The sequence below is a fragment of the Jaculus jaculus genome, chromosome 5 (assembly GCF_020740685.1).
Source record: "Jaculus jaculus isolate mJacJac1 chromosome 5, mJacJac1.mat.Y.cur, whole genome shotgun sequence".
Taxonomy (NCBI): domain Eukaryota; kingdom Metazoa; phylum Chordata; class Mammalia; order Rodentia; family Dipodidae; genus Jaculus; species Jaculus jaculus.
The window spans coordinates 31,270,412-31,414,590 of NC_059106.1; the positions used below are offsets into that span (position 1 = coordinate 31,270,412).

At 42.8% G+C, this 144,179-nt stretch overlaps 1 protein-coding gene, 1 long non-coding RNA gene and 1 other non-coding gene across 3 annotated transcripts; 1 reads left to right on the forward strand and 2 right to left on the reverse strand.

Moving 5' to 3' along the window:
* Positions 1-10,772: 10,772 nt before the first annotated feature.
* On the reverse strand, positions 10,773-115,947 carry Prtfdc1 (phosphoribosyl transferase domain containing 1). Its single transcript, XM_045151166.1, has 9 exons — positions 115,843-115,947; positions 109,436-109,542; positions 106,055-106,238; positions 34,486-34,551; positions 19,666-19,683; positions 17,824-17,906; positions 17,387-17,433; positions 13,903-13,979; positions 10,773-11,849 (listed from the first exon to the last, which is right to left on the reverse strand). The coding sequence occupies exons 1-9, from the start codon at positions 115,888-115,890 to the stop codon at positions 11,802-11,804; spliced, it is 678 nt and encodes a 225-aa protein (XP_045007101.1). The 5' UTR covers positions 115,891-115,947; the 3' UTR covers positions 10,773-11,801.
* Positions 40,488-40,650, reverse strand: LOC123461002. Its single transcript, XR_006637338.1, has one exon. It is a non-coding gene; the product is annotated as a U1 spliceosomal RNA (small nuclear RNA).
* Positions 115,948-116,386: 439 nt separating the features above from the next.
* LOC123460914 lies at positions 116,387-117,455 on the forward strand. The gene is made up of 2 exons (XR_006637281.1): positions 116,387-116,532; positions 117,196-117,455. It is a non-coding gene; the product is annotated as an uncharacterized LOC123460914 (long non-coding RNA).
* The last annotated feature ends 26,724 nt before the right edge of the window (positions 117,456-144,179 follow it).

The window sequence follows — 144,179 nt, forward strand, 5'->3', positions numbered from 1 at the left end:
GACATTCTCAGCATTTGTAGCAATGTAGCCCTCTACCTCAAGCTTCAGCCCTACCCTTAGATCACACCTGGATACCTTTATTCTTTTCTTGTATATAACCTATGCTATGCTTATTTACTTATTTATTTGTGATGCTGGAGACTGAACTTGTATACTCTACAAGTGCCGTACCACTCACTGAGCCACATTCCCACAGATTTTCATGTTGAGACAGGAGCTCATTAAGTTGCCTAGGCTATGCCCAGCGTTCCCTGCATTTTAACAATGTGTTATTCTGAGAACTAACTTGTTAGGGCAATAGAACAAACTACCTTTGCTTGTCCCATGTCATTCAATCAACAAGCATTGTCAAATATTTTTTGGTTTGTCATTGGATGAGTGCTGGGGACTGAGATGAGACAAGTGTTCCTGCTTTACCCAGCACGGGATGCAGGTGACTTCAGTGTGGATACTGCCTCAGGATGGACTCATATGCCAGATGAAAGGAGGCCCAAGATACTGAAACTACTATTTATGCTTCTGTCTCTAATTCTAAAAATAAGACACAATACCTTACTAGCATTTAGCATATGGCTTCTATGGGAACCCTCACTGGCCATGTGTCAACTGTGACATGTTGGATACGGCAGCTAACATGACTTCAGGGTAAAGAGGGAGCTCTAGAATGTTGAAGGGAGTCAGTTTGTGTGCATGTCACATAATTTGTGAGTGCTTTTTATTTTTATATTTTTTGGCTTTTGGAGGTAGGGTCTCACTCTAGCTCAGGCTGACCTGGAATTCACTATATAATCTCAGGGTAGCCTCAAACTCACAGCAATCCTCCTACCTCTGCCTCCCGAGGGCTGGGATTAAAGGCGTGCGCCACCATGCCCAGCACATAATTTGTTTCTGAGTAATTTGATTTTGGACTGCATTGGCTGTTTTCCTTTTTTTTTGTTTTTTTCCCCAAGAGCTTTATTGAGGCATAATCAATGTGCAATAAACTGTGTAGATTTAAGGTGTATGATTTGGCCAGTTCCATATGTAAGTACACCTGAGAACTCATCACTAAAGTCAGGATAACAGGGACAAAGTTTCCATGAGCCCATGGTAACTGTCTTCTCCCTCCCCGCTGTCCTTGATCTCTCACTCCTTTACTGCCACTTCCCATGGGTTTTCAGTGCTCAGAAGTTTTCTTTATTTATTTGCAAGGAGAGAGAGAATGAATGGGTACCCAGGGCATCTAGCCTCTGCAAATGAACTCCAGATACATGCACCACTTTGTGCATCTGGCTTTTCATGGATACTAGGGAACTAAGCCTGAGCCATCAGGCTTTGCAAGCAAGTGCCTTTGACCATTGAGCCATCTCGCCATCTAGGCTGCAGTACTCAGAATCTTATGTAACTGGAACCAACCACTATCTTCCTATAATGAGGTGTTGGGGTTCAGGAAAGTCCTTGAACCCCAAGCCCTGGGTTCATGTCTACTTTTGACCAAAGGATTGAAGAAAATAAGACTAAAAAGGACAATTATTAAATTATTATATTTATTTAGGGAAATGCAGAACCAAGGGAATGAAGCAAGAGCCCTCATGGGGCTCCGTGGATAAACCGTAGAGAGGACAGAAGAAAAAAGTTCAAAGAGCTCCTGCCATGTGGAGAGCAGGGGCTGGGGCCTCTCCCCTCATCTCAGCCCAGAAGGGCGGAGCAGAGGAGAAACTCACCAGCAGCTGGAGGTTCATGATCAGGCAGCTCAGAGAGCTTGCCTTCCCCTCATAAATTTATGCCCTTATGGTGGTGGGGCCTACCTTCCAGCTCAGGTGAGCTGATGGACAGCTGATTGTTCTGGGCTAGGGGCTGTCACAGGAAGAGGACAGCCATGATGCTAAGTTCTGGGGGCTGAACTTGACCAATCACAATGTGAGGGCTAGATTTAAATCCTAGGAGAATCTGGGTGTGGTGGTGCACGCCTTTAATCCCAGCACTTGGGAAGCAGAGGTAAAAGGATTACTGCTACCTAAGACTACATAGTGAATTCTAGGTCAGCCTGGACCAGAGTGAGACCCTACTTCAAGAAACAAAAAACAAACAAAAAAATTCAGAGGACAGAACTCCCTCCCAGGAGGGTCCCAGATTGTGGAAAATGCAGATCTAAGGAAGAGGTAAGAAGTCAGATCATACTTGAATCTCTAGCAGTGCAAGGAGAGACCCAAAGACATTCCTGTGTCTTAATTTCAGGGGCCCAGTCACTCTAACTGCCTAACAAAGCTACCTAACTCTCTCAGTCCCTTCTTCTTCTAACACAGTACAGTTATATTGACATGCACCTATGTGTTTGAATGCATCACAGTTCATTCTTCTCTATTGCTCAGTTTCACTATTCTGTTTTATATATAGCTGCAACTTCCTTACTTATTCACATACCGATAACCTGAAAAATACCCAGGTTTGGATATCAGAAAAAATTCAAGTACAAACCTTTTTTTTCCCCCTTCTTCTAGATACATACTTTGATTTTTCTTGAGTAAATGCCTAAGAATTGAATTGGGCTGAATCATATAGTAAGCATATATTTAACTTTTTAATTAAAAAGACCAAATAGGGATGGAAAGATGGCTCAACAGTTAAGTGTGCCTACTGCACAAGCATGAGGGCCCTGGGGAGTCTGGGACTGCTTGAATGTGAATCTCCAGATCTCATGTACAGCAGGTGCAGTGGCCACACGGGCTGGTAACTCCAGTCCCAGCTGGAAGCAAAGACCCAGGAATCTGGTTTAGAAAAGACCAGGTAGGAGAACCATGGAGGGGACACCAGCTGTTCCACTGCAGCCACTACAGGTAAGAGATTCCCATTGCAGGTGAGGGTATGGGGCGCCACCAGGTCACATACACGATCATATACCACACATGCAGACACTGTACACACTCCATTACACACACACATACACACACATTAGCAGAGAAATTAGATAAAATATTAAAAAGCCCAAGCAGTTTTCCAAAATAAAATCATTTTAGATTCCCATCACTGGTGTATAAGAATTCTAAGTCCTCTTGAGGCTGGAGAGATGTCTCAGTGGTTAAAGGCGCTTGCTTGCAAAGACTGACGTCCACAACCACATAAAGCCAGATGCATAAAGTGGTGCATGTGTCCAGAGTTTGTTTTCAGCTGCAGAAGGCCCTGGAGTACCCCATACTTTCATGTTCACTCTCTCTCTCTCTCTCCCTGAATTGAAAAAAGAGAATGCTAAACTGGGCATGATGGTGCAGACCTTTAATCCCAGCATTTGGGATGCAGAGGTAAGAGCATCTGTGAAAGCTGAGTTCGAGGCCACCCTGAGACTACATAGCGAATTCCAGATCAGCCTTGGCTAGAGCAAGACTCTACCTTGACAAACCAAAAAAAAAAAAAAAAGAAAAAATTCTAAGACCCCTGAATCTTGAAGATTCTTGGTTGGTAAGGTCAGTTCTTTCAATTTTAGCTATGCTAATAGGTCTGTGATATTGCATAATTTTGGTTTTCAATTTCTCTAATGACTAACCAACTTGAACATCTTTTCATGTGCTTATTTGACATATGTGTGTTCTTTGGTGAAGTCATTGCTCAAATACTTAGTCCATTTTCAAAATTGGCTCATTTGTTTCCATATCATTGCGGCTGTTTTTTTGTTTGTTTGTTTATTTTGTTTTTGAGGTAGGCTCTCATTACTCTAGTCCAGGCTGACCTGAAATTCACTATGTAGTCCCAGGCTGGCCTTGAACTCATGGCTATCCTCCTACACCTGCCTCCCAACTGCCAGGACTAAAAGTGTGCATACCATGCCTGGCTTTATTAGTTTATTTTTAAAATATATATACATATATACATGTATACATATATACATACATACATATATATATGTGTGTGTGTGTGTGTGTATATATATATATATATATATATATTTTTTTTTTTTTTTTGAGGCAAGCCCAACAGACTGGCCTGTTTTCTTGTATGAGAGAGAGGGAGAGAGAGAGAATTGACATGTCAGGGCCTCCAGCCACTATAACTGAATTCCAGACATGTGCACATGTGCAACCTTATATGTTTGCATCACCTTGTGAGTATGACTTACATGGGACCTGAAGAGTAGAACATGTGTCCTTAGGCTTCACAGGCAAGTGACATAACCACAAAGCCATCTCTCTAGCCCTTAAAAATATGAAAATTTTATTTTTATTTATTAGACAGAGAAAATGAGTGCACCAGGGCCTCTGGCCACTGTAAATGATCTCTAGATGTTTGTGCCATCATGTGCACCTGGGTAACATGGCTTCTGGGGAATCGAACCTGGGTCCCTAGGCTTCACAGGCAAGTGCCTTAACTGTTAAGCCATCTCTTTAGCCCTTGAGTTTTGATAGTTAATCATTTTAGCAATATTGTGACCTCTGGCAGTTGCGTAGCTCACAGGGTCTACTGCTGGTTAAGACTGTTGATGACTTTTCTCCCCCAGCAGTCAGTATATACATTCCCAGCACTGCCAGCTAGCCGGCAGGGAGGAAGCATCCAGCTCAGCTCCAGCTTGGTTTCCCAGTGTACTGCAACCAAAGCATGTGCTGTCTTCATAACAAGGTCTTACTGCTTAGTCCTGGTGGGTAAAGACAAGCAGTGGAAATAGCATGTACTATGATGTCTTAACCTTTAAACTATATTTTTAAGTTACACTTGGCAAAGTTTTATTTAGAATTTTTTTGCAACTATGTTGATGAGGTGCATTGGTGTATAGATTCTTTTCCTGTTAAAGCTTTTGTCAGGTATTTTATCAAGACAATGTTGAGCTCATAGAATGACTTGAGAGGTATTCCTTCCTTATATTCTGGAAGTTTGTGTATGATTCATGTGATTATGTCTTTCAGTGTTTATCAGGATTTCGCTAGTGCAACTCTCCACAAATACAGTTTTCTCTATTAGAATTAAATTACAAGTTTGCTTTATTTAATAGCTATAAATCGATTCAGGTTAGTTATTTCTTCCTGATTAAGCCTGAGAAGTTTTCTTTTAAGATACATGTATTTCATCTAAGTCATCACACTGGCAGATACATAAAATGTTAATATTTCCTCATTATTCTTTCATTGTCTGCATAGTCTGTAATAATGCCATCTCTCCCATGCTTAACCACAAAATTACACCAAATTTAATATCCAAATTGGTGTTCTTTGAAATTCATATGGGCTGAGAGAGGAGAAGTTTTATAAATGGAAAAAGGCTCAAAGAAAGCAGAAACAGGGATGGGGAGATGATTCAGCAGTGGAATGTGTTTGCTTGCCTGACAGCCTGGATTCAATTCCCCCAGTATCCATGTAAAGTCAGGCACAAAGTGGTTCATACATCTGGAGATCATTTCCAGCAGCAGGAAGCCCCGGTATGCTAATTCTGTTTCTCAAATAAAAATAAATTGTTTTTTTTTTCTTAGGGGCTGGAGAGATGGTTCAGTGGTTAAAGGTGCTTGCATGCAAAGCCTGACAGCCTGAATTCTATTCCTCAGTCAATACCCATGTAAAGCCAGATGCACAAAGTGGCACATTTGTCTTGAGTTCATTTGCAGTGGCAGAAGGCCTGGTATGATCATACTCTCTCTCACACACACTCAAATAAATAAAATATTAAAAATATTTTAAAATAGAAAACAGGAACAAATATACAACTGTTTATTTAAAGTTACAGTCTCTGTAAGCAGTGAAAAGGAGACAGGAAAGCAGAACAATAGAAAAATAAGTGATTGGTTAACATCAGGGTACTCTGAGTTGGTTTTTTTCAGGATTAAAACACATAGAAGGCTGGGCATGGTGGCACACACATTTAATCCCAGCACTCAGGAGGCACAGATAGGAGGATCACTATGAGTTCAAGGCCACCCTGAGACTACACAGTAAATTCCAGGTCAGCCTGGGCTAGAGTCAGACCCTTCCTTGAAAAAAAAAACAAACAACACAGGGGCAAAGACTTCCAGGTAAGATGGTGGCATAGTAGCCACACAAGCAGCCTAGAGAGGGAAATAGAAAAATAGCAAAAATATACTACTGAAAAATGAAGATGTGTAAGGAAATATCAACCACAGCAGAAAGGCAGGAAAGACTCAGATCTTCTAACGAGCAGGAAACCAACCAGAGTCCTGCCAAGGTGTCAGTGGCTGCAATCCATGCACCTGCCTGGCAGAGACCAGGTGGAAGGACTTTCCACTCACACCAGCCTCCTCACAAAGCCCAGAAACCCGAAGGAGAAGCATAGCAGGGACTGGATGAGCAGCTGCTAAAGGAGTAATTATTGCGTGCTTTTAAAAATAATGCATATTCTGTCATTGTTGGATAGCATATGCATTTAATACGAACCAGGACAAGTTGATTTATACAGTTATTCAAGTCTGTGATGTCCCAGTTTTATCTCTATTTGTCCATTCAATTGAGAGGGATGTGTCCTCATGCCTCAGCGCCTCTTTTTTGTTTTCCTTAATTGTTGGGGACTGAAGCCAGCACCATCATGCTAAGCGACATTGCCTATACCCCTAGCTCAATGTCCATACTCCCCCCACCCCGCTTTTTTTTAGGGGTAGTGTATCACTTTAGTCCAAGCTGACCTGGAATTCACTAGATAGTCTCAGGGTGGCCTCAAACTCACCGCCATCAATCCTCCTACCTCTGCATCCCTAGTGCTGGGACTAAAGGCATGTGCTACTATGCCCAGTTTTAAAAAAATATATATTTTATTTTTATTTATTTATTTGACAGAGAGAGAGAGAGAGAAAATGGGCATTCTAGAGCCTCCAGCCACTGCAAACAAACTCCAGATGCTTGTGCTACCTTATCTGGTTAACGTGGGTCCTGGGGAATTGAACCTGAGTCCTTTGGCTTTGCAGGCAAACATAACCACTAGCAATCCCTCCTGCCCTGTTTGCTTGTTTTTTGAGGTGGCATCTCTCTCTAGCCCAGGATGACCTGGAACTCACCCTGTAGTCCTAGGCTGGTTTCATACTACCATTCTCCTACCTTTGCTTCTCAAGTGCGGGCACTAAAAGGGTGCTCCACCCATCCCGCCTACCCTCCATGTGTTAAAAGCCCCTCTAACACTGCTTCTCTGTGTCTCTCCAGGCATTCTGAGTGAGACGTTCACACTCACCTTCCTCACATCTGAGTCACTACTGAAGACCCATCAGGCTCTTGTTATAAATGAGGTCACAGTGACATTAGTTCAAGCTCATTTTTCCAGTTGGAAAATGTAGAATTTCTGCTCCACCCTATTTCATGTTCTCTCCTTATTTCTGAGGAAAATTTGGCAGTCATATCCACCCACTTCTGGCTGGGTGATTGCAAATATCAAGGACAAGCCAACCAATTCACTCTGCACAGATGAGAAAAGGACACCCAGAATCCAGGGCTCGACAAACCTGGAGAGACCCCGGGGCTCCTGCAGCTCCAGCAGTCCAGATAGCCAGGCTGCATGGAAACCACGTTCCTGGCCTCTCTCAGCGTCCTCCCTTGTGACCATGAGCATTCCTGTGCCAGGGTGCTCTGGGCCATGTCTGCAGGAGGCACTGCACAGCACAGAAGGCCCCAGGGCTCAGCGGCTGTTCTGTCTGTTCCTCCTGGTATCAGAGCTGCATCAGACTCTTCTGGGAAGTGTGGAACACGGCCCTTACCTACATGCCAAAGGGCATAGAAAAGCCATGAACACAGCTCTTCCTGCTGATGTCTGTCTTCTTAGCACAGGGTTCGGAAGCAGTGCTGAGGTTTGGCTGCCCCCCCCCCCCCCCCCCCCCCGAGCATCCTTTTCTTCCCTTTGCACACCATCCACATCAGGACACGGATGACCTTCCCAACCCCAGCCTATCTGCCTGTCCATCTTGGGGGCAGAAAGAAGAGTGGAAATTCACTTCTCTTACAAAAGGATGGGAGTAGAGTAAGTTACTCTTTTTATTTGCAAGGAAAGAGAGGGAGAGAGAAAGAAAATGGGCATGCCAGGGCCTCGGGCCATTGCAAATGAACTTGATACATGCACCACTGTGCATCTGGCTTTACATGGATACTGGGCTGAAGCTGGGAAGTCAGGTCTTGCACAGGAGTGTCTGTAACTGCTAAGCCAACTCTCCGACCCTAGAGTGAGTTACTTTGTCACTCCATTGACACACAGGTGTGCCCTGTTGGAAGCTGAGCAGATGCCTGGCTGCTCTGACAGGCTGTCTTCACAATCTTAGACCAGAAACATGGCAACCTATCAGAGATAGCCATAGCTCACTCAGGGCATATTAACTTGACTACTGGCAGTTCATGTTTAGTATAAAATTCAAACTGTGGTATATTCCAGCTGGTTTATAATGAGGTATTCTAATTTGTTTGGAAAATCCAGGAATATTACTAATTTTATTAAGCAATTCAAATTTTCTAATGAAACCCATAGACATACTTAAAAAAAATCACAGTGTTGGGGATTGCACTAGTGAGGCAAGAGCCATACTCCCACAGAACTATATATCCTGAGCCCCACTTCATCCCCTACTAATTACCTTTAACATGCTAAATTAATAAACGGATTGGTTGCTAACTCAGTGGTATTAAACAGAATACAGTTCTGGAAGAGAAAAGGATATACTATTTTTCCCAAGACGACATTCTTGGATATCACTGTCAAAATATTGTCTGATAGGAGAAAGCTGCAAAAATCATTAAGCTTCTTGTGTAATTACTATTTTCAAAATTTTCTATTCTTAACTATAAAAAAATCCCCCAAATCTTGTAAAGTATATCAATTTCCTTTTTTTTTTTTTTTTTTTTTTTTTTTGAGGTAGGATCTTCTTTAGCCCAGGCTGACCTGGAATTCACTATGAGGTCTCAGGCTGGCCTCAAACTCAGTGATCCTCCTATCCTCCTACCTGGGTGCTGGAATTAAAGGTATACACCACTATGACAAGCTTTTTTTTTTTTTCTTTTTTTTCCTAATATTATTTATTTACTTGAGAGAGAGAAAGAGGGAGGGAGGGGGGGAGAGAATGTGTGCACTAGGGCCTCTAGCCACTGCAAATGGACTCCAGATACATGTGCCATGTGCATCTGGCTTACATGGGTACTGGGGAATTAAACCTTGGTCCTTAGGCTTTGCAGGCAAGTGCCTTAAATGCTAAGCCATCCCTCCAGCCCCTCAATTTATTTTTTAATCTGAAGAGATACAACCCTTAAAATGATACTGATGCTTACTAAAATCCAAGATTTTTAAGAGGTAATTTAAGATTAAAAAATATTTATTTATTTGCAAGTGTGGAGAGAGAGAGAGGCATACCAGGGTCTCTTGCCATGGTATATGAACTCCAAATGCATGAGACACTTTGTGCATCTGGTCTTATGTGGGTGATGTGGAGTTGAACCCAGGATGTCAGGTTTTGCAAGCAAGTACTTTTAACCAGCGCCATCTCTCCATCCCTTTTGAGATTTTTCTTTTAATTTAACTTATTTACTTATTTAGGAGAGTGAGAGAGGGAAAGAGGGAGAGAGAGAGAGAAAGAGAGAGAGAGATTGAGAGAAAGAGAAAGAGAATGGGTGTGCCAGGGCCTCCAGCCACTGCAAACGAACTCCAGATGTGAGTGCCCCTTGTGCATCTGGCTTACATGGGTCCTTTGGCTTTGCAGGCACACGCCTGAACTGCTAAGCCACCTCTCCAGCCCCCTTTTAAGATTTTTGTTGTTGTTGTTTTTTCGAGATAGGGTCTCACTCTGAGCCCAGACTGACCTGGAATTCACTATATAGTCTCAGGGTGGCCTTGAACTCACGATGATCCTCCTACTTTTGCCTCCCAAGTGCTGGGATTAAAGGCGTGTGCCATGATGCCCGGCTCCCCTTTTAAGATTTTTTAAGAGTACATTTTATGCTGGAGAGATGGCTTAGCAGTTTAGGCATTTGCCTGCAAAGCCAAAGGACCCAGTTTTGATTCCCCAGGACTCATGTAAACCAGATGTACAAGGGGGCCCACATATCTGGAGTTCGTTTGCAGTGGCTAGAGGCCCTGAGGCACCCATTCTCTCTCTCTCTCTACCTGCCTATTTCTGTATCTCTCTCTCAAATAAATAAATAAAAATAAATAAGAAAGAGTACATTTTTATATGCTTTATGGATATCTACTTAAACTCAAATGTGTGTCTTGATCTTTCTAGGTCTTCTGATATAAATATGGCATAATGTGAAGTGATATGTGGAAGGTTAATTTTACTACTTCAAAAAACTGGCCAGTTGCACACAGTTATTATAATTGGTAACTTGGGTACCAGTTCTTCCATGGAACAAAGCTAGAAGGAATTCCCTTTGTGATTTCTCCCTTGGGATATCTGGGTGTGGTTTGTTTTCCTCTCTGACTAGGGCAAAGATACACAAGAAAATCTTCTACATGTAAAATTCCTTGTTCTTACAAAACAAGCTTAAGGGGGAAAAAAAGAAAAAGAGATAGAAAAAGAAAAGGAAAAAGAAAGTAGCCTGGTTTAATGTTTGCTTATACTCCTTGCATGTTTTGGATCTAATCCAGGTTAACCACAGGATAGGTATCTGCAGCAGTATATTTAAGCTACTGGCTTATAAGCATTTCAGTGGCTAAAGGTAAATAAAAACATGTACGTGTAAGAGAAACAGCAAGCAGTTACAAAGTATAATATGTTTTCTTTTTAAATCAGTGTAAAAGAAGCAAGAACCTAACATTAGCCACACACTCTTCAGAATCAAACAAAGGCTGTTTAGGTATTTTTCATTTGCTCCTTTTAGGAAGTGAGAAAAACAGCTATATTGACTCTCAAGTTTATTTTCAATTAAAATGTCCTAGAAATCTGGAACTCTCATACAGTGGTGACAATCTTAAAAGTGTTATTGAGAGAAACTTCTGTATGTGGGCTTGCTTCCTGTGGCCACTCAGTTTGTGTGATGTCTTGTAAGGACCCTCAGTGACATGATTCTGCTTGTGTTCATGCTTAGAACAGCAGTCACCGGAGTTTTGTTCTTGATACAAGTAAGAGGGAAAATCTGCACTCACTTAGTTTTTATCTTGAAAACACCCCCTCTCAGTTCCACCATTTTCTCATGTCACACCTGAATAAAAGGGGATTCAGCTTGAGAAATTGGAACCTTTCTGCCATTGTGGTCTTTTTTTCTCCTAATTAAAATTCAGAGTATTAAACACAGTTGAATACATCCATGCATGCATGACACGCTGTCATCACACACCGGAAGTACAGATCAAGAGCACCCGGCGACGACTCATTTCATAACATCATTAAAATTCATCATACCCAGTGTTTCTGAAGGCTTTGTCAAAGCAGATAATAACGTCCTGTCAGAAACGTGCAAACAGGAATTCATATTAAGCTGTCCTTCCTCTTTCCGTGTGGGAACCTAGTTGCAGTCCTAGCATATGGGCTCAGGGCTAAAGCTAAAATGGTTTGCAGGCTCTTAATACTGTAAAATGTTATAAAAAACAGAGTATTAAAAATGCTATGTGGAAAATATTTGAGTAACTAGGTGGGGGTATTCCTGGGAACAGTAATCGTGACTCTAGTGTGTGAAGGTGCAGAGAGCTGTGAGTCACTTCGCGGAGCATTTCACTTGGAATAGGTCAATGCTAAGCACTGCTTTTCCTTAAGAGCCTTAGGTACGTTTCATATATGTTTTCTCAGGAAAGAAAGTTCTCTCTTAAAAAAATTTTTTTCCCCTTTTCTATCCTGCTAAGTGAAGGTGCCTGGAGACAGACTTTCCATGGTGGCTTTCTGAGTATAGCCGCAAGAATGCCTAGCGGAATTTTGACAGCAGGAACCTGCTTCTTCAGACTCGATACTTCTCTTTGCCATGCTCATTGATGATGCATATGTGCTGAAACAAGAAAAGATTGAAAACCATCAGCTCCTCAGCAAAACGCGAGGCACAGAAAACGTGACACAGTAACAAGTGGATGCTGTCGTGTAACTGGCTGTCGTTCGTTCAGTCACGTGTGTGTTTTCACATGTGTACAGAAGCCTAAGGAAGCCGCTCAGATGCTTGACAGGAGACTGGTTTCAGCTCTGAGCCTTGGCCTGTATCTGGCTTCCCAGTCTCCGAAAAGTAGCGACACCAAAGACACAGTATGGTATTCCCTCATGGAAATTGAAGCCGTTTACTGGTAAAATGACAACTACTTCAGTGCAAGGAGTTAAAACAACAACACAACACTACCACCACCACTGCCGCCGTGGGAAATACAATCTGAGCTTTCACTGGACCTTTTGTGAATAGCAATGTGTTAAGATTATTTTTACAGCAAGCAGTAGAAATACAGTCAGGTTAATGTAGGCCAAGTAGTGGGGATATATTGGCAGCATGTGGAAGTAGCTCAAGGAGTTCATGGAAGAGCTGATGAGGGGTGAAGCAGCTGGAATGCAAATGGCACTCCCCAAGACGCCAGCCTGCTGTGTTATGGACGCCCTGCGGGGCTCCAGCAGCTGACATCCCTAAACCCTTGCTCTCTGGAACTTTTGGCTTAAATTTTAAAATTTAATTTTTATTTATTTTTAAGTACATTTTATTTATTTGTTTATTTAAGAGTGAGAAAGAGGAGAGAGAGAGAGAGAGAGAGAGAGATAATGGGTGTGTCAGGGCCTCCAGCCACTGCAAACGAACTCCAGATGCATGCACCACCTTGTGCATCTGGCTTGTGTGGGTCCTGGAGAATCGAACCTGGATCCTTTGGCTTTGCAGGCAAACGCCTTAACTGCTAAGCCATCCCTCCAGCCCCGAGTTTCTAATTTTTAGTACTGAGACATTGGTCATTTTGGGCAAGATTTTTATCTCTAGATAACTCAGGGTTGACCAGAGTCACACAGTTGAGCCACATTGGAGATCTGTTTCTGTGTGTTGAGGCCATGTCCTCAAAGGAGAAATGGTTCTGAAATACATGCCACTGTAAGAAGAACCTATTAAAATCTGGACTAACATGAAATAGCTTATAGAATGTTGGCTGCTTATTAAGATTGGTTGAGGGCTTGAGAAATGGATTAGCAGGTAAGGTGCTTGCCTGCAAAGCCTAAGGACCCAGGTTTGATTCTCCAGGACCCACATAAGCCAGCTGCACAAGGTGGCTCCTACATCTGAGGTTCACTTGCAGTGGCTGGAGGCCCTGCTGCACACTCTATCTCTTCCTTTGTGCCTCCTTCTTTCTCCCCCTCTCTAAAATAAGTAAACAAAATATTTTAAACAATTACAAAAAAGACTGGCTAAGCATATGTGCATGTCTACAGAGAAAAGTCAGTGTGGGGCGATGTCCTGCTTCTTGCTTCCTGTTTTGTCAGTATGACAGACAGAGAAGCATCATGGGGTTCTCCCATCCTAATGCCGGCCTTGATGGTAGTAGGGGAATTAATTGGGAAAAGTGTCCAATATATTCCTGACACAGAAGAGATCTTATTAGTAACAGTCACCATTATCACTATTCCAATCATTATTATTATTATTAATTTATTTATATTTTTGGTTTTTCAAGGTGGGGTCTTACTCTGTCCCAGGCTGATCTGGAATTCATTATGTAGTCTCAGGGTGGCCTCGAACTCACGGCAATTCTCCTACCTCTGCCTCCCAAGTGCTGGGATTAAAGGTGTGTGCCAGTGCGCCCAGCTTTATTCCAATTTTTTTTTTTTTTTTTTTTTTTTGTTTTTTGTTTTTTCGAGGTAGGGTCTCACTCTGGCTCAGGCTGACCTGGAATTCACTATGTAGTCTCAGGGTGGCCTCGAACTTATGGCGATCCTCCTACCTCTGCCTCCCGAGTGCTGGGATTAAAGGCGTGCGCCACCACGCCCGGCTATTCCAATTATTTTGACGTTTTATTTTAATGTTTAATTGATGCCCATGTTAAATTGTTACACAAAGAGGATCAGGGTTTGTATGGAAGACTTACGTTCAGATCTCTGAAGTATTCATTGTAGTCTAAGGCATATCCCACCACAAATACATCTGGAATCTCAAATCCAGCATCTTAGCAGAAACAGAGGAAGAAAGAAAATTTAGTCGAGAACATGTCTATGTACTATTGCCATATGTTGCGGCATTTGAGCTGTGGGCAGAGGTGAGTGAGAAGTGGTTAAGTAATGTGTAGGAAAAGCCCAGAAGGTGCCTGGACCAGAACAACTATTTGGGAAGACAGGCAAACAAGCCAACATCCATGACAAATACCACCCCGCCCTCCCCCCCCCCCCTCCAGCCCAGTGTGTTGCTGAGAAAGGGCTCAGGAGGCCCACGAAAGAGGTCTTCCTCACTACCAGCCCCCTGCAACGACCACGCCCAAGGAAACACCCTGAGCGCATAAAGGGCCATTCAAAGAGACAGCACCACAAAGCGCTGCGGCAAGGGGTGCCACCCAGAGCAGCTGGGACCCCTTCTCCCACGGAATCACTGTACTCAGCTGGTTGAAGGGCTGGGAAGCAAAACCTGGGAGCAAGATGAAAAGAAAAGGGGTTGCTCAGTTGGAGGGAGGAACCCTAAGGGTTATCATGAGCCCACAAAGCAGAGGACACTAATTAGCTTTTTAGTATAATGAAGGGAGAGAGAAAGAGGGGAAGTGGATTTCAGTGCAGCCCAAGGGACTTGGGATCAGCAAAAGAAGATGTCGTGGAAAGGAAGATGATTTTTATCAAGGCGCAGACAATCGCTCTCTCTCCAGAGATCTTCCCACAGAATAAACATGCCTTGGCCCAATGATTTTCAAATGTTCTTCAGTATTTTGGAATCCTTAAGTGTTTATTATAACATAACAGAAGAAAGAAGTGTTTGCTCATGTGTACGAAAGTGTCCTCTGGCTGGGTGTAGTGGTATACACCTTTAATCCAAGCACTGGGGAGGCTGTGGTAGCAGGATTGACTTGAGGTTGTCCGAGGTCAGCCTGGGCTAGAGTGAGAACATGCCTCAAAACAAAACAGAAAAAAAAAAAAAGGTATATTTTGGGACAGCTTGTGGGCTAAGATTCTCATAAGAGCATGGCCAGCTATCTGCATGGTTGCTATGTTCCACCATTCTGATCTCTATGGCCCAGCATATTTTCACATGGAGGATCCAACTGGCTCCTACTTACACAAAGTGTGAGAGGTGAAGGATTAGTTTACTAGGGGCCTGCACTGAATAGGGAGCCTGCTTGAGTGCCCCTAACTGCTGCTCTTTTGAAAAATAAATTAAATATTTATTTATTTGCAAGCAGAGAGAGGAAGGAAGGGAGGGAGGAAGAGAGTGAGAATGGGTGCACCAGGACTTCCTGCCACTGCAAATGAACTACAGATGCATGTGCCACTTTGTGCTTCTGGTTTTATGTGGGCACTGGGGAACTGAACTCAGGCAGGCAGGCTTTGCAAGTAAGCACCTTTAAAGTTAACTGTGGAGCCATCTCCCAAGCCCCTTGTTTTGTCTTAAAATTTTTTTTTTTATTGTGGGGGGTTTCGAGGTAAGGTCTCACTCTAGCCCAGGCTGACCTGGAATTCACTATGTAGTCTCAGGGTGGCCTCGAACTCATGGCCATTCTCCTACCTTTGCTTCCTGAGTGCTTGGATTAAAGGCATGTGCCACTATGCCCAGCTTAATTTTTCTTTCTTTCTTTATTTGAGCAAGAGAAAGAGAGAATTGGCACACCAGAGCCTCCAGCCACTGTAAACAAACTCCAAACGCTTGCGCCACCTTGTGCATTTGGCTTACGTGGGTCCTGGAAAATTGAACTAGGTCCTTTGGCTTTGCATGCAAGTACCTTAACTGCTAAGCCATCTCTCCAGCCCCTGTATGTCTTTTTGAGACAGGGTCTTACTATATAGCCAGCTGGCCTTGAGCTCACGAAAACTCCTATCTCAGCGTGAGTTCTGGGATTACCAGCATGCACCACCATTGGATATGTTTGACATGATATGTTTACAACCTGGTCTACTGAATGTCTAATATAATTTCCTTATGAAACTTATGTTTCACAATCTCACATAACCTCATGACATGCAATTGGATACTCAAGGCCAGTAACCGATGGGAGCATGCTTGGTGTTGGGTCCATCCACCCAGAAGTGCCATGTGTTTGTTCAGTGATCCAGCAGGGGAGGCTGTTTTTAGAATGAAGAGACCCTGGCACATGACCCATCCATACCGTGCCTCTCTGTCTAATATTTGTTCAGCTTGCTGATTGGAATTGGAGCCAAATTCTCCTAGGGGTTTTAGAGCAAATGTAAGAAAAATCTGAAATCTGCCTCATGTCAGGAAAAAAAAAAAATCACCTCTAGTGCTTGAACAATAAACAACTTGGTGCCTTATTGAGCCCTTCTCGCATTGGAGCCAGTTGTATAGCAGGAAGGAGGGAAAGGTCCGCCAGGTGAGCAAGCCCCCAAGAACATGTGTCTGAAGTCAAGGGTGACAATGGTGTCGAGAGAGATCTGCTGGCTCATGCCTTGTGTTTCTGAACTTCTGCTTGAAAGTGACAGGGAGGTACCTCGGACATCCACTTGTGCATGCTGAAATTCAGTCTGGTTAAAAGTCGTATTGTCTGGAAGGTGGTAGGAGAATCCTGCTAAACCTCTGGAGTGGCTCTGCGATTGGTGTGAGCAGCTGCTAGTCAGGGATCTTATGTGTCTGAATCAATCCAGGAGAGCAAGTCGTTCTCTCTCTGAAACTGATCAACTGCATAAAACCTAACAAGAAAAACCATCCTGGGCTGGAGAGGTGGCTCAGCTGCTAAAGGCGCTTGCTTGCAAAGCCTGACAACCTGGGTTGGCTTCCCCAGTGCCCATGTAAAGCCAGATGCACTAAGTGGCACATATGTCTGGACTTTGCAGGGGCAAGAGGTCTTGGCATGTCCATTCTCCCCCCCTCCCCCCCGCTTCTCTTTCTCTCTCTAGTCAATAAAAATATTTTAAAGAAAAATTTTCAATAAACCTGGGTATGGTGGAACCTTTCTGCAACCCCAGCACTTAGGAAGCTAAGGCAGGAGGGTTCGAGGCCAGCCTGGGCCACACAGCTGAGTTCTGCACCAGTCTTGGCAAAACAGTGAGATTATTCACAAAACAAAACAAAAACAAAACAAAACAAAACAAATCCAATATACAGTTCCTTAATCTTTTTCTTTTCTTTTCTTTTTTTTTTTTTTTTTTTTTTTTTTTGAGGTAGGGTTTCACTCCATCCCAGGCTGACCTGAAATTCACTACGTGGCCTTGAACTCACAGTGATCCTCTTACCTCTGCCTTCCAAGTGCTGGGATTAAAGGGGAGTGCCACCCACAGGCAGCTGCTTCCTCAGTGTTCTAGCCTCCTTCAGAAGTAATGAATTAGTGGGATCATCAGTCTCACATGGAATGTCATCAAGTGGGAAACTAATAATTCTTCTGCCCAAAGCCCAATACCAGAAAAACTACCCACAACACTCACAGTCAGGTCTAAAGCCGTCACTCCTGGTGGTTCTCTTCACCAACAAACTGCCATTAAAAAGAAATTGCTTTAGTCATTCCAATAAAGTGTGAATTGCAAAGAGAATTCCACAACGCTCACTACCTAGATTCCCCACCTGCCTATGGAGCCTTCTGTTAGTTCCTGCTCTTGCTACTGTGGCCTTGTCTCAACGGTTCTGGATAAAAGGCAGAGATGAGCAAGGGCCAGTTCTCACCCAGCTACTCAAGGAGGCATGTGAAGAGGGGCTGTCAACAGGCACAGGGGTCCTCCCCTCTTGCTCCTCAGGCTAGCCACCAGATGGGCTATTTGCCAATGTGGTCAAACCAAAGCAGGCACAGGGGCAGTGGTTTGGGGCAGTGTCCGGTGTGAGGGCTTGTCTGGAAGGACAGAGAGCGTGGTGCTGTGATGTCACTCACCTGGCCACCTTCACCATGTTGGGCTTGTATTTCTCTATACTGCCGAGCAGGGCCGTCATGGTCCTCCCAGTTCCAACAACGTCCTTCCCAAAAAAGCAGGCAAGCTTAACTCAATGTATTTGCCCGTCATCACAAACTTTTCACCCAGAGAGATATTCTTTATTAATCATGCATGTTAAATGCAAATGCTAACCCCAAAGTAGGAATCCGAGTAGGTTATTTCTTTTCTGGGAGCTGAGATGGGAAATTAGGGAGTATTTTCTTCGTCACTCTGAAGCGGCAGTGAAGGATCTCACTGGGGCCCTGGAGAGCCTGTGGGGCTCCTCCTTGCTGAGTACAGCGGGACTCGTCAGCGCACATCCAGGGACTAAATTTGGCCCTGAGGTTATGTTACACAATACAAAAGGCGCATGAATTTTCATGGGCAGGAGATGTGCATCTGCATACGCTGAATGGATCAACACCTCCCTGGCCTCCCACTCTATAGGGGATGCCGTGGCTGGGAAGAGAGATGTGTCTGGCAGCAGCTGGTGAGGGCCCTGAGTGCGGAGGCCTCTGGGCCGCAGGGAGCCCAGGATCTCTTCTGCAGATGAGCTGTGTTGCCCTGATACTGCAGAAGGGGCTGCTGTGACCCAAGGTCCCTGGGACAGAACTCAGCTGTCAGGAGCTGATTACCAGCATGACAGGTCTGTGTCTAGCCAGGGTTGGGCAGTTCCTGGAAGCTCTACTTTACAGGCTCTGTGGACCCAGAACAGGGCACACCTGAGGCCACACAGGCCACTGCAGGAAAAAAAAAAAAAAAAAAGTAAAGCCCAAGAACAAAAAGTTCTCTGAATTCTTGCCAGCGGGTAAGACAGGCTGCTGCAGAGGGGGGAGCACGGCCGCTGGCTGTACATGCCCACTGGGGTCAGAGGATGGCCTTTTTCTCCTGTTTTTCCTCCCACTTTGGTTGGTTGTTTGTGTTCATGGTAGGGCTTCACTCAAGCCCAGGCTGACCTGGAACTCACTCCGTAGTCCCAGGCTGGCATTGAACTCACAGCGATCCTCCTCCTACCTCTGCCTCGTGAGTGTTGGAATTAAAAGTGTGTGCCACCATGCCAGCTTTTGTTAAACACAAAAATAATTTTTAAAAAATCATAACGTTCTCTTAGATTGTCATTTTTAGTTGAATTATGATTTTAATGCTGAAAGAACATGAGAACTGATGGCAAGCATTAAAGGGCATAAGGTACGGAGAGTTTTAATTTGATGTTTCCATTAAATAAATGTAATGGGGACTGAAGAGATGGCTTAGCAGTTAAGCGCTTGCCTATGCAGCCTAAGGACCCCAGTTCAAGGATCGACTCCCCAGGACCCATGTTAGCCAGATGCACAAGGGGGCCCATGTGTCTGGAGTTCGATTTGCAGTGGCTGGAGGCCCTGGCGCACCCATTCTCTCTCTATCTGCCCCTCTCTCTCTCTCTCTGTCATTCTCAAATAAACAAATAATTAAAAATTAAAAATAATTAAATAATTTTAATTAAATAATTAAAAATAAATAATTAAAAAATAAATGTAACGGTGGATTACTGGTTCTGAGCACCACGACCTGATTCATAAGTGGGTGTAAGAACAAACTTAGGCAGATGTGAAACTGGATATAAAACAAGACAGTCATTGCAAGCATTGATTCTAAATTATTTGAAGCGAGTGATTACAGCTGGTTCCTAATCAGTGAGTCTGAAAAGCCATGTACACAGTGGGACTCAACAATTGATAAGTTGGATAAACAAATTCAGTGTTATAAAATTTACCAGCAGTTTTTTTTCAACTTTCAAATTTAGAAAAGAAAAGCCAGCTTACCTCAACAATAAGAACATTCTGAAAAACAAAACACAAAGCCATATTTTAGAACATGATGAAACTCGGGCTCACAAGATAAATGCACGTTTTGCTTATGGGTAGAATTCCACAATGTGCTTAGCTGGCCCACCCCCATCTAATTCAAGCAATCAGAGCTAATCTAAGTAGTTCAGGTTCATTTTGACCATCCCCCAGGAATCACTTGGTGTTGCATTTTAGCGTCTATATTCAGGTTAGTAGCAGACTTGCATTAGACTCTGTCACCTGTCTAAAAAGGTATAAAGTCATTGCATCTGAATAACTCCAGCACATGTCCCCTCCCAGCATTTCTGGGATGCCATCTGTATGCAGAGCTCAACAGGAGACTGTATGACTGGTAGGGGCATCACTCTGCAGATGGACCACTTATCTACCTATATGGGCCCTATTCCCATGAGCCATTCCAATCCCTGGAGACTCAGCATCTACACTTGGATTTCTGACCCTGAGAAAAGGTTGGCCTAGAGGAAGAGCTGCAAGGGAAAGGCCTGACTTGTTCTTTTATTGACATGGTCAGATCACTTGCTATTTGCAAGATATTCTACTTTCCCTTTAAGAACACTGATTATGTTCATTTTAACTTCTTGCTTCATAGAGTCCTTCCTCATTAGATTCTAAATGCCATGCACTGGGACTAATATCTGTCTTGTTCACACTGCCTTCTCAGACCCTATCATAATGCTTGAACCTAGATGCTCAATAATCGTTTGTTGAAAGCATAATAGATGATTAAGCTTATTAGTGAATTAAAGTCAACCAATTAACTGGATTAGTTGTAACATGCCGATGCTGTCCCACCAAATTATGACTATGTAGTTCCAATAACAAACTGTTAAGAATTTCCTTTTTTAAGAAATTATTTTAGCCAGGCATGGTAGTGCACACCTTTTATCCCAGCACTTGGAAGGCAGAGGTAGGAGGATCCCTGTGAGTTCATGAGACTAGTTCCAGGTCAGCCTGGGCTAGAGTGAAACCTCACCTTGAAAAACTGATATATATATATGTAATTTATTTGAGAGAGAGACAGAGGGAGACAGAGGGAGAAAGATGCAGATACAGAGACAGAGAAAATGGGTGCACCAGGGTCTTTAGCTACTGTAAATGAATTTCAGGCGCATGTGCCACCCTGTGCATCTGGCTTATGTGGGTTCTGGGGAACTGAGTCTGAGTCCTTTGGCTTTGTAGGCCAATACTTTAACCGCTATGTCATCTCTCCAGCCTGAATATTTTCTGAAAGCAACAGGTTCTTTTTTGGGAGGTAATTTAGCTTATCTTTCATTTATCTCTCTGACATATCACATTTTAAATATTGGATAAAATCTTATGCAATTTCATTTTTAAAATTTATTTATTTATTTATGTTTTGGTTTTTTGAGGTAGGGTCTCAATCTAGCCGAGACTGACCTGAAATTCACTAGTCTCAGGGTGGCCTTGAACTCATGGCAATCCTCTTACCTCTGCCTCCCTTGTGCTGGGATTAAAGGCATGCGCCACCGTGCCTGACTTTAAATTTCATTTTTATTTTTAATATATATGTATGCATATATATATATATATATATATATATATATATATATATATATATATATATGTTTCTTTATTTGACAGAGAGGGAGAGAGAGAAAGAGAATGGACACAACACCAGGGCATTCAGTCTTTGCAAATGAACTCCAGAAACACATGCCACCTTCTTTTGCATCTGGTTTATGTGGGTCCTGGAGAATCGAACCTGGGTCCTTTGGCTTTGCAGGCAGGCAGGCAGGCAGGCAGGTACCTTAACTGCTAAGCCATCTCTCCAGATCCCACAGTCAATTTCTTATTTATAGCTGATATAAAAGAGATTTAATTAATAAAAATGTTAACCATTCACCCAGCTAGCCAACAGTCTGGCTCAATCTGCATTTCCATAAGCCAACCAGGTAGAAACCCCTTTCTGTGTTTTTCTCTCAGAATGGTATTTTATTACAGTCACTAAAATATTACTTTTATCATTAGGGTATAAAATTATATTGTCCACATTTGAATTCATTGTATACTGTCATGTTCAGTGATCATGTCATCATTTCCTCTAAGAATGGCAGTGACAGAAGTCCTCTTAGCACTTTGAACATTATTTGCTGTGTCCTTAACCATCAGTCCATAGTGCTTACTTTGGGCTATGTATTTCTAGTTTGACTGAGGCTTACCAACTGTGCTGGTTTATATTTATTGGCAACTTGACAGGGCCTAGAATAACAGCAAAGAGTCTCTGGGTATGTCTGTGAGGAAGGGTATTAATTAGGTCAGCTGAGGTGGGAAGTCCCACCTTAATGCGGACAGTACCACTCCATGCTCTGGGGTCCTGGGCTGAGTACCAGCATTCATCACTCTCTGCTTTCTCGTTAAGGACTGGATGTGACCAGCTGTATAAAGCTCATCACACCATGTCTTCCCACCATGATGGACTGCAACCTTGAACTGTGAGCCAAAATAAACCTTTCTTCCCTTAAGTTGCTTCTGGTCAGGTGTCTGGTCACAGTAATGAGACAGTAACCAATATACCAACCAAGTCTATTTTAATCAGTCAGGATATTTGGAGCATGTTGTGCTTAGCTGAGTTTCTGAGTCCACATTATTTTTTTGGATCAATTTTATAAAGAAAGGTAGTCTGCATTCTTCTCTAATTAAGTACAGAACACTGAGTAATTTCTTTTATGCTTTAGAACTTTGCAAGCAGAAGCATCATCTGTGAAAAGATCAGCAGTGAATGACTCTGAGAAGGAACAGGGAGAGGAAGGTGAGGGAGGGGACTTGGAACTGCACGGATCCCGAGCCGGACTGTCAGAATCACTACAACACGCTTTAAGCTTGAAAGGTCTTCAAGAAAATCATGCCATCTCTTCACCTCTCCTTCCCTAAGTTTTGTTTCCAAAAGACAGGTAGTCACTTTAAACTTTTTTTAAATGTGCGTGTAGTAGGCATGTATGTGCATATATATGTTAGCAGGTGTGTACACATGGACACGCATGTATATATGTGTGCAAGTGTGCAGACACATATGAGTATGTGGGTATGAAGGCCATAGGACAACCTTGGGTGTTATTCCTCAAGAATTCCATCCACCTCTTTTTTTTTTTTAAGTGTAGGGTCTCACTGTAGCCCAGGATGATCTAAAATTCACTATGTAGTCTCAGAGTGGCCTCAAACTCACAGTGATCCTCTTACTTCTGCCTCCTGAATGCTGAGATTAAAGTTGTGTGCCACCACACCTGGCTGTACTTCTGTATTTGTAATAGATGCATGCATTTTACATTCCTAATTAAAATTACATTACTAATTTAAAAAATGTTTTTGTAGTACTGGGAATTGAATACAGGGCCTCAGGAATACTAGATAAATGCTATATCCTCAGGGTAATGTGCTTTTTATACTTATTTTATTTTATTTATTTATTTATTTATTGTTTTAGTTTTTCAAGGTAGGGTTTCCTCTAGCCCAGGCTGACCTGGAATTCACTACATAGTCTCAGGGTAGCCTCGAACTCATGGCAATCCACCTACCTCTGCTTCCTGAGTGCTGGGATTAAAGGTGTGCACCACTGTGCCCGGCTTTTATGTTTACTTAAAAAAAAAATATTTTAGTCACTTACTTGAGAGAGAGTCAGACAAGAGAGAATGGGCACACCAGGGCTCCTAGCCACTGCAAACAAACTCCAGACACATGCTCCACCATGTGCATCTGGTTTACATGGGTAATCGAACATGAAGCCTTAGGTTTTGCAGATAAGTGCCTTCACCGCCAAGCCATCTCTTCAATCCTATTTTTAATTTTCTATTTATTTAATTAATTTATTTTAATGTGTGTAGGGGGAGGTAGAGGAAGAGAATATGGATGGGCATACCAGGGCTTCTTGCCATTGCAAATGAACTCCAGATGCATGCACCACTTTTTGTGACTGCCTTATGTAGGTACTGGGGACTCAAATTCAAACTGTTAGGCTTTGCAAGCAAGTGCCTTTAATTTCTGAGCTATCTCTCCACCCTAATGCCATGTCTTACATAGCTGTTTTATTTTGTATATATGATCTTTAAAATTTCTAAACATTTTCAATTGAAAACAGTAAAATTGTCTTCCCTTTCTCCATTTGTCCCTTCTTTCCTTATTTATTTATGTTTGTTGGTTTCAGGGGTGAAACCCCAAACCTGAACTCTATTACTGTGTTTTTTGAGGTAGGGTTTGCTCTAGCCCAGGGTCACCTGGAATTTACTATGTGGTCTTAGGGTGGCCTTGAACTCAAGGCAATCTTCCTACCTCTGCCATCCAAGTGCTGGGATTAAAGGCATGTGCCACCATGCCCGGCAAGATTTTTTCAACTTTTCATGTGTATTTAAATACTTAAATAATTTAAAGTGTTTATGTACTTTAAAATAGATTAAGCTTATCATGACATTTTCTATTATGTATAGCCAAAATATTACATAAACAAAAATATATCCTTAATATCACATAAAGCCATATTCCATATTCAAATATTCTCCAGTTGTCCTTAAAATGGTCTTTGTAGCTTTTTAAAATTTTTTTTTTAATCTAAGACCACACATTGGATTTTATTTTGGCTTGAATGTGTTCTCTACAGGGTTGTAAGGTGGGGCCCAGTGAAAGGTGATTCAGTCATGACTGTTCTGCCCTCAAGAATGGATTACTGTCATTACTTCAGGGCTGGCTTAGTTGCGGTAAAATGGATTGTTACAAAAGCAAAGTAGGACCCTGTTTGCATTCTCACTCACCTCTCCTGTCTTTCCACCTTCCAAGGGATGATGCAATGCCAAGGCTCTAGCAGAGAAGAGGGAACTGTCCCAACTTGGGAAGCACTTCTTGGACCAGTGACTAAGGAGACTAATGTCTGTGTGGGTTTACGTATCAAGATTAGACCCAAGAGCCCATCCTTACACGAGTGGCACATAACCCAGAGACCGACAGGTAGTAAGTAGGAGGTGATCAAGAAAGGCCTGGAGGTGTAGGCGCACTGGTGACCCCAGTACTCGACAGGTCGGAGCAGGGGGATTATGAGTTCTAGGTCAGCTAGGATACATAGCAAGGTTCTATCTCTCTCCAAAGAAAACACAAGAAGAGAAGAGAAGGAAGGAAGGGGAAAAGCCTGTGGCATGAACAGTTTTGACATCATTTCTTTCATTTTCTGTAGCTCATCCTGCTTACAACACATCACGCCCATCTTTCCCAGATAATCTGCAATTCCTCTCTAGCCAACCCTTCATTGCTCTCTACTGTGTCTAGTTTTGCTCAAAGCAGTCTTCTGAAATTCCCATTTTCGGAGTGGGCAACCTTGGAAAATGTTTTCCAGAACACACTGTGCCTCCAAACACTTCCCATCTGATAACTCTGATCACTGAATCTGAGATGTGTGCCAGTTACTGACTTAGTCATCTCATCACACCTCGCTCACTTCCTCCCAGAAAGCCAGTAAAATCTGCGGGGGCTGCAGGAGAACGCTGTGCGAAGACTCTGCAGGGTGTTCTCGACTCTGGCATGGTTCAGATCAGAGAACACTGCAGTGAGTTCCCAAAAGAACAAGACAGCCAGAAAGAAGGAAACAGACCAATGCAAATAACTCTCTGACTTTTAAAATCTGTGGAAACACAAAATGATTTAGACCCTCTACTGTCTAATCAGCAGTAACAATTTTGGGCTGTGGCCCCTCAATGGGCGTGGTGAGGCTAGGCCTGATGGTGGCTGCTGACCATGGAGCAGGAGCGTGGATATACCCCACAGAGAAAGGAATGTCCTTCAGTGTTTCATTTCATATGATAACTCATAAGCTTGCCAGAGTCATCAGTCAGTGGGCACTTCCACTATTGTTCTTAGCCTAGTCAGATGCAATAAAAAAAGGAATGATTTAAACACTTAAGGCAGCCAAGGGGGGAAGTTTGGCAAGTCTAATGCTCCATTCTGGCATTTGATTAGAAGCTTGTTTGGGGGTGGGGAGCATGTCTCCTGAAATCTTGCACCAAACCTGCACAGCTGTGTTTCCTCATTGCCAGATACGGGCTTCTTTCCATGCATTTGGTTTTCTTCCACCCTTTCAGAGATTTCTCCAGAACATGAACAAAATCTTCCTGCTTTAATGGATGCACACATTTTATGAAGTGCCAGGATGAAATCAACTTTGAAGAAAAAAACCAGCTCCAGAGTGTGTTGTGCAGACAGCCTAAGCACGCTGAGGAAACACTGTTAACATTGTGAGCCCAAGAGGCCATTTAGCTGGACGGTGGAGGACTCCCTTTCTTCAACAGCAGTGACCTAGTTAGAGCCATGACTCAGCCAGCCGCCCCTGAAAGTGAAAGAAGAAAGGAGAGGGAAGGAGAAAGAGAGAAAAAGAGAGAGAGAGGGTCCTTTTTCTTAATCTTTTTTCGTTTTCTTTTGTTTCATTTTTTGTTTGCTTTTCCGAGTAGTCTCACTCTAGCTCAGGCTGACCTGGAATTCACTCTGTAACTGCAGAACCACCATGTCTTTAGAAGTTATCCCCCACAGCCAGGGGGCTGGGCAGGTGAGCTCCTTGCACACGTTCCTCCAGGGCTTCCATAAGCAAATGTTACCAAAACCCTTCGCATCCTCCCCTTCATGTCTGGCTCAGCAATTCCCTTTCCCACCCCAACTTTGCACACTCAGGCTCTCATGCTCACTTTGCACAAGCAGTCTCTCATGCTCACTTTGCACAAGCAGGCTGTCATGCTCACTTTGCACAAGCAGGCTGTCATGCTCACTTTGCACACGCAGGCTCTCACACTCACTTTGCACAGGCAGGCTGTCATGCTCACTTTGCACAAGCAGGCTGTCATGATCACTTTGCACATGCAGGCTCTCACACTCACTTTGCACAAGCAGTCTCTCATGCTCACTTTGCACACTCAGGCTGTCATGCTCACTTTGCACACGCAGGCTCTCATGCTCACTCTGCCAACACCTAACTCCTAACGGCCTCCCCTTCCTTCTTACAGCTCCTACTAGGTTCACAGTTCTGGAACAGGGCTCCATCATGTCAGCTCTGCCCAGACACTCTACGGCTCCCCGTTGCTTCTTTGAGCAATATAGTACAGAAACAACCCAATGTACTTTCCTTGTTTTTGACTAGTTTCCTTTTGTGACATAGGTTCAATCCTATCCATTTTTCCTACTTCTTTCTTCTCCCAGTTCACCCTGCTTTCCCTCCTCCTCCGTTATACCCTCACCAGCCTTTAAGATTATGACAGTTCCAAGAATTTTCTCTTGTTTTTTTTTTGGTTTTTCGAGGTAGGGTCTCACTCTGGTCCAGGCTGACCTGGAATTAACTCTGTCATCTCAGGGTGGCCTTGAACTCATGGCAATCCTCCTACCTCTGCCTCCCGAGTGCTGGGATTAAAGGCGTGCGCCACCACGCCTGGCTCTTATTTGTATTTTTTAAAGCCCAAACAAAGGAGACTTAGGAAGCTCTTCCCTCTCTTCCCTGGGTGCTGTGCTTTGAAAGGGAGAAGGCATGGGCAAGTCCATGGCAGAGTGGTAACATGATAAATTAACTTCAGTGAAAATTTATTGATTGACATAAAGTGTGTGGTGAGTGTATCAGAAGGGAGAGTTAGAGGATGACTTACATCAACCCTGCCAACCATGTGGACATTTATTACACTTTAAGATTTTCTTCTGCAACTATGAAAGGAAGCTGAGTGCCTTGTCCTTTCAAGCTTGTTCCTATTGGTGTATGTTCCACATGATTGGAAGGGATCTGGAGCTTCTGAAATTTCTGTTTCTCAAACTCTCCCTGGACAGATAGGGCTGAAGAACAGGTACATGCACGCCTGCTGGGGTTTGGATGTAAAATACCACCCTCCCAAAGGCTCAGGCGTCCTGAGAGGCGATCAGCTCACGAGGGTGCTAACTTTACAAGTGGGATATCAGGAGGTAGCACCTGGTTGGCTTTTGGAGTATGTGCCCCCTCTATTCTTACTGGCTGCCGTGAGGTGAGCACACCCTTCCTCTTTCACACCCACCATGACTTTACCTCATCAAAAGCCTGGAGACCCTGGAGCTGATGGGCCATGGACTGAAACCTCTGAAACTGTGAGGTAAAATAAATCCTCTCTTAAGTTGTCTTCCTAGGTATTTTGTCATAGCAGTGCAAAGTTTGATTAACATCATCCTGTTATCTGGGGAAGGACAAGGACATTCTAAAAGTAAAGTGAAAAAACTGCTCACTTTTAAAATTTTTAGTTTTTTACTTGAGAGAAAGAGAGAGAGAGAGAGAGAGAGAACGAGCCAGATAGAGAGATTGGATGCGCTAGGGCCTTCAGCCACTGCAAACTCCAGACACATGTATTACCTTGTGCACCTGGTTTACGTGGGTCCTGGGGAATCAATCCTGAGTCCTTTGGCTTTGCAGGCAAGCGCCTTAACTGCTAAGCTATCTCTCCAGCCCTCATATTTTTTTTTTTTTTATGGTGCTGGGTATGAAATCTAGAGCCTTGTACATGCCAGGCAAGCACTCAATCACTCAGCTATGCAGTGGCCCTTTTAAGCTCCTCCTTTCACCCTTAACTATGTGGGATCCACTTCCCCAATCTCCTTCTTTGAGCTTCTTACAAGTCTAAAGACCTTGTGCTCCCCTCAGTCTCCACTCCCTCTCTCAACACTTTCTCCTGCAACCCTACACTCAATCAGCTGGCTGATGTGTGCTTTCTACTCCTACACTCATTAACTTTTGCCATCCTCCAAAGTATTCTCTGAGGCAGCCAAAGAATTCTTCTTGAAACACAGACTGGAGCACATCACTTGCCACTAGAAGCCTTGACAATCTGGCTTAAATTTAACATTTCTCTCTACCACATCCTGTCTCAAAATTAAACTAAAACTTCTTTGTGATTTTTTTTAAAAAAAATATTTATTTATTTAGTTGCAAGCATATAGAGATAGATGGGAGAGAGACAGACAGAATGGGCGCACCAGGGCCTCCAGCCATTGCAGGTAAACTTCAGACGCTTGCATCACTTTGTGCATCTGGCTTACATGGGTCCTGGGGAACTGAACCTGAGTTCTTTGGCTTTGCTAGCAAGTGCTTTAACCAATAAGCCAGCTCTCTAGCACTTCTTTATGATTTTTATTTTTATTTTAGAGAGAAAGAGAGTGAGGGAGACAGAGAGAGAATTGGCACATCAGGCCCTCAGCTACTGTAATTGAACTCCAGACTCTTGTGCCACCTAGTGGTCACGTGTGAACTTGCACTTGTCTCACCTTCGTGTGTCTGGCTTACATGGGATCTGGAGAGTCAAACATGGGTCTTTAGGCTTTGCAGGCAAGCACCTTAACTGCTAAGCCATCTCTTCAGCCTGTGATTTTTTTCTTTATATTATTTATTTATGTGTGTGAGAGAGAAAATCAGAGAGAGGAACAGAGAGAGAGAGGGAGAGAGGGAATGTGCATGTTAGGGTCTCTAGCCACTGCAAACAAACTGGAGATGCATGTGCCACCCTGTGCATCTGGCTCCATGTGGGCACCTGGGATTTGCTGGGCTTTGCAGTCAAATGCTTCAAGTGCTGAGCCATCTCTCCAGCCCTACTTTGTGATTTTCTGTGTAAGAAGGATATGATGTACTCACTGTTTAACACATATTTCTTCCATCCTATGGTGGACCAGGCTGTGTGTATTATGTTGGACACAGATGGTAAACAAGGTTGTTTCCCCCTGAACACTTCTCACTGACTTTCTGATGGGAAGAATGGCAATAAAAACTCCAAATATGAGATCTGTTATTAATAATAATAATCAACCACCAAATAACAGGGGAGGTCATGAGCCCTAGGAGTGTAATGTCTGCTCTTATCTTGCTAAAAGCATATATTATGTTCACCAAACTGACCTATAAGTACTTAATGTTCATACCCATATATTAATGGTACTCTTTTCCTTAAAGAAGCTTCTCTTTTCAGATGGTGGTGACCACTGGGATGACCCAAAAGACATCATAGTGTTGAGAAGTGACGGAGGAGTATTCCATACCTGATGGTACTCTTTTCCTTAGAGAAGCTTCTCTTTTCAGATGGTGGTGACCACTGGGATGACCCAAAAGACACCATAGTGTTGAGAAGTGACGGAGGAGTATTCCATACTGAAATATCTCTATCATAGTTTCCAAAGCACAGAGTCCATTGTGGCAGAGGTGGTAGAAAGAATGTAAGAGCCAAAGGAAGGGTAGGACAGCTTACAGTGCAATATTTCACAAAGAAATTGGCCTCAATATCCATGACCTTGAAGTGCCTAGCACTACCTTCATAAGACCCTCATAATAGGAGGAAAAGATAATGACATAAAAATACAAGAGAAGCCAGGTGTGGTGGCCCAGGCCTTTAATCCAAGCACTTGTGAGGTAGATGTAGAAGGATCATCATGAGTTCAAGGCCATCCTGAGACAACATAATGACATAGTTAATTCCAGGTCAGCCTGGGCTAGAGGAAGACCCTACCTTGAGAAATCAAAAATAAATAAATAAATAGAGAGAGAGAGAAAGGGGGGGGACTAATGGAGAGAGGAAGGGGATATAATAGAGAGTAGCTTTTTGAAGGGGAAAGTGGGTGTGGTGGTTTAATTTAGGTGTCCCCCATAAACTTAGGTGTTCTGAATGCTAGGTTCCCAGCTGATGGAGATCTGGGAATTAACATCTCCTGGAAGGAGTGTATTTTTGCAGGCAGGCATATGGGTGTTCAAGCCAGTTTCCCTATCCCAGTGTTTGGCACACTCTCCTGTTCCTATTGTCCACTTTATGTGGGCCAGGGGGTGATGTCCACCCTCTGCTCATGCCATTGTTTTCCCCTGCCATCATGGAGCTTCCCCTCAAGCCTGTAAGCCAAAATAAGCCTCTTTTTCCCACAAGCTGCTCTTGGTCAGGTGATTTCTACCAGCAATGTGAACCTGACTGCAATAGCAGGAGAGGGGAGGGAATTATCATTGTTTATTGTCTTTTATTATGGAAGGTATCAATAAAAAAGGTTGTCAATTTAAAAACCTCCAAATAAACACTAAATTGTAGAAAGGTCTGTAAAAGGAAAAGGCTTTGCATATAGAAGTTGAGCTGGAGAATTCACAGAAGAGAAGACCCGGGAGCCATTTCAGACCGCTAGGGAAGTCATCCTGTGTAGGGTAGTCATGTAGGCTGAGAGATGAAGGGCAGGAGGAAAGCGCACTCCAGGGAAGACCCAGCTTGTCTGAGTGTTAGCACCAATGCTTGCCTGGTATCGTGAGGAAGGACACCAATGACACGGGACAATGTGGCAGGGGACTCAGGACAACTCCAGCAGGTCATACTGAAAGGATTTTGGATCACATTTGGAGAGTACTGGGAGTGAGCTTGCCAGGTAAGACACCAAACAGCTAATTACATTTCAATTTCAGGTAAACAACAAATAATTGCTTAGGTTAGGTATATTTCAAATATTACCCAAGGTGTAGCTATAGTAAATCCATATGGTGTATACTTACAGTGAAATTTTATTTAATATTTGAACTTCAAATTTAACTGGACTTTTTTTTTTTTAATTTTGTTTTGTTTTGTTTTGGTAGAGTCTGACAGTCCCTAATTAAGAGGCTGCTAGAAGGTTTTAGTTGGCTAGCAATGTGACCCAATTTGCATTTTAAGAAGATCTCTTGGGCAGCTCTGTGGAGAATGGTTGGAAGGGTAGCAGGAGTTAATTGAAGGTTGAGGTTCAGGGGAGACTCTTACATACTGGAGCAGCTTTCAGGGACAGTGGGGTCCTCATCCTGGAAGGCCAGTTCCTCTCATACTCTAAAGTACACAGAGACCGTCTGGAGATCTGTTTCCAAGGAGGGTTTTAATTCAGTAGAGCTGGTAGAATCATCTTAGATCTTCATTTCTTTTTCTTTTTCTTTTTTTTTTTTTTGGTTTTTCAAGGTAGGGTTTTGCTCTAGCCCAGGCTGACCTGGAATTTACTACATACTCTCAAGTTGGCCTTGAACTCACGGCGATCTTCCTACCTTTGCCTCCCAAGTGCTGGGATTAAAGGCATGCACCACCAGACCTGACTAGATTCTGCATTTCTGATAAGCACTTAGGTGGAGCTGATCTTGCTGGATCCTAGACCCAATATCAGCAAACTATGGTCCATGGACAAAATTTAGCTTGGTCCTTGTTTTTTAAATAAAGTTTTGCTTTTTAATTAATTAATTTATTAGAGAGAGAGAGGGAGAATGGGCACGTCAGGGCCTTTAGCCACTGCCAATGAACTCTAGACACATATGCCACTATATGCATCTGGTTTACATGGGTTCTGGGGAGTTGAACCTGGGTCCTAGTGCTATGAAGGCAAACACCTTAATGGCTAAGCCATCTCTCTAACCCCATAAATAAAGTTTTGTTGGAACACTGCTACAGTCATTTGTTTCTATACTATCTACAGTTGCTCTTATGCTATAACAACAGAGTCAAATAACTGCAACAGAGGTTGCTGGCCCACATAGTCTAAAATATTTACAATTTGGCCCTTTATAAAAAAAATGTGCTGGCCCCTAAGCTAGAGTACACTTGGAGTAGCAAAGCTCAAGACTTGGATAATAGACATGGAGATGAGAAAGGCGTACAAATGCCAGCTGGGAATGGAAGGACATAGGGTGGGCTGCCCTGCCCTGGCTGGACTCTGATGGAAGATGGCACCTGAACTGCAGTCTTCAAAACCAGGTTGGCTTGGTACTTGAGAACCTAGATGATCATTACTGATTCATCTTAGATGTGTTTAGCTGGTGAGTTCTAAGCTCAAGGGCTCCATGTAGCACATGTTTAAATGCACATAGCAGTGTGTCTCTGCACACCAAGGGTGTAGGGATATGACTAAGCAGCACCAGGTAACCTGGAAGAAAAAATTTGTCACAAGAGGAAAAAGTGACTGTCTGGGTTTCCCATCTTTTCTGTCTGAATGTGCACACCCTCTGTTTTCTCATGGGATCATTGCAATAATTACAGGTGGATACTGAAGCCAAGAGCTGTCGCCCCTTCTACTGACTCTACCTCTGGTCAGAAACTACCCTTTCCTTCCTCTCCGGCTCTTAACGCTATTAGAGTCTCATAGCTCTCTACGCATCTCCCTTCCTTGAGCGCCTGCCCATCCTAGACCTGTGGTTCGGGGATCACGAGGAGAGAAGGCTGCTTTCACTCAACCTACCTCTCTGCACACCACCCAGGGCCCCTCCCTCACAGAACAGTTCCTATCCTCTTCCCATAAAACTCACTCCCTGGCCCTCACTTATTCTCTTTCCGGTCCCCCCCGCTTCTGGTGTGTAGTTCCCTTTCTCTTGTCTTTCTCTCTGGTACACGAATCCCCTTTCTCTTCTTTGTCTCTCTCAGTCTCACTTTGCCCTCTTTCTCCCTCTTCCAGTTACAATAAAGTCACAGATATCAGTTAACTGTCCATCTTGGTCCCCTCCATTGCGAACTCTAAAACCAACAACAGCACGGGGACATCTGTGCTCATGTCTGAGGGACACCACATCTGAATAAGATGGAAAGCGGTCTTACTAGTAAGGAAAGAGGAACTCCACTTCTATGCACAATTTTATTTCCTGGCATTCATCTGGGAATCTGAAGAGCTGTCACTTGGACAGTGCTCAGAGCAAAAGCACAAGACAAGGAACGTATTTCCTTTGTGCTCTAGTAAGCGAGTATGGAAGTACTCACATCATTTAAAGAACACTCCAGGGTTGTTAGAAGCCATGAATTTCTGGAAATTGAGTACTTTAGCTTTCTAGGATATTTTATGCACTAATGAAATAACACCAAATGATGGCCTAGTGATAGAATACTACTAATAAATTAATTTCAATTGCTGTGGAACAAAATTCACTCCTATTAGCACTTGGAACTTACTTTGCTGTCTTAGAGTTAAGGGAAAGACCCCGCTTTCTGGTCAGCATCCTGGTGGCTTGGTAGTTCTCCCAATATTATCATACATATTTGTATTAAACGTTGTTGCTGTTCTTTTTCCCCACGGGGGATTTCATAACAATAACAACCCCCAAGTGTGAGAGATTAAGCTTGTGTAACAGATGGACACATTCTGCTCTGAAAGACTATGCTGCTCTAGATAACGGACACAAGAATAGGTCGGTCGGTACAGGTGACAAAAACAAACCCTGTAGCGGCTAGCTGCTTGCTTTCCCAGCAAACTTGCATTTCAAATCTCGTGCCACAATGCTTTATCAAAAAACCTTTCTTAAATTTAAGTGTTTATGTCTGGATCCAAATCGTCTTTCACTTCCTGATTAGACATTAGCAGGTTTGTAAATCCAAAGTAAAACTGGAGTGTCTTCCTTACAATCCAAAGCTCCCATTCTTTTTAATGGGGGAAGGAGCCTTCAGGAAAGTGCTAAAAAATGTGCTGTCAAGAAATTCTTTGTTCTTCCCTCTCTAGTTTGTACATTTCAACAAGCCTGTTTAAATGTCTTCCCACCATGCTAGGTGTAAAGCAAGAGATGATAAGAGAAGGGGAAAGGTGCCCCAACTGGTAAGAAAGTACAGAGCCAGGGCCAAGGGTTTTGTTGTCACAAAGAGCAATGGAACTGGAAGCCAGAAGGGTGGGATCGCATCATGTCCTAGCAGCATTCTAAAAGGAGTGTTTTCGAAAGGAGAAATCATTAAAGAGATTCACACATCCATTTGCATGAATTAGCAAACCCGGGAGAGTATATGACCTGAAATGAAGTCACTAAGGTCCCCAGACTGCCCTGCCTACTGAGAAGTTACATTAACAAACCTTTCCAGTCAGCGTTGAGAGATCCTCGCCTCCAATTATCTGCATCTCACCCATAGATTGATCATTCTGCAGAAAAGAAGAGGAAAAAAAAAGAGAGAGAAAGAAATGAAAAACAATCATTTTACTGCACAAGAAAACCTTTAAGGCACATTTTCCCCATCTATTCAGTTAGTGGCTAGATTGCGCCTACAAATATAGCACAAATAGCTAGCAAAGGCTCATGGTTGCCCATGGTTACCAAGAGCCACTCTCCCACAGGCTCTTGAGACAAAGCTTTCTAATGACTAACGGGGAGAGACTGGCGGGGCGGGGGGGGTGAGGGGGGGTCTGGACGGCTGATTTTGAAGCATGCCAAAGAAGGTACTTGAACTTGTCTCAAGACAGGCAGAATTACAGAAGATAGTCCCTCATGAACTTTACTGAGGTGAGGGGATGGGGACCCTCAGGAGTGGCCAAGCATTTGTCAGCTCAGCCAACAAGCCCTCCTAAGGGTCCGTGGAGGACAATGATCAGAATCTGCTTCCGGAGACAAAGGCTTGTTCTAATTCTTTCTTATTTTCTTTTTTCTCTCTGTCTCTTGTTTTTTTTTTCCCTAACCCAGGCTGACTTGGAATTCACTTGGTAGTCTCAGGGAGGCCTTGAACTCAGTTATCCTCCTACCTCGGCCTTCCAAGTGCTGGTATTAAAGGCGTGTGCCACCACATGTGGCTATGTTCAATTTCTTATCAGGAAATTCAGCCCTCATCTGATGTCAAGGGCAATTTTAAGAGGCCATGGATCAAGAAAGATTGCATGTGATTTTCTGATATGAAGAGCTGGCCTCAGGACATTTCTGCAATTCCAAGAACATGAAACTAATCACACTAGGGAAATATATTTTGATTCAATTTTTTAATTCAAGTCATTCTTGTTCACAGTGTTTCAGGATAGCACATTACTCTCTCCCAATAAAACCTACCAAACAAATTAGCAAACGCCTTGTTTTCACAGTGAAGTTCACAAGATAATCAGAAGGAAACAGCCTGCAAGCTCTCCTCTGCCTCGTGACAGACATAAGTTAGAGGGGCCTCTGTGACTGACTCAGGCAGTCAGCTTCATGGCCAAGCCAGAATGCAGTGACGCTGCAGTGCCATGATCCCAGCTCAGGGACAAGACAACCCCGGGTGTGCCGTGCGGCACGAGGGAATGTCCTCGGTTACTAATGCCAATCGTCATTCCTCTTGCTGGCTTGTGATCTCTTCTTTTGTCTGTATCTGGCCTTCGACTTTCTAGGCACTCAAGCCTTCAAATGAGGGTCTCTACCAGAATGGACAGTTACCTTATCAAGAGATTGGTTGACTGGGAAGGGGAAAAATACTTAAAATGCTAATATATCAGTTTTTCTGATTAAAAGCAGGTAGAGGGCTGGAGAGATGGCTTAGGGGTTAAGCGCTTGCCTGTGAAGCCTAAAGACCCCACTTTGAGGCTCGATTCCCAGGACCCACGTTAGCCAGATGCACAAGGGGGCGCACGCATCTGGAGTTCATTTGCAGTGGCTGGAAGCCCTGGAGCATCCATTCTCTATCTGTCTCTTTCTCTCTCTCTCTTTCCCTCTCTCTCTCTCTCTCTCTCTATCACTCTCAAATAAATAAATAAAAATGAACAAAAAATATTTTTTAAAAAAAGCAGGTAGAGAGACCTTGAAATGTTTCAACCCAGGACTGGGAGATGGCTTAGCAGGTGAGAGTGCTTGCTGCATAAGCATGAGGGCCTGAGGTCAGCCCTCAGCACTCACGTAAAGAGTCCCACATACTTGTAACTTCAACCCGGAAGGGGCAAAGACAGGAGAATCACCAAGGCTTGTTGGTCAGACAGTGTGATGGAAAAATGGCAGCTCCAGGTTCAGTGAGAGACTCTGTCCCAAGGAAACAATGCGGAGGGACAATGGAGGAGGCTACCTGAGGCTCTCCTCTGGCTTCTGTGCGTGCATATGTAGTGTGCATATCTGCACACAAGGTGAACACACCATACACACATAGACTACTTCACTTCCACTAGCTAAAGCATTTCTCTTCATTGCGGAGGACAGAGGAACTGCCTGAAGGCAAAGGCAGAGGTGCGTGCTCCCTCACCCAGAACATCCTGTGGACCACTAAGTTAGATAAGATCAACAGTCTGCTTTGGAGAAAGGAGGCTCCTAGAATATGCAGAATTCACCAGGCCCTTGGCTGTTTCTTGCACTGGTGAATACATACACACTCACAAGCACGAAGGAGGCTAAGAATGTGTCACAACGTCAAAGGAGAAGAGTGCATCTTCTCACCTCTAGAGGCACGGAGCTACCGGGCTTGGCAGGGAGAGAACATCCACGTGCTAGACTCTGCTCCCTGGTTTTCAGCAGCTGCAAAAGAACTCAGTTCTCCCTACAACTGAGCTATGCAGAACTGGATGTGAGAACTAAACCACAAAGTCTAATGTAATCAATAAGATTCAAATTCTGCCGGTTCAGAGCAAATTTTATAAAATTTCTATTATCGTCCTCATTCTGTTGAATGCTTATTGCCATCCTCTTGATTTCATATTTGCTTGTTAAAATAAAAACTACAAGACATCAAAGAGCTAAACAATGTGCCAGGCAAGTCTCATTTATGAAGGCCTTTCTCAGCCCAAGTTCCTAAATATGTTCTTTCTTTCTTTATTTATTTGAGAGCGACAGACACAGAGAGAGACAGGTAGAGGGAGAGAGAGAGAATGGGCGCGCCAGGGCTTCCAGCCTCTGCAAACGAACTCCAGACACATGCGCCCCCTTGTGCATCTGGCTAACGTGGGACCTGGGGAACCGAGCCTCGAACTGGGGTCCTTAGGCTTCACAGGCAAGCGCTTAACCGCTAAGCCATCTCTCCAGCCCCTAAATATGTTCTTAATATTACATTTGTCCTCGATCCATCTGGAACTTAATCTTCCCAGTGTGTAAATAGCCAATTATCCTATCACTATTTACTGAATTGTTAATTATTTTCCCCTACTGGTTTGAAATGTCATTGTTATCATATCTTTTACCCTCAAATGTAAGGACTAGTTTTAATGTTTTTTTTTTCCCAATATAACATGCCTATTCTTTTTTTAAAAAATAATATTTTATTTATTCATGAGAGGGGAGAATATGGGTGCATCAGGGCCTCCTGTCACTGAAAACAAACCCAGATGCATATGCCTGAGAAATCCTGCTGGATTTAAAAACCTCCTCTATGTAGACCAGCTGACACAAGCTGAAAAAAGCTATGCTGCATACAGTTCCATGGGAGAGAGAGAAATGACCAGTGGAGATAAACAACAGTGGACACTGCAAGACTTAAATTTGGCCAGCCAGGCCAAATGATCCAATGGGTAGAATAGTGGCATGTCTGTTATGGGCGAAACAAAATGCCCTCTAATTGGATTGGAGGCCCACTCCATGGGAGGGAACACATCCCTGATACTGAAAACCTATGATGCAGGAAGTCATGAGCCCTAGGCGTGTGACATCTGCTGGTGGCTGTCTAAATGCATATACTATGCTCACCAAGCTGCCCAAAAGCACTTCTCTTTATGTTCATACCCATATATTAATGCTACTCTCACTTTTGGTTAAAGAACCTTCTCTTTTCAGATGGCAGCAACCTTGGGATGACTCAGAAGGCAGCATGGTGCTGAGAAGATATGACAGAGGAGTGCTCAGTGCTGAAACATCTCCTTCACACCTTCCAAGTCTCAGGATCCATTGCAGAAGTAGAAAGACTGTAAGAGCCAAAGGAAGTGTAGGACTCCTCACAACATGCTCCTCCAGACACCCAATGGCCTGGATATCCATGGCTTCACAGTGCCTGACACTACTTACACAAGACCATCATAATAGGTGGAAAAGATGATGACTTCAAAATAAAAGAGAGACTGATTGAGAGGAGGAAGGGGTATGATGGAGAGTGGAGCTTCAAAGGAGAAGGTGGGGTGGGGGAGGGAATTACCATGGTTTATTGTCTGTAATTATGGAAGTTGTCAATAATAAAAAAAAGAATGCATAAGGGCTAAGGATGGAGGCCAGTGGCAGAGTGCTCATGTAGCAGGCATGAGGCCTTGGGGTGATCACCAGCACATTACAATCAGACGATGCAGATCATGGGGGGGACATGGGCATGGATGGCGCATTCCTAATATTTTCCAGGTCTGGCTGCATCATTACCTTGGGGGTCACAAGGAAATTAATAGTAGATTCATGCTATGTGTTAGCAAAAGAACATTTACTAAGGTATCAGTCTAATTTATAGGTAAAGTCAATATTCACAAATTCTGACAAATATCATGGGTACCCCATTTGTGAACCATGGACCACTGTCAATGAATGAGCACCACCAACTAGCTGAGGTCAGGGGAGGGCCAGCAACACGTCCTTCTGCCCTCCATGTCTTTGCTCCTGGCTATTACTGCCGTATTTTGCCATCATGCTGCACAGAGGCAATTCTCATTTTATTTTATTTTTTTTTAAATTTTTTATTTATTTATTTTTTTGTTTATTTATTTGAGAGCAACAGAGATTGAGAGAGAGAGAGAGAGAGAGAGAGAGAATGGGCGCACCAGGGCCTCCAGCCACTGCAAACGAACTCCAGATGCGTGCGCCCCTTGTGCATCTGGCTAACGTGGGACCTGGGGAACCGAGCCTCGAACCGGGGTCCTTAGGCTTCACAGGCAAGTGCTTAACCGCTAAGCCATCTCTCCAGCCCTTTTTTTTTTTTTTTTTTGAGGTAGGGTCTCACTCTGGTCCAGGCTGACCTGGAAAACTCTGTAGTCTCAGGGTGGCCTTGAATTCACGGCGATCCTCCTACCTCTGCCTCCCAAGTGCTGGGATTAAAGGCGTGCGCCACCATGCCCGGCTGCAATTCTCATTTTTAATACAGTCCTCTGGATATCATATGTTTCCATGTCCCAACAACATTGTCTGCATATCTGGATGTTAACAAACATCTAGAACATCACTGTGAACTTGGAGAGTGCCAAGGAAGAAACATTCTCCCAGCACTGCAACCCAGTTCCATTTCAGTTGTACCATCTGGGCTGGCACCTGGCAGCGCTCAGTGTCTAATGAGTGATCCTGAAGTATCTGAGTACATGTGTTCAAAATAACTATTTTTTTTCCCATGGTAGGGTCTTGCTCTAGCCCAGGCTGACCTGGAATTCATTACATAGTCTCAAGGTGGCCTTGAACTCATAGCAATTCTCCTACCTCTGCCTCCTGAGTGCTGAGATTAAAGGTGCGCATCACCATGACCAGCCAGAATAAATTTTAATATCTCCCCTACCCACTTAATTTTTAAATTTTTAAAAAATTTATTCATGAGAGGTGGGGATGATAGGCACACCATGGTCTCTTGCCACCGTGAATGAACTTTGGACACATGTACCACTTTTATGCAGCTGGCTTTATGTGGGTACTGGGTTGACAAGGCTTTGCAAGGAAGAACCTTTAACTGTTGAACCATCTTCCCAGCCCACTACCCACTTTAGACATGAAGCGTTTACAGGCAGCACTTGGATTTTCTTACTCTAAGTTTCTTCTCCAGATCTCTGAATAAACTTATCACCCAGAGAGGGACAGATAGACAAACAAACAAAAACAACCATCAAAATTATAAGCAAACGCATATGAGAAACTATTTGGAAAGCTAAGGTGAAATGACATGGACTTGAGCAGCTTGGGAGTTGGGAAGCAGAAAAAACACAGGTCTTCCATTGGTAGAGGGAAATCATTGCTACCTGCTCCATGTCCTCAGTCTCATGACCTCAGTTCCCAGTCTCCTCGATATTTTTAAAAGTTAAATGCAAAAAGGATTAAAAATGAAATGATAAATTACTGACATATTTACTGAGTTCACCTGGTGATTAGGGAAGGATTCCATTTTAAAGGTCAAACTAACAAGTTTAAGCAAACATGAGTATGAATACACACACTAACATATTAGAGTTTAATTCATTTTGCATTTTTTCCCCCTCTGGGGAGAACACAAACACAGTCCATCACTACCACAAATTATGCAGTCGAGTTTTCTGCATTTGGGGAAATTGCAGGGGTCAGCACATCTGGAGTACAATGGACAAGCCTCACCCTGGGAAAACCACCTGTTGATCATGGTATCTCTCCTGCCAGGTAAGTATCATTTTGCATTCTTTTTACACCTAACTTTGCAAACATGATGTGACTTTCTCTGGAGTCAAAATGGCTTTTATATAATGACAATAATTTACTATTCCATTGTGATTGGTATTCTCCTCCACCCAACAGAGAAAGGCTCTTTTCTTTATGAGAAATAAAGGGATGCTGGGTCAAAAAAAAAAAAGGGACCACAAGGACCTGAGAAACTACAGGCTAAGGGGAAGAATGAAGGTCACTGAAAAAAGAGAAGGATGATGCTACAATGAGCCACTTCTTACACAGGAACCCAAGAAAAAGGAAACTCAGCTTAAAAGCACATCCAGCCACTTTGCTTGGCATAAACTTTCTATGAAGCTTTGAGGCAGGAGACCCTTCTGTTTTGAATCTCCCTATGGATTTCTTGTTTTGATTTGAACATGGATTTTAAACCATACAGCATGATAAGCTGAGCCTCCCATCATATCTGAAGGACCCTAAAGGATAGCAAAGTGTATATCTTAAAATGTGGAAAGGGCTGGAGAGATTGCTCAGTGGTTAAAGCACTTGCCTGCAAAGCCCAATGACCCAAGTTCTATGTTCTATGTTCCACAGTGCCTGTGTAAAGAGATGCACAAAGTGGTATATGCATCTAGAGTTTGCTTGCTGTGGCAGGAGGGCCTGGCATGCCCATTCTCTTTCTCTGCTTGCAAATAAATAAACTTAAAATGTGGCCAGGTGTGGTGGGGCACACCTTTAATCCCAGCACTCTGGAGGCAGAGGCAAGAGGATCATTGTAAATTGGAGGCCACCCTGAGATTACAGTGAATTCCAGGTCAGCCTGGACTAGAATGAGACCCTTCCACAAACAAACAAACAAACAAAGAACAAAAAAGCAGATGACCATATCCCAGTGATGGCTCTTTCCTAGAAGATCATTGTTTTTGCATAGTTTCCCCTCCTAAATAACTCAGGAAATATTTATAGCTGTAACATTCAAAACCAGCCAAATGAACACTGTTCATCAGTAATGACATCTATTAGCAGCTCTCATACACTTGTGATAAGACTGCTAAAGAATGGGATGGGGAGGGGGCTGGAGGGATGGCTTAGCGGTTAAGTCATTTGCCTGCAAAGCCAAAGGACCTAGGTTCCATTGCCCAGGATCCACATTAGCCAGATGCACAAGGGGTGCACACATCTGGAGTTCGTTCACAGTGGCTGGAGGCCCTAGTTTGCCCATTTTTTCTCTCTCTCTCTCCCTGTCAAATAAATAATAAAATAAAAATATATACCTATAAAAAAAAGAATGGGATGGGAATGGAGAGATGATTTAGCAGACAAGGTGCTTGCCTGCAAAGCCTAAGGACCTAGGTTCAATGTCCCCATACCCACGTAAGCCAGATGCACAAGGTGGCTCTTGCATCTGTAGTTCGTCTGCAGAGGCTGGAGGCCCTGGTATACTCATTCTCTATCTGCCTCCTACTTTCTTTCTCTCTTTGGAGTAAATAATAGGATAAAAACCCTAAAAAGAAGAATGGGATGGGTATAAGAAGATACCCTGCTGAGAAGCACTGGGATTATGCTGGAATAATCTGTCACCATTCCCACCCAGTTTTACTCTAGGTCCACCTGTCCATGTCATTGCTCAGCTGGAGTTATTTACAAAGATGTCCATATTGGCAAAGTGAAGCTCCATTTCACCAAAGTGCTGGGCAGAGCCACGCTCAGAGCAAAGTCAGGCCCCTCCTTCCCCTGGTCATTGCATCACAGACACCAAAACACAAAGATGTTTATTTTATTCTATTGTTTTCCTTTGAAACTTCTAACAGATTGAGCTCCTGGGAGTTGCGCAAGAGGGGCCATGGAACTAAAACAGGCCTCCTTCCCTCCCTGCAGAACTTTGTGCCAGGGGTGGGGTGGAAGAAAATCAAACAGGGCCATCCTAAGTCTTCTGATGCATGGGGTCCCAGAAAGCCGTGCCATCCAGATAGACGACACCCTCATGAATTTTGCTGGTGCCTGAGTTGGAAAAGAGGCAAAAAGGGGAAGAATCCAGGTGCTCCAGACCCTTGAGTGGGTCTATGGCATCAGTGCTATTCAGGCTCAGACGTGTGCAGTCCACATTCAGGAGCTCTGGTCACCAGCTTAGGCCATGGCTCCTCTTGGGCTTCGAGATCATGGGTGCAGGGCCTAGACTCTTTAGTCTGTCTCCAGGTCAGAGGAACAGGCTAGAAATAGCATTGTGGCTCTGACAAAATTACACATTCAAAGCCTTAACTGTCTCAGTATATGGTATGTGGATCTTTGCCCAGGGCAAGGCTGATCATCAGAATCCTCAGCTGAGCCACCATGCTAAACACATGCTTATCATGAGCCCAAGACAGGCCTATAAGATATGATCCAGCAACTCCAGTATTTACTCAGGTAGTTGAAAACCTAAGTCTGCACAACCTGCCCATGAAGCTTATAGCAGCTTGACTCACAACTGCTCTGTTGTGGAAGCAACCAAGAAGTCCCAGGAGGTGATTGGGCAATGTGTGGTGCATCCAGATAACAAACCTCTACTGAGGCTACGAAGAAATGTGTTCTGGGAGTTGGAGAGGTGGCTCAGAGGTTAAAGGTACTTGCTTGCAGAGCCTGGTTAGATTCCCTAGCACCCACATAAAGCCAGGCACACCAAGTGGAGCATGCGTCTGGAATTTGCAGAGGCAGGAGGCCCTGGCATGCCCATTCTCTGTATCTCTCTCTCTCAAATAAACAAATAAATAAAATATAAATTTCAAAAGCCAAACAAAGGGGCTGGAGAGATGGCTTAGGAGATAAGGCATTTGCCTGCAAAGCCAAACGGTTTGATGCTCCAGAACCCACATAAGTCAGATGCACAAGGGGGTTTGTGTGAAGTTTGTTTGTAGTGGCTGGAGGTCCTGGTGTGCCCATTCTCTCACTCCCTCTCTCTGCCTCTTTTTTTCTCAAGTAAAAAAAAAAAAAAAAACCACCCAGCAGCCAGTGGGAGATCACTTCAGATTCAAATCATAACACCTTGTTAAGTAACTTTACCTGAGGTCGAACAGTGGGAGAGTAATATTGCTCAGGTCAGACAAGAGATTTTATTTATTTGTTTGCAAGCAGAAAGAGAAAGGGATTGAAAGAGAGAGAAAGGAAGAGAACAGGCGTGCCAGGGCCTCTAGCTGCTGCAAATGAACTCCAGATGCATGCATCACTTTGTGCATCTGGATTTATGTGGGTATTAGGGAATTGGATCCTAATCATTATATATCACAGGCAAGCGCCTTAACAACTGAGCCAGCTCTCCAGCCCTAAACAAGAGATTTAAACGCCTTTTCCCCAGCTTGCTCCAAAGCTTCTGTCAGCACTACATGTTTCACAGCTTCTCTCCTGGGTCTGATCAGAGTCTCCCTTTCTGTGTGTCTTGCTACTCCACTTCTTGTCTTCCAAAGTGTCCCAGTGTGCAGGTACAATCTGTGAGAACTTGATTGCACAAGTCCAAGAAGGGGCCCAAGACTTTGCATCTTATCTCATCTCATTTCTCCTTTCCCCTCCTCCTCCCCACCTCTCTTCAGAGACAGGGTCTAGGCATCCCAAAGTGTTCTCAAACTAGAAAGCCTTCTGCCTCAGCCTCCTGAGAGTTGGAATTACAGGTATGTTGCACCATGCCTGGCTAAGAGTCTGCATTTTTAAAAACGTTTTATTGACAACCTCTATATACATATAGACAATATACTATGATCATACTCCCCTCCCACCATCTTTCCCTTCCCTCTCTGCTAACCCTTCTTTCTAACTAGTTTCTGCTCTGTTTTTATTGACAACTTTCATAATTGAAAACAATATCTCATGGTACTTCCCTCTCTCCCCTCATTTAGCCCTTTGAAACTCCACTCTCCATCATACCTCTTCCTCCCCTCAATCAGTCTCTCTTTTATTTTGATGTCATGATCTTTTCCTCCTATTATGATGGTCTTGTGTAGGTAGTGTCAGGTACTGTGAGGTCATAAAGATCCAGGCCATTTTGTGTCTGGAAGAGCATGTTGTAAGGAGTCCTACACTTCCTTTGGCTCTTCCATTCTTTCTGTCACCTCTTCTGCAATGGACCCTGAGCCTTGGAAGGTGTGATAGAAATGTTTGAGCACTGAGCACTCCTCTGTCACTTCTTCTGAGCACTATGGTGCCTTCTGAGTCATCTCAAGGTCACTGCCATCTGAAAAGAGAAGGTTCTCTAACCAAAAGTGAGAGTAGCATTAATATATGGGTATAAACATTAAGAGAAGTGCTTACTGGCCAGTTTGGTGAGCATAGTATATACATTTAGCCAGACACCAGCAGGCATTGCACTCCTAGGGCTCATGACTTCCTGCATCATAGGTTTTCAATATCAGGGATGTATTCCCTCCCATGGAGCAGGTGTCCAGTCCAATTGGAGAGTGGTTGGTTTCTCCCATAACAGACATGGCACTATTGCACCCATTGGCTCATTTGGCCTGGCTGGCCAAATATAAGGCTTACAAGTGTACACTGTTGAGTATCTCCACTGGTGATTTCTCTCCCATTGAACTGCATACAGCATAGCTTTTGCCAGCTTTCTGTCAGCTGGTCTACATGAAGGAGGTTTTCAGCTCAGCTCCAGCAGGATTTCTTAGTGACCTTGCAGACCAAGTATGTGGAGTCTTCAGCAATAGGGTCTTACCATCTATTCCTGGTGGGAAACCAAGACCCTTAGCAATGGCCTGTAATGTTTTGGTGGCATTGGGGACCTCCCTGGCCAACAACTCATTGGAAGGTATCCCATCATTGGCACTGGAAATTTTCTAGTAACAATCTATGGCTTCTGGGTGTGCCATTGTCCAAAAAAAGTAGGTTTCCATATGACTTATTTATAGCCTCTTAGATTTTGATTAGCCTACCCTCCACCTTTCCTTTAGTCAATCTCTTCCCCTGACCTCAGTTAGGCCTTTTTACACCCCATTAATATATTCTTCTATTTACATATATATAATACCATCCTATTAAGTCCCCACTCCCTTTCTATTCCTTTATATCCCTGTGGTGGTTTGATTCAAGTGTCCCTATAAACTTACTGTTCTGAATGCTAGATTCCCAGCTGATGGAGACTTGGGAATTAACACTTCCTGGATATTTTTGGGGGTGGGCTTACAGGTATTATAGTCAGTTTCCCCTTGCCAGTGTTTGGCACTCTCCTGTTGCTATTGTGCACTTGATGTTGGCCAGGGGGTGATGTCTACTCTCTGATCATGCCATCGTTTTCTCTTGTCATCATGGAGCTTCCCCTTGAGTCTGTAAGCAAAATTAAAGTGGTTAGGTGATTTCTGCCAGCAATGCAAACCTGACTGCAACGATCCCCTTTCTAGCTTCAAGTTTTTCTCTATTTAGTATTATGTTGGTTGTAGGTTTGTCACAATAGCCTTTATTATGTCAAGATATGTTCATTCTATTTCCAGTCTCTGTAAGACTTTTATCATGAAAGGATGTTGGATTTTGTCAAATGATTTTTCTGTGTCTAATGAGATGATCATGTGATTTTTGTCCTTCAGTCCATTTATATAATGTATTACATTTATCAGTTTGCATATGTTGAACCATCTCTGCATCTCAGGGATAAAGCCTATTTGGTCAGGGTCAATGATCTTTCTGATATATTCTTGTATTCTGTTTGCCAACATTTTGCTGAGGATTTTTGCATCTATGTTCATGATGGAGATAGGTCTGTAATTTTCTTTTTTTGTTCTATTTTGTCTGGTTTTTGTATCAGGGTGATGCTGACTTCATAGAAGGAGTTTGGTAGGATTTATTCCTTTTCTATTTTATGGAAAAATTTGAGAAGCATTGGTGTCATTTCTTTCATGAAGGTCTGGTAAAATTCACCAGTGAATCCATCTGGGCCTGGACTTTTTAAATTGGGAGACTTTTTTTTTTTTATATAACTGCTTGGCTCTCCATAGTTGTTATAGGTCTATTTAACTGGCTAATCTCATCTTGATTTAATTTATGTAGGTCATATAAATCAAGGAAATAATCCATTTCTTTCAGATTTTCAAACTTAGTGGAGTATGTGTTCTTATAGTATGTCCCTATGAGTTTTTGAATTTTTCTGATGTCTGTTGTGATGGTGCCTTTTTCATCTCTAATTTTATTAATTTGTGTCTCTTTTCTCTTTATTTAGATCAGATTTTCTAAGTTTATCCTTGCAAAGAACCACTGCTTTGTTACACTGATTATTTGGATTTTTTGTTGTTGTTTGTTTCTATTCATTAATTTCTGCTCTAATCTTTATTATTTCTTCCCATCTACTGATTTTTAGTTTGCCTTGTTCTGCTTTTTCCAAGGCTATAAGGTGAAGCATTAAATTGTTTATTTGTGACTCTTCTAATTTCTTTTTAAATTATTCTGTTTATTTTTACTTATTTAGTTGATAGCAACAGAGAGAGAAACAGGCAGAGATAGAGACAGAGAGTGGGCGCACCAGGGCCTCCAGCCACTGCAAATGAACTCCAGACACGTGTGCCCCCTTGTGCATCTGGCTAACGTGGGTCCTGGGGAATCAAGCCTCGAACCGGGTCCTTAGGCTTCACAGGCAAGCGCTTAACTGCTAAACCATCTCTCCAGCCCCTAATTTCTTAATATAAGCACTTAAAGCTATAAAATTTCCTTCTTAGGACTGTCTTCATTGTGTCCCAGAGGTTCTGGTATGTTCTGTTCTCATTTGATTCTATGAATTTTTTAAAAAATATATTTTATTTATTTGAGAGAGAGAATGAGGGAGGGAGACACACACACACACACACACACACACACACACACACACACACACACACAGAGCCCCCTTGTGCATCTGGCTTACGTGGGTCCTGGAGAGTCAATACGGGATCCTTTAGCTTTGCAGGCAAATGCCCTAACCACTAAGCATTATCTTCAGCCCATGATTCTATGAATTTTTATCTATTAATCATTTAGTAGTGTATTGTTCAATTTCCATGATTTTATATATGCTCTATAGCTTTCCTTGCTATTGATTTGTAGTTTGATCCCATTGTGATCAGATGGAGTGCAAGGTATTAATTCAATTTTCCTGTATTTGTTAAGATTTGCTTTGTGTCCTAATATATGGTCTATTTTAGAGAATGTTCCATGTACTGCTGAAAAGAATGTGTATTCTGCAGCATCTGGATGAAATGCCCTGTAGATATCTGGTAGGTCCATTTGTTCTATGACCTCATTTAATCCAGATGCATCTCTGCTTATTTTTTGCTGGGATGACCTGTCAATTGATGAGAGTGGGATGTTTAAGTCACCCACAACAACTGTGTTTGGTGTTATCTGTGATCTTAGTTCTAATAGCCTTTGTTTGATGAAATTGTAAACCCCCATGTTAGGTGCAAAAATGTTTAGGACTGTCATGTCCTCCTCTTGCAGTGCCTTTAATCAATATAAAGTGACCTTCTATTTTTTTTTTTTTTTCAAGGTAGGGTCTCACTCTGATCCAGGCTGACCTGGAATTAACTCTGTAGTCTCAGAATGGCCTTGAACTCACAGTGATCCTCCTACCTCTGCCTCCCGAGTGCTGGGATTAAAGGCGTGCGCCACCACGCCCGGTTTAAAGTGACCTTCTTTATCTTTCCTAATGAACATTGGTCTGAAGTCCACCCTGTCTGATATTAGGATAGCAACCCCTGCTTGTTTTCTAGGCCCATTTGCTTGAAACACCTTTTCTAACCTTTCATCCTAAGACAGTGCCCATCCTTTGTAGAAAGGTGAGTTTCTTGGAGGCAACAAATTGAAGGATCCTGCTTTTTAACCCAGTCTGTAAACCTGTGTCTTTTGGTTGGGGCATGGAGGCCATTGATATTAAGTTATTATTGGAAGGTATGTATTTATTTTTTCCATTTTTCTTGTTTTGTAGTTCTGCTTTTTTTTTTTTTTTTTTTTTTTTTTTGCCTTTGCTCTCTTGTATTGACTAGTTATTTGAATATGATTTGTTTTTTCCAGGTTACTTATATGTATGCTTTTCTTTCTCTTCAGCATGGAGGATCCTTTCAAGTATTTTCTATGAAGCTGGTTTTGTCTTCAAATATGCCTTTAGCCTGTTTTTGTTGTGGAATGTCCTTATTTCTCCGACTATTTGAATGGATAGCTTTGGAGGATAAAGTAACCTTGGTTGACAGTTGTTATTCAAAACTTGCAATACATCATTCCCAAGCCCTTCTGGCTTTTAAAGTTTGTGTTGAGTAATCTGCTGTGATACCGATGGGCTTGCTTTTGTATGTGACTTGATATTTCTCTCTAACTGCTTCCAATATACTTTCTTTGGTCTCTGTGAATGGTAGTCTAATTATAATATGGCAAGGAGAAGTTCTTTTCAGGTTTTGTCTGTTTGGTATTCTAAAGGCTTTCTGTATCTACATTGACATCTCTTTCCCAATTTGGGAGAAGTTTTCTTCTGTGATTATGTTAAAAATGCCTACTATGCCTTTGGAGTGAAATTCTTCTTCTTGTACTATACCCTGAATTCTTATGTTTGATCTTTTCATAGTGTCCCCAATATCTTGAAATTCTTATTCATACCTTCCTATTAGTTTGTCTTTTTCATACTATATTAGATCTGTCACCTGGTCTTCTAGTTTAGATATTCTGTTCTTTCATCCATTCTATTGGTAAGATTTTCTACAGAGGTTTTTATTTGACTTACTATATTTTTAATTGTTAGTTTTCTGACTGCTTGTTATTATTTGTATTTCTTTTAAAAATTTTTTCTGATATTTTAATTTATTTATTTGAGAGAGAGAGAGAGAATGGGCATGCCAGGGACTCTAGCCACTGCAAACGAACTCCAGATGCATGTACCACCATGTGCATCTGGCTTATGTGGGACCTGGAGAATTGAACCTGTGTCCTTAGGCTTCTCAGGTAAGCACCTTAACTGCTGAGCCATGTCTCCATCCCTATTATTTCTATTTCTTTATTCATGTCTTGTATTGACCTCCTTATTTCATTAAACTGATTTCCTGTGTCTTCTTTGATTCCTTTGACTGCCTTTTTTATTTCTTTGAGCATATTTGTAATCATTCTTTTGAAATATTTCTCAGGCATTTCCTCTAAATCAATCTCACTGGAGGTAGTTTCTGATGGATTTATGAGTTTTGGTGGATTTATATTATTTTGACTTTTTTGTTTCTTGTATTATAATGTAGAGATTTTTTCACCTTGGATTAATTAATGGTTGGGTTTTCTAATTATTTGCAGTATTATTAGATGCATCAGTCAATCTGACATTATATATCTTCAAGATAGGAGCTTAAAGTGCTAGGTGTGGCTCTTAAAACTCTCAGTGTAACCACAAAAGTGACCCTAGGTGTTGGGTTTTCCTGCTATGAGAGTATTCTAGTAGGCTGGGTGGAACAAGATACAGGCAAATCCTAAAATTTAACTGAACCATACACACATTCAATGTAAACCAGCACTGAGTATTTATACAAGAGTAGGTATTATAGATCCTCTAACAAAGTCCAAGTCCCTAAGGATATGTGTTGCCCCACACCTTTAATACTGTCAACTGGGAGGCTGAGATTTCTGGTCTGTAGAGGGTTCCAAGGTCAGGTTGTGACTGAGTGAGACCCTGCCCCAATGAATGACAGAAGAGGAGACAGGCACTATAAATCGGGAAACGACAAATGGCAAGCCCATAATATAGCTTATTTAAGAATGGCAAATCTAACCATCCATCAAATTTAATATATAATTTACCCTGATATGGAAGGGGCAATTAGCACTGCCAATGCAAGCCTATATACCAGGCTTATTTGGTGCGTATTGACCTGGTATAATCCCAGTTACCTTTTGGGGTGGCTTTGGTCTCAGCTATGCTGTGGACTCACCTGGATCCCTCTTTGTTGTGCTGTGGGCTCAGATAGGCTGGCTGGGCTGGTGGGTCCCTGCTCTGATATCCTGTGCCGGTGTTGTGTAGGTGAATTCCCTTCCCCAGGTCTCTAGTGCTTTCTGGCGCTTGTGCTGGTGGTGGGGGGAGGGGAGGCTGTGCATGGTGGATGAAGTTCTCCCACTGGTCCTTATGATCCTCTTCCTCAAGCTCTGCTGGTCCCTGCCATCCTTCCCTTCACGTTTCTTGAGTGTACAAGGAGGCTGGCGTGAGTGCAAAATCCCCTCACCTGGCTTTTCCTGTGGCTCAGGCTGAGCCTGGCCATGTGGACCTGGTGCCACCACTGCTGGAGCCTCTGGATGCTCTGGATCTCTCCTACTTCTCTGCTGCGGTTGATAGTTTCTTGCACTCCTTCACTTTTTAGTAGAAGAGTGTATTTTTCTTTTACTTTTTTCTTCTCCCCTACGCTGCTTTGGCATGGTTCCTACACTGTCATTTTAACTGGAAGTCTCCAATATCTCTGTTCTATTTTGATGACATCATTTCCACCCCCTCTAGTATGCAAGTCTTGTGTAAGTGGCACCAGCTACTGTAAGGTCATGAGTTCGTTGTTTTTGGTTTTGGTGGGGGGGGGGGGGGTTTCAAAGCCTCTAGCGCAGGCTGGCCTGCAATTCAACATATAGCCTCAATCTGGCCTTGAATTTACAATGATCCTCCCACCTCTGTCTCCCAAGTGCTGGGATTATAGGCATGCACCACCATGCCTGGCAACATCTATCATTTTTAACTACCCTCATTGCTATTTTTTCTCTGTATCTCTGCTACATCTTTGCCTGTCAAAATCATAACCACTCTCAGACAGCCAAGTGGAGGTCTATGTCAATATAAACTATTGCCTGATCATCACCCCACCAAAATTAAGTTCTCCCACCAACTGCTCCCTTTGCATTGAGCACTGACTCATGCAGTCCTTTCTGTTTTTTAAAATACATTTTATTTATTTGAGACAGAGAGAGAAAGAGAGAGGTAGATAGAAGAAAATGGACATACCAAGGGCTCCAGCCATTGCAAATGAACTCTAGACACATATACCCTGTGCATTTGGCTTATGTGGGTCCTGGTAAATCAAACCTGGGTCCTTAGGCTTCACAGGCAAATGCCTTAACTGCTAAGCCATCTCTCTAGCCTATTTCTGCTTTTTTCCTTACACTATCTGCTCCTTACTTGCTATTGTGAAAACAACCTGAAGATAGGACTATATTAGTAGCTCATGTAAGTTCCTTAATTCCAACAAGGCCTGGCTTATCTTTGCTTCACTCCCATGCCCGTCTGTTCCCTTTTGTGGATGATAAAAGAGGAGCATCCACTCAACAAATATTTACCACTATTTACTGGGTGAAATACCTTACAAACAGTGGTTAAATCAAGCTTCACATAAGAACACAGAAGGAGGGTGGGAGAGATGGCTAGCAGTTAAGGAGCTTGTGTTCAAAGTCTAAGGACCCAGGTTCAAGTCCCCAGGACCTACATAAGCCAGATACACAAGGTGGCATGTGTATTTGGAGTTCATTTGCAATGGCTAGAGGCCCTGGCATGCCCATTCTCTCTCTATCTGCCTCTCTCTCTCAAATAAATAAATAAATAGATTTAAAAAAAGAACACAGGAGGAGAGAAGTTACTTTTGGTCAGAGAAGCTTCTTCTTTTTTTTAAATAGACGGTGGTGATTATTGAGGAGCCTCAAAACTTACCAAAGTGCTGAGGAGAAATGAAGTGGTCAACACTGCTAAATGAGATGTCTCTATCATATTCTCCAAGGCTCAAGGAATCTTGCAAAGAGGCGACTGAAAGAATGAATGTAAGAGCTAGAGAATGGGGATGAGAGTTTTGGAATGTTGTTTTCCAGACACGAAGCAGCTATTGCATTCACGACCTCATGTTGGCTGTTGTCACCAGCACAACACTGGGCCCATCAACATGTCATCATGAATGATGGAGGCGGGCCGAGAAAAAAATAATTAAAAGACATCAAAATAGAGGTAGTAGTTGGAAAAAAGAGGTTCAGATGAGGGGTATGCGGGAGGGGTACAAAAGAAAGTAATGGGAAGGATTATGATCAAAACACATAATGTACATAGATAAAAATTTCTCATTAAAAGGCTTTTTCAGCCTGGTGTTGTAGTGCACACCTTTAATGACAGCACCCAGGAGGCTGAAGTAGGAGGAACACCATGAGTTTGAGGACAACTTGAGAATACAGAGTGAATTCCAGATCAGCCTGAGCTAGAGTGAGACCCTATGTGAACCCCCCCGCCCAAATAAAAAAGCTTTATAGGGGACTGGAGAGATGGCTTAGCAGTTAAGGCACTTGCCTGCAAAGCCTAAGAACCCAGGTACGATTCCCTAGTACCCATGTAAGTCAGATGCACAGGGTGGTACATGGGTCTGGAGTTCGTTTGCTTACAGTGACTGGAGGCCCTGGTGGGCCCATTCTTTCTCTCTCTCTCTCTCTGTCTCTTCCCCCCTCTCAAATAAGTATTAAAAAACAAAAAAACAAAGGATTTAAAAATTTTTTTTTTATTTTTCAAGGTAGGGTCTCGCTCTAGCCCAGGCTGACCTAGAATTCACTATGTAGTCTCAGGGTGGCCTTGAACTCACAGTGATCCTCCTACCTCTGCTTCCTGAGTGCTAGGATTAAAGGTGTGTGCCACCATGCCCAGCCAAAAAAGTTTTTTTAAGGGGCTGGAGAGATGGATTAGTGGTTAAGGCACTTGCCTATGAATCCTAAGGAGACCAAGGTTTGATTCCCCAGTACCTATGTAAGCCAGATGCACAAGGTGGCATGCTCATATTCTTTCTCTACTTGCCTCTCTCTCAAATAAATAAATAAAAGTAGAATTTAAATAAGTTCTTTAAACTGGGCATGGTGGTGCATACCTTTAATCCCAGCACTTGGGAGACAGAGGTAGGAGGATCACTGTGAGTTTGAGGCCAATCTGAGACTTCAGAGTGAGTTCTAGGTCAACCTCAGCTAGAGTGAGACCCTGCCTCAAAAAAGAAGAACAAGAACAAAAACAAACAAACTAAGATGTGAGATGTCCTTTGCCCCCCTTTAATGAAAGAGGACACTCGTATCAGAGACCTAAGTAAGGACAGGGAAAGTCAGGCTCCTTCCTTCACTTCATACCATGTTACAGCTTTGTGCATTCAAAGAACCAGTCTGTCCTTAAATCTTGGGAAATTACAAAATAATAAAACATTTTATTTAATATAAATCTATAATGTTATGGCATGTTTATGAAATTCAAAATCATTTAAAACGAGGCTATAAGTTCCAGGTTTAATTCAATGCAAAGAAAAAGAAATTATGATAATCAATGATAATGGCTAACTTAATCAGTTAGCCACTGAGGTAGATACCTTGGGAAACTCACTTGAGTTCTCATTCACTATGACTTCCCTCAGTATGGTCTGAAAGTGTTTATGTCCTGTCCCCTCCTATTCATATGTGGAGACCTAATCACCAGTGGGATGATGCTAGGAAGTGGATCCTTTGTGAAATGAACAGGATCAGTGAGTGCCCTTATACAGGTGACACTGGGAGCAGTCTTGCCTCTTCTACCAGGTGAGGACACAGCCAGAAATTACCATTTACACACCAAACTGGAATCTACAAGTTGCTTGATCTGGGATTTCCCAGCCTTCAGAACTGTGAGAAATATATGTCAGTGGTTCAGAAACCACTCTGTTTATGTTTTCTTAAAGCAGCCTGCACAGACTGAGACAGTGCCTCGCCTGCTTCTCAAAATCAAGGTAAGAAGCCAGTTTCCAATATTGATAAATGCTATGAAAACTGACAAATTTTCTATGTGCAAAAATTTTCATTATCTTTAAGCATAATACAGAGCTAAAGAGGCAAGTCAATTTTTGGGAAATACACATAAAGTAGAAGATGTAGGGGAAGTCCCAATCCCAAGTGTTTCATCTGCTGTTACTATTTTTGAGATTTATGGTCTTTGCTCAAATTTTTCACGTATCTGATGAGACATGAGCAATATGTAAGATGGTCAGAGAGCAGAACACCTCTAGAGCAGCCTTTCGTTTTTCCAGGATAAGAAAAGATGGTTTATTTGATGTAGGCATGTTGATTGGCAGTGCAGCCTTGCAAATTCCTTCAGTGTTAAGTCATGTCTTCAAAACTGGGTGGGACGCTCAGTTGTTAAGTTTTCTCTCTTCCTCTGGAGTCCAGGGCTTGACAAGCTGAAGGCTGCATGTGAGCAAGTGCCTTTAACCACTGAGCCATCTCTCCAGGCCAAGGTTGCGTGTGACATGAGTTGGGTGGTCTTGGGAAAATCCTGTGGAAATGCCATCACTCTTCTAAAAGGAGCAGAAACACTGTGCCTGTGTTTATCCATATCATCGAAGCAAAATGTGAGCCCCATTGGTGTGCTTGACCAATGAAGTATTCTCTAACAAATGTTCTGATAAAATCACAGTGGAAAGGAAGAAGCACAAGACACGGAAGAAACGAGACTCCACTCCCAGTGTGCTGGGGAAAGCCTGGCAGAGGAGTTGTAAAGGAAGGAGAGAATAGTTTTGTCTGGTTGAGAAGGTCTGGAAGGGGCTATACTGGTTTGATTCAGGTGTCCCCCATAAATTTAGGTATTCTGAATGCTAGGTCCCCAGATGTGGCAGTTTGGGAGTTGGAGCCGCCTGGAGGCAGGGTATTGTTGAGGGCAGGCTTAGGGGTCATATAGTCAGCTTCCTCTTGCCAGTGTTTGGCCCACTCTCCTGTTGCTGTTGTCCATCTGATGTTGGCCAGGAAGTGATATCCACCCTCTGCTCATGCCATCGTTTTCCCTTGCCATCCATCATGGAGCTTCCCCCCCCCCAAGTCTGTAAGTCAAAATAAGCCCTTTTTGTTCCCACAAACTGCTCTTGGTTGGGTGATTTCTGCCAGCAATGTAAAGGGCAAATGTTTCAAATAATACATAGTTTCCAGCAACGTTTGTCACAAGAGTCCTCCTTCGAGGTGTAAGGCTTCCATCTGAAGTCAACGGTGAGGCAGGTGGGATGCTAAGAAGCCCTAAGGAATCATGCCCTGGTGTCTCAGAATCTTGTGGTCTTGGTTGGGGAACAAAGGTGTCCCTCAGAGTTCTTGTCCCCCCTGCATCACCTTGTGGACCTCACGATGGCATCTGCTCAGGGCAGGGCACCCTGCGTGGGTTCGGTTACAGTTTATTCTGGCATGTCCCCACAGGCTCATGTTTAGAATGCTTCTTCCCCAGCTCCTGCCATTTGGGGTGGGGGTGGATAAAACTTTGGGAGACAGAGCCTAGCTGGTAGAAGAGCATCACGAGTGATGGATCTTTGGAGGGTATACCTGGTCCTGGGTCCTTCCACACTCGGCTCCCTGGTTCATGGTGACAGGAAGAGCCACCCCCACATGCTCCTTCTCTCAGGGGCTAACCTGCTGCGACATGCCTTCCTCGCCATGGAGGACTGAGTGCCCCGAAACCCCGTATCAAGTTGATCTTTCCCCGTAAGTTGTTTCTGTCAGGTACTTCGTCACAATGGCACAGAAGTAACTAGGACAGGTCTCCAAACACAGTGCTACCTTGCAGAGTGGCAGGGGTCCAGGCTCAGAACCAGCCACCACAGTGCTGAGTGGAATATGCCACAAGAAGAGGCCCTCCCCACTGCAGACGGCAGCTCGGCCGGGCCCCCCGGTACCTGAGCAGGACATGCAGCTAGTTTTGCCAGAGAGCCTCCCTCTGTGTCCTGCAGGGAGGTGGTGGGCCCAGCCCTGCAGGTCTTCACAGTCAAGAGGCAGCAGCAGCTCCCTGGGCACAGGGATACGCCACATAGCTAGCTTGGTAGTGGCCAAGGGAACAGCAGGGACCTTGTGTCCTGACTCTTGCTACCTGCTGGAACCTAGAAGACAGTGAACACCTTTGTGGCGGATGGAACTGCTGTCATTACTGGAGGATTTGGGGAAGGGTCACATGCCGGGGGGGGGGGGGGAAGCACTGAACTGTGTGGGGTTCGTGGCTCTATGAGAGATCCAGCCTACTGTTCCTCTAGAGGGCCAGAGGCCTGAGTGCTGTGCTGTGCTAGGGACATGGCCACTTTCTGGCACTGTCAGTAAGAGCATCGCATAGGACTCAGACCGGATCCTTAGGCAGAGACACGGGGCATGGCAACAGCTGCCAGGCTTCTGGAGGAGGTGGCAGTCGCTTGGTTGCAAATACACTGATGGCTTGGTTTGTGGCCACAAGAAGGACTGGTTTGAGTGCCCCAACAAATACTTGGTGAAGAACTGCTCGATGGGGAAGTGGAAAATGTTCAACCCAAACTCAGTGTACTTTTGGGCATACTCATAAATAGAAGTTTGTGTTTGCCCACTAAACATTAGGTTTGCTTTGAATTTGTAATCCCAGGTAACTTTGTAAGATCTTGTTTTACCCTGGCTTCTTTCTATTGCCAGCATGAAGGGATACTCTGTGATTCCATTTATTACAATATACTCAGAGAAACAAGGAACTAAACAAGGTTTTCAGAAACTAGGGAGACAGGGAATGGAAGATTTGTTCAGTAGACATATTTTAATTTTGTAAGATGAACAAGTTATAGAGATAGTTTACTTAGCAATGTGGAATTTGCATAACACTACTGATCTAAGTTCAGAAAATAGGTAAAATAGCAAAGGCTATGGTAAGTGGTTTTGTGCTGTAATTAAACATGAGTTTAAGGGCTGGGGAAATAGCTTAGTGGTTAAGGCTCTTGCCTACAAAACCAAAGACCTAGGTTTGATTCCCCAGGTCCCATGTTAGCCAGATGCACAAGGTGGCACATGCATCTGGATGGTGTATGCAGTGGCTGGAGGCCTTGGAGCACCCATTCTCTCTCTCTCTCTCTCTCTCTCTCTCTCTCTCTCTCTCTTTCTCTCTGCTTCTTTCTCTCTTAAAAAAAAACAAACATGAGTTTAAAAATATATTCCAGTTGGGTGTGGTGGAACATGCTTTTAATCCCAGCATTTGGGAGGCTAAAGAGGGAGGATTATTGTGAGTTCTAGGCCAGCTTGGGCTAGCATGAGACCTTATTTCAAAAAACCAAAGATCAAAAAATAAAAGCACATTCCATAATAAAGTACAATTCAGTGTTTGACATCTGGTGAAAGATTACTAGTCACACCGAGGCAATAAAATGTATACAAGAATCAGTCCATCAAAATCGATGAAGCACCGACACAGATGTAGAATTCGAGGACAAAAGCATTAAAATGGGCCTTAGCACTTTGCTCAGTGTGCTCAAGCGACCACGTTGCAGACTGCCATGCTGCGGAGACAGCATGTGGCAGGAACCAGGCACGGTGGTCGGGCAGCCCACCGCTGACCAAAAGAAAGAAATGTGGCCTCCTCAATCATACACCCTCAAGAAAATCAAACCTGACCTGCCAGCACCCTGAAGGGCCCTGAAAACACGACTTTTCCCTAACTGAGCACACCTGGATGTAGTCAGATGACATCCTGGACTTCAGCCTTGGGAGAGCCTGGGCAGAGGCACCAGGTACTTGACCATGGAAACTGTAAGATAATGGTTGTTTTGATTTACGATCTTAATGTGTGGTGACTGGTTATGCAGTAAAAGGATATTGATGCAACCAGATGGATTAATTGTAGAGGAGACATTGCAGGAGAACTGGACAGCAGGAATGGAAAATACAAAGTCAGGCACAGTGGCCCAAGTCCACAATCCCAGCTTAAGGCCAGGCTGGCTTACTTAAAGGGGAGTTTTCTCAAAAACAAACATTGAGAAAAACTTAAAGAGAAAAAGGAAGTATATAAAATGAAACCCACCGAGGAAAAAAAGAAATATAAAAAATTGAAACCACATCAGGGAGCAGAGAATACAGAATTCCTGGAGAAGGGGAGTGGAGAAAAGTATTAGGAGAAATAATGGCTGGAAGTTTTCTAAGCTTGATGACAAGTATAAATTCACAGATTGAAAAAGCACAATGGAACCCAAGTGCAAGTCACATGAAACAAACCAAATCAACATGTTATGCCATGGTAGGACACTTCTGGATGAGAAAAAGACCAACCAAAAAAGGTAATGGGACAGTATTCATAGATGAAAAGACTGTCAGCCCAGAAATGAAAACCCAGCACAAATTCTACTCGGAACTGAAGATAAAAGGAAGGGCATTTCAGGAAAAGAAAAAAAAAAAAAAAACAAAACAGAAATAATTCATTTCCAATAAACCTTCATTACAAAACACTTGACAGGAAGAACTCAGGCAGAAGGAAATGTGGATCTGCACAGAAAAAACAAGCTCAAAAAGGATGATTACATATAAAAGACTCTCATTATTGACATCTCTTTAGAAAGTAAGACTTTTAGGAACAGTTCACTCATCCTGTGGCAATAGAACTCCTTCTACCTGGGTTCCCCCATCCCTTCAATCTCTTCCAAAGCCTGGAAGTCTACAAGAATGGGAATCTGGAAGAGCCTCAAAGTTCACTTCCCCCTAACACCTTGCTTTTCATTCTTTCTCCCAACATTTTCTTCCAGGACTGTCTTCCTGCACTCCACCAATCCAAGTTCGGTGGCCCTCAGATAAGATCCACTGAAGAAGTTTCCCAACTGCCACACACGATGCCACATCAGTTGGTCATTGGCCCAATTCTGTAATGGCAGTTACGTCTTCTTCAGAGGAGATTGAGGCAGTTTAGGATGAATGGGCTCCAGAAAGTAAAAACAGGGAATGTCCTTGAGCCTGCCCTTGCAGTCTTCACTTCGCTGGAGGCCAGAGAGGCTTCTCCTTATCTCTTGCCTAAAGGAGTTACACAGACCTGTTTTTCCATGAACAACTGGAGCACCCCCGCCAGCAGGCAGGAGTTCCCCCTTGTAAGAATTAAGATTCCTGGAAGGATTAAATACGAACGTGGCATTGTGGTTGATTGAGCGCATCCCCACAACTTGTCATGGCTGGTTAGCTCAGGCTCCATTCAGAATCTATAAATGACCCCAATCTGGATCTCTATGTAGGCTTTACCTGCCCCCCCACCCCGCCTTCTTGTGGGCAGGTGCTCTTCATATTATGTCCTTTTTCCTTCTCTTAAGCTAGTAAAGTCTCTCTAAACTTTTAAAGAATAGTTTTACTCAGTCTTTCCTACTTTTCATTTATTTATTTTTCTTTTTTTATTAGCCCAGGCTGGCCTCAAACTCCTGATCTCCTGTCTCTGCCTCTTCAGCAATATCCTAGCCAGCGAGTACCACCACAACTGGCTTTTGTCCCCACAAGTGCACACATGGAAGCCAGAGGACCATCTCGGGTGTCATTCGGGTGTCATTCTCAGCAATGTCATCCATCATCCTTTTTTTTGAGACTCTCCTTGGCCTAGAGTCACCATTTAGGCTAGTCTGGCTGGCCTAGGAATCTGGGATTACAGGTGAGCAGTACCAGGGCCACATTTTTATATAGGTATTGGGATTAACCTCAGGTCCTCACACTGAAGGAGAAATAGGGGACGAGGCTCACCCTGGTTGGATGTCTGAATCTCATAAAGGAGGTTACTGACATGATCCAATCTCTCTCTTTTCTCTCTTTTCCCCCTGGCTGGAAAAGGGATAATCCTCATCTTGACTTGGGTATTTTCCTTCTTTCCTTTTACCTATGTCATGCTTTTGGGGGGGTTATCCTCTCACTTTGATTATATGTAAGATTTATATATCTTTGATCTCTGAGTCTACCACTATTTCTTTTTGATTTTTTTTTCTTTTGCTTTTTTGAGGTAGGGTCTCACTCTAGCCCAGGCTGACCTGGAATTCACTATGGAGTCTCAGGGCAGCCTTGAACTCCTGATCCTCCTACTTTTGCCTCCTGAGTGCTGGGATTAAAGGCATGATCCACCATGCCCAGCCTTACACCACTATTTCTTTTTTTTTAAAATTTTTATTAGCATTTTCCATGATTATAAAAAAAATCCCATGGTAATTCCCTCCCCCCCCCACTTTCCCCTTTGAAATTCCATTCTCCATCATATTACCTCCCCATCTCAATCATTGTACTTACTACACCACTATTTCTTAATTGTCTCTCCTTTGTTATTTGAAGGGGTTTCAATGTTTGATCTCATACATGTGAATGTTTGTGGAACTACCCTAGTCTTTTCCTAGATACCAATGTCTCCCAAATAAATCTCATGAATTATGATTTCTCCCTAGGTAAACTGAATAATTCATAATTTAACCTTCTTGAGTCCATTTTATCTTTTTTTTTTTTTTTTGGTTAAAAACAGAATAAGGCTCTGCGTATGGTGGTGCAGTCTTTAAGCCCAGCACTCAGGAGGCAGAGGCAGGAGGATCATTGTCAGTTTGAGGCCACCCTGAGACTACATAGTGAATCCCAGGTTAACCTGGGCTACAGTGATATTCTACTAAAAAAATATACATTAAACACCCCTAATTGGGGTTCATGAGTTTGGTGAACCCCTCCTGAACCCCAAATCCTGCATCAGTGTTTACAAGGCAAGTACCAACTGAGTTGTCTTCCACCTTTATTTTCTGTGTTGCTTAAACATCTTATATGAACAAGATATGTTCTGTTGCAATATTGACCTAATATTGATGTGTTGCTACTTTCATTTTTTCTATAGTCAGATGTGCTTTACAAAGAGCTATTACATGATCAGTGCTTTGTTGGATTAACTATTTTTCATAATGTCTCATATTTGAGAAAGAAAATTTACTTGAAATTCAAACGCAATTCAGAAGGAAAGCATTCAAACTTCAAAAGCTTTCATTGGTGGGCCACCTCTAAATAACAAAGAAACCATGGATATTTTATTAAAGGCGCCACAAACACTTTATAACTAGAACATAAGATTCATTACTTTATAGCAGTAATTAATAAAATAATAATAAGGTTGGGCATAGTGGTACATGCCTTTAGTCCCAGTACTCGGGAGGCTGAGCTAGGAGGATTGCAGTGAGTTCCAAGCCAGCCTGGGTCTACTGAGTGAGTTCCAGGGCAACCTGGGCTAGACTGAGTGCCTGCCTTGAAACAAAACAAAACAACAAAACAAGTTAAATTAACCTTATGGCAACAGATACTGTACTTAGTTTTACCAACCGATCTCATTTTCTAGATGAGAAAATGGAATAATAATTAGACAGCTGGTCTAAGCTCACCTAGTAATTGGAAGCAGCAGAATGTGGACCTGCCTTACATTTGACAATTATTTTTAATTTGTGATAAATGGAACAAATGAATGCTAATCCGCTAAGCCACGCTGATAGTGTCTGTGCTCGAGAATGGATAGCGCAGGCTCCTGCATTACCACGTCTTCTGGAAATACGACAGGATAAGACAGAGGAAATGCAAAACTGCCTGTCCCCTGATATTATTACTGTGGCCCTTGGAGGAAGTATTAAAATAGGGCTACTCTCTTATGCCATGAGTCATGCTCTTGGTCTTAGTCTCCCTCGGTGGGCACTGAACACTTGGACATCACCAGAGACTTTGGCCAGGAGGCAAGGTAAGTTTTGCTCATTCTTGGTCATGTGTAGTTGTCTTACTTTGTGGAGCTCAGGGTCCTGTGAGAGCACAGGGGTGGGCGTGGGGGGGCAGACTAGACTTCTGTATGAAGCAAGTGGCTGACACCAGGTTTCCACTTGGGCATACTTAACAATGCTCTGTTTATGAGTTTTTATGGAAAAGATCACTTGCCAAATTTCAGTGCTGAAAAAAGTTTGAAAACCACCAGTCTACTGGGGAAAGCATAGGAGACTGGTTAAGATTGTGTCTTTGCAGCTTGATAGCTTGGGTTTAAATCCAGGCTACTTATAGACAAGTGTTCCCCCAGCAAATTAATCCTGCTGAGCCTCATACAGCCTGGCTCGGGGTAGGCCTCAGGAAATGGTAAGGATTTCACTGTGATAGGTACATATGAGTGGGAGAAGAGGCGGAGGAGAGTCAGGTGAAAATTCAGACCCAGGTGACTCATAAAGATGAGGATCTGGCTCGCAGACAGGCTAGAAGCACAAAGGTAGGCTCACCTATGTCACAGTAACCAACATCTTCTACAGTTACAAAACTGGATGTCACCTTAGTAAAAAGCCAGTCCTTCTTTTATCATAACTGTGACAGTTGAGGGCCAGCGACTTTATATCTGGTACCCTATTGGAATTAGAAACCCATTCCTAGCCTTCCTGGTTTTTTGTTGTTGTGTGTTTGGTTGGTTGGTTTTTCTTTTCCTGAGGTAGGGTCTCATTCTAGCCCAGGCTGACTTGGAATTCACTATGTAGCCTCAGGGCGGCCTCGAACTCAGGGCAATCCTCCTACCTCTGCCTCCCGAGTGCTGGGATTAAAGGCATGCACCACCACGCCCAGCTAGCCATTCTGTTTATATCCCCAAGTAGGATTTTTTTTTCTTCTGGAAATGTCTAAACTTTCTTTTTCAAGTAAGTTAAGTAGCTTTCTATGTTTTAGTTGGGAGTATGTGGAATGAGGTACATTAGAAGGTCTAGTGAGACTTAGGGAAATAGTATAGTACTGGAACGGAAGTGAAGGGAAACCGAAAAACCTAGGAGGGATAGAGCTAGGTTGAATATATGTGATGTATTTAATATACAAAGCATATAAGTAAAGCATATATATAGTCAGCCTAACTCTATCCCCTACCCCTCACATTTTTTTGTGATGTTGGGGAACAAACCCTGATATGCATACAGGGCAAGCACTCTACCAATGACCTATATCCCCAGCACTTTTTAGAGTTTCTTTAATCTCTACTCCAGTACTATTATATTTCCCTATTGATCATGAGACTCCCCCATGTACCACCCCCAGAACACTGAGGCAAACATAGAAATTTATTTTATGTGGATAGGAAATTTTAGAGATTTCATGTATGTACATAAGTGTATATATGTGCATATACAGTGAGAGAAGGATTAAAATGAAAACAATATGACGATACAGTTTTTGGTTGTTGTTGTTTCGACGTAGGCCCTCACAGGCTGGCCTGGAATTCACTCTGTGCTCTCAGACTGGCCTCAAACTCACAGTGATCCTCCTATCTCTGCCTCCTGGGTGTGCCACCACTCCTAGTGACAATGCAGTTTTGAATCCATTACAACAATGCTGTTATTTCAAACTCTTTTACATTAAGTTTTGTTTCACATAAATTTCACTACAATTTATACAACATGCATCTAACCTAAAAATAAAATAAAAATAGCTCTTCATTTAAAATTTTAAAAATTTATTTATTTATTTGAGAGTGAGAGAGAAAGAGAAAGAAGCAGAGAGAGAGAGAGAAGAGCTAGATCTTCATTTTTCCTTTGCACTGAGGCAGCGGGTCTCCACCTCTGACTACAACATGCTTATAACACACACTGAGGTCACTGTAGGCACACTGGAGACAGGGAGAAGGAATTATTTTTTGCTATTAGTCTGCTCATGAGAATCCCTGAATTCACTAAAGTGAACTTCTGACACTGCCTGCTAGTTTTAGTTTCTCCTGATGGAAGGAGAGAAAAACTGAAAGTAAAGGTGTCCTGTTAAAAATCACCTGAATGAGCCAGGCATGGTGGCGCATGCCTTTAATGCCAGCACTCGGGAGGCAGAGGTAGGAGGATCACTGTGAGTTCAAGGCCAGCCTGAGACTACATAGTGAATTCCAGGTCAGCCTGGGCTAGAGTGAGCCCCTACCTCAAAACTCCAGAAAAAATAAAAACACCAGAAGGGGGCTGGGGAGATGGCTCAGTGGTTGAGGTGCCTGCCTGCAAAGCTTGACAGCCTGTGTTCAATTCCTTAATACCCACGTAAAAGCAGATGTACAAAGTGGCGCATATGTCTGGAGTTGTTTGCAGTGGCAAAATGCCCTGGCATATCCATTCTCTCTCTCCTTGCATATGTATGTATGTGTGTGTGTGTGTGTGTGTGTATATATATATATATATATATATATATATATATATATATATATATATATACATACATGATTTTTCTAAATCACTGTAAGAGAAACACAGTGGCCTTCAGGCTGTTGTGAGGAGAAGTGAGTGGACCATACTGGAATATTCATTGGAAAAGGGAACTGCCCTGAAAAGTGCTCTGTGACATCCACGCCATTCCAGTGCCACAAAAGGACAAAAGATAGCATGCTTTAAAAACTAATTGTGAGTCCAAAAGCAATCTCATTATCAGGGTCAGCTAAGGGATGTTCCCATCTCTGTCCAGTCACGCGGTCTAAGTGGAACAGAACCATGAGAAGTTCTTCAGGTTGCAGTCATCTCAGGATGTTGATGGCTCTGCTGGCCTCTCTTCCCCACTTCAGGGAATGAAGAAGGCTGTTGGTATTTGGGACCAAAATTAGGAAACAAACGTGATGTTTTGACAAACCCTTTGATGTCAGGAAACTCTGTTAGCATGTTGACAGGGTGAGTCAGCCGGCAAGGGAGGCATGAAGCGTGATAGCTACTCTAGAACTCGAGGGAAATCCAGGCTGCTTTGTAAGTATGACCTGTTTTTTTCCAAGAAGTGCAAAATAAAACAAACACAAAACCCCCAATGAGTTGGCACTTTTTCTCTATAAAACTGGGGAATATGCTCTAGAAATAGAGTGATGATAACTGAAGGTTGCAATATTACAAGATAGACATTTTCCCCAACTGCTGCTGGAATATACATTCAAAACAATTATTTTGCAGGGAAATGTGGCAAGAATGTATCACAATCTTGTATGTGCACTTGACTTTAGAAGCAAGCTTAATGAAATAATCAGAATTTATTCATACATGTGTGTGTACGGGTGTGCCACTGTCTCTTGCCAGGGCAAACAGATGCCCATCTGGCTTTATGTGGGTAGCTGGGGAAGTGAACCTGGGCTGGCAGGCTTTATAAGCAGGTGCTGCTGAGTCATCTTTCCAGATCCATGTGTGTGTGTGTGTGTGTGTGTGTGTGTGTGTGTGTGTGTGTGTGTATAGAAACTCCAGAAACATCTCTAAGTACATACACATCAGGAGATCTGTGATAACCAATTGTTAAAAGAGATATTATATTTTTGGTATGTGACCAATCCAGAATTTTTCTAGTAGACATGACAGTACTCACCACTGAGCTAGTTGGAATGGAAAGGTGACTGGCTGAAAGGGAGACTTGAACAACCCAGCTCAGGAAGGCCTGACACAGGGCAGCTGAAATGACCATGATGCTATAGAACCAGAGAGTAGGTGGCCTCAGAATGCTCTTTTCCTCTTGTCTCTGCTTCCTTCCCATGCCTCCTCAAAGGAAAAGGAAGGAGTTATCTTGTCAGAGTAAGAAATTCTAAGAAAGGAGTTGGCTCAGTGGATAAAGTCTTACCATGCAAGCGAGAGTACTTGGGTTCAGATCCCCAGAACCCACATAACAGCAAGCACTGTGTAATGCAAGCACCTGTAATTCCAGCATGCCTGCAGAGGGGAGGAAGGCAGAGAGAGGGGAACCCTCCTGAAGCTGGTGGTCAGGTAGCCTGGCAGTGAACAAGCCCCTGCCTCAAAAAGGTGGAAGGCAAGGACTGATGCTCAAGGTTGTCCTCCACATGCACACTGTGACATACAGATGCCTGTACTCACACACATGAACTCACAAACGTGAACACACACACACATGTACCAGAAGGAAAAAAACAGACCTCAAGAAATACTTGATTGGTCTGGACTAGATCACAAACCTACCCCTGGGAGACAGGGAGAAGGAATCATTCTTTGCTTAGTCTCCTTGAGAGACAAACACTATGTCATAAATCACTGTCACCAGGTATATAATAATTAGTCCACCTTGTATCAGGTTGTTGTGTGACTGCTCTTGAGGACACATGATCATTTATTTACCCCAGATAGGGCATTAGCAATAGACAAAAGACATTATTCCACTCAAGTCTAGCTTGGTGAATCAATGGGTTTCTTTTACTTACAGGAGCATGGGTGAGGAGTTACTTACAGGAGTTTGGGTGACACCCAAATGAATGCATCACTCAGCAAAAAAGACCTCCAGAAAGCTTCATAGATGGAGTCTTCTCTGATCAGCCCATTTTCCACCTTCTATATACTTAGGCACCTCCCAAGACCACATATGGCTAGAGCAGAATTTCATACAGCAGGGGTGGGGGCAAAGTAAATGGCTGCACTCTTAAGCGAGGGTCTAACAAGCTTTCCCAATCCCCTCCTCTATGAGGAAATATCAACCAACTTGATCTTGTTAAAGTCTCCTTAGCGTGGTCATAGATACTCTGATTAATGTAGTATTAGCCATGATATGTCTGGATAATATCTATAACATAGATATTATATATAAATATGTTTATTTATATATTATTATATATTATTAATATAAATATATACCATATATATACACACACACACATATATATAGGTTTTTTGAGGTAGGGTCTTGCTGTAGCTCAGGCTAGCCCAGGAATTCACTTGATAGTCTCAGGGTGGCCTTGAACTTATAGCATTTCTTCTACCTCTGGTTCCCAAGTACTGGGATTAAAAGCATGCACCTCTAACCTGGCTTATATTCAATATTTTTGTCTCCCAAAATTCATATGTTGAAAAAAAATTTTTGAGGCAGGCCCAATAAACTGGCCTTTTTGTTTTGTTTTGTTTTTCAAGGTAGGATCTCACTCTAGCATAGGCTGATCTGGAATTCACTACGTAGTCTCAGGGTGGTCTCGAACTCACGGCAATCCTCCAACCTCTGCCGCCCGAGTTCTGGGATTAAAGGTGTGTGCCACCACACCCTGCTCAAAACTGGCCTTTCTAAATGCGAGAGCAAGAGTACACATGTGGGACAAAGAGAGAAAGAGAAAGAGAGAGAATTGGCACACCAGGACCTCTAGCTACTACAGTTGAACTCCAGGCATGTGCACCCCCTTGTGCACATGTGTGACCTTATGCACTTATGTTACTTTGTGCGTCTGGCTTATGTGAGACCTGGAGAGTCAAATATGAATCCTTCGGCTTTGCAGGCAAGTGATTTAACTGCTAATCCATCTCTCCAGCCCCTCATATGTTAAAATTTTAAGCCTCAATGTTTTCCTAATGCTATAAGGAGATGGAGTCATTGGGAGGTAATTATGTCATATTAGTGCCCTTATCAAAGAGACCCAGACCTCAGATCACTTACTATCCTTCCATCACATGAAGACACAAATAGAAACCACCCATCTATAATCCAAAGAGGACCCTCGCCTGCACCCAACCATACCCACACCTTGATGCTGGATTCCAGCCTCCATGACTATGAGGAATACATTTCTGCTGTCTATACACCACCAAGTCCATTGAATTCTATTACAGTGATTTGAGCAGATTATAGGCAGTTTTTAACAGGGTACTTAGACCAAAGTGCTAATACAGATCTCCATCCTCATATCAACTGATGATATCAAAGTACTGAATAGACCTCTAAGACAGCCTGCAGTGGATGGCCTGACATACGCAAATCTCCTGAGGAAACTGCTAGGATCCAGGAAGAAATTTGTGTCTGCCACAATTTAAGCTAAGTAAGACAGTCGTTTTTGCCAATGCTTTCTTTCCAAACAATGATTGGACTTGGTCTCCTTGTGAGCTAAAGATCAACATCGTTTTACCTGATTGTAAGTAAAGAGACCCTTGTGTGACCATGTGCTTGGGAAGCGCTCTGAGGTAAATTGTAGAGGGATTATACCCTCAGAGCTGTGTGTAGCCATCTCCAGGAAGGCAGGTGGTTTAGGACCAGGCAAAATGCATGGCTAACACTGACAAAAGACTCATATTCACCACACACACACACACACACACACACACACACACACACACACAAAACACTATAGGTAACAACTGGTTGTTTAAAGCAAACTATCCACTACCCTGAAATCCAGCAGAAATGTTTTTAGAATATTCTAAGTAAAAAGTAGACTCCATTATGTGATGGATAGAGATGCCCTGTTTGAACCACGTACTTTAAAATATACATACATACATATACATATACACATACACATACACACACACACACACACACACACACACACACACACACACGTTGGTTTTTCAAGGTAGGGTCTCACTCTAGCCCAGGCTGACCTGGAATTCACTATGGAGTCTCAGGTGGCTTCGAACTCATGGCGATCCTCCTACCTCTGCCTCCCGAGTGCTGGGATTAAAGGCGTGCGCCACCACGTCCAGCCTAACAGCGTGCACACGAGAGAGAAAGAGAGAGAGAGAGAGAGAAAGAGAGAAAGAATTCTCTCACAGAACAGTGTAAGATCAAGTCAGTAAGGAACAAGGAGCCCTCAACTGTGTGAGCAAAAAACTAAGTGGGTGTTTCTTTGTTGGCATCATGCCAGCAATTAGAAGCATTGTGGAAATCAGCAGGCCAGACAGCATGGATATGTTGTAATCAGATGAGAAAGACAGAAAGTTGCTTTTCAAAATAAATGACTGACAGGACCTCAGTATATTAATACATAATATTTGAAAAGCAGACACAGGGCTGGAGTTGTAGCTCAGTTGACAGCACGTTTTCATGCATGAGGTCCTGGGTTCAATTCACAGCACCACATAAAACCTGGCGTGGTGTGGCACGCCTGCAAACCCCGACTCAGGGGGCGGAGGCAGGGGGTGAGAAGTACACGGCCAGCCTTGACTGTGCAGGCAAGTTTGGGGCCAGCCTGGGCTACATGATAAAGAAAAGCAAAAGCAGAAACAGCACAGCTTCCTTTCCACTCTTTCACATGCCATGCGGTTCACGTGCAGACTCTCTAGTTGCCGTATTCAGTTCTTCTGTGGTGGCCATGAGTTTACCTTGGCCATGTTAGAACAGCCATCTCTCCAACAGATGGCCTAAAGGCAGGCGAGCCCACCACATGCCCTCACCCTCAAGGACCAGAGCCTGGGAGTTTCACTAGGAATCTCCCCACCATTCCTTCAAGTTTATCTATGGAGTGGGTGGTTGTCAAGAGGTGCCTAGGATCAGAGCAAAGGGCTCTGTTCCAGCTCCAGTGCCCTCCCTGCACAGCTGGCATTACTACTGGCAATGAACTCTGCAGCACAGGGTGAGGCTTAGAGAAATGGATGGTTTACTCATCAAAGTGGCCTGCTTAGCTCTGGGGCAGAGGGACCAGACTGCTCAGGATTTCTTCCCCCTTAATCTTTAAATTGCTCTTTTGGAAAGCAACAATTCACGTTCTAGTTAGGCATTAATCCCTGGCTAGCTTGATGGGTCATCTCATCAGGCTATGGACTGAAGCCAAGAGCTCACTGCTGTGAGCCCCTGTTTATTTTGATCTGCTCCTTGGCCAGACTGCACCTTGAGCTGTGGCTGGACATCCTGAGAAAAGCTCAGAGCAGGAACGAATCCAAGCAGTTATCAGTTCTCACCTCTTACAAGTGAGATGCTTGGTCATCTTCTCTCCATGCATTTGTGGCTTAGTAGGAGACAGCAGAGCCTCACCTAGAATCCACACTTCATAAACCCCAAGGCACTGCAAACCATCTATCTCCTATGTGTGCCACAGGAAGTTGACTTGCATTTTTTTCCTTCACATTTAGACCAAAGAAAATGAGACTGGGCCTCAGAGAGCTCTCTTCTCTCACCACATATGGCAAGGCAGTATGAATCAGGCCTTGGAAGCAAAATGAACTCTCATGAGAGCTTAGGAGTCTTTCTCTCACTGTCTTGGTACTTGGTCATAATTACCACTTTCCATATTCATTCATTTATCTTTCAACAAAATCTGATGAATTGGCTGGAGAGGTGGCTTAGCGGTTAAGGTGTTTGCCTGCGAAGCCTAAGGAGTCCCAGTTCGACTCTCCAGGACCTAAGTAAGCCAGATGCACAAGGTGGCACATGCATCTGGAGTTCATTTGCAGTGGCTGGAGACACTGGTATGCCCCCCCTCCAGCCCCCCTGCTTCTTTCTCTCTCAAGTAAATAAATTAAAATATAAAAATATCTGATGAATTTTCAGAAGACTCTAGGGATTGAATTGGTTATTTGGTACCAACACCCCTAGGGATAGTATAATGTTATAGGGATTGTTATAGAAAATGAGGACTGCGTCATTCTTTAACTAAGCCCATAGTTTACGGAGCATTCCCTGTGAGTTGAAGACCAATACAGCAGCTAGTTATGACCTGATGTTTTGTTTTTTCCTAACATAGGGTATCACTGTGTAGCACAGACTGGCTTCAAATTTGCTTTGTAGCTCTGGCTGGCATTGAACTTGCAATCTTCCAGTTTTGGCTTCCCGAGTCCTGGGATTACAGGCTGTGCCAGCGCACATTGCCTTTAATTTTTTGTTTATTTAAACAATAATTTTACTTAATTATTTGTACATGTGTGTGTGTGCTGGCAGGCTTTGCAAGCACCTTTAACTGCTGAGCTATCTCCCATCCCATGCCTCTATTTTAACTGCTAGTGATGACCCAAATATGTTCACTTTGTGGAAAATTCACTCATCTGTACATTAATGAGTTGTGCATTTTTCTGTATGCATGTTCCTGGTCAATATAAAGTGTATTGAAATGCAAAAAGCACAATCCCAGTCCTCAGGGAACTCTACTTTGATATAATCATGTTATAATACTTACTGAGAAAGAAGGACTGGAAGAGCTGGGAAGCCTAAAAGACCCTCAGGGTAGTAGTGGCCGAATCTAGAAGACAGCTTCATTCTAGTGTAATTTTCTCTTCATCTCATGCCTCTCTCACAGCAGTGTGGGGCTCTGGGAAGGCCCACCAGCAATGAAGGTTGCTGAGAAAAATGTACCATTTTATTCTTTGTGGCCTTGTCCTACTCTTTCTGTAGGATAAGCTGAAACTTTAGCCTTTTTTTTTTTTTGGATTAATTGAACTGTAGAGTTGTGAAATCTAATAGAGGTATCTCATCTTAACAACTTACCTGGTAGGAACAATGAGAATTGTATCAGCACTATGAGTGGGCTGTACTTAAACCACTGGTCTGTCTTTTCTGTCTTTCATCTTACATAACATTAAAACACACACACACACACACACACACACACATACACACACACATACACACACACACATATATTTATATTTATATTTATATTTATGTATACATATATTCTGGGCATGGTGGTGCACAACTTTAATCCCAGCACTGAGGAGGCAGAGGTAGTAGGGTTGCTGGGAGTTCAAGGCCAGCCTGTGACTACAGAGTGGGTTCCAGGTCAGTTTGGAAGAGAGTGAGACCCTTCCTCGAAAAATCAAAACCAGATATAGGTACATAAGTAGATATAGATCTGAGACTCTCCTTAGCACTTCTGAAATTAAGAAAAGCTAGTATGTGGTGTGCATCACTTCTATTTCTTTTCCTCAGTGCTAGGGATGGAAGCCAGGGCCCCATTTATCCTAGGCAGATGATTCACCCCTGAAACAAGCCGCAGGATCCTGCACCTTCATTGTGATGTCTCCCTCAGCATGTGTGTGTATCCAGCTGTGCTCTCCCATCAAGATCATGTGCATCAAAGTGTCTCTGGCCAGGCTCCAAGTCAGATATGCGAGTGGCTGTCAGGAAGCATTAGGGGCGAAGACTGGGAATACTTCAGACCCAAGCCCTGGTCACCTTCTGTACCACCTCTTGGACTATGCTTCTATGACATAATGGTCCAGAGTCTTCTCCCTTAGAAACATCCTAAAGATACAACTGGACTTCTAGGGTTTGCAACTATCCTGGTTGCATTACAACAAACTAAATGGTGGCTCTCCCTACACTACTGGGTCTGTGCTGATATGGGCTTGTCTTCCTATGTATTATCCAAAACCCTGTCTTCCACTCATCTGATTCCATTGTTTACCCAGTCTCTTCAATAGTAACAATTTCTACCAGTGTGCTCATGACTCGTAATTATCTTGCGAAGGTATCTTTGTCTATGACACCGTCATTCATCCTCTTAATGGCATTCCCCAGTCCCTCACAGTCAGTGTGCAGAGATGTCTGCCATTCTGCTTGCTGGGGCATCTCTCCTTTGGGCTTTATCTCAGCAAGGGCTCAGTATCCATAAATTGCCTCTGTCAGAAACCATGATCACAGAATTCTCTTTTCTTCTTATCAACCATAGTCAATCAGCCATCTACTAGTTCAACCACTTAAAGGAATCAGTAGTTATTGATGATTTCATAATATTCTGAGAAAAACAAGGAAGTCTATTTAAATTATTTCTGTGATGCCTGAATAGTAAGTAGTCAATGAATTACCATGATTAGTCATACTAATATCCTCATTACCATAGCTAGCTGCTTTGATCAGGAAGATGTTCTGACAGACCCACAGGCAGCTAGGGTCTTCTCACTGCTGACACAACGTAGTTTAGAGGAGGAAGGGTTGACCTTATCTTACAGGTCCAGGTCACAGACCAGGAGGAGGGAGAACACGGCACCAAAACCTGCTCGCATTCAGTGAGGAAGCAGAGCTGAGCGATGGCGCAGCCACTCAGCCAGCTCGCTCCTTTTCATGCAGTCTGGGACTCCAGGCTGTAGAACAGTTCTGCCCTTCCCACCTTAATTAAGCTTATCAAGATAATGTCTGTAATTGTGGAAGCTGTCAGTAATAAAAAATAAATAAGGGCTAGAGGGATGGTTTAGCAGTTCAGGTGTTTGCCTGAAAAGCCAAAGGATCTCAGATTGGTTCTCTAAGACCCACGTAAGCCAGATGCACAAGGGGGTGCACGCCTCTGGAGTTCATTTGCAATGGCTGGAAGCCCTGGAACTCCCATTCTCTCTCTCTCTCTCTGCTTCTTTCTCTCTCTCAAATAAATAAATAAATTATATTTTAAAGTAAATAAATAAGATAATGTCTCACAGGCATGCACAGAGGCTAACCTGATCTACAGAATCCCTCACAGGTGATTCAAGGTCCTGTCACGTTGACAGTCAATAGAAACCATCACAAGCAGCTAGCTAGATGATAGCTAGGACTTGTGTGTCTGTCAGTTTCCATTAATTATACATCCATTCAAACACATTTACAGGACACTACCTCTTTGAGGTTCTGGGCACACTGGTAAGTAAACAAAGCACCCACACTCATGGGCTTGTAGTTTAATGGAGGGGCAGTGAATGCTACATGCATACAATAATATACCATTCGGTGATTCATTCTTGGCAAAATAACACAGGGTAGGAAGGACAAAGGAGCATACGGCTGTAGATCAGATCTCATAAGGTGATGCTTAAGGAGATCTGAAAGATGTTAGAGTGCAAACATCTCATTTCATCCTGTTTATAAATATTCTTTTTGTTTATTTGTGAGGGGAAGAGGGAGGGAGGAGTGAGAGAAAGAATGAGAATGACATGGGTATTTGGGTATGCTGGAACTAACTCTAGATACACATGACATTTTGTGCATCTGGCTTTATGTGGGTACTGGGGAATTGAACCTGGGCCATCGGACTTTTCAAGTACCTTTTTAAAAAATTTATTTATTTGAGAGCAACAGACACAGAGAGAAAGACAAATAGAGGGGGAGAGAGAGAATGGGCGTGCCAGGGCTTCCAGCCACTGCAAATGAATTCCAGACGTGTGCACCCCTTTGTGCACCTGGCTAACGTGGGACCTGGGGAACCAAGCCTAGAACCAGGGTCCTTAGGCTTCACAGGCAAGCACTTAACTGCTAAACCATCTCTCCAGCCCTCAAGTAAGCACCTTTTAACCAGTCTTTAGCCCTTCTTTATAACGTTTAAGTATAATTAAACATAATTCTACCTACTTTACTGACAATATCCAGTAGTTCATAAAGGTTAAATTATTTACCCACCTGGTTCCAACAATTTCCACAAAATCTCAAGCCAAACCTAGTTATCGGTCTGCTTTGCCTTAGAACAACTCCTCCATCTTTGCCTTACAATTCCTAATCTTCCCATCCCCCTAGATTCTTCCGCCTCCAGAGGTCCCAGTGAGAATGACTTTGTGTGGTGCAGACAGATGGTATCAATACTTAACATCCTTCTACGGCTTCTGTCCTCTGCATCCAGAGGACCCAAGCCAACCCCTCACGGGCACATCTTTATAGATCTGCTTCCTGTCATATCCCATGCATGTAGTGTTCCGACGCTCCAAGTTTCAAGTTTCCTCCTTCCCATGCAGACATTGTATATAGACTTGGAGCGTACTTTCTCAGCTCTAACTTGACGTTTCATGTCTGCAATGATGCTCATGGCTCAGCGGAGTAGACCATCTCTTCCCCACCCCATCTCTTCCCATGTTTTGTGCATATGCCTGGTCACAGTTGTGACGGCCAGTTATTAGCTAAAGTCAGGAGGTGCCAAGTCACCCTGTTATGAGGATCCTGACATAGGGCTAGGAAGAAGTCCTGAGAATCACTAAAGTGTGGAGCCACTAAAGTACTTATATAACACACACACACCCTTTGTTGACATTCTTAACTTGTATGAATGAGTGAATGTTTCTTACCATGTGAAGACAACATCTCCCCTGATACACCGACAGAATGTAGACCTCACAGAGGGGCATAGGAAGCTATCTTTGGTTGTCTGACATAAAAATGTCTTGGCATTTCTACTAAGGGACCAGTTGATGCACATTTTAATTTAACAAAGAAATAAATTTTTTAAAAAAGGAGGCTGCTAGACTATTTCACAGAAATACTACCACCAAACCAACATGTAAGAGGTTTTCCACAGGTATAGTGAGAGCTGGTTTGAGACTTGTGAACCTCCTGGTACCCCCTGAGCATCACAAGCCCTTGCTGTAGCAGGCCTGGGACTGCAGAACAGAGAAATGGGAGGTCAGAAGGTCTTGGCACTCCTCTTGGTCTTGCTTCTAGTCTTTCTTTTCTTCAGTCTTTCTTCATGCTCGGCGAGGAGCCAGATCACTAGCACATAAAGCATCTGTGTTTTACTTCCCCGGATATACAAAGCATAAGACCACATTACAGAGCAGAGGGATAGCACAGACAGGAATGAAGATGGGAAATGTCTCAGGAAATGTTTGAGGCAAGGTCTCTCTCTAGCCCAGGCTGACCTGAAATTCACTCTGTAGCCCAGGCTGGCCTAGAAATCTCCGTGATCCTCTTACCTCAGCCTCCGGAGTGTTGGGATTAAAGGCATGTGACATCATGCCCAGCAAAAGAAATAATTTCTATCAAGATGCACCATCATTGTTTTGGTTATTTCCCTTCACTTGTATTTTGATACCGTTGGTATCTTCCCCAGTATCAGTGACAACATAACCTTTCAAATGCCATGTGTAGCAATAATAATAATAAAAAAAAATGGAGTGGTTGCTTTCTTTCTGTCCTTGTTTTTAATTTTAAAATGACAACCCAAATTATTTCAACATGAAGTCTTCTAAAGAGAAACACAGGAAAAAAAACAAAACAAAACAAAACATTATTTCATTCTAGCACAAAGCAACAAAACATCATGACCTTTGTCCCAAGAGTTTGGTTCTCAGTAAAACTTCTTTACAGAGTTTTCTAGCAATCAAGTATTTGGAACATTCAATGTGGGAAATTTTTACTTGAGGACAACACTGCTTTCTAGGATATGATCCAAGACATTTGAAATGCATGTTGAACGGGGCCTTTTATAGTAACGCTTCACTGAGCATTGCTAGATCCACAGCAAAGCCCCCAGGGCCCAGAACCACATCATGTTCTTGGATCCAACCTCTGTGCTGTAGAAGTCCTCCACACATTCCTCTTGAGCAGCACCTCCTCAAACGAAGACCTCCTCACGTTCCTCAAACATGCCTCTCTGCGATGTAAGGAGCCAGAACGCTATCACATGACATTTCAAGGCAATTTTTTTATGCTTACATAGTTTGATGTTTTTCACAATATTGGGCAAGAAGAAATATGTCAGCAAGCAGCCAAAGTGTCTAACCTTTTTCCTGAGGATTGTTGGCATAGCCAAAGTTTGAGGAGCTGAGTACTAGAACTTTCCATGTACCACCTAGCACCTCATTTGATCTGAGACCTACTTCTGTGCTGGCCCTGGTAACTGAGATTGTATGTGGAAGCAGGGGAGAGTTAGCCCTTGGCCCCTTTATTCCAGCTACTGTGAGAAAAACCAAAGAGGTCTTGCTGGGGTCAGTGTGCAGGAAAGAGTGCAGCGGTTTCAAACATAAATTCCCATTGTGGGATGGTCAACCCTGAGCAATGCAGCCTCCGTTGTTCACATATTAAATGGAGAGAGGGTTACCTGCTCAGATGATATTAGCCAAAAGTGCCCCCTTTTTTTTCGGTAAAGCACAGGCTAACATTTAACTTGTGATCTTTCTGCCTCAGCCTCCCAAGGGCATGCACCACAATGCTCAGTAGAAGCTATCTTTTGTATTACAAAAATATCTGTTACCCATTGTGTCAGGGTTGTTTGACTGGTTGGCTTTGCCAAGCTACAAGTCTCTGTGTGGTCAAGAACTAAGTATGAATATTATAGCCCCTAATGCACAGGATCTACCAAAATCACTTATGCACACGTTTCAAACAAACTTTAGTTGAATGGATGAATTTTAAATGATAGCATATGTATGCATTTCTTTCTCTTTTCTATGTGTGTGTGGGGGAGGAGTGTGTGTACACGTGGAGCATGCACATATTTGCACAGAGGCACACTCTCACTCTGTGTGCACACGTACAGAGGCCGGGAGATGCTGGGTGTCCCACCTATCGCTCTTCTCTTATTTCTCACTGCATCGGCAGCTCTCTGTTTTGGGTCAGACTTGGCTGACCAGGGAGCTCCAGTGACTTTCTTGCCTCTGCTCTCTCAGCGCTAGGGTCAGGGGCATATGCGGCCATGCCCAGCTTTGTACGTGGGTACTGGGGACTGGACTTATGTCCTCATGCTCATATAGCACTCCTAACTGGGGCACCGTCTTCCCAGTCTTGATTCTTACAGTTTTGCATAGGGAAGAAGTCCCGTTCTTCTAATAGTGAAAGATTCATGTGCTACACCCAGCATTAAATTTAGACCTCAAATGTTCTTTTTCCACAGCTTACCTTCAAATATCAAAAATGCCATGTTTTTTTAAATTTTATTTTATTTATTTGAGAAAGGCAGAGAGAGAGAGAGTGAGAGAGAGAGAGAGAGAGAGAGAGAGAGAGAGAGAGGGAATGCCAGGGTCGTCATCTGCTGCAAATGAATTCCAGATGCATGCAACATGTTGTACATCTGGCTTACGTGGGTCCTGGGGAATCAAACCTGAATCCTTTAGCTTTGTAGACAAGTGCCTTAACCACTAAGCTAACCCTCCAGCGGCCCCCCACACCCAAATTCCACTGTTTTGTTTCACCTCTTATTCCAAGCCCATGATCTCTTAAGCACCTCAGTGAAATGAAGTGAGACTTCACGTAGTGGAACAAAGCCCTTCCTGAGTGTGAATGGCCAGCATTACTGATGCTCTTAGTGTCCTATACAGACAAAGCTCCATGAGATACAGAAACCTGTCCAGAGCACAGAACAATGGCAGAAGCTGGGGATTCAACAAATGAGAAAAAAATAAATCACAATCTTGACAATTCACATTTGTGTGCGTGTGTTTCGGAGACTCAAACCCAGAGTATTAAGCATGTTAGGCAAGTGGCTATCAGTGAGCTTCGTCCTTAGTGCCAACTCCCATGTGTCTTAAGGTCTAGTGGAAGGAGGAGGCTTTGGCTGAGGAATGAAGGTTGTGTTTAAAGTTAGGCAACTTAAGACCTAATTTCCATCTGGCAAGTGGGGAAACCACAAACAAATCGGCAAACAATCTGCGTAATATGTATTCTGCATACCATGGAGATAATGATCCCTGTGCCTAAAGGTGACTGGACGACTAAGCTAATGTACACGAAGACAAGGGCCTCTCAGCAAGCCTGTCATTGGGGCTAGTGGAGAGTGGATCAGTGAAAACCTAGAATTTATGGCTGTCAGTCTGGGAGCAAGCATTTTCCTCTCTTCAGGAATGTATAATTATAGGTCTGTCTAGTTTTACGAAAAGCAAGTACAGTATGCAAAATTACAAGCCTTGAAAGTAGCTCCAGCCTACTTAGATTTTACTACAAAAGATTACAAAATAAACTACCTATGAAAAGCTGAGCGGGAGCAAATTAAAATCCAAAATAGTTATTGTACATGATTTCTCAGATTTAAATCAAAATCAAGCCGGGCGTGGTGGCACATGCCTTTAATCCCAGCACTGAGGAGGCAGAGGTAGGAGGATCGCCGTGAGTTCAAGGCCACCCTGAAACTCCATAGTGAATTCTAGGTCAGCCTGGGCTAAAGTGAGACCCTACCTTGAAAAACAAAACAAAACAAAAAAAAAATCAAGTTGGGAGCTTAATTTTCACTTTAAAGTAGAAGAGGCAGATGTCTAGAGACGTAAGCATTCTTTTTTACGATTGCTTAAGCACAGTTCATCTGTATGCTTCTTTATCAAATCTCAGTTAAAATGGGCTGACCTTAAACATAAAGATGCAATTATGTTTAGAATTACTTTTGTTTGTCTATTTAGTTATTTATTTTAATTTTATTTTATTTGTTTCCCCAAGGTAGGGTCTCATTGTAGCCCAGGCTGACCTGGAATTCACTCTGTATTCCCATGGTGGCCTTGAACTCGTGGCGATCCACCTACCTCTGCCTCCGAGTGCTGGGATTAAAGGTGTGCACCACCACGCCTGGCTTAGAATTACTTTTAAAAAATCCGCTCTAGACTGGATAGATGGCTTAGCAGTTAAGGCGCTTGCCTGCAAAGCCAAAGGACTCACGTTGGATTCCCCAGGACCCATGTAAAGCCAGATGCACATGGTGGCACATGTATCTGTAGTTCGTATGCAGTGGCTGGAGGCCCTGGTGTGCCCATTCTCTCTCTATCTGCCTCTCTGAAATAAATAAATAAGTAAATAGAAATAAAAATGTTTAAAAAGAAAAATATCGGCTCTTGGAGGTATCATTTATATTCAGCACTGCTGACTTATAAACCAGTTATGTCCAACATGACTACTCACGTAGCCTTTGTCAAAATTGTGATAGTGTACCTCTGTCACCCCATACAGCTCCCCGGGTCCCTGTTTTGTTTCCTTCCTCTCCATTTGTTGCCTCGGCAGACATTGCTCTGCTTTCTGCTGGTTTTTTTTTCCCCCTAGCGTTTCATTTAAATGGAGTCGTGTAGTCTTTGGAGTCTGGCTCTTTTACTTAATACAATGCATTTGACACTCATATTGTGTCTGGTATCGTTCCCTGTATATAGTTTATTTCTTTTTATTACTGAGTTGTACTTAATTCATGAATGCAATACTGTTTGCTTATCCCTTTCAACAAGTCATGGACATCTGGAATGTTTCTAGTTTGGGCTATTATGAATAAAATAGTTATGAATGTTTGCATACCAGCCTTGGTGTAGAAAAAAAGTCTTTATTTCACTTGAATAAATCACTAGTAGGATTGTTAGGGTGGGTTTACTTTATAAGAAACTGCCAAGAACTTTTCGAACGGACTGAACTATGTTAATACTCACAAGCAGGTTCCAGTTTCTCCATTTCTCTACCAACAACACTTCTTGACTTTTTGTGCAGACATCCTAGTGGATGTGAGCTGGTGTCTCCTTGGGACTTGGGTTTGTTTCTCCCTGTTGTCTAATGATGCTGAGGATTTTCCTCTGATCTTATTTGCCACTCACCTCTCTTTATTTGGTAGAGTATGTGCAGGTTTGAATGTGAATATATGTCCTCCATAGACTCGGGTGTTAAAATTAAACTTGTATCTTGGGTCTCCAGCTGCCTAGCTGGAGGTGTTACTGGGGGTGGATTTGATTTCCAGCCCAAAGGTGTGCAGAGAACGCGGATTTTGTGCTTGCTGCTTTTTCTTTTTCCTTTTTTTAGACAGAGAGAGACAGAGACGGGGGCCTCAGCTACTGAAATCGAACTCCAGATGCTTGTCCCACCTAGTAGGCATGTGTCACCTTGTGCTTGCCTCACCCTTGTGCATCTGGCTTATGTGGGATCTGGCGAATCGAACATGGGTCCTTAGGCTTCGCAAGCAAATGCCTTAACTGCTAAGCCAACTTTTCAGCCCCTTGCTGCTTGCTTGCTTGCCTGCTTTCTTTCTTTTTTTTCTTTTTTTTTTTTTGGTTTTGGTTTTGCAAGGTAGGGTCTCACTGTAGCCCAGGCTGACCTGAAATTCACAATGTAGTGTCAGGGTGGCCTTGAACTCACCGTGATCCTCCTACCTCTGCCTCCCCGGTGCTGGGATTAAAGGTGTGCACCCGGGCCCCCATGCTGCTTTTTTGATGTTTGCGAACTGGTGATTTTCCTCTCTGCTTGAATATATGGAAGGAACTTCTTCCTCCACTGATGGAATATCTTCTGGATCTATAAACCTGAAACAAACCCCTTCCTCCCCTAAACTGTGTCTGGTTTGGATGTTCAACCCAGCAACATTAAACTGTCTAATAAAAGTACCTATTTAATTCCTTTGCTCATTTAAAATATTTAGTTCTTGTTCTTTTGTGTGTGTGTAGTATGCATAATGTGTGAAGATGTGTGCACCTGTGCACCTGTGTGTGAGGGTCAGACGAGAACATCAGGCGCCCTCTGTCACTCTTCCTGTGTTGTTTTCTTGAGACTGAGCCCATCACTGGACCTGTAGCCTCCATGCCATTTGATCAGACTGGCTGACAAGAGAGGCCCAGCAACTCTCCTCTCTCTGTGCTCCACATAGCTAGAGTTACAGATGTATGGGGCCAGGCCCAGAATTGTTTTTTGAGGCAAGCCCAAAAGACTGGCTTTTATTATTTTTATGAGCATGAGGGTGAGAGAGAGACAGAGAGAGAATTGGCAGTCAGGGCCTCCAGCCATTGTAATCGAGCTCCAGACACGTGTGCCATCTTGTGCACACGCGCGACCTTGTGCGCTTGAGTCACCTTGTGCGTCTGGCTTATGTGGGACCTGGAGAGTTGAACATGGGTTCTTAGGCTTTGCAGGCAAATGCCTGAACTGCTAAGCCATCTCTCCAGCCTGCCAGCCTTTTGTTTAAACAATGTTTTATGGGCTGGAGAGATGGCATAGCCGTTAAGCACTTGCCTGGGAAGCTTAAGGACCCCAGTTCAAGGCTCGATTCCCCCAGGACCCACGTAAGCCAGATGCATAATGTAGCACATACATCTGGAGTTCGTTTGCAGTGGCTGGAGGCCCTGGAGTCCATTCTCTCTCTCTATATATATATGTATATATATCTGCCTCTTTCTGTCTCTCTCTCAGTCTATCGCTCTCAAATAAATAAATAAAAGTAAACCAAAAATTTTTTTAAATATTTTCATTTATTTATTTCCAAAGAGAGAGAATATGAATGGGCATGCCAGGGCTTTGAGCCACTGCAAATGAATTCCAGCTGCATGTGCCACTTTTTGCATCTGACTTTATGTGTATACTGGGGAATCGAACCTGAGTCATTAGACTTTGCAGGAAAGTGCCTCAAGTGCTGAGCCATCTCTCCAGTCCCCAGGCCCAGCTTTTAACAAGAATGCTGGGTGTATCAAAGTCAGGCCTTCATATATGTGTACAAGTGGTCGTGACCACCGAACCATCCCCTAGCCCTATGTCTTCATAGTACTCAGTTACAAGTTTACTCTACATCTGGCTATGTGGTCCTTCACAAACACGTTTTGTAAATCTTTGTGTTCGATCAGTGCTTATCCTCCAAATTTGAAGTCATCTTTGACACCATTTATTCTCTTTTTCTCCTATGCAGTCCTGGCTCCTGCTTAAAATGGATCCAGGTGTGAAGACGCACGCCTTCAGTATCAGCACTTGGGAGGCCGAGGTAGGCCTGCTGTGAGTTTGATACCAGCCTAGAACTACAGAATGCATTCCTAGTCAGCCTGGGCTACAGTAAGACACGACCTCAAAAACAAACAAACAAATGAAGTATCCAGAGCCCAACCCTCCTCCGTCCCTCCTGCTCCTGCTCTGGCTCTCACCCAGACGACAGGGGGCCTTGTTATCCGGGCTCCTGATTCTGCCTGGCTGCCACGTCCTCCTAAACAGCACCGCTAGTGGCCCTCTGAAACCACACGGCACATTGTCCAACTCCTCCACACAAAACTGTCTGATGGCTTCCCCTTACTAATTCAAAGGCAACTGATAGTTATAAAAATAGTGAAAATTCCACTTAACAATTTTTATTTGCAACCCGATTTGACAATATAGCATCCTATAATCTCTCCACTAATTAGAATGTAAAGGGTGCTAATTATGACATCAAAACGTTCTAATCCCATTTACCACTGAAATACCTGCCATTTTATGGACCCTCACTTTTAAAGGGCTGTCCACCTTTTGAGGCAGAGCTGCCTAGCAGAACAACTCTGCTACAACAGAGATAAGCCTAAGTCTTTCCCTTTTGGTTCAAAAGCAGCTTATGAAGAAACAAGTGCACAAGGCTTTGAGGGAGGAATGCGACACAGTCTTGGGGTTCCTCTTAGCCGGACCCTTTAGAGAACTGCATTTGTATTTATCAGTGATTATTAATTACACACTTCTTAATTGTTAGAAACCTCTCTGTTGGGGTTATTACTGACATGCTTATCACTGTGGCTCCCAAAACTTTAACCTATTTTAGGTCCAAGCTTACAATTCTTTAAGCTCAGATCATGAGTTCAATAAGAGTCCCTAGGATCATGACATGAAGGAAAGGATGGCAGCAAGTCAGGCCTGCTGCCTCTTATCCGAGTGCCTAGGAGTTCTGCCAAAGATGATCAAAATAATCTTCCAAGCCAGCTAAGTGATTTATAATGCTCCTATAGAGCATAGTTTCATTCCAGTTAAATGGTCAGGAGACAACAGGGACAGGTACACTTCGGATAATGGTTGTGAAGCATATCCTTGAATGTCAGAAAGCAAGGTGGTCATAGATTCAAGATATGCACGCAAGTCTTTCTTTGAGACCCATGTGCAGAAACAGGATTCCCAAGGTCATCTTGGGTTAGAAGATTCAGGGACTAATGAAATCTTGTGTTCCTTCTGGGCAGATTTCTCTTTCTCTCACTCTCATTTTATTTATTTATTTATTTATTTATTTATTTATTTATTTAGTTAGTTAGTTAGTTAGTTTTGGTTTTTCAAGGTAGGGCCTCACTCCAGCCCAGGCCGACCTGGAATTCACTATATAGTCTCAGACTGGCCTCCGACTCATAGCAATCCTCTTACCTCTGCCTCCTGAATGCTGGGATTAAAGGTATGCACTACTATACCTAGCTTCTTTTTTAAAAAGTATTTTATTTATTTATTTATGAGAGAGAATGGGCATGCCAGAACCTTCAGCCACTGCAAATGAACTCCAGATGCACATGCTACCTCGTGCATCTGGCTTACATGGGTACTGGGGATTGAACCTGGGTCCTTAGGCTTTGCAGGCAAGGGCCTTAACCACTAAACCATCTCTTTAGCCCCCTCTCGGGACATTTTTTGTTTTTGCTTCTGGGAAATGTCCATTTTGTTTGAATGTTGATAAATTTAATGACCATGAACTACAAATTGAAATCCAAAACTCATGTTGCTCTATGAATCTCTCAGCTTCATGACTCTATGGCTCTAAAGTTTCAAGCCAGATAGAAAATAAATAAATCACAGATTTAGGACTCAAAGGCATATATACTTAAATGAGAAAATTGAAGTTTAGCCACAAGTAAACATTGTTTTAGGACACAGAACCCATTTGCCAATTTTCTAAATATTTTGTCCAAGAATAAGGAATGTGACTGTTTCTACTAGAAATATTCCAGTTTAGTCTTAGTTACTGTGAAAATAATAATTGTCATAATGAGCTCTCAAAAAATTCTTTCTTGGGCATTTGTGATCTACTTTTGTGAAACAGTGAGAATAAAACCAACGCCCATGTGGACATAGGACTTTAAAGTGAAAATATATGAGAATAAGAATAAAAACAGAACAAAGTTGAGCTGCAGGTCACTTGGTGCCTCACAGACACATTCTTCTCAGCCCGCCAATGCTCTCAGGCTGAAGGGGTCCCTTGCTCTCGGCCTCTCAGGGGAGTAGTGTTGTACTAGCTTAACCTTACACATGAACAATCTCTGAAAGAGCAGAGCTCAAGGGCAGCCTGTGACATTTGTTTTGGAATATATCAATATGGCTTGAGATGTGCTCTGCTTCTCACAAGGTCCAGGTCGCTGAAACACCTTTCAGAGAATTTCATTAAAGCTGCAACTTCAGCCAATCCCCTTCTGGGCCGGCTCCACATCAGTAACATCTTTCCCCACAAAGCCAGGGCCCTCTGGTCAGGCCTAAGGGCGAGATAGTAGGAATAACAGCCACGTGTTGCTCTCGGGTTTGGATACAGTGTCAGAGCTCTACTATATGACATCTGATGTGTTGCTCAGTAAAAACTCATGTAAACCGCGCATGGTGGCACGTGCCATTAATCCTAGCACTTGGGAGGCAGAGGTAGAGGATCATGATGAGTTCACGGTCATCCTGAGACTACAGAGTGAATTCCAGGTCAGCTTGGGCTACAGCAAGACCATACCTTGCAAAACCAAAAAAGAAAAAAAATTCATGTGAGAACCTTATTTGACTGAGCAGAACACCAAGATCAGAAAGGCTCAGTAACTTGGTTTCAGAGCTTAGTATGTGTACTGAATGTACCCCTCCCTCCTTCCTTCCCTCCTTCCCATCCTTCCTTCCCTCACTTCTTTCTTCTTTCATTCATTCCCTTTCTCTTCCTTTCCTTCCTTCCTTCTTTCCCTCCCTCCCCACTCTCACTTTCTTTTCTTTTCTTTTTCCTTTTTGGTTTTTCAAGGTAGGGTCTCGTTCTAGCCCAGGCTGACCTGGAATTCACTATGTAGTCTCAGGGTGGCCTTGAACTCATGGAGATCCTCTGCCTCCCAAGTGCTGGGATTAAAGGCATGTACCACCATGCCCAGCTCTTTCTTTTTTGATATACAGTTTTGCTGTGTAGCCAAAGCTGGTTTTGGACTCACTACATAGCCTAGGCTGGCCATGATCTCTGGATCCTCCTAACTCAGCCTCCCAACTGTTGCTGGGATTACCACATAACTGAGATACATCTTTATTATTCCTGTTTACGTTTCTGGTTTCCATGTTGTTTTGTGTTGGGCTTGCCTTTTAGAAGACTTCTGACATCTGGACAGGGTAGTGGGGCATCAAACTTACGTGACACTTTTCTAAATTGGAAAAAAAATAAACTCACCTTCAAAGTGCTAATGTGCTCAACTTAAACAGTAAAAGCAGAACTTCTTACTTCCCTTTCAGAGCTGTCAGAATTGGTCTTGCCCCCAGGCGAGAAGTTCTTTTCAGATTATGAGACTGGCACCCTGCCTGCTGTGCTAAGATAGATGGCTCAGAGGTTCTGCAGCCAATCAAGCCCCCCCCCCCCCCACGCTTGCCAGGGCTCAGCTCACTGTCTTGCTGCTGTTTTCCACATACTGTGGCAGAGGTGACATCTAGCCTCTACTCATGCCATGCTTTCCCATCATGGAGCTTCCCTGTGAGACTATAAACCAAAGTAAAACCTTTCCCTCCATCAGCTCTTCTGGCCAGGTGCTTTGTGCCAGCAGCAAGAAGGTAACTACAAAACCAGCTAGCCAACAAGCCTCAGGAATTCCCCTGTCCCCATTTCCCCAGCACTGGGATCACAGGCGTGTGTCACCATGGGTGCTGGGGATCTGAACTCAGGTTCTTATGCTTGCGAGGCCAACACTTTAATGACTGAATTACCTTCCCAGCCCTGTTGTTTAGTGTTTTCCCTCGTTTGTCTTTATATTTTAATGCAAGGCATCAGAAGAGCCTACTGAAAAGGGTTCTATGAGAGCAATGACAGATAGTCACTAGCAGTTTCCTATGGAAGAGAAATCCTTTTCCTCTTCTTTTGACTTTTAAAAACTTTTTCAAGGTAGGGTCCTCACTCTAGCCCAAGCTGACTTGGAATTCACTCTGTAGTTCCAGGCTGGTCTCAAACTCACAGCAATCCTCCTACCTCTGCCTCCCAAGTGCTGGAATTAAAGGCATGCGCCACTGCACCCAACTGAGAAGTCCTTTTCAATGGTGAAATTTCAGTGCAATATGTAGAGGTCTTTTCTTTATACCCGTTTAGTTTCTTCAAAGAACTCCCACTGTCAAACCACAGTGCTAGTGGGAGCTGGCAGTGGCAATGTGCCTAGATGCTAAGGTAGGGTGCCAGGGAGCCCAAAATTCCTAGAGAATGTAATGGAATCTCCCTACACCTCTGCTTTACTTGATGTCCACATTTTGGGGAATTATTTTCTTTCTGAAACATTCGCCTTCAGTTTCCTGCAACACTGTTTGAGACTCGCTGCAAGAGGAAGAGAGTGGTCATCAGTGAACTGGGACCAAGAAATCCAAAAGTGGGCTGGAGAGATGGCTCAACTGTTACAGGCACTTGCTTGCAGAGCCCGATGGCTTGTGTTCTGTACCCCAGTACCATGTAGAGCCACATGCACAAAGTGGTGCCTGTGTCTGAAGTTTGTTTCCAGTGGCAGGAGGACCTGGTGTACCCATTCATCCCCTCTCTCTGGTTGCAAATAAATAAATAAGTGCAAAAGGTCTGGACAATGCTCGCACTCTTCTGTCTGCTGTGCCTGATGTGTGGGGAGCTCCGTGTACTCTGTGGTGCCATGGCAACCTCCAATACCACTAGACCCGTAATCTCTCATCCGCTGTCACCTCTCTGCTCCCTTGTCATCTGAGGTTTTATATGAATATTCGTGCCATTTTAATGGAGGATGCAAATGGAATGGATGAGGACATTTTTACACACACACATTCCCAGACTGTAAAGATCACATAAACTCCAATGTGTCAGGGACTCGACAGATCTTGAAAGCCAGCCTCATGGTCTTACAAAAGAAGAAAGGCAAGCCCAGAAAATTATTTCTTGCCACAGTGGACAACAGTCCTTCTCTGGTGAGGCAAAGAGGACAGCTGCTGGGGGATTGAGTTCCGGGGCTAGGCTGCTGAATTTTGCATCTTGGTTTCTTTCCCAGCCAGCTCTGTGATCTTGGGACAGTTTCTTTAATTGTCTGTGGTTCCCTGTCCTCCTATGTAAAATGGGAATAATCATAGACCCCTAACTCATCAGATTGTGCGGTGTACTCATGGATGGATTCCTTTCCATTTCCTTCCTTCCTAAACAGAGATGGGCGCGGGGGGGGGGGGTAAGCGGGGAGGAGAGGGAGTGAGAGAGAATGAATGAATGAGTGTGCCAGGACCTCTTACCACTGAAAATGAGCTCCAGAAGCATGTGCCACCCTGCGCATCTGACTTTGCATGGGTCCTGGGGAGTCTGTAGAAGGCAAGGGATGGCACCTGATGTGCTCTGGCCACCACACATGTGCTATGGCATGCACACACCCCCCACTCACACACATACCCAGTCAAAAAAATAAGTCTATTTTCAGGGTTGTAGTTGTAGTGCAGTGGCAGAGAACTTGCCTAGCATGCCTTGAGTTGGATCCCCAGTACCACCACCAAAGCAGCTGAAGAGATAGTAACAGGAGGAAAAGTGTAACATATACATTTCCATTTTAGTTCCCATACTTCGTTGTCTTTTTGTGGTGCATGGGATCAGACCTAGAGCTTTGCACATGCTTTAGAAGTGTACCAGTGCAAAATGCTGGCCAAGGCACTGGCAGCCTGCCTCCATGCAGTCCTGACCAGAAGAGGCATCCCGCAAGCACCAGGCAGCACGGAGGGCTGTGCAGGACATCCCAGTCCTCCGTGGGGACGCAGAGAGATGCAGAAAGGAAGAAGTGGTTCCAGGCTGCTGGGCTACGTGGCCAGCACTTCCTGCTGCTGTGCTGGATAAGCGTGCTTACCACGGCACCTCTGGTCTCAGTGACTGCCCAGCTTTTTCCTGAGGGAGGCTGTTTGCTGCTCCTGTCTGTGGTGTGAGCTCCAGGGCCAGGCTGGGTGTCAGGCCCTTTTCCTCACTCACAGTCATCCTGTTTTTATGGCATGGTTTTATAATTTGTCACTATCTGTTTGAATTCCATTTCTGTTGTCAAGGAGAAGAAAGAAAACTGCTGGGCAGACAAACAAATAACCAACAACAACAAAAACTATTTCCAAACTATCTTCCAAATGAACATCGACTAATAAAATAGAACCTTATGAGATTTGTGAATCCCAATATATGTTGAAATATATGTATATATTTAATTATGTTTAATATGCTGAATATATGTAATATATGAAGAATTTATTTTCATTTTTCAAGGTAGGGTCTTGCTCTAGCCCAGGCTGACCTGGAATTCACTATGTAGTCTCAGGCTGGCCTTGAACTCACAGTGGTCCTCCTACCTCTGCCGCTCTTTGAGCTTTAAGGCCTGTGCAACTGTGCTTTTATTTTCCTTTTCCAAATGCAACTTATTTTGGCAAAATCTCTTCTACCACTTATTATACACATGAATTTCAATCTAAAGGCACGGTAGGTATTTTTTAACAAATTATAAAAGAAAATTTCCCTAAATTAGGGGAGATATCAATGTATTTAGAGCATCAAATACAGAAAACCAGAAAAGAACTTACCCCAGCCATTTTTTGTTAGTTCTTTCTTTCTTTCTTTCCTTTCCTTTTTTTTTTTTTTTTTTTTTTTTTTTGAGGTAGAGTCTCACTCTAGCTCAGGCTAACCTGGAATTCACTATGTAGTCTCAGGGTGGCCTTGAACTCATGGTGATCCTCCTACCTCTGCCTCCCAGTGCACCACCACGTTTGGCTTACCCCAGCCATTTTATAATTAAACTCTCTTTCCTGCACTTCATTTACTATATAATATCAGGTAGGGTGCCAATTTGTTAATCCAGGGGGGAATAAAGTAGACTTTGAAGAAGAGGACATTCCTTGAGCACTCAGGCCCCTCCAAAAGAGTCAACATTCTTCCTGTTGCCCCAGTGCAGGTCAGCTGACCCAATTTCAAGGGTTATAATCTCTCAATGCAGCTAAATAGGCACCAGTTCACCCAAAGATTTTTTTTTCCTGTGCCATATCCCTCTGCTCACACCAGTTCATTTCTATGCAAAGCAACCCTGTACAACTTCTTAGGACATAGGCATAACAGCAAGCTTCTCACATAAACTGCTGGCCCAGTCCGAACAAAGCTCTTTCTCACCCACATAAGCCAAACCTCACAGTCCATAGTCCTTACTGCAGTCAGGTCTTTCACCTCTGACCAGAATAGTCCATCAAGCTATACTTACAGCACTGCAAGGTATCTCTTAGGGCAAGGTTTCAAATCCTTCCAGATTCCTCTTGAAAATCAGCTCCAAAAGGCCAAAACCACACAGTCAAGTATCTAGCAGCAATCCCACTCCTTAGTACCACTTTACTGTTGTAGTCAGGTTTGCATTGCTGGTAGAAATCACCCAACCAAGAGCAGCTAGTGGGATAAAGGGGGTTTATTTTGGCTTACAGGCTCGAGGGGAAGCTCCATGATGGCAGGGGTAAATGATGGCATGAGCAGAGTGTGGACACCACCCCCTGGCTAACATAAGGTAGACCATAGCAACAGGAGAGTGTGCCAAACACTGGCAAGGGGAAACTGGCTGTAACACCCATAATTCTGCCCCCAACAATACACTCCCTTCGGGAGGTGTTAATTCCCAAACCTCCATCAGCTGGGAACCTAGCATTCAGAACACCCAAGTTTATGGGGACATTTGAATCAAACCACCATATACACTAAGCCAACTATACAGAAAATACTTGAAGAGATATTTCAGACTGAAGAGAAGGAAAAGCACATAAATGGGGCCAGAAGAAAGAATAAACCATGCCCGAATCACAGGTAGTGCGAGAAACAGATAGAAAAACACAAGCGATACAAAATCAACAAGAATGATGGGAATTCATACACACCATTCAATAACAACTCAGAATATATCTACGATAAAAAGACACAGAAGGGTCAGGTATGGTAACACACACCTTTAGTCCCAGAACTCCAGAGGCAGAGCTAGGAGGATAGCTGTGAGTTCAAGGCCATCTTGAGACTACATAGTGAATTCTAGGCCAGCCCGGGCTAGCATAAGACCTTATGTTGAAAAACCAAAATATAAAAAATAAAAACAACAAATGAAAACACAGAAGGGCTGGAGAGATGACTTAGCCATTAAGACACTTTCCTGGAAAGTCCAAAGACCTAGGTTCAATTGCACAGTACCCACATAAAGCCAGATGTACAAGGTGGCACATGCGTTTGGAGTTCAGTGGCAGTGGCTAGAGGCCCTGGCATGCCCATTCTTTCTCTTTTTTTCTGGCTTCTTCTCTCTCTCTCTCTCAAATAAAAATCTCCCAGTGAGGAGCCTAAGGCCCCTAAGGCGATACAGGCCACTGCCAATGCTCTGGGTTACCCACCAGAACTAGATGGCATGACCCTATTGCACAAGACCCTCATACTTTCGTTGCAGGACAGTGAGAAATCAAGCTACAGCTGAACTAGAAGCCTCCTCTGCACTGGCTAGCTGTTGTAGTGCTAGAGAATTCTCTGTAGGCTGTTGGGGGAGAAAAGTCATTAACAGTCTTAATGACCCAGCAAGCTTCAGAAATGGCCAGCCAGGAAAGATGTGCCCACTCGTACCACAGTGGTATGACTGTTATAGGGGATGACTAAATGCTCTCTGACTGGAGTTGAGGCCCACTCCAAAGATGAATATATGGTATAAAGCATGTAATAGCCAGAGGAGGGTGAGGGGTCCTTTGAATGCTGTCTTTTGGACACAAAGTGGTTGTTGCATTCATGACCTCACAGCAGCTACTGTTATGTGCAGAAGACCTGGACAAGATTATGCCCACCAAGATGTTGCCATGGCTGCAGGAGGATGGGAGTGGGAGGGAGGACAAGGACATAAAACACAAGAGGGACTTGGAAAGAAAACGAGTTTCAGGGTAGCGGGGTGGGGTAGAGGCAAAAGTAATGGGAGGAGATAAAGATCAAATGTATTATGTACATCTATGAAATTATCAATCAACATTTTAAAAAGGCACAGAATGTATTACAATGAAGCATTCTTCTGTTTGTTGCCACCAAGAAACTCAACTTTCCATAAAAGAGATATGTGCTATAGGGTGAAAGGATGGAAAATGATATTCCAAGCAAATGGGCCTAGGAAACCAGCAGGGAAGTTTATAGCTTCAAGTGCCTTTGAGGGGCTGGAGAGATGGCTCAGCGGTTAAGGCACTTGCCTGCAAAGCCTAATGACCCAGGTGTGATTCCCTAGGACGTATGTAAAGCCAGTTGCAAAAAGCAGCACATGTACCTGAAGTTCATTTGCAGTGTGTAAAGGCCCTGGTGCACCCATTCTGTCTCTCTTCTATCTCTCTCCTTGCAAATAAATAGATAAAAAATTTTTTATAAAATGCAGGGCTGGAGAGATGGCTTAGCGGTTAAGCGCTTGCCTGTGAAGCCTAAGGACCCTGGTTCGAGGCTCGGTTCCCCAGGTCCCACGTTAGCCAGATGCACAAGGGGGCGCACGCGTCTGGAGTTCGTTTGCAGAGGCTGGAAGCCCTGGCTTGCCCATTCTCTCTTCTCCCTCTATCTGTCTTTCTCTCTGTGTCTGTCGCTCTCAAATAAATAAATTAATTAAAAAATATAAAAAAAAAAAAGAAATTACAGAGGAGCTAGAGAGATAGCTCAGCAGTTAAGGTGTTTGTCTGCAAAGCCTAATGAGACAGCTTCAATTCCCCAGTACCCACATAAAGCCAGATGCACAAAGTTGTTCATGTACGTGGAATTTACTTACAGTGACAGGAGGCCCTGGTGCACTCATTCTCTCTCCCTCTCTCTTTGCCTCTTTCTCTCTGTCTCTCTTAAATAAATAAATACATAAATAATATTTAAAGAAAAATTACAGAGATCTTAAATGATACACTTTAGGACCTTGGAGAAATAGAATAAGCCAAGTGAAAAATCAGTAGATGGAAAGAAATAACTAAGATCAGCCAAAATCAGTGCAAAATTAGAAACAAAGCAAAAGCATGAAAAAAAAAATGCAAAGAATCATTGAAACAAAGAGTTTGTTCTTTGAAATGATAATCAAAATAAACCCTTAGCAAAACAAACTAAATGAAAGAGAGAAGACCCAAATTAATAAAAATAGAGATGAAAAGAGAGCCATTACCATAGAAATCAATGAAAATTCAGAAAATCATGAGACCATATCTTAAAAACATATACCCCATTAAATTGGAAAATCTGAAAGAAATAGGTGAATTTCTAGATACATATGACCTACCAATATTAAGCTAAAATGAGAGAAGACATTTAAAAAGGCCTATAACAAGCAATGAGACCAAACCAGTTATAAACAATTTCTTAACTAAAAAATGTCCAGGCCCAAATGGAGTCACTGGTGAATTTTACCAGATGGCCACAGAGCTAACACTAATGCTTCTCAAACCATTCCATGGAACAGAGAAGGAACAACAGCAAACTCCTTTTATGAAGCCAGCATCACCCATCAGGCCAGATATATAAACAACAAAAAATTACAGACCAATCTCCTTCCTGAACCTAGATCCAAATTTTCAACAAAAAATTATTTTTTTTCTAGAAGACAGAATAGAAGACCACATCAAAAAGGTCATTCATCCTAATCAAGTGAGTTTTATTCCAGAGATTCAGGGATGTCTCAACATATGCACATTGATAAATGTAATATACCATATAAATGGACTCAAGGACAAAGACCACATGATCATCTCAATAGATGAAGACAAGACATCTGACAAAATCCAGTGTCCCTTCTTGATGATATTCCTGAAGAAGTTGGAAATAGAAAGACTATATCTCAATATAATAAAGGCTATATATGATAAGCCTACAGTCAATATTGCACTACATGAGAAAAAAATAAAGCATTTCCACCTAAACCTGGAACAAGGTAAAAGTGTCCACTTTCTGCACTCTCACTAATCGCAGTACTGGAAGGCTTTGCAAGCACAGGGGCATGGGAGTAGGGAAGGAAGAAGCCAATTACCTTTATTTTCAAATGATGACTCTACATATGGCAGACCTTAGAGACCACAGAAGAAATCTGTTAGAGCTGGTAAATACTTTCAGCAAGGTAGCAGGATACACAATTAAAGCACAAAAATTATTGTGGGCTGGAGCGATGGCTCAGTACTTAAGACACTTGCCTGCAAAGTCTAAAGACCCAGGTTCTATTCCCCGGTAGCTACATAAAGCCAGATGCACAAAGTGTCACATGCATCTAAAGTTTGTTCTTTGTAATGGCTGGAGGACCTGGCTCACCCATTCTCTCTCTGCTTCTCTCTTTCTCTCAAATAAATAACTAAATATTTTTTAAATGGCTATTGCATCAAAAGCAATGTATACATTTAATGCAATGCCCATCAAAACTGTAATGCTATTCTTCACTAAACTAGAAAAAGACAATCCTGGAAATCATAAAACAAAAAAACCTTCTGATAGCCAAAGCATTCCTGAGCAACAAAAATAGGCTAGACATTTGATCATACCTGATTTCAAAGTACATAATAGAGCCATACTAACAAAAACAGAATGGCAGATCAGTGGAACAGAATAGAGGACCCAGATATAAACCCAGGCATCTATAGTCATCTGATTTCAGACAAAAAATATCAAAGATACTCACTGGAGAAAGGACAGTCAATAATCTCTTTAACCAGTGGTACTGGTGAAACTGAATATCTATATATGAGAGTGAAAATAGATCCTTATCTCTGTCCACTCATAAGAAACAATTCCAAATAGAGCAAAGACCTTAACATAAGACCTGAAACCACTAGAGGAAAAAGTAGGGAAACCAATTCAACAGTTGGTTTTATTTATCAATAAATAGTTCAACAGTTCAGAAGAGGTAAGGGACTGTCTGAATAGGACTCCAGTCACTCAGGAAACAAGGCTGCTAATCAACCACTGAGACCTCATGAAATTAAAAACTATGTACATTAAAGGAAAATGTAACTTGTGAAGAAGGAGCCTACAGGATGGAAGAAAATCTCTGCCAGCCATCCCTCTCCCCGAGGATGCATACACCCAATGGTGCAGCCTCAACTGGCTTCCTACTACCTGTTACATTTACTGCATTAGACCTCAACTTGTACTGATCGCTGAGTCCATTCACTATGACACCTACTCCAGAGCCAGGGCTTGGTCCTTTTGCTGGGTTCAATGCCAACCTGTCTCAATTAACTGAAAGAAATTCTATCTCCAGAATGACCTCTCAAAGCAAGGTGTCCTGCACAACCGTTTTAGTTATTTTGGTTGTGTATGTGTGTGTGTGTGTGTGTGTGTGTGTGTGTGTGTGTGTGTGTGTGACACACATGGAGATCAGAGAACAACTTTCCAGTGCCAGTCCTAACCTCCCAGCTCATTTGAGGCAGGGACTATCATTCTCATTGTTGCTCATTGTTTTCTAGGAGCTTCCAAGAAGTTCTGCTGTCCCTTCTGCTGTTCATCACACTTCCCTTCAGCATGCTGGGGTTACAGAAGACTTTCCAGTCTCTATACAAGGCATGGGTTCCAAACTCCTGCACACGGGCTGTGTAACATGTGTTTTATCCACTGAGCCATCTCCCCAGTCATGCTTTTCTTTTTAAAAATTATTTTATTTATTTTGTGTGTGTGTGTTTGCACACACACACACACACACACACACACACACACACACACACTGGGGTCTCTTGCTGCTGCAACAGAATGCCCGCCTGGGTTTTCATGGGTGGCTGGGGAATTGAATCTTGGCTGGCAGGATTTGCAAGCACTTCAGTGCCTTTACCAGCTGTGCCATCTCCCCAGCCCCATGTGCATTACTTTCTTATTTGCCATTTCATAAGGAAAGTCAAACCCTAAGAACTATTTCTGTAGAAAAAGAGATTTGAATATAAAGACTACACATTAATAAAAATCATGACCTTTATAAAAAGGTTATAAGAAGCAAAAACTGAAAATTTTACTATTAGCCATATTATTCAAATAGGCACTGGTCATGCTTTAAATCAAACAACTTTTAACTTGATCCAAATCTCAAAGTAACCTTGCCCAGAGCAATCCTACATGATCTTTCTTAAGGCCAATCCAGATACTACCTTCATGCCAACTTTCTGCATGCATACTGAAACCAACAGGAAATGATCTTAAGAGTCACAAGTCCAAAGGAAAGCCAGGTGATAGGGACTCTGTTCCATGATGCCATGAGCATAATAGATACTCCACACTGCCACCCAAGCGTCACGCAGAAATGCGACTCTGGTTTTCACAAGTGCTTTTTGTTGAGGTTAAGGGCACGTGTGGACGAATTCAAACTACCCAGGTCTGGCCCCTCCCAAGCTATTTACTCTTCAGTGAGTAGTTCTTCCTTTAAAATCTTCAGAAGTGTTTTGAGGCTCTGGAGAAAAAAAAAAAAAATCTTTCATACCTAAGGTGAAATCACATGCAGCCCCAAAGATATATCTACCATTTTGCCATTTGCAAGCGAGTACTGAAGCAATATTATAAGAACCAAGATGTGAGAATAACCAAAGAATGGAGGTAATGTCTTCTGTTACGTTTCTGGTAGTCAAATGTTTGCCAATGATGGTGATAAAAAGGGAGAGAACTACTAATTTTTAACATCAACTTCGAGCTGTACATCTTCCCACATTTTACGATTTCTGAACTCAGCAGCTTAGCCATCGTGTGGTGTCACCTAGGCAGTCTGTTTACTTCTTATCTTTTTGAATCAAGCACAACAGACTCTTTATTTTTTTGGTTTTGTTTTGTTTTTCGAGATAGAGTCTCACTCTAGCCCAAATTGACCCGGAATTCACTCTGTAGTCTCAGGGTGGCCTCAAAGTCATAGTGATCCTCCTGCCTCTGCCTCCCAAGTGTTGGGATTAAAAGCGTGTGCTACCATGCCCGGCTCTGGCTCCTGCTCCTTTTTCTTTTTTCTAGTCCAGGCTGACCTGGAATTCACTATGTAGTCTCAAGGTGGCCTTGAACTCATGGCAATACTCCTACCTTTGCCTCCCAAGTCCAAGTGCTGGAATTAAAGGTGTGTGCCACCACGCCCTGCTTCTTTTTTTTTTTTTTTTTTTTTTAAGAGTGTGTGTGTGTGTATGAGAGAGACAGAGAGAGGAATTGGCGTGCCAGGGCCTGTAGCCACTGTATTTGATCTCCAGACGCGTGTGCATATGTGACCTTGAACATGAGTCATTTACACGTCTGGCTTATGAGGGATCTGGGGAATCAAACCTGGGTCCTTCACAGGCAATTGCCCTAAGCACTAAGCCATCTCTCCAGCCCAGAATCTGTTTACTTTTGACTGCACATAAAACCATAGAGACTTTATAACTTATGATGCCCCAGATTTAATGAAATGCAAGTTTTGAAATGTTTTTCGGCTCTTGTATTCTCTTTTATCTTTTACTTTACTCATTCTTTACTTTTGCTCTCTGTTCTCATGTGCGTGTGTGCAAGTGTGTGTGTGCGTGCACATATGTGTACCTACATGTCTGTTTTGAACACTCCTAGCACCTTTAAAGAACTGGAGAACTCTTCCTCCAGAGAAGAGGACCTGGAAAGCTGTGGAGTCTGGTTTCCTCACTCTAAGTGACTCTACTAAGAATGGAGTTCTCACTTCCTGAGGAACAAGGGACCCCTCCTCCATGAGGGTATGGAGGAGAATGGATTTGAACACAGTACATTATATACAAATATGAAAATGTCATCATGAAAACACTTCTTCTGTATGATGAATATGCCTAATGAAAAGAAAGGAGACAAACAAAGCGTTCAGCAGGTGGCCCGGTGTAGGGTGAAGTAAAAGCTCCCAATGTCAAGGCCATGGGCTCTGGCTAGTTACTGCACCACTGAAGAGAGTGGATGAACAGGACTGACTTAAACCTTTGTTCTCAACCCTGGCAGTGACAGACGGGAAAGGAGATCTAGCATTTCTTGGCCCTCCTTGGGGTAGGTTTGTGGCCAACCTTAGCTTCATTGTGCCCTTTAATACTGATGCCAACCTTCCCAGCTCCCGCATCCCTGTGTGGCAAGCCTCTCTGTTCCTACTGTGCTAACATTTTGGGTTGTATTTTACCTCCAAAAATTTTTGCTCTTGATGTTACCACCACACAAGAAGGACTAATCAATACAAAGCGGAACCTATTCAAAGAAGCAAGGGTTGGTAGAGGGCAATGCCAACCTATTTAAAATAAAATTCCTCCTCAATCTTTAAAGTCTTGAAGCTTGAATGAGATTTTCCTTGCCCAGAGTTAGGCCAACTAAATTGGTGGAAAATAAACAAATGGGAGTGTTGCACACTGAACTGTATTTTAGCCTCACTTTAGATTATATATAAATTGATTGACTTAACTCAAATCAAGACATTTAAGGCAGAAAAAAAGAAGAAACGCTTGCCAAATATCACACCCACATACAAAAAGAAAAAAAAAATACTGGCTGAAATTCCACTGGCTACCACCCTTCCAATTTCTCTCAAGTCTCCTATTTCCCCAACGTAAACCCCTTAGAAAAGATCTTACAAAAGGCTTCCCTCCCCCAGCCTGGCAGCATTTTCTCCAAACACACTAAAGTGGGTGGCTCAAAGAGGAGGCCAATCACGTCCTTGCTCTTTGACTCAATTCCCAGTTCTGCTGTAAGATCTGTCTTCCCAGTAAGCAGCAAGCTTTAATACATCCAGAGAGTTAGCACATGCTCCTATCTCTTGGAATATCTCCTTGGTAGAGGAAAGAAAGGAAAAGAAGATCACAGTTTCTCATAATGTACAGGAAAACCTAGTGTCCATCTTTATTACTCATTTTCTTAGGAGGGACTTCTCTTTTTAATAATCTTTTATTTATTTTATGTTGAGAGAGAGATAGAGAGAGAATATGAGCATGCTAGAACCCCTCACCACTGAAAAAAAAAAAAACAACTTGAAACACACACCATTTTGTGCACCTGGCTTTATGTGGGTATTGGGAACTGAACCCTGGTGTGCAGGCTTTGCAATCAAGTGCTTTTACCCATCAAGCCATCTATCTCCCCAGCCCTAGAAAGTACTTCTGAAGAAAATGGAGTGTTTGGATTCATCAGGCTGTGAAGTCACACCATGAGGTTAATGTTTGGGACTCTCTAAAATGAGAGATTGGTATATACATTGTACCATCGTTATAAACCCATGTTCCACTCCAGCTTAATGGCAGAAAACAGAGGGAAGGAAACAAAACTATTAGTTGTTAATATAATTTATATAATATGTAATGTATCTAACAAATGACAATGATTTATTTTCCTGTTTCATGTAATTAAATTCAAAAACACTTAAAAAGATATATCCTCATAATTTATTAATAGGATATATAATATATTTTAGAAAAACCTGTTTTCTAAAAATCAGTAAAAACCTATTACAGAGTACCATTATGTCCAGCCATTCTAGGAGCTGGCTTAAAACCTAGTCAGTCATGTTACAATGAGGTTCTTCATGAATGTTAAAACTTGATTACTGGGCTTGCAGAGATGCACCACTTTGTGCCACTGGCTTTACATGGGTACTGGGGAAGTGTACCTGGGTTGTCAGGCTTTGCTAGCAAGCACCTTAACCACTGATCAATCTCTCCAGCCCTGAACTTTATCTCTTAGATATGGATTAGAATCAAGGTAATTTCTTTGTGCAGGTAGTGAGCTAGGGACACAGGTCTTACAGAACATGAATGCTGCCCTGCCCTGGTAAGCCTAGAGCTCCAGTCTAATCCAGTCTGACCCATGATGGAGATAAGGAGCAGCATCCTCGCTCTTCTTCCTTAACTTTGCACCAGTTTGCACCCCCTTGGGAGGGCCCTGTCTGAGCTTGCAGTCTCCTCCCAGCCCCACCAGCCAATCAAGGTCCTTCATATACATCTGCACTTGGCAATGAGGCTCATCCCAATGGAATGCCTCATTCATAAAAAAGATTTGATTTGTTCAAGGTCACCTTGAGACTACATAGTGAGTTCCAGGTCAGCCTGGGCTAGAGTGAGACCCTACCTTGAAAAACCAAAATAAAGATCTGATTTGCATTGCCATGTGGATTTCCTAGTCTTTCCCCTCTGGACCCCTCCCAGCTGGAGCTTTTCTGCTTTTCTCTTACCTCCATTCTCTCTTAAAATAAATCTTCCATAATTTACCCTACTTTGTCTCTGTGTTTCTCAATTGTTTCCTATTAACAGACAAGAACATGAGACTTGAGAGATGCTGGCTTGGGGAGTTCTAAGCTCATTCAGAGCCCACAACAATTTTTTACCTTCAAAAAGAAACTTAACATGAATCTTATCACCCTGTTTTTCCAGGGAATAAGAACAGAAGTTGTGCCCATCCAGGGCTGTAAAGGAGGAGATAGGTACTAGTGGACATTACATCGTCATCGAGGTCGTACAGGCTCTCATATCATGTATCTTAGCTTAAATCAGGCAACAAGATAGGAAAGCGTGATGGTTGGTCTTGACTGGACTCATGTCAGGATTTAGAACACCTTGGAGATACGCCTCTGGGACATGCTGTGAAGGTTTTTCTGAAGAAGATTAACTGAAGGTAGAAGAACAGCTCAAAGGGAGTTGTGCCTCCTAATGGGTATTACAGAAACAGAAAACTCTGAGGAAAAGCAGTGTGTCCCTATGTGGTGGTTTGAATTAGGTGTCCCCCATAAACTCATGTGTTCTGGATGCTTGACTCACACCTGATGGCAATTGGGGAAATGGAACCTTGTTGGAAGTATATTGTTGGGGGTGTCTTATGGGTGTTATGGCCAGCTTCCCGTTGCTGGTGTTTGATGCTCTTCTGTTACCTAATGTTGGCCAGGAGGGAATGTCCAGCCTCTGCTCATGTCACAGTTCCCCCTGCCATTATGGACTTTCCCCTTGAGTCTGTAATCTAAAATAAGCCCTTTTCTCCCACAAGCTGTTTTTGGTCGGGTGCTTTGTGCCAGCAATGAGAAGGTAACCCCAGTCCCCTATCTGTCTTTGCTCTTCTCTGAGTTAGTTTGTCTACTGTTGCTGATGCTGGTCTCCCCCACCCAGACTCCAGCTTCTTTTTTTTTTTTAATTTTTATTAACATTTTCCATGATTACAAAATATATCCCATGGTAATTCCCTCCTCCAGCTTCTTCAACCTTCCAATGTAAGCTCAATTTCCCCGGCTTTCGGGTCAGACTGGGAATGCTGAGGGACCCAGCTTTGTGGGCTGAGCAGCTATCAGATTCTCAGCATCTCTCAGTGTACAGACAACCCTTGCTGGACCACCTAGCATCCAGTGGGTAAGCCAATCTAATGAGCCTGTGTGTGTATATATATATATTGCCATTCTGTTGGTTTTGTTACTCTAGAGTCCTGACTAATATAGAAGGAATAATACTACACCATGCTTTTGCACACACAAGTGCATAGTGTTCTGATTTCTCCCAGAAACCTGTGAAAGAATCAATAGGATACTTGAGTGGCCACTATTTCTCTTTACAGTTTAGGTTGGCTACACTGGCACTAAGACCACAATGTGTGAAACAACCTAAGGGAAAAATCAATTGATTTTGATTCATGGTTTCAGATGGTTCAGGTCATAAGGCATGGAGGAGCTGTTTCATTTATGTCATGGAAGTTGGAGCATGTGGCAGAATCTGTTCTCATCACAGAGGGCCATGAGGCAGAGAGAGCATGGCACTGCAGGAATCAGGGCCGGCAATATGAGAACCAGAGCCAGGCATCATGGTCAAAGGGCCACCCTCAGCGACCAATTCCTCTAGTGAGGATAAAGCCTCCCAGAATGACATCACCCACTGAGAAGCAAAAATTCGAAACATGAGCCTGTGGGAGAGAGTTCATGTTTAAGACATAACAGAGATGTTTCCAACATGCTGGGGTCCTGTGACCAGGTCTGGTGGTGTGAAGAAGCACCAGGTACCCCATAAGAAAAGCGAGCTAGCCCTGGTCTCTTTATCTGATGCTGTTTATTACAGATTTTTTGAAATTGTTGTCTGCCCTCATGTGTGTTGCCAGAGCTTGGTTTTATTTTTTTTTTTATTTTATTTTTTTAAAATTTTTTATTTATTTATTTGAGAGCGACAGACACAGAGAGAAAGACAGATAGAGGGAGAGAGAGAGAACGGGTGCGCCAGGGCTTCCAGCCTCTGCAAACGAACTCCAGACGCGTGCGCCCCCTTGTGCATCTGGCTAACGTGGGACCTGGGGAACCGAGCCTCGAACCGGGGTCCTTAGGCTTCACAGGCAAGCGCTTAACCGCTAAGCCATCTCTCCAGCCCCAGAGCTTGGTTTTATAAAGGGATGATCAGTTCAATCCTGATCTAGAAACAAATGCTTCTCTGGCCTTGGACAACCTACATGCTGTGTGGGTGGAGAACTGCTTATGCCACAGCTCAGAATATGAATGTGTGTCCCATACATACTTAGTGCTGTTTAATTAGAGGGAATGCTTGCCTGAGTGAGCAGACAGACTTTTACATGAGGTCATCCCTCAGGAGATGAGTTGTGTTACCTTGGTGATAGACAAGAAGAGAAACATTTGGTTAGAAGAGAGAAAAGACATCACTATTGGGTTTTATAGGATTTAAGGTATGGGACAAAATCAAAGACACATAATATGTGAGACTGGATGGATGACAGTGGTGAAATACAGTGTTGGTTACTGCCTTCCTCAAAGCCCTAGATAGAAACCCAACCTCCCTGTCCCCAGGAAATAGAGTGATTTAAAAATATCTATCTAGATGTAGTGATAATGATCACAGTATTCCTGAAGCTTTAGAAATGCAAATTTTTTTCTGTGCTGGAATCACACAAACATGAGTTAACAGGATGTCTAAGTATTAGAATGCACGCCTCTAGGTAAAAGCCTTGGGAAAAATGAAAAGAGCCTGGTTAGAGAAATAGACAATGAAAAGACATGAGAAGCAAGAAAGAGTACCATATGGTTTAATTTAGCATGGAGTAAAAAGGCTGTTAGTTTCACAAGATCAACTATATAGTTAAGGCAGTAGACTAAGCCTTAAAAATTTGAAAAGGACTGAAATCTTATGAAGTTTTGTTTCTGTAACAGACTAAAACTGGAAATAATATAGAAGTCTCTGGAAAATCTTGCATGTAAATTGAAAATTATATAATTAACCAATGAATAAAAAAGGAAACCAGAAAATAGTTGGAAAGTAAAAGCAACATATCAAAATATGTGGAATGTAAAGATGTACTTAAAATAAAATTTGCATGATCACATGTTCAGATTAGAAAACAAAAAAACATTGAGCTGGGCATGGTGGCACATGCCTTTACTCCCAGCACTCAGAAGGCTGAGTAGGAGGATCACCATGATTTCAAGGCCAGCCTGGGCTAGAGTGAGACCCCCACCTTGAAAAAACTAAACAGAGGGCTCAGCAGCTAAGGCACTTGTCAGCAAAGCCAAAGGACCCAGGTTCGATTCCCTAGTACCCACATAAAGCCAGATGCACAATGAGGTGCACGGGTCTGGAGTTCATTTGCAGTGGCTAGTGTCCCTGGCATGCCCATTCTCTCTCTCAAATAAATACAGAAGTAAATAAAATATTTTAATTAAAAAAAAAAAACAAGAAATGGGCTGGAGGTTTGGCTTGACAGTTAAGGCGCTAGCCTGCAAAGCCAAAGGACCTAAGTTCGATTCCCCAGGACCTACATAAGCCAGATGCACAAGGTGGTGCACGCATCCAGAGTTCATTTGTAGTGCCTGGTGGTTCTGGTGTGTCTATTCTCTCTTTCTCTCAAATAAATGAATAAAGAATTAAAAAAAAAAAACAAGAAACATCTCAATCCTACAGACTATATTTGCTAAGTTCCATTTTATGACATCAGAAACATCAAAGCAAATTAACCCAAAATAAAAGGAAACAAAAACCATAAATTAATTGAACTGAAAATAGTAATAGGGAAAATCATTGAAGCTATAAATTAGCCCTCTGAAATAATAAAATCTAATATACCTGTAAACACATTGAAGAAAAGAAAATACAGGATGTATAATTAACAATATCAGGAATGAAAAGAGGATACTGTAGATTTGACAGAACACTATACATTTTGACAAACATAAAAAAATAACTGGAAAATATCACAAGCACCTTCATGCCCCTTGCCACAGGCTAGATACTCACACCTGCAATCTCAACCCACAGAAGCATCAGGCTTGAGGCCAATCTACACAAGACCCAGCCTCAAAAAGAGAGAGAGAAAGAGAGAGAGAGAGAGAGAGAGAGAGAGAGAGAGAAGTAAAATAAAAGCAAACAGAGAAAAAACAACTTGTGCTATATCCATATAAGGAATCCTGTTTGACAATAAAATATTGCTGACACACTCAAATGTACTATGTAACAATTTATGTATATACTAATGTTTTATGGTATAATTGCATCTATATGACATTTTGGGAAGGAAAATATTGTGAAGAACAGGAAACATATCTGTAGTTGCCAAGGGCCAGAAGTTGGGAGAGGTTTAGTACAAAAAAACTCAAGGGTTGGGCATGGAGGTGCACACCTTTAATCCCAGCACTTGGGAGGCTGAAGTAGGAGGATTGCTGTGAGTTCAAGGCCACCCTGATACTACATAGTGAATTCCTGGTCAGCCTGAGCTAGAGCGAGACCCTACCTTAAAAAACCAAACCAACCACAACAACAACAAAAAGACAAAAAAAAAAAAACAAACAAACAAGGGCTGGGCATGGAGGTACACACCTTTAATCCTAGCACTCAAGAGGCTGAGGTAGGAGGATCACTGTGAGTTTGAGGCCAGCCTGAGACTACATTGTGAATTGCAGGTCAGCCTGAGCTAGAGCAAGACCCAACCTTGAAACTTTCCCCTCAAAAAAGACAAAAAAAAAAAAAAAGGTAAAAAAAACACAAGGAATTATTGTCGATATCTAGATGACTAAGATTGACAGGACTACATGAACTGGAGACTAAAAGAAAGGAACATTACTGCATGTAAATTATACCTCAAATAAACCTCACTTTCACCTTAGAAAGATTTTAAACTACAGTGGAGATCGGGGCCAAGTGAGTGGGAGAAGTCTTGTAAGAAGGAATTGTAAGAAGGAAGAACACCGACTTGCACCCAGGTGAAGGGACCTCAGGAGAACATTTTCAAGACAGAATGAAACCAACACAGCGGAAGCAAATCAGCTTCTCCCTGGCCAGGGAGATCAAGGGGAACGTGGCAGATGTGCCCTCGAAACAACAACCCATCTGCCAGCTGCTCCTGACCCGGGGCAACTGAAAAACAGTCACATGGACAGTGTGACAGGAGGAATTCTCAGACGGTCCTCAAGACTGCTGACCCTGGCACTCGTGTCCTGAACAATCCTCCTCTCTTGAGTGGGAGCGGACCTTGGAAATATGGCAGGAATTCCCTCCAAGCTTAAATGACTGGTCAGTTGACTGTGAGCTCATGGAGAAGATGTGACCTGATCAGGTGAGCTTGAGAAGGGGGCGGGTCCTTTCGGAATGGAGAGACATGCTCCCAGTGGGTTGGAAGAAATAAATGTTCCCAGAACTGAGCTGTGAATTGACTGTGGAGGAGCACATGAGCAAAGGCCCGAGGGCGATCCCTAGGAATGGAGAGAGGGCCTCAGCTTATGATCAGCAAGGCAATGGGAACTGAATTCCCATAAGAGTTCTTGGGGAAAAAAATTCCAAAGCTCAGATGATCAAAGCTCAGCTTGGTAAGATGGAGCAGAGAACTCAGCTATGACAAAGTCTGACTGCAGATCCAAGAAAGAGTGAAATGAATCTGTGTTGGTGTCTGCTCATGAGTTTGTGGTGACTTGGGCATATATACCAATTAATTCAAATGTGTCATGCTAGCTGAGTCAGAGAATATTTTTATGGTTTTGACCCCAAGAGTTTCTTAATAAAGAGTGAGTTTGTTATAAAGGTTTACTATCCATTAAATCAAAAAGCACAGCGAAAGTTAATATCATAGAGAGGTGAGAAGACTGAGAGGATAATTTTGTTGGAAAATAATTATTACCAATTCCCTTCAGAGGTGGCCACAGACTGGTGGAGCAGCTCTGTGGGAGCTCCTCTGGCCTGGTCTCTTCACCTCCAGGTCATAACTGCAGAGAACCAAGTATGAGCCCCTGAGCTGGACACCTTCCCACAGGCCTCCACAGTCCAGGAAAACATTCAGGGTGGAGGGACATCAGTGTCTGCTGGACTCTCTTAACACTGGCACTAGGAAACAACCCCTCAATTTTACTAGCATGAAAGAATGCATGAATCATTTCTAAAGAGTCTATATATTTAAAAATATTCTTCCTTCAAAGAAGGTTATTTAAATTCTTATAGTAGGTTGTAGTATTCTTACAAACTAAAAAAATTATGTCCTTCATTTTCATTTCAATGTTTAAAGATTAGACTGTCCATTTTCATAAGTTTATTGGTTCTTTCATACAATGGCACTGTGAGTTCTCAATAGTATTAAGTAAAAGGGAACACAAAATAACTTACCTTGTAACTTTTCAGTCTGATGAAATCGACCTTCATAGAGACAAATCGGTCTGAATTCCTGCTGATGTTCTTAAGATGTTCTACAAGATCGGCACAGAATTTGTAACCTCCTTTTAGCACACACAGGACCATAATGTCACAATAGCCTATGTCTTTCATGATATCCTTAGCCAGCCGCTCAATTCTGAAAGGAGAGGGAAATAAGAGATACATTAGAGTACAACTCGTTCTGAGTATTTTTGTTCCTGGAAAAAAAAATGCAACATATACTACACATTGTCAGATGACAGGTAAATGTGAAGAAAGTTGGGGAAACAGAAAGCTGCAAGTAAAAAATTGTTAAGGTTAGACACAAGACAATGTGCAAAACATACTTCTAACAGTCATATCATGATGGTGTACTCACGTTCCTGAATGTTAAAGATATAGTATACTATTCATTTTCTAAAAGAATATTTTATTTTTTTTATTTATTTAGTTGACAGAGAAAGGGGGAGAGAGAGAGAGAGAGAGAGAGAGAGAGAGAGAGAGAGAGAGAGAGAGAGAGAGAGGGAGAGAATGTGTGCACCAGGGCTTCCAGCCACTGCAAATGAACTCCAGACGTGTGCACCCCCTTGTGCATCTGGCTGACATGGTTCCTGGGGAATCGTTTGCAGGCAAATGCCTTAACCACTAAGCAATCCCCCCAGCCCTAGTATGCTGTTCTTTTACCACTACAGCACTTGCTTATTAACCTTTATAACATTTTGATGGCATTTGGTGATATACTCACTTTACAGCAAAGAAAAAGGAAATAGTGACTCACCTTATATTAGAGGAAAAGTCAAGCCCACTATAACTATGAAAAGAACAATGTGTCTTATGCTCACAAGGGTGGAGGATCACATACAGGATGGGTGCTTTAGCACACAGTGCAGGAGGCAGCGCCTTGGTAGGGTTCAATGTGAAGGATGCTCCTGGGGTGTGCAATGCACAGCAAGCCTGAGCTACCACTGACAGCTCACGGTGCCTGTCTTTATCTCTGTTTCTACCTGCTCCATGTCTATAAGTCCCCACTGTGGAGGTCGGAATGCAATTAACTCAAACCACAAAATTCAAATAAGAAAAACAAAAATTTATTTAAACTAGGGGTTTCCCAAACTGGTATATTAGGGATTGCTCCTGAGGGTAATAATGTTGTGACCAAGTGACATCTCCCTCTGCACAAATAAAGTCAGTTAGTTGTTTAAGTCAAGCTGGCTTCATTCCATTTTTTAAGACAAACATTCCTTATCTCTAATTTTCTAACTTTTATTTCAAATTGCCAACTGGGAGATGGTATGACTTGGAAAATGTAAAATGTCCCAAGTTTGTGTCATGATGGAAATTCTCTTCCATCTAAAGATCAAATTTGTTTGCCATGGGAAATCTATTTTAGGCCACAAGATGTCCCAAACTGATTTCTTTTCTTTTCTTTTCTTTTCTTTTCTTTTCTTTTCTTTTCTTTTCTTTTCTTTTCTTTTCTTTTCTTTTCTTTTCTTTTCTTTTCTTTTCTTTTCTCTTTTCTTTTCTTTTCCTTTCCTTTCCTTTCCTTTCCTTTCCTTTCCTTTCCTTTCCTTTCCTTTCCTTTCCTTTCCTTTCCTTTCCCTCTCTTTCTCTCTTTCCTTCTTTCTTTCTTTCTTTCTTTCTTTCTTTCTTTCTTTCTTTCTTTCTTTCTTTCTTTCTTTCTTTCTTTCTTTCTTTCTTTCTTTCTTTTTTTGAGGTAGGGTTTTGCTTTAGCCCAGGCTGACCTGGAATTTACTATGTAGTCTCAGGGTGGCTTTAAAGTCATAGCAAGCCTCCTACCTCTGCCTCCCACGTGCTGAGATTAAAGGCATGTGCCACACCATGCCCAGTGCTAGTTTATCTTAATGATATAGTATAAATTATGGGAATAAGCAACATGCAAGTCTTTTGTAATGGAAAATCTTAGAGTCTGAATGGAAGAATGACAATTCCTTTTCCTTAATGTCAGTGATTGATGAAAAGACAATATCCTAAAAAGAGTGAACAGTTGGTATTTTCTGAATGTTCTTTTTTTTTTTTTTTTTTTTTTTTTTTTTTTTTTTTTTTTTTTTTTTAAGGTAAGGCCTCACTCTAGATCAGGCTGACCTGGAATTCACTATGTAGTCTCAGAGTAGACTCGAATTCATGGCAATCATCCTACCTCTGCCTCCGGAGTACTGTGATTAAAGCCATGCGCCACCATACCCAGCTGAACATTCTTTTTTGCTTTGAGGTCTTAGTTCATACAGTTAAAACTTAACCTATACCAGAGGTAGGCATACTCCAGCTAGAAATAAGGGTCAGCTCCAGGGCCTAATTCCCACTCTTCACTGTCTTCCCCACTCTAATCCTGGGCCTGGGAAGAATCTCAAGGATTCCAAGAGACAGGTGTAAACACCAGAAAGCTTTGCTTTCCATACGAATGTGAAGCCTTTGTTCACTAACCACAGGTGCATGGCCAGTCTAGGCATTAATGCAGCTTGTTATAAGGGGTATGAGCTACAAATCCTGACACTTTGGATGGCTGAACTGAAAGTGATCTTTTGAAAACCAAGAGTAGTAAGTCAAGGAGACACAACACTTAGAATGGGAAAGGAACTATCTTTGGGAAAGCCAGGGGAAGCCATGTAGATACAAGGGGAAAGAACCATGAATAGCATGTTAGAAGTAGTTCCCTGTAGATAGTTTTAGGCTGCAAATAAAATATTATTATTCTCAGACATTACCACTGGCCAGAAAACATAATCACACACAGACTGGCTGACCTGTGACACAATATTTGGCCCAAGAGAAACAAAAGTTGCAGGGAAAGACAGGGTGGGTCCTGAGAAGGTAAAGTTCATCTTTGGACTCTGATTAACTCAAGAAAACCAAGAGACAAAGGTTCCGGGTGAAAAGCAATGTTTTCCCATCACCCTCATCTCCATTGTTTGAACAGGACATCATTACTATGAAGTTATTTCTAACAGCTTGCATATGCAAATCATTCTTGCCATTCCTTCTGATTAAAAAAAAAAAAAAGACCAGGAATACCATTCAGTTAAAATGCTAATTCCAAATTTGCCATCCTATAAAAGTTCTCTCTACTAATGGCAGAGAGGGAATAAGATTCTTACATGCAAGCCAGACGTGGTTGTGCATGGCTTTAATCCCAGCACTTGGGAGGCAGAGGTAGGAGGATTCCTGTGAGTTTGAGCCACCCTGAGACTACATAGTGAATTCCAGGTTAGCCTGAGCTAGAGTGAGACCCTATCTTGAAAAACAAAACTAAACAAGATTCTTACAGGCATTGCACAATTCACACAAGGGAGGATTGGTTACCCCAACCCAGCGCTGACAATAGGAAACAACACCCACCTGTCCACTATGATGCCATGAGGTATGAGCACAGATTCCAAATCTCCATAGTAGTGTTGTGGGTATGTGAACAAATTCAAGTCATATCCTGGCCAATTATCCATAATCTGCAAATCAAATTATTGCATTTATGATGTTTTTCAATAAACATTTAAGATGTAAACAACAGAATTATTATTTGAAAAATACTGAATCTCAATAAGTTATATTATTTCAATCTATGAAAAGCTCAATGAGGGCTGGAGAGAAGGCTTAGTGGTTAAAACGCTTTCCTGCAAAACCTAAGAACACTTGTCCGAATCTCCAGGTCCCACATATAGCCAGATGCAAAAGTGATGCAAGTGTGCAATGTTGCACATGCGCACAAGGGGGCACACGCATCTGGAGTTCACTGACAGTAGCTGAAAGGCCCTGGTGTGCCCATTCTCTCTCTGCCTCTTTCTCCCTCTCTGTCTCTGGCTCAAAAATAAAATAAAATAACAATAAATAAAAAACAAAAGATGTAGGACCAAAATGAAACGAGTGTTGCATTCCTTACTACCAGCATATACAGTAAATATATAAGCTTGATGTCTTGTAGTTAGCCTAATAGTATTGTACAGAAGAATAGGTACATGTAAAAGGATAATGAGGGGATAGAGGGATGGCTTAGCAGTTAAGGTGCTTGGCTATGAAGCCTAAGGATCCAGGTTTGATTCCCCAGACCCACTCAAGCCAGATCCACAAGGTGGTACATGTGTCTAGAGTTCATTTGCAGTGGCTAGAGGCTAGAGTACTCATTCTCTCTCTCAAGTAAATAAATAAACAAAGCAGTTATGAGTATAGCTCAGTGATAGAGTGTTTGAAGTTCTTGGTTTAATCACCATTATTGCAATATATATAAGTATATATATATATATATATATATATATTCATTAAAGTACATATGTGTGCAAATATAATTTGTGTCAAAATTATAAAAATGTGGATGTCATAACATTTATAATAACAAAACATATATACTATCATTATTGTATTTTTAATCAATAATTATATATATGACTACATTTTTATTTACTATAAATAAATCTGCCTGAGAAAGTTTGCCTGTGGAAAGTACCTATATCTCCTGGGATTGCAGTAGACCCAGATCTCTAGGTGGTTCAGTCAGTGTAATAAGGACTTCAAAATTATTTATTTGCAAGCAGAGAGAGAGAGACAGACAGACAGACAGACAGACAGACAGAGGGAGAGGAGACAGACAGAGAGAGAATGGGCATGCCAGGGCCTCCAGCCACCGCAAATGAACTCCAGACACATGCACCCCCTTATGCATCTGGCTTATGTGGGTCCTGGGGAATTGAGCCTAGGTCCTTTGGCTTCACAGGCAAGTGCCTTAACTGCTAAGCTATCTCTGCAGTCCTGTAATAAGGACTTTAAAAGGATGTTCTATGGCAGAAACTTCATCTAGTCCAGTGATAATCCAGAAAACCAGCCCATCCATGGAATAGACAGACTGACAGCAAGCCTTATTCCTGATTAGGATTCAATGTATAAGTTTCATGCTTAGAATAATACCACCAAATGGGCTGGGTGCAGGGCAAGTGAAAGTTACTTACTTTTATGTTCAGATCATCAAGAAAGGATGCAATAATAAAAATGTTATATACTCAAAACCTTTCTGTGGATGCACTTTAGCCTCCTGGTCTTTTGCAAAATGTGTGTGTGTCTGGGCACACAGAGGAAGAGGTCAGAACCACCTCATGGTGTCCATCCTTTCCTTTCGCCTTTTTTTTTCTCCCAGTTAGGGTCTCACTCTAATCCAGGCTGACCGGGAGCTCACTCCTTCTACCTCTGCCACGCAAGTGCTGGGATTGAAGGCATGTACCACCATGCCCGGCTCCTTCCACCTTCTTTTGAGACAGGGTCTCTCCAGGTTTGCTGCTGTGTGGGTCAGACTAGCTGGTCCATGAGCTTCTGGATTCCCCTGGCTCAATTTCCCATTGTAACAGGCCTGTTGGGATCACAGTCATGCACCACTTGGATTCTGGTTTTATGGCCACTTTATGAGGGTGCTAGGGAGGATCAAATTAGGGTCTGCAGGCTTGCAAGCAAACACTTTTGACTGCTGAGTCATCTTCCCAGCCCAAGCTTCCTGTTCTCCATATTTTCATGAGACTTGAGCTATGCAAGTTTTTTTTGTAATGTACACTCATCCTTATTTTCCTCTGACCTCTGTATATTTATTATTCTAACCATGAAACCTGTTTGCTGAGTCATCCGTGTTCCTGTAATAATCCCTCACCCATGTTCCTGTAAGTGACCCCAACAAACTCACTGGTTCACCATAAAAGACTTGGGTTGAATTCTTTCTTTGATTCATTATTGTGCCTTATCTGGAGTGCATAGACACTTGTCCACATCGCCCCAGGAAAAGTTACACAACATCTGGGCCCATAAATGCTCAAAGACTTCAATGAATGAATGAAGTAGTCTTCACCCATGCACAACCAACAACTTGAACTACTGCCTCAATCCTCAGTTTACCTCTCTGTGACAAACATCACCACTGTTCAAGGCTCTGACGAGTCACAGCTGCCACACTGGGCAAAGCCAATGGTCAAAAAGTGCACATCAGTGGCGTACTTGAAAACTGTCATGTTGGCTGTGCCTTGGCCAACAAATTGGTTGGTGGGACTGCTGAACTGGCATAGAATAACTCTGGCTCCAACCTGAGAATTCCTTGAGCTTCCTGTATCGTCTAACACTGATCAGATCCTGGCCTGACCGCTGCATGTGAGTGGCCTCTGGCCTCCATGGGAGCCTCTGGCATGTGGCTGCCTTTGACCGTCCGGGGATGCCATCCAAGCACTTCCTGGCTCTCCCCTGTGAACCACACACACTACCGACCCCATTTTCTGGAGCCCTTCCACAAGGGACACCAAGAACTCTTGGTTTTCTGAGCTCATTCCTCCCACCATGTGAATCCTTTACTGCTCTTTGCTCTGAGTCTGCATCTACTCGACTTTAAGTTCAAATTCCACCCTTTGATCTGCACTGCCATGAGGTTAGAGAAATCTATGGACTGGTTACAAGGAAGACTAAACTAGATGAAATAGATAATGTACTTGGAGTACCCAGTGACTAGTGGTTAACAGATGGTACAAATATATATATATAAATGCCAACAGAAGGGAATAGGCAAGGAAATTATGAAACAACCCTATATATAAAATCTGTAGGGTGATGAGTAGCTTAGCGCTACATGAATAAGGGTGAATAAAACAGACCTAAAGCTCTGACACACCTGGGACAAGCTTGTCAGTGGAACCTAGGCATATTAATGTCTCTAAAGCTATTGTGAGGATTAAATAAGATAGATAACAAATATAAGACTCATCTCTATGTGGTCTAGAGTACTTATACAATGCATGTTAAACATTTATTATTATTATTATTTTTGAGGTAGGGTCTTGCTCTAGCCCAGGCTGACCTGGAATTCACTATGTAGTCTCAGGGTGGCCTCACACTCATGGCAATCCTCCTACCTCTGCCTCCTAAGTGCTGGGATTAAAGACATGCACCACCACACCCAGCTCATGTTAAACATTTAGATGTAACTGAAATATCAATTGTTCATATAATTGTTTGTATAATGTTTTTTTTAAAAATACCTCAAAGCTGAGGCTTGAGAGATGGGTTAGTGGTTAAGGTGCTTGCCTGTGAAGCCTAAGGACCAAGGTTTGACTCCCCAGGACATATGTAAGCCAGATGCACATGGTGGTACATGCATCTGGAGTTTGTTTACAGTGGCAGAAGGCCCTGGCATGCCGATTCTTTCTCTCTCTATCTCCCTCTCTCTCAAATAAATAAATAAATAAATAATATTTTAAAATATTTCAAAGCTGTTTATCAAAGTCTTACTACCCCAGTTCAAACTGTAAATTTAAATATGAAAGAAATGTATTTTTCTAAAACCATTCTATCTCAGTTGATCATTATTTTCAATTAATCAGAAACAGTGTTTTCATTGTTTAGGTAAGAGACAATTAGAGATGAAGGAACTCCTGGTTTGTTTTGCTATTTTTTGTGATGCATGCAATAAATAAATTTAAATTTGGAGGAATGAAGGTTGCTCTGAACCTTTAAAAAGAAACAACAATGACAAAAATCCTTACATAGTTTCAGTACAACTAATATGCTCCAAGTTTACTCAGAACAATGAATGCTTTCTCTGTTCACAGAAGCAAAAACACCACAAGCTGGGGAGGGATGAGCACATTAACTGAGTCATGGTACTCAGCATCGGAATCCCAGAGCCATTCTGGTCTCTGGTGCCTGTTTGAAGCTGAACCTTTTTATTTTATTTTTTTGGATTTTTGAGGTAGGGTCTCATTCTAGCCCAAGCTGACCTGGAATTCACTATGTAGTCTCAGGGTGGCCATGAATTCACAGCGATCTCCCTTCCTCCCGAGTACTGGGATTAAAGGCGTGCACCACCACTCCCGGCTCCTCTCCTTTGACACCCTCTTGCTACCTCCCTGCATCTTTCACAAAATTACCTTCCAAGAAGGGCTCTGCTGGCACAAATAGATGAGCCCATTTCCTCCTCTGCTGTAATAGCCTACCTATCCTATTCGTGTATATCTTGTTTTGTTTATGTTTTTTGTTGGTTGTACAGACTGAGCGACATCCCAAGGTGGGTTATGACACTGTTTGTACAGACTGTCTAATACTATACTGAGTAATGTATATTTTACGTCTTCTACCGGTGGGATCTTTTCCATCCTCATCTGACTTGTTCTTTCAGGAGCATCTGACACCTTCAATGACTTCATGACACCTCCCAGGTCACTTCCACTAAACTGTCTGTCCTCAGGGTACCTACCCTTTGTCTGCTCTCTCCCATGTCGCTGGTCACTTGGCCCCAGTATGTGGCTTCATGCCCACATTCTACCTCCTACATCTGGGGCTTTCCAGGCCTTTATCCATAACAGTTGTCTTTATTTTTCCATTTTCACTGGAATTGTTCTTTTATCCCCAAGCATTAGTTTCTGCTGGTGATTTCCAAATCTATCCTCTCACCCTCCTGAGTTCCAAATCTGAATCCCACACTGCCTAGTGTGTCCTGGCCTGTGAGCCTGATAGACTGGGTTTAGAGTTCATGTGGTGATCTCCTTGCCTCACATTTTCATCCAGTTCCCACGTATCTCAACTCTAGCCCTGCCCGATCCTTCCCAGGGTTTGGGCAATGTACAAACCAGACGCAATGACTTTACACTTGGTGTGCAGCCCTGCCCCTCGGAGTCCTCACCCAGAGCTGTTTACTTCAGAGTTGAGGTCAAATGTCACAGCAGGGACCACCTGCGCAAAAGCACTGCTCCCCCTCCATTCCTGTCACCCTCTTCTCATTATGCATGAGGCTTTGTGGATCTTCCGGATTGCTGCTTGCAAGTATCATGAAGATGGAGCCTTTGTCTCATTCCCTGCTGTATGACCAGAACTTAGACCAATGCTGGGAATCCAGCCCAACACGTGAGGAGTGAATGATTGAATTCTTCCTCTCAGGAGAGGTCCAGCACTTAAACCGCGAATGGAACTCCACGTACTTCAACCTGAACTGTTCCGTTTGACGCAGAGGTGGTTCCTTCCCCTACTCAGTCATTCCTATTCCGTCTATCCATTCATTTCCATAAACAGATTATCTGTGAATTACATGCTAGGCTCTGAAAACACAATCTTACTGGCAAATGAACTCCACCCAACACCCTCAACATCTTTTTGCATTAATCTTGACACAGTCATTAAAGGCGACAGATTATGACTTGATCCCAGGAATGAGAGATGGGTACCCTCTGGCTGACCCCTCGGGAGAGAAGAGACTCAGACTCAGCTCTGCCCCACCCCGTCCTTCCACTCCTCTCCTCCTATTGGACGCACGCATCGCGTCCAGTTTGTCTCCCAGTCACAGGGGCACAGGGCATCCAGATTCCATCCTCTTGAGCTACTGTATGTCCTAGCTGCCCCCAGATGTTCTCATATCACTTTTATTTATTTTAAGCACGACTTGAAACACGCATTGAAGCGGGGAGTCACAAAAGCTGCACATTGGGGTCTTCCCAGACCCTAGCTCCGAGAGGCAGGCAGGAGTGAGGACCCAGGCACCGCGTCGGCTCAGCGCATCCCGGGACGGGCGGGCGCGGTGGCGAGGACTCGGGATGGAGGGACGGCGTTAGTAGGCATGTCGTCACTTTAGGGGTGGGGAAGGGAGGAGGCCTGGGTGTGAGGATGCAAGCGGTCCCCGCCTGAAGGAAGAACAAAGCAGTGGCCTGCTCTCCCCCGTAGGCATGTCATAGAAGAGGAGGGTGCCAAGAGGGGAGGGGAAGGGAGGGGAGAGGAGAGGGAGCGAACGGGAGTTTTGCATTTACCACGACGCCTCGCCCGGAGTCTGGCGCCTTCTCACTGCTCCCGGCCATGTTTCTCCCGGGGAAAGTGGGCAGGAAGCCGCGCGCGGGAAGGCTCCGGAGGCAGAGGTTGGGGGGGGGGTGAGGATGGGGGTGGGCCGCCCCGCCCCCAGCGCGCGGGAAGGCCGCGGACCGCGAGCACGGGCAGGGGGTGGGGATGGGCCGCCCCGCCCCCAAGCCGGCGGGAAGGCGACCTGGCGCGGCTCCAGCGAGCGCCGGCTGAGGGCTCGGCGGCGAGGAGCTTCCCGCTTGCCCGCGTCCCGAGCCTGCGGCGGTGGAGGTGGCGGCGGTGCGGGGCGCAGCTGCGGAGCAGCCGGGCCGGCTCGGGGCGCGTCCCTGCAGCCGCGCGTCCGCCGGCCCGCGCGCCCCGGAGCCCCTCGGTCAGCCCCGCGGCCCCGCGGAGACTCGGGAGGACCCGGGCAGAAAGCGATTTCCCCGGTCCCTTTGCCTTCCCGCCTACGTCCATCTCCCCAGCCCCCAGGAGAGCCGTCTCCTGCACTCCCCACAGCCGGTTTTTAAAACCCTCATTTGTCCCAAGTAAATGCATGAGAGCCCGCGACGTCGCGTTCTCAAGTATTGCTGCGAAGTAGACGAAGTGTGGAGAAGCTTTCAAATGCCCCAGTGGCCCGGCCTGGAGTTGGAAAGCGCCAAACCGTGGTGATCTATCTGCACCGGGCCTTGCCCTGTGACGGGGTGGGGTGAGGGGCAGCAGAAGGAGTTTTTATTTTTAAACAAATATCCGTATCTAATGTGTATCCCTTTTGTAAGAGCATATGGTCAGAGTTTAATTGTTTCAGGTTGCAGCTGAGAGCAATTGCCCGCCTCTGATTAGCAAGCTTTGTTTTATGCATCCCGTTTGTTAAATGCAACCCCAGTTCCCAGCTTTCTCCCAGCCCATGTTTGGGATCTTTGTTCTTTCCTCCTACATCTTTCTCTTTATTCATTACCCCGATTTCCTCGGACATCTGGTGAGAGCCTCCACGTAGTCGTAGGTGTTATGCTTAAAGCTCTCTCCTGAGTTCAGTTCTCTTTATTCAGGTCTTTCCAAAAGATTTGGGTGGGCAAGGAGTGTAGCTCAGTTAGTAGAGAGCACTGGCGTAGCATGCACAAGGCCCCCGGTGTTCTGTCCCAAGAAGATCCACTGGGCGCTAGGAAGCTTTTCCCCAATAACTAGACACTGGCCCACAGAAACATGGATGTCACCTTGCCTGCCTTGGCGGGACTAGAACCCGAGTCTGAATCCAAGGTGGTTGTAAGCAACTTCCTAATCCCTCCTCAGCAAAAGCAATAGCTTCCTGTTTCTTCTTCAATTTCCAGGGTTTATCACCTGTGGGCTGATTCTTCCTGAATTAGAGGTCTCCTTGGTCCCACCAACCAATCAGGCCTTTCCTACACACCTGGGGATGAGGCTCGTCTTAATTGAATGCCTGACTCGTATGAATCGACCTGACCTCTATATACAAGTGCCTTCTTACCTTCTCTTTCCCAGAGGCTTCCTCCTGGGGCAGAGCTGGTTCCCTACATGAGGCTGGAGGCCCTAGCTTTCTTTGATTGCAAATAAATAAAAATATATTTTTTACAAAGCCAATATATTCACAAAAAATTGAAAGACAATAGGAATCTTATAAATACATGTTCAAGAACAATCTGTATATACCATTGGAGGACATTCTATACACAATGTTGAACTAATAGTTGATAACAATCAAATTTGTGGGCTGGAGAGATGGCTTAGAGGTTAAGGTGCTTGCCTGTGAAGCCTAAGGACCCAGGTTTGATTCTCCAGGTCTCATGTAAGCCAGATGCACATGATGGCACATGCATCTGGAGTTTGTTTGCAACTCTAGAGGTCCTGGTGCACCCATTCTCTTCTCTACCTGCCTCTTTCTCTCCTAAATAAACATAAAAATATTTAAAATAAAAAAATAAAAATAAAATAAAGATAAAAATTTCCATCTTTGTATTCTTTGTAGGGTCTCATTGTAGCCTTGGGTGACCTGGAATGCACTCTGTAGTTTCAGGCTGGCCTCGAACTCATAGTGATCCTCCTGCACCCCCAAGTGCTGGGACTAAAGGCATGTACCACCATGCCCAGCTGAGGCAACTTTTTAAACCTCAAATCTCAACTTTCTGTAACATGTCTAATGAAATAGTTTTGGATAGGGGTTTCAACTTTAGTAACAACCTCCTTATCTTTAGCCCGTGAGAGGCCAGTTATCTCAATTCAGTTTACTTTAGTTTTCTCATCTGTAAAAAGGGGCAAAGCGGGCTGAAGAGATGGCTTAGCAGGTAAGCGTTTGCCTGTGAAGCCTAAGGACCCAGGTTCAAGTCTCAATTCCTCAGGACCCACGTTAACCAGATGCACAAGGGGGCGCAGCGTTTGCAGTGGCAGGAGGCCCTGGCAGGCCCATTCTCTCTCTCTCTGCGTCTTTCTCTCTGTCTGTCGCTTTCAAATAAACAGATAAAAATGAACAAAAAAAGGGGGGGGCAAAGCATTTCTGGTCTACTGCAAATGATAATGGTATTAACATGAGACAGCATGCAATAAATTCCTTTGAAAATGCTAAAATAAAAGTAACATTGTTAATCTGAACTACAGTGGACCAAATGTTTCTAAGACTATCCCATGTGAAAAGAATAGGGAACTGCTTTATGAAACTGATGTACAATGACTAATCAGACAAACTGGGACTGATAAGAGAACAAATACAGAAAAATGAGAAAATTATTGAAATAATGGGATTTTCCATTAAAATGATGTGTCAGCGCAGACTTTCCACGTTCCAGTAATTCTTTGGAATAACTAGAAGAGCAGATATGAATCTTTGAAAAGTTAATAACTAGTAAATATATTGCATTTTATGGCATTCTCTGTACCACCTTTTCACTGAAGGTTCTCTGCACTTTGAATTCTTTCTAGTTCCTTGGAAAAATAGAAATATTTATAATTAACTTATTCTCCACCAACCTGGAGCCTTTTTTAAAAAAATTTTTTTTTGGTTTATTTTTATTTATTTGTTTGAAAGTGACACACAGAGAGAGAATGGGCGTGCCAGGGCCTCCAGCCACTGCAAACGAACTCCAGATGCATGCGCCCCCTTGTGCATCTGGCTAACGTGGGTCCTGGGGAATCAAGCCTCGAACCGGGGTCCTTAGGCTTCACAGGCAAGTGCTTAACTGTTAGGCCATCTCTCCAGCCCAACCTGGAGTCTTTTGTCATGGAAGTTCTTACTAATCTTTTCACATTTTGATAACTCTTTGGCTTTGGGCAATGTGGATCTATTATTGAAAAAGCAATTCAGCCGGGCATGGTGGTGCACACCTTTAATCCCAGCACTTGGGAGGCAGAGGTGGGAGAATCAATGTGAGTTCAAGGCCACCCTGAGACTACAGAGTAAATTCCAGGTCAGCCTGTACTAGAGTGAGACCCTACCTTGGAAAAAAAAAAGAAAAAGAAAAAGAAAAAGCAATTTAATCGATCTACCTTGCTCCTAGCCAGGTCCCAGTGACACTAAATTGGAATTTCAGTATATTTAATTTTTTGTTTTGTTTTGTTTTCAAAGTAGGGCCTCACTCTAACCCTGACCAACCTGGAATTCTGTAGGCCCTCGAACACATGGCAATCCTCCTACCTCTGCCTCCCAAGTGCTAGAATTAAAGGCATGTACCACTATACCCAGCATATTTAATTCTTTCTACCTCCTAAAACATGAAAATAATTTTTTGAAAAATACAAACTTTTTAGCCTGGGACTTGTGTTGAAATACATAAACATCTGAAACTTAGTGACTCAGATTGTTAGTCACAGAGTTACTGCCTAGAATCTGGATGAAAGCCACTGTGGACTAAAGCCAGTCATAATGCTGGTGATATTTTGCTTTTTCATAGCGCTGAACAAAACTCCTTCCAAACTTTACAGGAACCAAAGAAAAAGTGGCAAGACATTTTCCTCCACATATTCAAGCTAAGAACCTTACAGCACATGAGGCAGCTTCCCTCTTTATGGCAATACAGTAAAAAGAACTGTAGTTGCAAATAATTAGAACAAAAACCATCTTAAGCAAAAGCCTCCTTAGTATTCAGTTAGCATAGTAACCTGTCTTCCTGGCCTCTTATTGAAACAGACTAGACCCAATGTGTAGTCTTAGAGTAAATGAAATGAATGGTTCTCCAGCAGTTTTTAAAACTAAAGCCAGGGCTGCACTCAGAGTTAGGTTTAATATTATTACCCTTTCATTTGTAATTAACCTTCCCTTCAAGACCATGCTGAGGGTAGATTGAAGCCTGTTTTCTCACAGTCATGTCAGACATGAGCAATGCTATCAGCAGTAGGCTCTGGGCTGCTTCTTAACATACTCCCAGTATCTCCCCATCTGACCAGAACAGGAATTGGATAGCTTCATAGAAAAAGAATAATGTGTCCATGTGTTCCTCCAGATCTCAGAGTCCTGGCAGCGGACCTCAACTCTCTTGGCCACCATAAAGCAGTCACTGAAAGGCCACAGCTGCAGGAAGTAGAGACTAAGCACTAAATAAACCCACAGGGCTGGAGGCAGAATTCCATACGTGACCCTAACACAGTGCTCTGTGGTTATGAATGAATGGATTAGCATCTCACGAAGCTGGGGCAACTTATGCAAAGTTAATTGGTGTCTCAGCCACTGCTACATTTATAATGGAATGGTGTCCCCTGAAAAACAAATACATCCAAAAACCCAAGTCACAAGTCATATAGGAAGCAAAGGAGCTTCTTTAAATCTATGACTTTGGCTGGAATCCTAGGAAGACTAATGACTTAACTAAATTGGGACTGAGCTGTTTATTCTGCTTAACTGTATAAATATGTCTTTAGATATGACTCGGTATCCAGGTGGTGCCAGGCTCTGGGGTGCAGTTTAGAGTTAGGTAAAGAAGCTTAAAAAAAAAAGTTTGGGAGTTGTGGCTTGAGGGTGGAAGAGACTGAAAAATAAATAAATAAATAGAAGAGATTGAACATTGATTTATCTAGAGCAACATCTCCAGAATATGTTGTGATTCACTTTTCTTTATATTTGAAGGAGATTATGATACCATTTGTAGGTTTGAGAAGCAATGAAATATGCAAAATTTAACAGATTTTTATGTTGTAGCAGTTTTAGGACTTTAATATGCCAATGTGCCTTGTCAGTATTTAATAACTGTTGTAAAACAAAATGCTTCCTAAACATTTTAGCCAATGAAGCCTTTTAAAGGTGTATTGTAAAAAGTTTTAGAGGCTTTTTTTTTTTTTTTTTTTCTGGTTTTTCTAGGTAGGGTTTCACTCTAGCTCAGGCTGACCTGGAATTCACTTGGTAGTCTCAGGGTGGCCTCAAACTCAACAGTGATTCTCCTGCCTCTGTTTCCTGAGTGCCAGGATTAAAGTCATGTGCCACCATGCCTGGCCAGAATTATTATTATTTTTGTTTTTTTGAGGTAGGGTCTCACTCTAGCCCAGGTTGACCTGGAATTCATTATGTAGTCTTAGCGTGGTCTCAAACTCACAGTGCTCTTCCTACCTCTGCCCCCTGAGTGTTGGGATTAAAGGTGTGTGCCACCATGCCTGGTTTACAGCTTACTATGTTTTAAGAAAAAGTTTTAAGCTTTAAAAAGTTTTCAAATTACAATATGGAATATTTAGGTATTCTTTTAATGTTACTTCCATGTGAGAGGTTGTTATATGGTCTCAGGGATGTACAAAAGTATTTTTTTTAAAATATTTTTTGTTCATTTTTTATTTATTTATTTGAGAGTGACAGACACAGAGAGAAAGACAGATAGAGGGAGAGAGAGAGAATGGGCGAGCCAGGGCTTCCAGCCACTGCAAACGAACTCCAGACGCGTGCGCCCCCTTGTGCTTCTGGCTAACGTGGGACCTGGGGAACCGAGCCTCGAACTGGGGTCTTTAGGCTTCACAGGCAAGTGCTTAACCGCTAAGCCATCTCTCCAGCCCATGAACTGATATTATTTATTTTAAAAATATGTAATAGGTGTCTGGGGAAATGGCTCAGCCATTAAAGGCACTTGCTTGCAAAGCCTGACAGCTACAGGCCACATACAGTCAGATGCACAAAGTGGTGCACGTGTCTGCAGTTCATTTGCAAAGGCAAGAGGCCCTGCATGCCCAAATACTATTTTCTCCCCCTCTCTCCTTGAAAATAACTAAGTAAAAATATTTTTAAACTATGTAATAGGTGAGACCCTACCTCGAAAAACGTTCATATATAATAGCAACTTAAGTGGACTTAATTCTGTCCCAACCCCTATAAGACCTTGGCTTTGCAATGAGGGCCATCTTTCAAGTGGACATTAATTTCTGTATTTGTCCCTCATTCTTTCTTTCCCCCCTTCCCAGATATTAACATAATCAGCTTGTAGGTAGCCAGAGAGATGTAAGCCACCTGTGACTGTGGCTGTTTCCTCTTGGCTCCCTCACAAGTGCAGGGAGCGCTTGGGCAGATGGCCAACGTGTGGGAAGACTAGGGAGCCAGGAAGCAGAGCTGGGCTGCAGTGTCACAAGACACACACGGGTGTGGGCATGCTAAGCTGGGGTTCTTTCCAAAGAGCTCTTTCACACCCAGGACAATGGAAAGCCATGGTAGCCACCACGTTAATAGTTCTATGGTTTGTAAATGAAAAACCCAAGTTCTTTGTATTTCTAATCAGGGATCTGTTAACTACATTCACTCCCTCAAGCGCCTGTGGGATTCATGCAAGTTGAACCTGATTCACACGATCAGATTGGCTGAGTTTGAACCATCTTGCTTATAACTTTTTAAAAAGAAAAATTCAAAGACTTTTTTTTTCTGTTGAAATTATCATGTGAAAGTTGATTTAACATGGTGTATATAGGACAAAGGACATGGCTCAATGATATAGTGCTTGTCCAGCATGTATGAAGCCCCAGATTCAACCTTCAGTCACACACACACACACACACACACACACACACACACACACATACACGGAGATGTAGAAAAAATGGAAGCATTTAAAACATGGCTTGGTTTTGTGATTCTGCACAGTGTCTCTTACACAATTGTAGCTAAATGCTTACTCCTTCGTTCTACGTCCTTCCCAACTGTTTCACGCTCCAAGTAAAATAAACATAGAACACAAGTGTTTTTCCAGGTTATATTATGCTATAAACATTTGAAACAGCAATACCATCCATCATTAATTTAATCACTCCCCAGCATATTCATATGTTGCTTACAAATTCGATTTTATAAATTAATATAAATAAATAATTTTTGTGGTCTTTTTTGAGGTAGGGTCTCACTCTAGCCTAGCACTTGGTAGTCCCAGGCTGGCCTCGAACTCTCAGCAATCCTCCTACCTTTCAACCTCCTAAACGCTGGGGTTTAAGGTGTGTGTCACTAAGGCTTGCCTTGTTTTTTTTTTTTTTTTTTTGTTTGTTTTTTGTTTGTCTAAGATAGGGTCTCACTGTAGCCCATGGTGACCTGGACTTCACTATGGAGTCTCAGGGTGGCCTCGAACTCATGGCGATCCTCCTACCTCTGCCTCCCAAGAGTGCTGGGAGTAAAGGTATGCACCACCATGCCCAGCTCGCTTGCCTTGTTTTCGATTTAAATTTATTTATTTTCAAGCAGAGAGAGAGAGAGAGAGAGAGAGAAGGAAAGAGAGAGAGAGAGAGGAGTATATGGGCATGTCAGGGCCTCTTGCTACTGTAAATGAATTCCAAATGAATGGGCCATGTTGTAATCTGGCTTTGCATGGGTCCTGGGGATTTGAACCCTGGTCAACAGGCTTTTCAAGCAAGTACCATTAACCACTGAGCAATTTCCTCATCATTTATATACATACATACATATATATATATATATATATATATATATATATATATATACCCACACATACGTGGTGGTAAAATATTTATATGCTTTTTAACTATTTCTGGAAAATACGCCCTCCAGAAATGGAATTAGTTAGGAGTTATAAATATTTTAGGATCCTTGATATGCACTGCTTAATTTAGCTCACAATATTAATGAAGAATTATAGTAAACCTTAAAGCTAAAAACACATAAAATTTTATTGTTCAAATACTCTGAGGTTTGAAGGAAAGAATATTAGCTGACATATGTAAAAGCTTAGTAATTAGAAGTTATAAGCAAGGTCCATTTGAATGTGGTTACATCTCCTCTGCAGAGGACTTTAACACAATGAGATTTATCACTGCAGTCTGTGAAGCAATACCTAGACTGGGAGAAGGTGTGGCATTGTCTCAGACACAGCTTGGAAACCCAGCTCCACCACCTACCACCTGACCCCGGGCAAGTTTCCTCATTTCCGCATTTGCTGCATCTGTCTGTTTGGTGAGTAATGTTAGCTTAGCTTCTTACATTTGCTGGGGAATGTACTCAGGGACTGGGGTCATAGCTCAGTGGCAGAGCACAAGGCCCAGGGTTCAATCCCCAATACCACAAATAAAAATAAAAACTAAACAATGAATCCCACATGCCAACAACCCAAAAGCAATGCAATGCATTTCATCGGCTATTTAAAACTGGATAGTTTAAAATGGAATTTTTGAGCAGGCGGAAATTCTATGTTAATAAACAAATTAATTGAATTGTATTAAAAAGTACACCTATAAAACCTATAAAAGCTTCTTCATGCAAATGAGCTAACATTTTCCCATGAAGTTATGTTTGTTTTGTTCTGTATAGATCATATGTTCATGTGCATGTATGCATGTGCAAGCACCTTACATAAAACAATCCATAAGAAACATCTTACCTATTTAGTATAATGATAGATTCCAAACTGAGGCCTAGTTTTAAACCATTGTCTTATTTACTTTACATCACACACACAAAAAATAGCTTGGTTTAGTGATATTAATGTTTGGAATATAAAAGACATTGATAAAAGCTAACTGCAAAATTAACTAGTGGACATACCTCAACTAAGCTCTATATCACCATAAATACATTGCTAATGTCACTATTTTTAGTTTATTATATTTTGCGGGGGAGGGAGTAGTTTCGAACAAGGGCCTCACTCTACCTGAAACTCATTCTGTATTCTTGGGCTGGCCTCAAACTCACAATAATCCTCCTGCCTCAGCCTCCTGGGTGCTGGGATTAGACTCAGAACTCACCAGAGTGCTGAGAAGAAGTGACAGTGGAGTGATTGGCGCTACGTGAGACATCTCTATCACACCATGCTGGGCTCAGGGACCATTTGCAGAAGAGGTGGTGGAAAGAACGTAAGAGCCAAAGCAAGGGGAAGAGGGCTTTGTAACACTGTCTTCCAGACACACGTGGCCGCCGTGGCACTCATCACCTCCCAGTGGCTGATGCTACCTGCACATGACCTGCAAAATCGGAGGGGGAACATGCTGACATCAAAATAGAAGAGAAATTCTTTGGAAAGAGGGAGGGATTTAGTGGAGGGAGGATTTGGTAATGGGAAAAGATAGGGTAGGGGGAAGAGATTCTGATCATGGTATATTGTCTATATATAGACAGAGGTTGTCAATAAAAATTTAAAAAAAACTTTCAGCTATTAGGTAAAAGCAGCTTTCTGCTTCCACAGGCCAATGGAGATATGATTTGATTTTCTGTGGTCAGTGGTTTTCTTGCTTTTGCACTCACCTTGTGGTAGACTCTCCATTGCTTCTTAGCTCAGCAAAATTAGGATCCTTCTGAAGCCCCAGCTCAGGCCACACTGTCACTTGACTCCTCTTGGCCTGAAAACATTGCCTTAGCTTCTCTGTGGTTTCTATCAACTCATAAATAGCCGATAATCCTAAGAGTCACTCCACTGAGACCATTTCAACATACTAGAAATTACTGTGATTCAAAGGGATAGCAGGCAAGAAAACCCCAGTTAAGGTGGTAAGGCTCGATGTTGAACCACAATAACATTTCTTTCTGCCTCCAGGATTCTCCTTCTCAACTTCTCAGCATGTCCAGCATAGCCAGCCACAGGGCAGATACCCTGGTCACCTGTCACAGAACAGACATGAGAGATGCCTGACTCATTCTATTTCTTGGGTCTCAGGATTTTGCCAAAGCTTAAGTGATATAGAAAGACTTCCTCAAAATTGTGCAGGTTATACCTGGACTTCATGCACAACCTTTCTACCCTCACTCCTCCTCTTCCTGGTGCTGGGAGTCCAGTCCAAGGCCTCTGTATGTGTAGTAAGTGCTCTGCCACTGAGCTATACCGCCAACCCCATATTGCCTTCTATGTCATCATTTTGGGGGTATCTGGTATTACCTATGACTTCTACATTCATTTTTAACATTTTTTTCTAAATGTTAAAACCAAATTTTGTTTTGAGTTCTTGCATTCATTATATTTTTGCCATAAATCCAGTTGTCTAATCAACTACATTGGATCTTTTTTGTTTTAAATTTACTTGAGAGAGAGAGGGGGGGGGCAGAGAGAGAAAGATGGAGAGAAAGTGAGAGAGAGAATGGGCATACCAGGGCCGCCAGCCACTGCAAACGAACTCCAGGTACATGTGCCCCCTTGTGTATCTGTCTTACGTGGGTCCTGGGGAATAGAACCAGGGTCCTTTGGTTTTGCAGACAAACACCTTCATCGCTAAGCCATCTCTCCAGCCCTACATTGGATCTTTTTAAGAATCATCCGTAAGGACTGGGGGTATAGCTCAGTGGAAGAATGAATGCTTAGCATGTGTGTGGTCCCAGCACCAATAAAGGGCAGAGGGGAGGCGGGGGAGCATACTCAAGCACAGTAAGTACCGAAATGATTGCTAACGTTTCCATTTAAGTAGGTGTTCTGGCGTCATTTTGTATTTGTTTGGAAAAGGTGATACATAGGTTTCCACTGATATTAAACAATGATATTAATAGTGAATCATGGCAAGTGATGGAAAATGGTAGATAACCAAAATTTCCAAAAATCCAGTTTCTATTTTTGTAGAGAAGAAAAAAAGAGAGTGGTAGTAATGATCAAAGGAACACTCTCCCTTCCACACAGCACACTCTGCGAATGTCTGCAGGCAAGTATACCTTTGGTAGAGTACGTGAAAGTTATAGTCTGACCCTGCTTCTTGTTCTTGCAAGATGTGAGGAGGTGAGGAGTCCCATTGCACACTGTCACCATGGAGCTGCCTGACAGACACCATGCCTTCGCCACCATGGCTGTATCCTCTCAAACCATGAGCCAAAATAAACATTTGTTTCTTTATTATTATTTTTTTTTAATCAAAGACACAATTCAGACCTGATAGAGGAAATTGGTTCTGACATGTTCTGGTAGAAAAAGATAAATCTGAATGTGTTCTTATGAAGGTCTTGTGGACATCCTCAGTTGCATAAATGTCCAAACACTACTGCAGGCTATGTTTGCCAGCTTTCTGTCACAGTGGCAAAACACCTATGATGAGCAGAGGAGAAGATGGTTATTTTGGCTCATGGCTTATTCTTGTGGCTACGCAATATATCATGATCTGTCGTCTTCATGGCTCTAGGTAGGAGAGAGAGAGGTCTGGGTGGGGGGAGGTGGGGGGAAGACTATGGTCCTAATGTCTTCTTTATGACTACTTCTTAGTGATCTAATTTCCTCCCACTGAGCCTCACTTATTAAAGGTCCCCCCCACTTTCCACTAGTACCACAGCAGGTAACCAAAACCTTTAACACATGAATCTTTGGAGACTATTGCAAATCTAGACTATAGCAAAGAAAAATACTCTCACTGATTCACAGCTTGCTGATTCACTTAGACTAGCTAGCCAGCAAGGCCCAGGGATCCTCCCGCCTCTGCTTCCTCAGTGTTGGGATCATAGGCACGCATGTGCTAGGTTTCACATCAGTGCTGGGGATCTGAACCCAGACCCTCATGCTTGCGCGGCAGGCACTTTACCCAGTGAGCCATCTCCACAGCCCATCAAATCACTTTAAGTAATAAGAAAATGCTCAGGCAGAGCTCTCAGTTAATTCTATTAAGCAAGTGAATGTCCTTAAAAGCCCAGGACCCAGAATGGCAAGTCAACCTTGGCTATGGTCCCAAGACCTTGGGTGCATGTAGGGAACAGATGCAAGTGGAGAGGAAGGAAGAAAAAGTAAGAACAGTGGACTATGATGGGAGACTGTGATGATACAACCAATGTAATCATTATAACTGCCACATGAGTCAGTTGTGGTCCACTGATGTGAATCACACTGGAGGAACTGAACTTTAGGATTGACTCCAAAGATTTCACAGTAAGTAGCTGAGACAGGTCATGGCTGACTTCCTCATTCTACGTTTTCCCACAACACCAGGCTGGCTCAGTTGAACAATGGCTTGCTTGCCTTAGCTTGCAGGGCAAGTCTCAGAAGGGAAGCTTTGGAATTCTGCTTCAAGCTTCATAAATTTAAAATAGTATTGCTCTGGGCAGTCTTACGCATGATGCTCAGCCTCCTGATACCTTTCTTTATTGGAAATGAGCCTCAGAGGTTTATTAATATTATAATTTCTATACTCCTGTTTTGAAGAACTAGGAGAAATCAGAAAAAGAACTCATACTGGGTGAAAGTAAAGGATACCATTTTTTCTAATTTTTTTAAATCTGATTTTATTTGTGCTTCTTTATATTTGAAACAAAATCCATTTTTCTTTATATTTTTGGCCCTCTACTTCAAGAAACACAAAAGAGAAAACCCTACCACAAAGTCCCCTCACAGCATCACATATCCAGGAGGACCACAAGCCTGGTGACTGAGAATGTATTGGCTAATAGTCTATGGGCCTAATGTTTTTCTTCATCTCCTGAAAACTGAATCGGAAACAATTAACGCCACTTTAAGACCAGTTAATTCAAAATTGCTGCATCTTAACCAGGGATGACATCCACCTTTGATCTCAGAGACATTTAGTACTTTCTAAAGTGTGTGTGTTTGGGAGGGGGTGTATATGTCTGCACATGTTCATATGTGTGTGGAGGCGTATGTACATGTATGTGGGTGTAGGAGGCAGAGGTTGACATTGGATGACTTCTTCAATTGCTCTCCGCCTTATTTTTTGAGACAAGATCTCTCTCTTAACTGGGGGCTCACCAATTTGGCTAGCCTGGCTAGTCAGTGAGCCCCAGGCATTCTCTGTTTTCCTCTTTTCCAGTGCTGGGACTGCACGTGCACACTAGCATGCCTGGCTTTTATGTGGGTGCTGGGAATCCACACTCAGGTCCTTAGTCTTGCATGAGAAGCACTTTATCAGCCGAGCCATCTCTCCCTCCCTGAAGACATGTATTTTTTTCTTTTTTCAAAGTTCTGAAAGATTTTATTGGATTATAAATAGAAGAAAAGGAAGGTAGAGCTTTCACTCATGGAAGCAAGGAGGAGTTTGAGAAGCCCACTTCGATACTCAGCTTGGGGGGCTGGGGGTTTTGTGTGAGACCCCTGGATGGGCAGCTGGTCTTGTCAGCCTAGTCCTGATGTCAGGTGTCTGGGATCAGGATTTCTAGAAAAGGAAAATCTTCCCAGAAATCTCAATTCTCTAGGAAGAGGGATGAAAGGACTATAAAGGGGCAGTGACAAGAAAAGGCCGAACTTTCTGACCTGTAGTAAAGGGTAATGACATCGTTTTCCCATGTAGAGCCACGGGCAATTCCCACCTTTACTCATGGAGAGAGCTATTTACTTTGGGGAAGTCGTATTTTTCCTTTCTCTTTTTTTGTGCACAAAAAAGATAATAGTGATGCGCCAGGGCCTCCAGCCACTGCAGTGAAACTCTAGACTTGTGAGCTAACTGTGTGTCGAGTTGTGTGCTTCTATCACCTTGCATGTGTGACCTATGTAGGTTCTGGAGAGTCGAACCAGGGTCCTTAGGCTTCACAGGCAAACACCTTAACCATGAAGTCATCTCTCTAGTCCATGTTTTTCTTTCTTTTTTAAAGAAACTATTTTATTTATTTATTTGAGAGAGAGAGGAAGAGGGAGCAAGAGAGAGAGAGAAAGAGGGGGTGGGATGGTTGCACAAATGAACTCCAGATGCATGCACCACCATGTGCACCTGACTTATGTGGGTCCTGGGGAATTGAACATGGGTCTTTGGGGCTTTTGCAGGCAAGCACCTTAACTGTCTCCAGCCCCATGTTTTTCTTTTAAAATTTATTTATTTATTTATTTATGAGAGAGAGAGTATGTGTGCACCAAGGTCTCCTTCCCTTGTAAACGAACTCCAAATATATGCACCACTTTGTTCATCTGAGTTTTCATGGGCACTGGGGAGTTGAACTCTGGCGATCAGGCTTTGCAAGCAAGCACCTTTAAGCCCTGAGCCATCTCTCCAGCCCAAGACATGTGTGTTTATTTGTTTGTGTGTGTGTGTGTGTGCACACATGTATGCAGGTGTATATGTATGGGAAAATGTATATGTAAGCACATATGTGTGGGAGCCAGAGGAAAATGTTGGATGTCATCCTGAAAAATGGTGTCTGCCCTTTTGTAAACACATGTTCTCTCATAGGTCTAGAGCTTGCCAACTATGCTAGACTGGCCACCTCATGAACCATAAGAACCTTTCGCCTCTGCCTCCCCGGTGCTGTGATCACGGGTACACACTGCTGTACCTGGCTTTCACATGAGTGTTGGGGATCTGAACCCTGGTCCCCATGCTTGCATGGTAAGCATATTACAAATTGTACCATCTCCTTATCCCTCTTGACTTCCTTCTCAACTGCAAGCAAGACCTTCCAGTTTCTTCAGTTCCCTTTCACTCACAGTGGGTCTTTTTCTATACAGCAAGATTCCTGTTCTCTGAGACTCTTTGAAGCATCAAGCAGCCTGTGCTTTCAATCCTGCTCCTTGATGCCCTTCCTTATTTCTTTGTGCAGCCTTAGTTAGAACTTGTCCTCCACATATCATGCAGGTTAGGTGATTGGAATATGGTGCAAAAGACATACTAGGGATTAAGTGAAATCTTAGCCAGAATGCCTGGCTCTGTGTGTGTGCACTTTTATTGATGGTATCTATACTCTCCCCTGTCAGGTTTATTTTTTTTTTTAATAGCCAATCATTAATGGTAAGGTCCTGAACAATTCTCTAACCACTCTGTGCTCCAGTTCCTTGTCAATACAATGTAATGATAAGCATACTTACATAATAAATGTGTCATGAGGATATAAGTGAATCAAGTTGGTTAAGCACTTAGGACAATACTTTAGTCACTTCTATGTATGCCTATGACTTTGATAGAGATGAAAGTGTGACAGTGGCTTTGTTTTGTATTTTATTAGATACTTAATGCCTTTGAAATTTCCTAATAATTTAGTTATATTTAACCTAATTTAGTAAGCAGATATACTTCTATATGAGTAACACCTACTTTTTGTCATCAGAATAGGCCAGAAAGTTTCTAGAATCTATAGGGCTTAGCTTTAATTTTCGCAAATTCTGCTTGTGACTTTTCTGTTCCTGGTTTGTGTGTGTGTGTGTGTGTGTGTGTGTGTACATATATACACATTGGAGATGAATCCAGCTGGTCTGGACTGCCCATTCTTCTGTCATTACTCTACATAATGAACCCGTGTGATTTCTTTCATCATGTGCAGCTGGTACCACCTGGTCTGACTTTAATAGATGCCATGCCCAGAAATGATGAAAAACATTGGGTCTTACAAATGGAAATAGCCTTCCAAATGAGTTGAATACTACCATGGAGGCAGGACATAAAAGCTCATGAATTTTCTCTCTGCTTAATTCTACAGTTGGGGCCTTGAACAAAATTTGCAATATTTTTTCTGCAGCCATGCTGGCCCTCCTTTGTGCATTTTCTTGGATGGTAGTGACACCTATATCTGTGACAGGTGTCACAAACATGTACATACATATCTTACAAATACATATAAATATACGTACATAGCTACAACATTGTTAGCTGCCAATATAATGTGAAGTAACCAAGTAATTATGGCCCAGCACATCCAAGACTGAGATTCACCACAGCCTAAAAACATAAGGAGATATACTAAAGCAGCAGTATATTTTTAAAAAAATGGTCGGAACAAATTCATACAGATGAAGCTTCTAGAAGCTAACCATCACTGGGATGCCAAAAAGAATAGAAAATGACAATGGAAATTATTCCTTGGTAATTTTTTTTTTTTTTTTTTTGTGGTAGGGTCTCACTGTAGCCGAGGCTGACCTGGAATTCACTATGTAGTCTCAGGGTGGCCTTGAACTCATGGCGATCCTCCTACCTCTGCCTCCCAAGTGTTAGGATTAAAGGCGTGTGCCACCATGCTTGGCTTCCTTGGTAACTTTTTTTTAAAGCTTATGTAGGGGCTGGAAAGATGACTTAGCAGTTAAGTGCTTGCCTGTGAAGCATAAGGACCCTGGTTTGAGGCTCGATTCCCCAGAACTCACGTTAGCCAGATGCACAAGGGGGCACACACGTCTGGAGTTTGTTTGCAGTGGCTGGAGCCTCTGGCGCACTCATTCTCTCTCTCTCTCTGTCATTCTCAAGTAAAATAATAATAACAAAAAAGCTTATGTAAAAGTGAGATCTTTGGCTTTCCCTGATTCTGAGCTGGGAAGCAGATTTTCCCAAGGTTAAGAGGAAGAACCATCTTTGTGCCCCTTTCCCTTTGTATGTTACTCGAGTCCTTTTACAGGAAGATGCACAGGCAAAGCTGTCCTGAGGTGCGGCTGCCTGTGTGGTCTGTGTTGTGGAGCTAACAGCAAACGTGGGAAGCAGGACAAGCCCTCCATGCTTTCTGCCAACGGTCTCCAAAGACCCTGCCCTCCTCAGGGAGCCACTGTATGCTTTGTTGTCTCGAGTTCCTCCTTCTTAGGTCACTTGTGACTATTACTCCTCATCTGTGGCTTAGTCAGTCCCCCTATGGTGTCTGCTTCTTTCTTTGACTCTAATTCTAGCTTGGACCTGTCCACCCATCTGGATAAGGCAACTCGGTGCTACTTGATATGTCTTGATGGAATTTCAGGCATTGCAGCAAAGTGATGAAGGCAGGCGGGATGCTGGGAGCTTCATATGTCACTGAGTATTCCAGAGCCTACTCAGGACCCCTGTACTCAGGACTAATAACCACCTTTGGAAGAGCAGAAGTCAACTCATGTGGGACTGCTTTCTCTATGTTCCCGGCTCTTGCACTTGGCTACTTTATAAGCAACAAGACAGATGTTTCCAGTTCTCAAGGTAGCCCATGCCTCCCCTTTAGGTACAAAGACTCATTAAAAAATAATTTTTATTTAGCTGGGATGCGGTGGTACATGCCTTTAATCCCAGTATTCTGGATGCAGAGGGACGAGGATCGCCGTGAGTCGAGGCCACCGTGAGACAACATAGTGAATTCCAGGTCAGCCTGAGCTAGAGCGAGACCCTACCATTAAAAAAAAAAAAAAAAAAAAAAAAAAAGATTAAAACAATTTAGTTGCAAGGAGGGAGAGATAGAGAGAGAGGGAGAGAGAATGAGAATGGGTTCTCCAGGGCCTCCAGCCTCTGCAGATGAACTCCACATGCATTGCTGCTGTGCATCTGGCTTTACGTGGATACTGGGGACTCAAGCCTGGTCATTAGGCTTTGTAGGCATGTGCCTTAACTGCTGAGCCGTCTCTCCAGCTCAAGAGGAAGACTTTTTTTTTTTGAGACAAGACCAACAGACTGGCCATTTTTGTTTTTAATGACAGAGAGAGACAGAATTGGCACACCAGGGCCTCCAGCCACTCTAATCAAACTCCAGACATAGGTGCCACTTTGTGCACATGTGCAACATTGGGCATACATCACCTTGTGCATCTGGCTTACATGGGATATGGGGATTCAAACATGGGTCCTTAGATTTCACAGGCAAGTGCCTTAACTGATAAGCTATCTCTGTAGTCCAAGACTCATGTTTTAAATTATTTTTACTTATTTGAGAGTGAGGGAGCAAGTGAGCGAGCAAGGGAGAGAGAGAGAGAGAAAGAGAGAGAATGGGCACACTAGGGCCTTCAGCCACTGCAAATGAACTCCAGTCACATGCGCCCACCACCTTGTACATCTGGCTTCTGTGGGTCCTAAGGAATCGAACCTGGGTTCTTTGGCTTTGCAGGCAAGAACTTTAATTGCTAAGCCATCTCTCCGGCCTGAGAGTCATGTTTTAAAATCGGTAGGTCGTGTTTGCTAAGGACGAGGGCTGTGGGGCTAATGAGGGCGCCTACTGCAGTTCTACACGCGTCTGTCAAAGCAACCTAGTCACACATCTTGTCTGTAAGGTAGCTTGGAAGAAGCTCATGCAGAAAGGAACACAAAGGGAAGCCATGTGGCTAACTTTTCTAATAAACATGACAAGATGTAGTTTTGTGTACTCGTTTCAACCCATTAATAAGACTATAGGTCATGATTAAAAAAAAAAAAAGATCCATAGAGACCAGTGAATTTGAACAAAACATTTGGAGAAGGCCTTTGTTTGCAAAGATACAAATAAGAACACTTTTTGAAACTGCTGTTTGAGCAATGTCAGAGCTCCTGGGACTGATGAGGTTTATCATGCGGAATGACATTTTGGGGCCTTTTGTCTTTCTTATCATGAACATTCTTGTACCATTCCCTAAGGAGTGCTAAAACTGTCCCAAGAAACTTTTGCATCATCCTCAACTCGCATCTGCTCAGCTTGATTGCCTTAGAAAAAAAATACCCTGCTCTTTTATATCATTTTGCATAGCAACATCCCAAACACAGCAAACATGACGACGCATGGAAAATACAGTTAGAGAAATACAGCCACGGAGGGACTGGGCATGCGTTCCCGTAAACCCCTGGGGAAGAGTAGCTGCTCTCCCATGACAGCAGCAACGGTCCGACGCACTCATGGTTCTCATTTCCTGGCACTTTCCTTAGCGATTCTTACAAACAAAGTTTTATCTTATTTTGTTTTGAATTCAGGTGAAAAAGATGAAAAAAAACAACAATGTTTATAGAAAGGGAAAAAACATTCTTCCAAGATGTGTGCTCCCATTAGGATGGGCTGCGTGTTTCAGAAATATAGTAAGTATGCACTGTTCTCAAACAGTCGCCATGGGAACAAAACTTTTGCCCATTAAATGGAAGGATAATCACTGCAATAAATTCCCATGCAAATATCTAAGCTACAAAAATTACATATTGTTTGGGAGTCAAGTTCAACTCTTTATTTGAACACTCTTAAATAGACAGGTATTAAGTGAAAAGGAGGGAAAGAAAAATGTGACCCTTTATGAATTTTGCACATTAACAATCAAAGCAGATATTTACTAAACCAGCTACAAAAAAGAATTGAACCCAGGCAGGCAGGCTTTGCAAGCAACCTTTCATGTCCACCGTTTTTTCATTCAACCTTAACTTCCCATCACTCCAGTTCTCAGAAAGCTCTACTGGTCTACACCAGAGGATGTTCCCATCCTGGGTCTTAAGGACTTGGTCTGAAGGGAAGACCTGACACCACATACATCTGTATCAGTGCACAGCAGGCTTCCATGAGCAAGGCGAAATGCTCTTTAACTAAGCACTAGCTTTGAGAAGGTTTGCATGATTGCTGTACTTTATTTGATTGAGATTGGGTCTCACTATGCAGCTCAGACTGATCTTGTACTTGAAGCAACCCTCCTGCTGCAGGCTCCTAGGTGCCGGGTGTACATATGTGTGTCACCGTGCCTGACTTCAACCAAGATTTATTTATTTATTTACTCATGTATTTTATCTATCTATCTATATGTATGTATGTGTGCATGCATGTATGTATGTATGCATCTATCTATCTATCTAATCTGTGTATGTATGTATGTATGTATGTATGTATGTATGTATGTATGTATCTATCTATCTATCTATCTATCTATCTATCTATCCATCTATCTAGCTATCTATCTGTCTAACTCTATCAATGTGACAGAGAGAGAGAGAGGCATAAAATGTGGATAATATGGGTGTTCCAGGGCCTCTGGCTGCTTCAAATGAACTCTACACATCTGCCAGTTTGTGTGTTTGGCTTTATGTGGGTTCTGGGAAATTGAACCCAGGCAGTCAGGCTTTACAAGCAAGCACCTTTAACTGCTATGCTGTTTCCCCAGGCTGAGCAGGGGTTTAAAAGACAAAGAAATGTCTAGGAAGATTGGGGAGTGCTTGTCAAAGAGCTAGTACCACATTCCATTTTTCCTAAGACGCAGAGTTCTCAGCCAGGCTTGATGGTGCAAGCCTGGAACCCTAGCTACTCAGGAGGCTGAGATAGGAGGATCATAAATTCAAGGCTAGCCTGGGCAAGTTAGTAGTTCTTATCTCAATATGAAAAAATGTACAAAGAAGTGGGGCTCTCGCTCGGCAGTAGAGAGCTCGCCCAGCATGCACAGGGACCTGAGTTCAATCATGAGTGCTGCAGAATAATAAAATTAAAGGTACATATTTGAGTAGCTATGAAATCAGGCTACTTTAGAATTGATCGTATCTCAGTCACTGTCAACAGAGTGTCAACTACGGAGTGTGTGATATTAATTGCACTTGTACAAACTTGTTCATTGCCACATCAACTGAATTTTATCCACCACATTTAGAATTACTCGGAGTGCTAATCTTTTTATTTAACATAAGAATACACTGAGGACAACGGGGTGACTCTGGATGAAGTGCTTGCCTTAGAAGTGGGGGTACCTGAGCTTAAATCCCCAGGCTGCACATAACTGGAAGCTGTGATGGGCTTCTCTAATCCTAGTATGCCTACAGAGAGATAAGAGGCCGAAACTGAGAATTTTCTGGAAGCCTGAGGACCAGCTAATCTGGCAAACAGACTGGGACCTTGCCTCAAACCTGGTGAAGGTGAGGAGCAATACTAAAAGTTATCCTCTGACCACCACACACCCTGCATGGTACCCACACTCACACGTATGAACACTCACACACACACGTACACATCAGAAAAAAAGGGAAAAAATATCTTAAGCCAAAAAGAATTTTCAACCAAGTATAAAGTAAAGATGCTAAGATAAGGAAATGTGACAAATTGTTAAAGAGTTTTTTTCCTTAGTGGTATGTGAAATAATTATAAATTTTATTAGTTATATTTTCTAATGATATACAGACATGCAAAGTATGTAACAGAAAACAAATTTCAGTATAAGACAAGCTCCTGGCAGAAATCAAACTCCATAAAGTCTGCTCCAAATACTTTAGCTAATATGATAACTTTGTAACTTATTTCTCATTAAACAGTTGAATAAGCTAGAACATTAGAATTCTGACATAATTTTTAAAAGAATTTAACACTTTAACAATAGTTAAAATTCTATGTTAAGGAAACTAGCATCAATGTTTATATTAAAAGGATTGTCATAAAATGAACACTCACTATAACTCAATTCTACTTATAGGAAAAGTACCTTAATTCTTTTTTAAAAAGAAAAGTTCTGGGTGTGTTAGCCCATGCCTTTAATCCCAGTACTCAGGAGGCAGAGTAGGGTCATCTCTGTGAGTTTGGGGCCAGCCGGAGACTATAAAGTGAATTCCAGGTCAGCCTGGGCTAGAGAGAAATCCTACCTTGAACAAATGAACAAACAAAAAACCATGAACTGGGCTGGAGAGACGGCTTAGTGGTTAAGCGCTTGCCTGTGAAGCCTAAGGACCCCGGTTCGAGGCTCGATTCCCCAGGACCCATGTTAGCCAGATGCACAAGGGGGCACATGCGTCTGGAGTTTGTTTGCAGTGGCTGGAAGCCCTGGCGTGCCCACTCTCCTCTCTCTCTCTGCCTCTTTCTCTCTCTGTCTGTCACTCTCAAATAAATAACTAAAAATAAAAAGCAAAATAAAGAAATAAAAAACCATGAACTCGAGAGATTGCTCAGTGGTTAAGGCTCTTGCCTGCAAAGTATAATGACCTAGGTTGGATTCCTCAGCAACTGTGTTAAGCCATACACAAAGTAGTGCATATGTCTGGAGTTCATTTGCAGTGAGTGCCTGGAGGCCCTGGCACAACCACTCTCTCTGTCCATCTCTCTTCCCTCTGCTTGTAAATAAATAAACTATTTTTTATATTTTATTATTTATTTACTTATTAGAGAGAGAGAGAGAAAGAGAGAGAGAGAGACAGAGAGAGAGAGAGACAGAGAGAGAGAGAGAGAGAGAGAGAGAGAGAGAGAGAGAGAGAGAGAGAGAGAGAATGGGTGCACCAGGGCCTCCAGCCACTGCAAATGAACTCTAGACACAAGTGCCACCTTGTGCATCTGGCTTAGGTGGATACTGGGGAATCAAACCTGGGTCCTTAGGCTTCACAGGCAAGTGCCTTAACCACTAAGCCATCTCTCCAGTCCATAAAACTATTTTTTAATAGCTTTCTTTTTAAAAATTTATTTGAGAGAGATAGATAGGGAGGGAGAATGGGTATATCAAGGAGTGTTGCTAGCTTATGTGGGTCCTGGGGAAGTGAATTTGGGTTCTTTGGCTTTTCAGACAAGCAACTTAACTGCTAAGCCATCTCTCCAACCCATAAAACTATTTTTTTAAAGTAAATAAAGAAAATGCCATAAGATGAGTGAATTTCAGGCAATACTTAGTATACTCCTTGAAATGATGCCAGTAATATAAATTTTTAAAAAAATTATTTTATTTATTTGAGAGAGGGGTAGAGAGGAAGAGAGAGAGGGATAGAGAGAGAGAGAGAGGGAGGGAGAGAGAGAGAGAGACAGAGAGAGAGAGAGAGAATGGGCACATGAGGGCCTCTGGCCACTGCAAACGAATTCCAGATGCATATGCCACCTTGTGCATCTAGTTCATGTTAGTACTGGGGAATTGAACTTGGGTTCTTAGGCTTTGTAGGCAAATGATCTAACCACTAAGCAGTCTCTCCAGCCCAGTTTTTTTGTTTGTTTCTTTCAAGGTTGGGTCTTACTCTAGACCAGGCTGATCTAAAACTCATCTGTAGTTCCAGGCTGGCCTCGAACTTACAGTGATTCTCCTATCTCTGCCTCCTAAGTGCTGGAGTGAATGAATGTGTGCACCACCATGCCTGGCCAGGAACATAATTTGATGGTCACATATAGCATCTTTTTACAAAGGGTTATTCTAAGTAAGTTAAGTGACTTGGCTTATATCCTTATGTTTTTAGAACTTTTTAAATTTAAAAATATAATGGTCAGGGCTAGAGAGGTGGTTCAGTGGTTAAGAACACTTGTGCAAAGCATGACAGCCCTGGTTTGATCCCCCAGGATCCACATGGAGCCACATACAAAGTGATGCATGCATCTGGAGTTTGTTTGCAGCAATGAGAGGCCCCTGTGCACAACCCTGTTTTCTCTCTCCTTCTCTGTCAAATAAATTTATAAATAATAAAAATATATAACTGTCAATTATAATTAACTTATTTTGCTAATGCCAAAATGAGTAGAAATCTTGAAGACAGAATCTTGGCACACTTTTCTTTTTTGGGTTATAAAATATACCGAAAGGAAAGAATCTTTTAGTTTCTTATGATTTACTACTACATTGTAATACCCTAATGGATTGTTAAAGCTATTTAAAAAAAAAAACATTTGGGTGCGTTACAAAAGAATAACACCAATTTAATGGTATGGTAAAGTGGCAATACAAACTTGAAGAGAATGTTATAACCCGAGGGCCAACTCCCTAGTCTCGTTGCTTATACCACCTATTGTGCTAGCCAGTGTGGGACATCATTTTATAATGTGGGTGGCGGATGCCTGTCACCTCAGTAACCCTGAAGAAAAGCCAGGAAACTTGTTTCAAAGCATTTGTCCAGATTAAAACATATGTAGCTTCCAGGGAGCTCTGGGCCTAAAGCCTAAGCTTGCTGGCTATGTCCATGTACCAAGCTTATCCAGGAAGGGGGAAAAAAAAAAGACTATCTCCTCAAAGCCAATAAAGATAAAAGAAACTTTCATTCGTCCAAAACAGCACAGCTCATGGGTGGGATTGCACAAGAATAAGTTCTGCTCTCTGTGTTGGCTTCAGAAAAGCCAGGAAATAGAAGAAATGTAGAAAGCTGCTGTGTCCTTTTCTTGTTTGTTTTTGTTTTTAGATTCTTACTTAAAGGAACTTTGAACTGGGCAGTTAACTTTGGGATGGTTAATGCCATTGGCGGTAAGGAGGCCTTAAGCACTCATTAGAGACCACTGTTATTGTATCCTTACACACACACACACACAGGACCTCACAGCATTGGAACAAACTCCTACTGACATTAATCCTACTGACAGGATTTCTGTGTCTTAAAAAAGTTCAAGTCTTCATCATGGTCACTGAATAAGGCAGTCAGAGAAGAGATTGTTGGGCAGATGAGAAAGCTATTGGTCTTTGTTATCCCATGGTGAAGTGTATCATAAAATTATCACAAACTGTCTTAGAAGAGACATGTCTATCATCCTTCCAGGGGGAGGGAGTTACCATCTCATTGCTGGGACAAAACACCCAACTAGAAGCAGCAGATAGAAGGAAGGAATTGATCTCAGTTTCTAGTCTTGAGATAAGTTTCATGACAGTTAAGGCAGAGCGGAGGCTAGCATCACATTTTGTCGCATCGGCTGAGAGGCAGCAGCAAGAGTGAGTGAGCTCTGATCACCCAAGGGCTGTCTGCTCCCTTGCTGAGTGATACTCCAGGGATACTCTAGCAAGGCGCCACCTCCCAGAGGCTCTACTGCCTGAGATTGCTCATGAAGCTTAATCACAAACCCATGAAGCCATGAGGAAATGGTTCACATACAAACGACCACACAGAGGAACTGTAACAACTCAGAATATGTGGCAGGTCAATTGCTTATTGTTGCCTTTAGCAAGACAATGTGAAGGAGAGAGGCAAGAAGCACACAGTTTGCCTGGGAAGACATATGAGCTTCTTTTGTACATTAGGAGAGTGTAGCAGATAGCCTCAGGTTCACTGAGATGAACTTCCAGACCAAGCACAGTTATGGAGGAAGGGATTTATTGAAGATTACAGATCCAGGGGAAGTTCCATAATGGCAGAAGAAGCTGGCCTGCTTTCACAGGACCACACAGAGTGAAGCACAAGCCTAACAGCCAAAAGCCACACAACACAGCACACTTTAAGAACTCCAGCTAGATACACTTTGCTTATCTTTAGATTGAAATCTGAAACCCACCACCACACCTTAAGGTCTACCCAGTGACACTGCCTCTAGCCAGGTGGCTGCAGATGCAAACTACAAACAAATGAAACACTGAATATATTGGGAGCCATCTATTCAAACTACCACAGAGAGGTTTCATCACACCTGAACCACAGTCAAGAAATCAACAAGTGGGTTGGAGAGATGGCTTAGCAGTTAAGCGCTTGCCTGTGAAGCCTAAGGACCCCGGTTCCAGGCTCCATTCTCCAAGGACTCACGTTAGCCATATGCACAAAGGACGCACGCATCTGGAGTTCATCTGCAGTGGCTGGCAGCGCTGGCATGTGCCCATTCTCTGTTTCTCTCTCTCTGCCTCTTTCTCTGTCTGTCTGTCACTTTCAAATAAATAAATAAAAAATAATAAAAGAAATCAACAAGTGCCCGGTGTGTTGGTACATGCCTTTCATCCCAGCACTCAGGAGGCAGAAGTAGGCAGATCATTGTGAGTTCGAGACCACCCTGGGACTACATAGTAAATTCCATGCCAACCTGGGCCAGAGTGAGACCCTACCCCAAAAATAAATAAATAAAAACAAAACAAAACAAAAAAGTCAACAAGTGAGTAGTGTCTTGGTATTGGGAAAGACCCTTATGATGAGGAAAACACCGGAAGCAGTTCTCCCCGTGCGGATCCTGTCACCGGAATGCTGAGAGCTTATCTCAAGGACTTCTGGTAGGAGCAGTGAGAATAGTGGGGTCTGGAGCAGGGCAGGCCCCCATCTTCATGGTCTTCACTCAAAATGAAAACAGCATATTGGAGGCTAAAGAAACTTGCTTCATCTTTCCAAATAGTTTTTATTTATTTGCAAGGAGAGAGAGAGAGATAGAAAGTATGGGCCCTCTAGGGTCTTTTGTCATTGCAAACTATCTCCAGATGCATGAACTATTTTGTGATCTGATTTTATGTGAGCATTAGGGGATTGAACCTGGGATGGCAGGCTTTGCAAGCAAGTACCTTTAATGACTAGTCTTCTTCCCAGCCCAAGAAACTTGTTTCCTAATGAGATACACTATATGTACATATAAAGTGTATAAACTGTATGTATATTATGTGCAATCCATCTTATATAAAAGATGAAATATATCCCTGTATATTATACAGCAGATATAGGATGTTTTGTAGCATATAATATTATATATGATCCATGTAATATGGCTGATAAGGAGTAAGGCAACAAAACAACTAATCTTTATATAAATTCTTATACATGCTTACTCCTTGGCAAGAGTCACCTGATCCTAAGGACTGAAATTAAAGCCAATCATGAACTTATAAAATAGCAGTGCTGGGGGTGGTAGCACGCCTTTAATCCCAGCACTTGGGAAGCAGAGATAGGAGAATCATCATGAGTTTGAGGTAAGCCTGAGATTACATAGTGAATTACAGGTCAGCCTGGGCTAGAGTGAGACCCTGCCTCAAAAAACTAATGAAAAAAAATTTAATGTATTATAAGAGTGGGGGGGCACACCAGGGCCTCTTGCCACTGCATACCATCATTAGAATTAAAATAGAAATGAGGATATTGTGATTATAATTGTACTATATGTCATAATTACATATGTGTAGATGTGTGTTCTGTACATCTGCTTTTATAAAATATGTCTGAAAAGGTACATAAAATAAAAACACTGGATATCTCAAAAGGAGAACTATCACAAAAATTTAGGAGCTGGGAAGAATTCTATAGATGTTTTTCATGTCAGCAGTGTTATTTACATAAGTGTCCAGTTCTTGCTTCATAGACCACACTCACTTGAATGTTGAAGTGACACTTCCAGCGAAAATATATATCACCCACCAATTCTCATTTTCTGTAATGCCTGCATCCGTTAGAATAAAACGTCACATTTGCATATGCATCTTAAAAATAATATTGCATCATTGCAGTGGAAGAACATCTTTCAGTTGTGGGTCTGATTGCTATTCATTCTATGACTGGTTTTAATTCTCTCTCTCTCTTTTTTTTTTTTTTTTTTTTTGAGGTAGGGTTTTGCTCTAGTGCAGGCTGACCTGGAATTCACTATGTAGTCTCATAGTGGCCTCGAAGTCATGGTGATCCTCCTACCTCTGCCTCTCAAGTGCTGGGATTAAAGGTGCGCACCACCAAGCCTGGCACTGGTTTTAATTCTTTTTCATTAGGTACTTATATGTGGTACAAAATAAAAATGTTTCCTCCTTTGGCCTAATTCAACAATTTAAAAAGTATTTTATTTAAAATTTTAAAAATAATTATTTATTGGAGAGAGAGAGAGAGAGATAATGAGCTCACCAGGGCCTCCAGCCACTGCAAGCAAACTCCAGATGCGTGTGCTAACTTGTGCATCTGGCTTACGTGGGTTCTAGGGAATTGAACCTGGGTCATTTGGCTTTGCAGGTAAGTTCCTTAACTGCTAAGCTACCCATCCAGCTCCAAACTATTTTATTTTTATTTATTTATTAGTGTGAGAGAGAGAGAGAATGTATGCACCAGGGCCTCTAGCCATTGCAAATGAACTCCAGACATATACATCACCATGTGCATCTGGCTTACATGGGTTCTGGGGAATCAAACCTGGGCCCTTAGGCTTCACAGGTAAGTGCCTTAATCACCAAGCAATCTCTCTAGCCCTCAACAATTTTGTTTATCATGAAAATATGGCTTTGTTTTGCTAGCCTCAGACCTTGTCCTAAGTATAAAAGTGTTGTAGCATGATCACAGAGAATGTTGGTCTATAATTAAACTACTGTAGATAAGAGGCCATAGCTCATTTCTTCTTTTACTTTTGTCTTCCTGTCTCTTTCTCTCTCCATCCTTCCCTCTCTTTTTCTCCCTGTCTACTCTTTTCTAAGTACTAGTTTCTTAAAGATATTGTGGTTTATAATATGTAAAGTGAAGGATACCCTGTTATTGGAAACTGCATATAACTGTTATTAAGGAAGTTTTTAATTCAAAAAGACTGAGAAACCAGTGACAGTTTTGTGTTTTACTTAACCTTTTTTCCTAGTAGGTCAAAGTGATGAGTGTTGCTGGAAAACAAACAAACAATAAAAAAATAAACATGGGCTGTAGAGATGGCGTAGCAGTTAAGGCTTGCCTGTGAAGCCTAAGGACCCTGGTTCGAGGCTCGGTTCCCCAGGTCCCACGTTAGCCAGATGCACAAGGGGGCGCATGCATCTGGAGTTCGTTTGCAGGGGCTGGAAGCCCTGGTGCGCCCATTCTC

What these genes read in the sequence shown, in the direction of transcription:
- Prtfdc1 (XM_045151166.1), bottom strand. Translation starts at nt 115,890, where the DNA reads ATGGCCGGGAGCAGTGAGAAGGCGCCAGACTCCGGGCGAGGCGTCGTG. An exon ending in AACATGGTGAAGGTGGCCAG is followed by an intron (nt 17,434 to 17,823) that starts GTGAGTGACATC and finishes TTTTAATGGCAG; the next exon opens with TTTGTTGGTGAAGAGAACCA. An exon ending in TGACGGCTTTAGACCTGACT is followed by an intron (nt 13,980 to 17,386) that starts GTGAGTGTTGTG and finishes GTTTCTGCTAAG; the next exon opens with ATGCTGGATTTGAGATTCCA.